The sequence below is a fragment of the Cynocephalus volans genome, chromosome 3, assembly GCF_027409185.1.
Source record: "Cynocephalus volans isolate mCynVol1 chromosome 3, mCynVol1.pri, whole genome shotgun sequence".
Taxonomy (NCBI): Eukaryota; Metazoa; Chordata; class Mammalia; order Dermoptera; family Cynocephalidae; genus Cynocephalus; species Cynocephalus volans.
This window is the reverse complement of record NC_084462.1, coordinates 178,343,892-178,486,491: the sequence shown is the minus strand read 5'-3', so window position 1 is coordinate 178,486,491 and position 142,600 is coordinate 178,343,892. Positions and strand designations below refer to the sequence as shown.

The following is a 142,600-nucleotide window of genomic DNA, read 5'->3' as shown; positions in this document are numbered from 1 at the left end:
GGTGGAGTGTGTGTGTGCGCATGTGCTGGGGGGGCTTTCAGACCACAGCAGCCTGGAGCTCTACGGCTCCTCTCACACACACAGGCGATACTTGGTGGCAAGATTATCCTTACTTTCCTGTCATCTCACATGTCACTGCTGGCCAGAGCACCTGGCTGGAGGTCCCAACAATCACAGGCAGCTGGAAGCAGGGCAGGTGGTGATGATAGCAGGAAAAATTCTGTGCTACCAGTTGCCTGGGGGAAATGGGTTGGAAGCTGTCTGCATTTAGTCTACAATTGATTAAATAAATGAACAAGTGAACAAATATTCTCACCATGCAGAGTTTTCTGAATTAGCAAATATTCTTTTGATTGCTAATGATGGAATCCTCACTTAAACTGGCTTAAGGAAGAAAAGAGTACGATTGATTGGTTCATGTCACGAAATATCCTCCAGGACAGGAGTAGAGTTGACCGAGGGACACCTGGACATGGGGCCTTGGACAACACTGCTCTTTCTGTTTTGTTCTCTCTCTCTCTCCATTTCTTATTTCTGTCCCCTCTGCATGCTGCCTTCATGTGTGGAGTAGGCTGGGGAGGAATTTATGACCACAGGCAGTTCTGGAATCATACCCTTCCAGCTTGGTGACTTGGGAGGAACGGTGACCCTTCTCCACCAGCTCCATCCAGAAAACTTTGGGGGAAGGACCCATGGCCAGCTGGCATCCCATGGCCATATCTGGATCAATCACCATGACCAGAAGGCTCAGCCAGGATCATGAACTCATCCTGTTCCTCAAAGACAATTATGCTGGGGAAGCTGTGCTGGGCTGCAAAAGACAGGAATAATGCAACTCTTGTTAGGAATGTTTCTGGATGTCCAGGAAACGGCATGGGGATGAGTGGGGAAGCTCTTCAAGTACAAAAAGGAAATCCTGGTACTGCCTGTGAATAGCCAACTATGGCGTGGGTCCTGTCCAAATATGTAGTAACAAACAAATTCACACTCAACTAGCAAAACTTTTTATCTGAATTCCTCAATTTATACATGTCAGGCTGGTAGGCTCTATCCATTCATTGGTTCATCAGATGTTTTCTGAGTGCCTGCAACATGCCGGGTGTTGGGCATAAACTGATGAGTGAAGCAGACATGGTCTCTGCCTCAGCTTGCCTGTTTGTGTCACTCTTTTGCTCACAAACCTGCAGGAGCTCCCCAGTGCCTAAGGCGAGAGGGGAAACTGCTCAGCCTGGCATTCGAGGATCCACCGTGCAACACCAGCCTTCTTTTCCAGGCTTGCCCATCACTCCCTCCTTTGCTCCTGTCATCCCCTCTGTCGGGAGTTCTCTCCCTAGCCCCATCTGAATCTCCCTTCAATACTGGCTCATATCCTCCTTGTCCCTGGCAGCAAGACACTGAGGGTCAAGCAGGTGATGCTGTGTCTTTGTGCACTGAAGAGTGACTGCCTTTCCTTAGAGGTGGATTCACTTGGAGCCCCAGACTGTGGGCCTTTGTGAATGTCTCCACTGCACCCTGAAGGCATTTGACCCCTGTTTCTCATAACGGAAACATTAGTTTACTGCTTATTTTCAACACTGTTAGTTCATCTGGTCCCCCAATAACTCCAGGGGGCAGGGATAGAAACCCATTTTGAAGACAGGAAAACTGAGGCCCAGGAACTTCTGTTCCTGGCATCATTGTGGACCAAGTAGACCATTGTCTTACTGGAAACAACTAAAAATCTTGGATTGAAAAAAATCTTAAATGTATTCATAAGCTGAGGAGACAGTAAGATATACTCAGGCCAGGAAATACATGAAGACAGAGACTCAGAAAGGTCAGCAGAGAGCTGAAGCTGGCTTTTGACTTGGAGGCATTTGTTGAACCAGGCCAACTTGAGCATTGATTTTATTATGTCCCGAGGCTAGGGAGTAAGAAGACACATGACCTGCCCAAGGTATGAAGTTCAATATAGAGCTAGAAGTACAAAGCGGTGCACCCTTGGTACAAGACTGAATGAGGTACCAGCATCCCCTCCTGAGACTGGAGGAAAACTGCCCGTCTTGAAGCTTGATGTTGGGTGAAAGGGAAAAGAAAACCTTCTCTGAGAATTTGTAACTGAGGCCAAATTGCAGCCTGAACTCACACAATCTGAAGCCCAACGAACTTCAGGTCAAGACTTTAGCTTAGAGTGGGCCCCATACTGGTAACAATTCCAGATATACAACAGAGAGAAGATAAATTATCTCTGGAGGAAGACACTTTTGTCCCAGGCTTTAAAAATCTTCCATCATTAAAGTTCCATGGAAAATGAGCAACTCCTATGTAAAAATCACTAGACAACTCCTTTGTAAAAATCAAGGAAATGAGTTGTAGAGGAAAGACAGAGAGGCAGAGAGAGAGAGAGAGAGAGAGAGAGAGAGAGAGAGAGAGAGAGAGGGGAAGAAGAATCAGATACTGTATAATCAGTTTCAAAAACTTCAGATATTAGGATTATTACACAAATAATGCAAAAGAGATGCTTAATGTATTTAAGAAACATGAGGTTTAAAATGGGTAAGATGCAAGTAGATTAGAAAATGAACTCCTAGAAATGAAAAACATATAATAATTGGAGTTAAGAACTCAGTGGACATATTTAATAGCAGTTTAGACAAAGCCTAAGAGAGAACTAGTAAAAATAGAAGTAAGGAAATTATGGAAAATCAGCCCAAGGACACAAAGACATGCAAAATATGAACAAGAAGAGGTTAAGAGACCTAAAGGATAGAGTAAGAAGTTCAAATATGGTCTAATTACAGCTCCAAAAGGAGAAGAGAGGAGGAAAGAAGAGAAAAGAAAAGGGGGGAACGAAGAAAGATGTGTGTGTGGTGTCTTAGTCCATTTTCTGCTGCTGTAACAGAATAGCACAGGCTGGGTAATTTACAAACAATAGGAGTTTATTTGGCTCACAGTTCTGGAGGCTGGGAAGTCCAAGAGCATGGAGCCAGCACCTGGTGAGGGTCACCCCATGGCAGAAGGTGAAGAGTGGAAGTGAGTATGAGAGACAGAGAGAAATGGGGCTGAACTCATCCTTTCCATCAGGAGCCCCCTCCAGCTGTAACAGCATTAGTCTGATCACCTCTTAAAGGTCCCACCTCTTAATTAAGTTGCAATGGCAATTAAGTTTCCAGCATATGAACTTTCAGGGGACACATTCAAACCACAGCAGTGGGGTGACGGGGCAAAGCCAATAACGTGAAGAGATAATGGGTGAGAACTTTCCAGAATTGAGGAAAGAACCGTGATCAGAAGCCCAGTAAAGTCCAAGTTAAATTAAAGGAAAAACATAACACAATGAAACTGCAAGGCACCACAAACAAAGAAAAGATGTTCTTTTTTTTTTTTTAAACTTTTTTAATGGTTGATTATTGTGGCCCATTACCGAAACCTCCCTCTCTCCTCCCCAACCCCCCTCCCACCCAACAATGTCCTTTCTGTTTGCTCGTTGTGTCAACTTCAAGGAATTGTAATTGTTATGTCTTCTTCTCCCCCCCAGTTTTTTTTTTGTGTGTGTGTGTGTGAATTTATTTATTTATTTTTAGCTCCCACCAATAAGTGAGAACATGTGGCATTTCTCTTTCTGTGCCTGACTTGTTTCATTTAAAATAATTCTCTCAAGGTCGATCCATGTTATTGTAAATGGCAGTATTTCATTCTTTTTTATAGCTGAGTAGTATTCCATTGTGTGGCAACCAAAGGAAAAATAAACAAATGGGATTATATCAAACTAAAGAGATTCTGCACAGCAAAAGAAACAATTAACAGAGTTAAAAGACAACCAACAGAGTGGGAGAAAATATTTGCAAAATATACATCTGACAAAGGATTAATATCCAGAATATACAAGGACCTCAAACAACTTTACAAGAAAAAAACAAGCAACCCAATTAAAAAATGGGCAAAAGAGCTAAGTAGGCATTTCTCTAAGGAAGATATACAAATGGCCAACAGACATATGAAAAAATGCTCAACATCACTCAGCATTCAGGAAATGCAAATCAAAACCACACTGAGATACCATCTCACCCCAGTTAGGATGGCTAAAATCCAAAAGACTGTGAATGATAAATGCTGGTGAGGTTGTGGAGAAAAAGGAACTCTCATACATTGTTGGTGGGACTGCAAAATGGTGCAGCCTCTATGGAAAATGGTATGGAGGTTCTTCAAAGAAAAGATGTTCTAAGCAGGAGAGAAAAGACAGATTCTACATAGAAGAAGGACAGGCTGAGACCTACCTTCCTAACAGAAACAACCAGAAGATAGTGCAATCATATCATCAACACAATGAAGACAAAAATAATTGTCAAGCTGTAATTCTATATCCAGTGAAAATATTTTTCAAAAATGAGGATTAAATACCGTTGGTTTTATATAGATAAAAACAGAAACTTGGCCACCAATAGACCCTCACTTGAGGAATTCTAAAGAATACCCTTTAAGCAGATGGAAAATTATCCCAGATGAAAGGTCTGAGGTGCAGGAAGGAATGAAGGACTAAGAAAGAGGTAAATATGTGGGTAAAAATTGTTTTAAATCGACTATATAAGACGAAATGTGGGAGCACCTGATGTATGCGCGTTGAATAGGGGCTCATAAATGGTGGCCGTGATGATGGTGTCGATGAAAACCTTGGTGGCGAACACACTTGCAGGATGATTTTATAGAAAGAGTGCAGAATTAATATCAGAAAAACTTAGATTTGATCATAAAACTTCCATTTACTAGCTGAACGAGTCTGTGAAAATTACTTCAGCCTTCTGATGGTAGTTTGGTAATAGTTGGGGATAAAAAGAGTGCTCATAGGGTTTTTGTGAGAAATAAATTAGATAATGCATATAAAACACTAAGCCCCAGGCTTGGCACACAGTTGGAACCTTGAATCTCAGTTTGAATCTCAACTTCTCAGACAAAGCCTGGGAATAGAGGGAGAGGTGGTTGAGGAAGGGGTAGGAGACCAATTGCTTATGACTTTTAGTAGCAAAAGCTACTACGCATTGAGCATCTACTGTACCTAGGCTCTATGCCTCCAAATTTGCATGCAGTTTCTTATTTACTCCTTACAGTATCTTTGCAAAGTAGGCATTAGTGTACCTCATGTACACTTGAAACAGATCATTTCCAGCACTTTCTTTCCTTAATATGACAAACTTATTTTCAGTATCACCAGTAATCATTATTTTCTTGATTTTTTTTAGTTCTGAAACAATTAATTAAAAAATACATTATCAATATTAAAGATATTTAAATTCAGTGAAATATTTTATTTGTGAACTAAAATCTGCACTTAATAAACAAAAATGCTACACCTCTCTGTTTGCAAGTTTAAACAGTTTCCAATCATTATGAACTTATCCTCCAAATAAAAGCATGTAACTGAGTTCATGTGTGTTGGGTGCAAACCATTTAACTGGAAGTTCTTTATATTAACTCCCATGTAGGATACAATATTTAATAAAGGGTAAATAATAAAAATGTGCTAATTTGAAACTTGCATACATATTATTAAAACTCAACTGTAATAGATCCTAGGTCAACAAAAATTTTTTTCCAGAAAGAGTACCTTATCACTAGCATTACTTAGAATTGCCAACACATGGTGTTAACAAAAAGCAGATCAACTTTTAGTTGGTTTTATCATTGTTTTAAAATTATCTATAGACAATTGCCTGCACACAGGGTGAGATACTCTCACACTGATACACCATGATATGCCATTGATTGAGATACTTCCTTTGAAAATTTTCATCTTGGTCAGGACTTTCACTTTTGAATTCAAATTTATTATATTTTGGTGCTTCAGCCAAAACTACCAACTTAATATCTGTCTTTCTATCTTCCCACCCATCTACCTAAAATGTATGTGTATACACTCTTAAATATATAATAAATAGAACATTTAAAAATTTAATATCATGTTATATGATTTTAAAAAAATATTCTTCCTTAAAATGACTTGAAGAGATTTTAATATTAGTACATATAGGGACATTATCTCATTAAAAAACAGTTATTGGCATTTTATAGTGCGGGTGCACCATAATTTTTTAAGTAATTTAAAAAATTGAAGTGTAACCTACACAGAAAACATATACAACCATATCATATAACTTAAAGAATCTCTTGAAAGTCAACCCACTTGTATAACCACACACATATCAATAAATAGAAAACCAGTATCGGCACTCCAGGTAGCCCTGTCCAGTCACAGTTTTACCTCAAATGCGTCCCCTATCCTGACTTCTATCACCATATCTTATTTTGCTTGTTTTTTGAGCTTTATGTAAATGGGCTCATGCAGCATGCAGGGTTCATGTCTGATTTTGCGAGCTTCATCCATGTTGTTGCATATAACAAGGTTCATGTTTTCTCATCGATCTATAGCATTCCATTGTATGAACATACCACAATTTATGTATCTATTCTATTATTGATAGACATCTGGGTTGTTTCCAGTTTGGGGCTATAATGAATAACACAGCTATGCACAATCTTAAACATGGTTTCTGGTGCCTGTATATTCACATTTCTGCTGAGGAGTGAATTATAGGGTGTGCATATACAGTAATCAATTTTAGTCAACAGTCCTGCCTTGTTCCTAACCTTTGGGGGAAAGCATTTGGTCTTTCACCATTAAGTATGATGTTAGCTATAGTTTTCTGTAGATACCCTTTACCAGGATAAAAAAGTTTCCTTCTGTTCCTGGTTTGCTCAGTTTTTAATCATGAGTGAGTGTTGATTTTTTTCAAATGCCTTTTCTGAATTTATTGAGAAAACATATGGTTTGTCTTCATTCTATTTATATGGTAAACTATACTGATTGATTTTCAAATCTGAAACCAACCTTTCATTTCCGGGATAAACCCTACTTGGTTATATGTTATCATTTATATATAGTTCTAGATTTGATTTATTAAGAATTTTGTGTAGTTTTCCAAGAGATTTGGTTCATCATTCCCTTTTCTTGCAATGTCTTTGATTTTCTTATCAAGGCCTCAGAAAACGAGGTAGAAAGTGTTTCTTCTGTATTTTCTGAAAGAGTTTGCGTAGAACTGGTAATATCTGTACTGTAACTGTTTGACAGAAATCACTGGTGAAGTTATATTCACCTGGATGTTTTTTTTTCTTGCTAGAGAGTTTTTAAATAACACATTCAGTTCCTTTGATAGCTGTCGAGCTACCCAGTTTCTATTTCTTTTTGAGTTAGTTTTGGTAATTCATGTTATTATGGACTGAATGTTTGTCTCCCCACCCCCAAATTCACTTGTTGGAGGCTTACCCCCCAATGGGCCTTTGGGAGGACTTAGGTTTAAATGAGGTTATGAGGGTGGGGTCCCCATGATGAGATTGGTGTTCTAATTACTATAAAGAGAAATAGAGGCCAGACTTCTCTCTCTCGACCACATGAGGACACAGCAGGAAAGTGACCATCTGTAAGTAAGGAAGACAGCCCTCACTGTGAACTGAGTCTGTTGGCACTCTGATCTTGGACTTCCCAGGCTCCAGAATTGCGAGAAATAGATCTCTGTTGTTTAGGCCACCCAGTCTAGGATATCTTGTTATAGCAGCCTGAGTTGACTAAGACATGTCTTTCAAAAAATTCATTTCACTTAAGTTGTTGAATGTATTGGCATAGTTATTTACAGTTATTTACCATTGACACATTTATACACATGTCCTATTACATACTGGCGTAGCTATTTACATTTTGGTTAGGATTTTTGTGCTTACTTTTGTGAGGGATATTTATGTAGGGAGCCAGATCAAAAAGATTCACGTGAGTCGATGTGAGCATCACTTCCTAACTTCCCATTCAATGATGTCAATAACTTGAAAGCAGCCATGGTGGAGTATTTACAACAGGGGAATTGGCAAGTGCTACAAATCAGATATTTTCCCCCTGCCACTGAGAGCTGGTTTACCAGCACAACACTGCCTGGAACCCTTTGAAGGTCTGCAAGATCCTTGGATAGAGGTTTATCAATCGATTCTTGTCAAAGAACCAGGATTTAGTTTTATTTATTTTCTCTTTTTTATCTCGTTGATTTCTGCTCTTTATTATTTTTCTTCTGCTTACTTTTATTTTCATTATTTATTTATGTTAGTTTCTTAATATGGTAGCTTACAGTATGGATTTTAGGCCTTTCTTCTGTTCTACTGTATGCTTTTAAAACTATAGCTTTCCCTCTTAGCATCACTTTACCCATATTTCCCACATTTTTATATGTTGTGTTTTTACTATCATTCAATTAAAAATGTTTTATATTTTAATTGTGATTTCTTTTCTGACCCACGGGTTATTTGGAAGTGTGTTGTTCAACTTTTGAATACTTAAGGCTTTTCTAGGTATCTTATTGTTACTGATAACTAATTTAATTCCATCACTACCGTTTCTCCCCTGTTTGTGGATCCACTTCCTGTGGTTTCAGTTACCTGTGGTCAACCTCAGTCTGAAAATAGGTGGTACAGTACAGTAAGATATTTTGAGAGAGAGAAAGAGAGAGACCACATTCATATGACTTTTATTGCAGTACATTGTTATAATTGTCCTATTTTATTAGTTATTGTTGTTAATCTCTTATTATGCTTAATTTAGAAATTAAACTTTATCAAAGGTGTGTATGGATAGGAAAAATGTAGTATATATAGAGTTTGGTACGATCTGCTGTTTCAGGCATCCACTAAGAACCTTAGAATGTATTACTGGAGGATAAGAGGGGCCACTGCAATTTCAATATAGTCAGAAAATATACTCTGTAAGATTTCAATCTTCTGAAACTATTGAGACTTGTTTTAAGGTACAGTGTATGATCAATCTTGGAGAACATTTCATATACACTTAAAAAGAATTTGTGCTCTGCAGATGTTGTGTGCACTATCCTATGAATATCAACTAGTGAATGTTCTTGACAGTGTTTTTATGTTTTTCATATCCTTATTGTTTTTTTCCCTAGTTGTTCTATCAATGATTTAGAAGATATGTCTGAAAATCTCCATCTGTGATAATTGATTTGTCTTTTACTTCCTTTAGTTCTATCAGTTTTTCCTTCATGTATTTTATTTTATAGATATTGATTTTATTATTATAATTATTTTTTATTTGTTGAAACATAATTGATTGTACATATCTGTGGGGCACAGCATTGAATATCAATATCTGTGTGCAATATGTGATGCTCAAATCAGGATAATTAGTATTCTCAACATTACACAATGTAATCATTTTTTGTGGCCCTTTACCAGTTTCTTGCTAACTCCCCCTTTCCCTTTCTCTTTCCCACCTCTGGTGGTCTCTGTTCTCTTCTTTTGAAAGTACAATAAATTATTGTGATTGTTGTATTTTTCTTTCTTTTTTCTTTTTTTTTTTAGCTCCCATTTATGAGTGAGAACATGTGGTATTTCTCCTTCTGTGCTTGACTTATTTCACTTAACATAATTTTCTCTAAGTTGATCCATGTTGGGTGAACGGCAGAATTTTATTCTTTTTTTTTTTTTCTTTTTTGTGACCGGTAAGGGGATTGCACCCCTTGGCTTAGTGTCGTCTGCACCGCGCTCAGCCAGTGAGCATAACGGCCATCCCTATATAGGATTCGAACCCTTGGTGGAAGCGCCGCTGCACTCCCAGCACCGCACTCTCCCGAGTGAGCCATGGGGTCGGCCCAGAATTTTATTCTTTTTTTTTTTTTTTTTTTTTTTTTGTCTTTTTCGTGAGCAGCACTCAGCCAGTGAGTGCACCGGCCATTCCTATATAGGATCCGAACCCGCGGCGGGAGCGTCGCTGCACTCCTAGCACCACACTCTCCCGAGTGCGCCACAGGCTCGGCCCAGAATTTTATTCTTTTTATGGCAGAATAGTATTCCATTGTGTAAATATACCACATTTTCCTTATCCAGTTGTCTGCTGATGGACATTTAGGTTGGTTTCAACTCTTGGCTACTGTAAATAGAGTTGCAATAAATATGGGAGTGCAGGTAACCCTTCGACATGATGATTTCCATTCCTTTGAATGTATACACAGCATTGGGATTCCTGTATTGTACAGCACTTGAATCTGTAGTTGTTTGAGGAACCTCCATACAATTTTCCATGGTGGCTGCACTAATTTACAGTCCCACCAACAGTGTAGGAGTGTTCCCTTTTCTCTGCATCCTTGCCAGCATTTGTCATTCTCTGTCTTTTTGATACTTGCCAGTCTAACTGGCATGAGATGGTATCTCAGTGTGGTTTTGATCTGCATTTCTCTGCTGCTTAGTGATGTTGAACATTTTTTCATGTATCTGTTGGCCATTTGTATGTTTTCCTTTGAGAAATGCCTATTCAGCTCCTTTGCCCATTTTTTACATCTGGTTAATTATTTTTTTACTATTATGTTGTTTGAGTTCCTTGTATATTCTGGGTATTAATCTTTTGTCAGATGCATAGTTTGCACATATTTTCTCCCATTCTGTAGGTTGTCTTTTCACTCTGTTAATTGTTTCTTCTGCTGTGCAGAAGCTTTTTAGTTTGATATAATCCCATTTGTTTATTTTTTCTTTTGTTGCCTGTGCTTTTGGGGTCTTATTTATAAAGTCTTTGCACAGCCCTACTTCCTGAAGTGTTTTCCTGTGTTTTCTGTTAGGCATCTTATAGTTTCAGGTCTCATATTTAAGTCTTTGATTGATTTTGAGTTGATTTTGGTATATGGCCAGAGGTATGGGTCTAGTTTCATTCTTCTACATATGGATGTCCAGTTTTCACAGCATCATTTATTGAAGAGGCAGTCCTTTCCCCCTTGGATGTTTTTGGTGACTTTGTCAAAGAACAATTGGCTGTAGATATGTGGGTTGATTTTTGCATTCTCTATTCTGTTCCATCGGTCTTAGTGTCTATTTTTAGGCCAGTACCATGTTGTTTTGGTTACTTTAGTTTTGTAGTATAATTTGAAGTCAGGTAGTGTAGTGCCTCTGGTTTTTTTTTTTTTTTTTGCTCAGCTTTGCTTTGACTGTTCTGGGTCTTTTGTTGTTCCATGTGAATCTCAGGATTGTTTTTTCTGTTTCTATGAAGAATATCATTGGTATTTTGATCGGGATTGCATTGAATCTGTAGATCACTTTTGATAATATGGACATTTTTACAATGTTAATTCTTCCTATCCAAGAGCATGGAATGTCTTTCTATCTTTTTGTGTCCTCTTTAATTTCTCTCAGCAGTGATTTGTAGTTGTCATTGTAGAGGTTTTTCACCTCTTTGGTTAAATTGATTCCTAGGTATATCATTTTTTTGGTGACTATTTTAAATGGGCTTGCTTTCTTGAGTTTTTTTTCTGCTGGTTTGTTATTGGAATATAAAAATACTACTGATTTTTTGCATGTTGATTTTGTACACTGAAGTTTTACTGAAATCATTTATTAGCTCTCAGAGGTTTTTGGCAGAGTCTTTAGGTTTTTCTATATAGAGGATCATGTCATCTGCAAACAGGGACAATATGACTTCATCTTTTAAAGTGTGGATACCCTTTATTTCTTTCTCTTTCCTGATTGCTCTGGCTAGTACTTCCAAAATAACATGTACAATAGGAGTGGTGAGAGTGGGCATCCTTGTCTTGTTCCTGTTCTTGGAACAGGATGATATCATTAAGGATGATATTGGTGGTGAGTTTTTCATGTATTGCTTTTATTGTGTTGAAATACTCTGCTTCTATACCTAATTTGCTGACACTTTTTATCATGAAGGGATGTTGAATTGTGTCAAATGCTTTTTATGCATCTATTGAGATAATCATATTGTTTCTGTCCTTGATTTTGTTGATGTGGTGTATCACGTTTATTGACTTGCATATGATGAACCAACCTTGCATCCCTGGGATGAATCCTACATGATCATGGGGTATAATTTTTTTTGATGTGTTACTATACTCTATTTGATAATATTTTGTTGAGGATTTTTGCATCTATGTGCATCAGAGATATTGGCTTGTGGTTTTCTTTTTTTGTTGTATTTTTGTCTGGTTTTGGTATCAAGGTAATGCTGTCCTCATAGAATGAGCTGGGGGAATAGCTTCTGTTTCAATTTTTTGGAGTAATTTGAGGAGAATTGGTATTAATTCCTCTTTAAAGGTTTGGTAGAATTCAGTAGTAAAGCCTTCTGGTTGGGGTTTTTGTTTTTGTTTTTGTTTTTTTTGCTGGGAGACTGCTGATTACTGCTTCAATCTCTTTGCTTGTTATTGGTCTGTTTAGGTTTTCTGTTTCTTCTTGGTTCAGTCTTGGTAATTTGTATGTGTCCAGAAATTTATCCATTTCCTCCAGGTTTTCAAATTTGTTGGTGTGTAGTTGTTTACAGTAGTCTCTAATGATTCTTTGTATTTCTGTGGTATCAGTTGTAATGTCTTCTTTTTCATTTCTGATTTTTGTTATTTGGATCTTCTCTCTTTTTTTTAGGTAGCCTAGCTAATGGTTTGTCTATGCTGTTTATCTTCTCAAAAAAACCCAACTTTTTGTTTCAAAGATCTTTTACATCATTTTTTGGGTCTCTATTTCATTCAGTTCTGCTCTGATCTTAATTGTTTCTTTCTGTGTGCTAATTTTGGGATTGGATTGCTCTTGCTTTTCTAGTTCTTTGAGTTGTAGCATTAGGTTGTTTATTTGAAATCTTTCTATTCTTTTGATGTAAGCATTTATTGCAATAAACTTTCCTCTAAGTATTGTTTTTGTAGGATCACACAGGTTTTGGTATGATGTGTCTTTATATTCATTAGTTTCAATAATTTTTTAATTTCCTGTTTAATTTCTTTTTGGACTCATAGGTTGCTCTGGAGCATATTGGGATGTTGTTTAATTTCCATGTGTTTGTATAGTTTCCAGAGCTTCTCTTGTTAGTGATTTCCAATTTTAATCTGTTGTGGTCTGAAAAGATACTTAAAATGATTTCAGTTTTTAAAAATTTGTTGAGACATGGTTTGTGACCTAACATGTGGTCTATCCTGGAGAATATTCCATGTGCTGATGAGAAGAATGCATATTCTGTAGTTGTTGGATGAAATGTTCTATAGCTATCTGCCAAATCCAACTGGTCTTAAGTATAGTTTAAATCCTGTGTTTCTCTGTTGATTTGTTGCCTAGATAATCTGTCCAATGGTGAGAGAGAGTTGTTCACCTCCCCAACTATTATTATATTGAGATCTATCTCTTTCTTTAAGTCTAATAGTGTTCGCTTTATATATCTGGGTACTCCATTGTTGGGTGCATATATCTTTATGATTTTTGTGTCTTCTTGCTGGATAGATCCCTTTATCATTGTGTAATGGCCTTCTTTGTCTCTTTTTATGGTTTTTATTTAAAGTCTTTTTATCCAATGTAAGAATAGTTACTCCTGCTTGTTCTGGTTTCCATTTACATCTTTTTCCATCCTTTCACTCTTAGTCTGTGTGTGTCTTTACAGGTAGGTGAGTCTCTTTTAGGCAGCATATAGTTGGGTCTACTTTTTTAATCCAATCAGTCAGCCTGTGTCTTTTGAGTAGAGAATTTAATCCATTCACATTTAGGGTTATTATTGAAAGGTCTTACTCCTGGTATTTTACTGATTTTCGTTTGGATGCTTTAACTGTCTTTTGTTCCTTTTTTACTCTTTTATTGTTTGTCTTTGGTGTTGGAGGGTTTTTTGAGGTGGTAAGATACGATTTCTTTCTCTCTTGCTTTTGTATTTTTGTTCTACCAATGAGTTTTATTCTTTCTTGTGTATTCATGGAAGTGATTATTGTTTTTCAGATTCTAGATGCAGGACTCCTTTGAGGATTTCTTGTAGGGCTGGCTGTGTGGTGTTGAATTCCTGAAGTTTTTGTTTGGAAAATACACTATTTCTCTCTCATTTCTGAAGGGTAGCCTTGCTGAGTATAGTATTCTTGGTTTTGCAGGTTTTTTTCTTTTAGTATTTTGAATGTATCGTCCTATTCTCTTCTGGCCTATAGGCTTTCCGTAGAGAAGTCTGCTGTTAATCTGATGGGGACTCCCATATAGGTGACTTGACACTTTTCTCTTGCTCTTTTTAATATTCCCTCTTTGACTTTAAGCTTTGCCAGTTTGACCGTAACATGTCTCAGAGAGGACCTTTTTGGATTGAATCTGTTTGGGGATATTTGGGCCTCCTGGATCTGAAAGTCCATGTCTCTCCGTATACCTGGGAAGTTTTTCACTATTATTTTGTTGAATAGGTTTCCAATGCCTTTTCCTTTCTCCTCCCCTTCTGGAACAACCATGATTTGGATGTTTGTGCATGTATGGTTGCCTGCTAGCTCTTAAATTTTCTTCATTTCTTTAAATTCTTTTTTCTTTTTGGTCCACCTGGGTTATTTTGAGAAGACTGTCTTTAAGATCAGAAATTCTTTCTTCTGCTTGCTGTAACCTGCTGCTTAAACTCTCGGTTGTGTTTTTCATTTCGTTGAATGACTCCTTCAGTTCCATGAGTTCTATTACCTTCTTTTTAAGGTATTAATCTCTTTGCAAATTTCCTCTTTCATATCCTGAATACTTTTTTTCTCATTTCATTGTGCTGTCTAACTAAGTCTTCTCATATCTCATTATATTTCCTTCAGATTGTTGCTTGGAATTCACTTTCAGTTGTTTCAAGGATTTACTGATGTATGGGGTCTGGTACTTGAGAATTACTGTATTCCTTTAGTGGTGTCATATTTTCTTATTTTAAAAAATATTTCTAGTATCTCTATTTTGATGTCTGGTCATCTTTGCTTATGATCTTTTATTACTCCGGAGCGGGCTTTGAGGGGAGAGGCTTCCTCCTGTAGATGTATTTTATATTGACTGTTGAGTAGGGTGTTGGTATTGGTTCTGGGTAGATGAAGTAGTGTAGTCTCCATGTGGGTACTTTGGCCATATTCAGTGTTGGAGTTGTGTGCGAGTGCCTCCGTGGCCTAGGCACTGGGGCTCTTAGTGATTCCTTGCTGAGATTAGTGATACTGTGCTGGTTCACTGAGGATGTGGGCAAGCTATTGAGTTCTTGAGAGAAGCACCTGGGCGATCTATCACTCTTTGGCTGGGCTGGGTGTTCCCGAGTGGCTTGTTGGTACCCTAGCTAGTATCCTGTGACCCTGATAGATGCATTGGGGTATATAGGAGCTTCTCAGTTTGAATGGGTAATTCTGGGCAGGGTTTCTCTTTCCACTTTCTTGCAGGCAGAGGCTCCTCCTGGGTCCTTGTTTCCTCTGGTTGGGGGATGGATTCATGGTGATTGGGAAATTTCATTCTTACTGTATTTGGGTAAGACCACCAATCTTGGGGTGGTCTGTGTGTGTCTCTCCCCAGATCAATGCAGTCATGTGGGCTACAAATGTACCTCCCACTCCCAGGTATGCTGCTGCACATGGCAGTGTAATTCTCCCTGTGGGTTGGGCCAATGGGTCAGAGGTCTGCACTCGCTAATCTCTTTCTCTGGGCTCCACTGGTGACTCTCCTGTGTCATTGCAGTTGAATGGTCAGTGGGCTGCCAGCACAGTGGCATGGCTGCTGCTGTGTCTGTGGTGGACCACCCATGCAGAAGTGGTGTCTGTGGCAGTGGCGGGGGCTGCCTGCGACTCCTGCTGAGGTCCCTGGGGCACACTCTTGATGTCTGCTGGGTGGGCTTTATGTATTTTAAAGCTCCGTTTTTAGCAGTCCATTGCCTTAACCACTTGGCAACCTTGTCACACTGAAGCTGTTTTTAAGTGCTCATATAGTTATAGTTTTACATCTTTCTGCTCTATTAATTCTGTTACCATTATTAAATATTCCCGTTCTCGTTTTTCCTTAGTAGTACTTCTTATTTGAAGTCTATTTTATCCTGTATTAATATAGCCACTGCACCTTTCTTATGCTTGCTGTTCACATGATACATCTTTCTGCATCTTTTTACTTTCAAACCATTCATGTAATTTAACTGGCTTTTGAATTTTTATATAGTCTGACAATTTCTGCCTCTTGATTTGAGTGTGTGGTCCATTTATATTTAACCTAATTATCTATTTTTTAGAATTTAGATCTATCATTTTGCTCTTTGTTTTCTATACATTTTCTCTTTTTGGTTATTCTTCTGTTTGTCTTCTGTCTTCTATGTTAATCACATTTTTGGTGTTTTATTTAAATTCCCCTATTATACTTATAGCTATGTACATTAGCATTATTTTTAATGGTTTTTCTAGAGATTACAATATGCGTCTTTAATCTACCACAGTCTACTTAGAGTTTATATTGAAATACTTCAGATGAAATGAAGAAACCTTGCAACAATGGTTTAATTTAGTGCTGTCATCATACATATTAAATCTTTCTTCACTATGAACCAACAATACACTGTTGTTAGTTTTGCTTTACATGGTCATATGCCTTTTAAAGACATTAAGAGAAGGAAATATATATATACATAATATTTGTCCACATATTTGTGATTTCTTGTGACTTTATCCTTTCTTATAGATCCAAATTACCACCTAGTATCATTTCCTTCAGCCAGTCCTTTAGCGTGTCTTGTGATATAGGAATAATTATCCCACTCTTTTGTCTATTTTGCTTTCACTTTTGGAGGACTGTTTTGTTGGATATGGAACAAGAGTTGACAGTTCTATTTTCCTTTGAGGACTTTGAGTATGTAATTTCAATAATTCTGGTCTTTAGTGTTTCTGATGAGAAGTCAGTTGTTAATTTTATTCTGTTTTCTCTCATTTTTCTTGACTACTTTCAAGAATTTCTCTCAATGTTATTTTCAGCTTTTTGAGTATGGGGTGCTTAGGTATCATTTTCTTTACGTTCATCCTCTTTACTGTTTGTTCAGCTTCTTGAGCTATAAGTTAACATTTTTCACCAAATATAGGAACTGTTAGACCATTTAAATGTTTTTTCAGTCCTTCTCTCTCTGCTCTCATTTTTGAACTCGAATTACATCTATGTTAGATTTCTTGATATTTTCCCATAATTCTCTGATGTTCATTTTCCTTCTATTTTTCTCTTTGCTTCAGATTGGGTAATTTCTATTCATTTATCTTCAAGTTCACTGATATTTTTTATTCCGTTATCTCCAGTCTGTTTTTAAGCACATCTAGTCAATTTTTCACTTTCCATTTCAAATGGAAAATGGAAAAATTATGTACTTTTCAGCAATAGTTTTCCATATTCCTTTAGCTTATTTTTTTTGTTTCATTTTTTTTCTGATAAAATTTCCTATTGTTCACTCAGTAAGACCACATTTTCATTTAATCTTTTAAAATGCCTCATCTCCCTTTATTTCTTTTAAATTTATAATTGCTACATTGAAGTTTTTGCTGAACCAAAGTCTGTTCTATTTGGTGTCTGTTTCTATTGACTGCCCTTTTTCTTGAGTATGTGCCACATTTTCCTATTATTTGCATGTCTAGTATTTCTTTGCTGAAAACTGGACGCTGTGGACAATATATTTTAGTGACTCTCGATTTTGTTATGTTCTTCTAAGGATTATTGTTTTTTTTGTTCTAGCAAGCAGTTAACTTGCCAGGACTCAGTTTCAAAGACCATCTTTCTCATGCTCAGTTTTTTCAACTTCCAGCTGCTGTATTTTTAGCTTGGCTCTCTGGGGTTTCCACTGCAAAAGCATAGTTTGGTGGTCAGCCAAGGATTTGAACACAGTTTATACCCATAGTTGGCATTCACTCTTTCTGTGACTTCCTGCTCCTATGGTTTATGTCTTTAATTTCGAGCTGCTCTTCCAATCCTGACCTCAGACATCTAGTCAGTAAAACAATAGGATTCAACTTTCTGCTGCCTGAGGTCTGCATGTTGGGAAATGCCCTTACTCTAAAATGTAGCAAACTTACAATTCTCTCCCAGTGACTTTCTGCCTTTCAAAAGCAGACCCTTCTCTGATTTCTGCCTGCTTTTTCACTGGGCTCCCTGGGTTCTCCCCATGCATGTGCAAATTAGCAATCAGTCAGGGATTCAGGCAGAGTTTATACTTATTTCTTCTGTTGCTCTCTTGCTTCCAGGAATGCTCCCCTAAATTTTCAGCTACTCTGCTAGGCTCTGACGTATCTCCTCCGCCTCATCAACCCTTTAAGAATGAGGTTTCTTGCCATAGGATTTGTGAAGATTGGAGATCACTGTCTGTCACTTCAAGGAAAAAAGCCACAAATTTGCAATTCTCTTCCATTGCAATGGCCATCTTCTGACAAAGGTCTGCTTTCTGCCTTCTTTTGATTGCTTAACAATGCCTTCAAATAGTTTTTCTTTTAATAAATTTTGCTCAGATTTTACAATTGTTATCTTTAAGAGTATTTGCCTGACCAATTCTGTTATATAAGCCAGAAGTCTAAATGGTATAATTTTCAAAACTGCATTTTCTAATTGTTTGCTGCTGTTATATAGAAATAAGAATGACATTTTTATACTGATCAACTCTCTAGCAATCTAGTTAGTGTTGCTAACTTCACTTATTAGTTCTAACAGTTTTTGGATTATTTTGGATTTTTTTTTTATATATGCTATTATGTTGTTAGAGAAAATAGAGAAAATGGACAGTTTCATTTAATTTTTTTTTCAGTTCTTATACCTTTTATTTATTTTTCTTTATTGCATTGCCTGGGATCTTCAGAACAATGTTTACATAAGTGGTGATACTGGGAATCCTTGTCTTCTTTTGTATATCAGGGAGAAAGCATCAGGATGATGGTGACTGCAGGTTTTTAAAATAGATCTTTACAAGAGTGCAAAAGTTGATTTTTACTGTTTTTGCTCAGAATTTGTTTTTTTAATTAGGAAAAGATGTTGAATTTTATCTAATGCTTCTTTTGTATCTCTTGAGGTGATAACATGATTTTTCTATAATTTCTGAGAATGTAGGAAATTAAATTGGTCGATTTTCAAATATTAAACCAGGCTTGCCTTCCTGAAATTAATCAAATGTGGTCATGATGTATTATCCTCTTTAAAAGGGACTGAATTCAATTCGTTTATATTTTTCTTCGGATTTTAGTCTGTGTTTATGGGAGAGATTGATCTGATCTGTAACTTTCCATTCTCGTAATGTGTTTATCAGAGTTTTGACATCAAGGTTGTGTTGGTATCATAAAATTAGTAGGGAACCAGCCCAAATGTCCATCATCTGATGAGTGGATAAGGAAACGGTGGTACATCTACACAATGGAATTCTACTCTGCTATAAAAAAGAATGAAATACTGCCATGTGCAGCAACATGGATGGACTTAGAGAAAATGATATTAAGTGAAACGAGTCAGGCACAGAAAGAGAAATACCAGATGTTCTCACTTATTTGTGGGAGCTATGAATAAATAAATAAATAAATAAATAAGCACGTAAACAAACAAAGAGTGGTTGGGGGGATGAAGACAGAATAACCACAAAAATTCCGTGAACTATTTAACACAAATGAACAGATATGATGTGGGGGTGGGGAGAGGGGCAGAGAGGAACAGATAAAGGGGCATGAAAATCAACTACAATGTATTTTGAGAAGTAAAATAAAAAAAATTCACTGGAACTTTGTGTACTATTGACATAACTTCTTTCTTAAATGTTTGGAAAATTTTGCTATCTGTGCCTGGACATTTCTTTCTGGGAAGATTTTAAACTACAAAATAATTTAAAAATATTTATATGTTAGTCATTTTTTCTATATTTTTTGTGTCAGTTTTGAAAAGTGGTGTTTTTCCTAGGACGTTGTACATGTCATCTAAATCTTCAAATGTTTTGGAAAATTGTTGTTCATAATGTGTCCATAGGGTCTGTAGTGATGTGCATACTTCATTTCTAATATTGGCAATTTGTTTCTCTTTTTTTCTTGATCAGTTTTTTCTGGATGTTTATCAATTTAATCATGTTTTCCTGAGGAACAATGTTTTGTCTTTACTAATTTTCTCTATTATGTGTTCTGCTTTCCTAATTTATTTCTGCTCTCTTCTTTATTATTTCCTATTTTTGCCTCTGTATCTAGTTTGTTTTTATTTTTTTCAAACTCAACATGGGTACTTAGGTCATTAAGTTTCAGTCTTTCTTCTTCTGTAATGTCTGTTTTTAAGGCTATGTATTCCATCTAATCACAGCTTTTGCTCTATTTCATATTTTTATATGTTGTATTTTTATTCTTATTTCATTCAAAATATTCTCTAATTTCTCTTTTGATTTATTCTTTGACCAATTGGTTATTTAGAAGTGTTTTGGTTCATTTCCAAATATTTTGGGATTTTTTTCTTCGGTTTTCTTTTTGTTATTAATTTTTCGTTTAATTCCATCATGGTGCTGGAACAGACTGAATGATCTAAATCTTTTGAAATTAGTTGAGAATCTGTTTATGGCCCAGCCTACGGTCCTGATTCTTTCCAAAAAAATTTCTTAAACTTTATCTGGATTTTCTAGTTGTTCTTAATAGGCACATTGTTATTCCATAAGCTGCCCTATCATAACTGAAAGCAAAAGTTTCACAGCATCATAATTTTTATTTTATTTTATTTATTTTTTTGAAACATAGTTGATTATACATATTTGTGGGGTACAGAATTGAATATGGATAACTGTGCACACCATGTGGTGATCAAATCATGACAATAATTTAATTAATGACTATTCTATTAGCAAACATTAAGTTGATTTCCAGTCTTGTGATATTGAAAAATGCTGCCATGCACATCCTCATAACTACTTTTTGTGTACTTGTGTGACTCTGTAGGAGAATCAAAAGAGCATGGTGCAGTGGTTGATGGCATGGCCTCTGAGCAGGATCCCCTGGCTTACATCCTGACTCTTTATCTTGTTAAAATACAGATTCCTGGGCTTCGCTCCACATCTCTTGAATCGCTTCATTCAGAAGTGTGAGTTTCATGATCCTATAAGCCAGAGAACTACTGCTCTGGGATAAGGACAGGAAGGATAATAACACACTGGCTGGAGCTGCCAAAGCACGAGGCTGATTTTCTGGGAGGGAGTGGAGGAGGGGACGTGGAGGAAACAGGCGTTTTCTCTGCTGCCTTAATGCCCTTGGGTCCCTTGGCCTCTTCCCAAGTTGTTCCCAAGCTTGTGTTAAATCAGGCATTTCTGGGCCTTCCCTGGCCCTCCAGTCTTGACTATGAGAAGAAGCATTGTGTACACTCAGAGGTGATGTTTGGGGGGTTTGACTTGTAGTTCCAGGATTGTGACTAGATCTGGGTGGGTTCTGGTGGCTGCTGGAGAATTGTTTCCTCTTGGACCTGGGGGCTGAGGCAAAACAAGTCTCAGGCTTTCCTCTCCAGGCCATGCCAGCGACAACTGTCTCACTCCTTTTGGGGGTGGGAATAGACTCATCAAAACCAGGTCGGGTTAACAGCACAATAACGCAAGTTCCAGTGACAGGCTGCGAGGATGCTCGTTGGGCTCTCCCTATTAAGGTTTACCTTCAAATATTAATCTCGAGGCCATAAGAACTGCCCCTCATCGGAGAGAGAGCTCTGGCAAGAGAGGACCCTGTGTTTCCAACTCAGCTTAGTGTTAATTGTTCCCCACGAATCCACTCATTCGTTCAACCAATATATATTGAGCACAACTCTGCAAATCATTTATTTAACAAATATTGTTAAAATTCTTGTGGCAATGACTGTCCTAGTTGCTGGGGACACAGCTATGAGCAAAATAGACACAACTCTGCTTTTTAAGGCTCATATTCTGGTGGGTGAAGACAGGCAATAACCAAAATAAGTCAAATATACTGTAATGACAGGGAAACAACTGCTGCAGAGGAAAACAAAGCCCAAGGAGGCGGGAGGAAGGGCGGGCATGGTGCTGGGATTTTATTGCGTCGATTGATGACTTTTTGGACATTTCAGACTTACAAAAAGTCGCAAGAATACTACAAATAATTCTCAGATATCTTTCATCCACACTCTCAAGAGGCTATTATTTTACTACATGCACTTTATCCTTTTCTCTCTCTCCTTCTCATTTTCTCTCTTTCGTGCTCCTGAACTACTGAAGAGTGAGATGCCTTTATTTCAGTGTATGTGCTTCCGAAACACAGGGATTTCTCTCACATAACCAGAGCACAATGATCCTATCAGAAAATTAACACTGTTACAAAGCTGTTGTCTAAACTATAGTTCTTATTCAGATTTCACCAATTGTCCCAATAACATCCCATATACCACAAGAAAGCCCACGGTCACCTATTATACTCCCTCATCATGCCTCTTTAGTTTCCTGTTTCGTGATCCTGACACTTTCGGAGAGCACAGTCCAGTTATTTTGTAGAATGGATTTCTTGATGACTCCTCATACTTAGATTCAGGTAGGACATGTTTGCAGGAATGTCCCAGGGCTCACGTTGTATCCTCGGTCCATCATAGCAAGAGGCACATGTTGTCTATTAGTCCCACTGCTGGTGAAGTTAACTTTGATCCCTTGTTTAGGCTGCTGTCTGCCAGGTCTCTCCAGTATATTTACTATTTTACTCTTTGTAATGAAGAAGTATCATGTAATGCTATACTTTGAGGCTGTGCAAATATTCTGTTATTTCTTAAAGTTTTATCCACTAATTTTAGCACCCATTGATGACTCTTTCCTGAATTATTATTATTATTATGGCTGCCAAATGGTGATTTTCTAATTTTATCATTCCTTTTACTTTTATTAGTTGGCTTTCTACTGTAAACAAGAGTTCTTCTCATCTATTCATTTATTTATATCCGTGTAGACTCAGAGAGTCTTACTTCATTTTGTAGGTTGTAATCATTTACTGTCATTATTTATTCTGATGCTCAGATTGTCCCAGATTTGGCCAGTGGAAACCCCTCTGGCCTGGCTCTCGTACCTCTGACATGACTCTGTGATGTTTCTGAGCACCTCATTACTTTCTGCCACAAGAATCTGTTCTAAGCTCATCTTGTACTTTCCTTGCTCCGGTCCTGGAATCAGCCATCGATTCCTTTCAGTGGAGAATGGTATTTATTTCCTGCTTCTTTTTGTTCAGTTGAACAGATATATGTATGGTTTCCTATTTCCCCTTTTCTCTGACAACAAATGTAGTGTACTATATGTACTCTTGCACTTTTCACTGAATATTATATTCCAGAAATCACTCCACATAAGTACATCAATTGCTGACTAAGAAGTCAACCGTACATTCCTGGAATGAACCCCACTTACTCATGATGTATTATCCTTTTAATACATCACAGTATTCAATTTTTTCATACTTGTTTAAAATTTGCACACCTTTGTTCATGAGGGATAAAGGTCTATAATTTTCTTTTCCTGTAATGTCCTTGTCAGGTTTTGATGTCAGGGTTATTTGTCCTCATAAAATGAGTTGGGAAGTGTTTCCTCTATTTCCTGGAAGAGTTGGTATAAAATTGGCATTTCTTCCTTAAATGTTTGGAAGAATTCACCAGTGAAGTCATCTGGGTCTAACTTTGTTTTTTGGGGGGATGCAGAGAGGAGATGGGAGGCAGAGAAGGTTTTAAATTACAGATTCGATCTTAAGCAGACTTGACTCATAACACTGTTTGTTTCTTTTTATGTCAGTTTTGATAAGTGGTGCTTTTCAAGGAATTAGTCTACTTCATCTAAGTTGACAGTGTCTCAGTGAAAATAGGCTGGTCCAGGAAGGCCTCACTGAAAAGACAATATATGAGCAGAGACCTGAAGGAGGAGAGGAAGCAAGCCATGCAGATATCTGGGGGAAAGAGCGTAGCAGGGAGAAACAGGTGCAAAGGCCCCGAGGCATGCACATGCTGGTGGTGCCTAAGCACAATGGGTGGGCCAGTGGAGCGGTGATTGAGAGGAGAGAGTGGTGGAGGTGAGGCCAGTGATCACCAGAGACCTTCTAGGTCATTGTAGCGCCTTTGGCTTTTACTCTAAGTAAAAGCCAAAGTCAGATCAGTGTTGTGATCTGACTTATGTTTCAAAAGTTCAGACTATGGAGAATAGATTCAAGGATGGAAACAGAAAGATCAGACAGGAGGCTCTTGGTCTAGGGAGGTGGCAGTGGAGGTAGTAAGACCTGGCCGTGTTCCGGAAGGACTTGAAAGGTAGCACCAATAGAATGTAATGATGGATTGGGTGTTGGGTGTGGGAGAAAGAGAAACGTCAGATGCCTCTCAGGCATTTGGCCTCAGCAATGGCCATTCTAACTGAGTAGAAAATCTTGTGAGTGGAGCAGATTTGGGGTAGAAAGTTCAGAACTCAGTCTTGGAGAGGTTAAGAGTGAGATACCAATTAGACACCTAGTGAGAAGTGGCTCACTCAGGTGGCTGCACACACGGAGGCAGTCTTCTGGGGTGGGGATGTAAGTCTGGGAGTCATCGGTTTGTAGCTCGCATTTAAAGCCATGTGAGAGGCTGACATTAGCAAGGGAGGAGTGTAGGTTGAGAAGAGGTCTAAGTGATGAGCCCTGGTGCAGCCCTGTGTTCAGAGGTGAGAGATTAGGAGGAACCAGAGAAAAGATTGCTGGCTGGTGAGATGGGAGGAAAACCGGGGGCCCAGTGACCAGCTCTGCCATGGGCTGCTGATGGTCTGGTAAGATGACGACTGAGCACTGGCCACTGGGTTTAGCAACGTGAAGGTCACCGGGAACTTGGCGAGATACTTGGGTGGAGTTTGGGAGCCAGAGCTGGCGGAGTGGCCCCTGGAGGGAGTGGGAAGCCTGATTCCACGTGGTGAGTGGTGAGGGTGGACAACTCCTTTCACGAATTTGCTCTTCTTAGAGAAATGGGGTGGTACCTGGGGGAGCTGTGGGAAAATTACAGTGTGTTTTCATTACAGTCAGTAATAGGGGAACCATTTACTCTGCGTCGACCCCTGGGGCATGCTGGGGCCCCAGAGGTGACAAAGGCACCATCCCTGCCCCTACCTCGTTCAGCAGCAGCGATGGACCGACAGGGACTTACAGCCCAGTGAGTGATGTGCTGTGATGGATGGAGCCCAGGGCAGGGGTAGCCCTGCTGGGAGAAGTCTTCCTGGAGGAAGTGGTGTCTGGCTGTGTCCAAAAGGGAGGTGACGAGGCCTCCTCCCCTGGGAAGGCTTCCGTGATGTATTTGCACAACATCCCCTGTCTTTGTGGCCACAGAGCTTGCTTTGTTCTTCTTGGTATTGCTTATGTGTCTGGATGCCTTTTACAGGTATGAAGCACCTTCTGTTCCCAGATGCTAAGCTGGGCGCCTTCACCTGCATTGTCTCAGTTAATCCTCACAACTGCTCTGACGTTTGTCCTGCTGTGATTCCTACTTTACAGATGAGGAAACCGAGGCTCAGGGGTTGGAGTGCCTTGCCCGAGGTCACACTGCAAGGAAGTAGCAGAGCTTGATTGGAATTTGGTTTGGTCCCGACCCAGCAGCTCTACCCCGCAGGCCTTTGCATGGAGAAGGGACTCAGGAGATGTCGTTTGACACGACAGAAATGAAGTAAGGCTTGAGTTTGCAGAGGCCAGAGGAGAATATCTTCTGGCTGACTCTGCAGACACAGCTCCGAGGGGGGCCCGAGCCCCAGGACCGGCTCTGAGGGAGCTGTGTGGCTTACACCTGGTCACCTGGGCTATGGGTGAGCTGTGCTCCTGGGATAAGGCCCCTCCTGCCACCCCGCAGTGGCTGCCACGGTTCAGGTGGGCCTCGCCTGAGAGGTGCGGCCCCTCGCTGACCTTTCACCCCCAGCCTCACTCCTGCAACTACTTCTACAGGCTAATGCTAGAGGGACCTTCCTGACACCAAATCCCACTGTATCCCACCTCCGCTTAAACCCCTTCAGGGTCAAGTTCAGTGAGACCTGCCTGGCGCAGCTCCTTCCCGTCCGTCTGTCTTTCCCTTCGCCCCTCCCTGCCTCTCTCCCTCCTTCCCTCTCTTTCTCTTCCTTTCCTTTTTTCCTGCCTTTTCCCTCCATCCTTTCCTCGCTTCCTTCTTTCTCTGTTCCTCCCTGCCTTCCAGTCTTTCTTTTCCTTTTATTTTAAACAATCAATGCACTATTTAAAAATTAACCGAGTGACTCTCCATGATGCTATAAATGGTAGATGCATATCGTTACACATTGTTCCAAACATATAGAATGCACGACACCAGGAATGAACCCTGATGTAAATGATGAACTCCGGGTGACAGCAATGTCTGGGCGTTGGTCAGTCGTAACAACTGTGCTGGTAAAGGGGGAGGCTGTGCGAGTGGGGGTGGAGGGGGACATGGGAACAATTTGAGTATATTGTACGTCCTGCTCAATTTTGCTGTGAAGCTAAAACTACTCTAAAAAAATAGTCTGAAAAAATGTGAAGCATTCTCAGGTTTGTCACAAAGGCAGATAACCATGCAGCCGAGCACTCACTTGAAGAAAGGAATCGTTACAGATATACTTGACCCCTGGTGTCCCCTCTAGGTCTTTCCTGTGCTTGTTCGACTCATTTCTTTGTCTCAGCTGAGATCATGCTGTATATTAGGTCTCGCCTGGTGGGAGCTGGGCTTCACCATCTTCCTTAAAGGAGGCAGCACCTGGGGGTGGGGAGGCCGGCAGTGCTAATCGCCTGTTCATGCCTTTGCTACCTTGCTCACTCCTCACCCCGCCACTGGCTGGTCCCTGCCTTTATCTCCACTCTCAGGGTCTCCTTGGGGGCGGGAGCTAGAGACACACAGGTGAATGAGCTGTGGTCTCTGCCCACTGTTACTCATGGTCCAGCAGAGGGACAGAGTGGGTGTCTGCCAAAAGGAGGCCACAGGAGGGCGAACTTCCTGGAGGAGGTGACCTTGGACTGGCTGGACCCTGAAGAACGAGGTGCAGTTTGTCCCCACAGCAGAAGCCCAGCCAGAGCTACCCATGCAGAGGCAAGTGGTCCAAGGATCAAGGTGAGCCCAGTGCTTGGTCTGCAGGGACTGCGGGTGGAGTGGAGGGGGGTCAGCTGTGGATGGGGCTAAGGAGTGGGAGCCAGTCACCAAGGGCCCCTCTTCCATGTGGAGACTGTATGGAGGTCAGTAAAGAGGCTCAGATTGTCTCGCAGCGGCTGGCACAGGCAGATTGGAGCCCCTTGGTCCTCCCTGGCCACAGTGGGTGGACTGCACTCCTGCCCTGCCTGCCCTTGACTTGGCTCACTGCAGCACCTGGGGCAAGACCTGCCCCTTGGCAGGCCTCGGTCTCCCCATCTGCCCAGTAACCTGACTGGGCAAAAACACCGATCCCCAGGATTCCTCCAACACTAAATGTGCACTAGGGGGTAACGTCCACACTGGCTCGTTTTGAAAATGAGCTTCTTTAGAAATAGTGCCTGAGTCCCTGGCAGTTTGTGGTGCTTCAGTTTTCCCATGCTCAGCATCAGGTTGAACCTCATGGCCCACAAGAGCACGGCAGGGCAGCTGAGACACGTCAGCATGGTACCTTATGTGCCACCACAGGGCCTCTCGGGAGAGACTCCTCTCCTGACTTGGATCTCGATGTGCATGAGCCCATGTGGGCCTGCACAGTGCTCTTTACTGCCTGGATGCCTATTTCTCTCATGAGTAAGTGCCTGGGTTTTTGAAGAATATGGTGGCCCCCTGTGGGGCAGACCCTTGCCTGGGCTGAGGGCCAGCCTCTCAGGCCTCTCACAGGGAACACCAGGAACTCACATGATCACTGTAAGAGGAGACTAGGAGTGGAGGGCATGGAAAGTCCTATGGTCTGAACATTTGTGTTCCCCCAAAATTCTTGTGTTGAAATTCTAATTCCCAGTGTGATAGTATTTAGAGGGGGCATTTGGGGGTGGTTAGGTCATGAGGGTGGAGACTCATGAGTGAGATTAGTGCCCTTATGAAAAGAGACACAAGAGAGATGGTCACTCATTCCACCATGTGAGGACACAGCAAGAAGGTAGCTGCCTGCAAACCAGGAGGAGAGCCCTCACCAGGCACTCGATCTGCTGGTGCCTTGATCTTGGACTTCCCAGCCTCCAGAACTGTGAGAAATAAATGTTTGTTTAAATGTCTGTTGTTTAAGCCACTCAGTTTATGGCATACTAACAGCCACTTATTATGGCAGCCCAAACTAAGACAGAAGGAGAGAAGCCCTGAATTGCGCCACTTCCTTCCCTAGTGATGGAAGATCCCCACCATGCTCACCATTTTCCTGTCACCCAGTGTTGTCCCATGTGTCTGGGGTTCATGAGCATTTTCCAAGCCTTTGTCAGGCCTATTTGAGACAAAGTTCTATGGTTTCCCAACCTCTTTTTTCTCTTTTGTTGATAGACAGATTAAGAGGGCTTCGGGGGATGGTTGGGGCAGCCATCACAGGCCTGGAAGTCAGGGGCATCGAGGCCTTCACACCCCCATGGCTCACGCACTACCCCTGGGCATGTGCCTCCCTGCCTCCCTGTGGCCTCAGCCTCCCTCCTGAGGTAGGTGGACTGCATTATCTCTTGGTTCCTTCCAGCTTAAAAATTCTGTGTTCTAAATCCATCCATCAAACACTATTTTGAGGGCTTTGAAGTGAAGCCTGGGTGTTTTTACATCATTCCACACACCTACCTCATACCTTCCAAAGTTCTAAAGTCTGTTTTGATTGGCATGGCAAATGGACACATTTCTGGACCAGAGGGGCCCCATCTGTGAGCCTCTTTCTCTGAGGAGCTAGCTGGTCACCTCCACATCCTGCAGGTTTGTTTGCTCCTGATGACAAAATGCACGATGAGAAATAATGTCACCTAGATTAAGACCTGTGTATTACCTTGAAGGCCTCATACTTCTTTGATGTGATGGGGGCAGGCACTGTGAGTGATAAAAAAAAAATAGTTCCATCAGTAAATACCAGAGGATGGGGGGAAGAAAACCAATCTATTCTCAGAATAAGAATCCTCAGTACAGTTATGTAACAAATCCAGGCATGATATCACTTTTATTGAGCCAGAGTCCTGCTCCCAAAGTTGACTGGTAAAGAAATTTCTAGTTAAGGCCCATCTGCTCCTCAGTCAACACTGAGCACATATTATTTCCGGATGTGGCAGCAGACAGGCTCAGCCCTCCAATACTTGGGTGTGCATCTACATTTCCCAGCTTCCCTTGCAGTTAGGTTGGGTCATGTGACTAGTTCTGGCCAATGGACTGTGAGTAGAAGTGATGGGTGTCACTTCTGGGCTGAGGTGCTTTAGAGCCAGTGTGATCCCTCTCTCTCCTTTATCCCCTGCCATGGTAGCCCTGGAGGCCATGTAGTATGTCTAGAGGGGCAGGGCAACTTTTCTTGTGTGAACCTCTTAGGGTAGAGACTAATTTGTTACAGCAGCACAGCTTGGCTTATCCTGACTAATGTGAAGATGTAGAAATGAACAGTACCCATGCCACTGGAAAACTCAACTTTGAATCCCGTCTCTCTGCCACTACTGACTGTGCAGCTTTGGGCAAGATGCATAACTTGGCTTCCTTCCCATGTCTAACTGCCAGGGAGGGTGTGATGGAAGAGTGGATGTCAATGTCCAGCCAGTGCCTGGTGCATGGTAGGGTCACAGTCTGTGTCAGCTCTTGTATGTGACTCTAGCCTCATGACTTCACTGCCTCTGAAGGCTCACAGTCTACTGGGGTAACATCAACCTGCCTTACGTGCATTTGGTCAAAGTTGCAGAAGCCTGCATCTGGGTGTGAACCCAGCACTTCTCAGAAGTGTGAATTCTCAGCCCATGGCTGCACGCCCAGGAGCGAAGGCAGCAGAGACAACCAGAAGCTGGTGCTGTCCCAGGCCTGAGCTTTCCTAGGAGGTTGCATGGGCAGAAAGGTAAAGAGGTTTCTTTCTGATCTTCCATGTGCAGGAGCAGGGGTGGTTTTATTTGCCTAAATGATTTCAGGGGTGGAGAAGGGGAAGGGTGAGAACAGCACTTCCTCAGTCCATTACACCCGAAATGGTTTTCATTCAAAACCAAAGAGATGTGTCCTTCATCCACCTCCATGTTCCTTAGCACCGCCTGGTCATTTACTGCTACTGTGAAGAAGTAGCTCTTTGTTTCCTCTCGTTTTTAATTCTTTGTTAAACACAAAAGTGAAAATGAAACCCAAACACACACCAAGTTAACACCCCAAGTGGCTGAAGAGTTTCAGAGGAGTGCAGTCCTGCTTTAGGGTCAACCTTTTGTAGATGCTGGGTATGTGGTTACTTGAAGGGTGTCATTTGAGGGCCACTGCAAATGTACTTCAGCCCCCAAATATTTTTTCCACTCAAGTGTTACTTTACCCCAAGTCCTGCCATTATATTGGGAGCTCGAACTCTGTGCAAAGTCCCGAGCTAGGATGGGAGGCCGGCAGGGGTGTATGCGTGGGTGTCCAGGAGGAACCTGCCACAGTCTTGGCCTCAGGATATTTACAGTCCAGTCATTATTGCTCTTTTTTGAGGTCAACAAGGAGGGTTCTCATCAACATGCTTTTTGCAAATGCAAAATGCAAGGGAAACTTTCCCCCATGGTTTTCCTGCTTTATAGGAAAGACCTGTGCCTGCCGAGTCCCTGAGGTCAGGGTCAGCGTCCACGTGGTCAGGCTCCGCTCCCCTGCGCCTCGCTCACAGTCTGTCCTGTAGCAGGAGTACACATCGGTTTCCAAGGTCTGCTGAAACAAAGTACCCCCAACTGCATGGCTTAAGACAACAGACATTTCTGGCTTCACAGTTCAGGAAGCTAGAAGTCTGGAATCAAGGTGTCGGCAGGGCTGTGAAGGCTCCCTCTGAAGCCTCCCTCCTGGGAAGGATCCTTCCTGCCTCTTCCAACTTCTGGTGGTTGTCTGTGTTCCTTGGTGTTCTTGGCAGCTGTATGGGTCCAGTCTCTGTCTCCATTGTCACATGATGTTCTGCGAGTGTCTTTGTGTTCATATGGCTGTCTTCTTATGAGAACATCAGACACTGGATTTAAGGCCCACTCTAACCCAATATGGCCTCACCTTAATTAATTACATCTGCAAAGATCCTAGTTCCAGATAAGGATACATTGACAGGTACAGATGCTAGGACTTCGGAATATTGGGGGGTGACACAATTCAACCCACACCGCAACACAATACATAGTTACTGAGTGAATGATGCAATACTTGGGGGTCAGAGAGGGCATCCGAAAATGGGGGGAAGGGATGGGCCACAGAAGGGAGGGCTTTGCGTTTAAAATGGGCTTATTTGTGCACACATTGCGGTGCACTGTGTTGTGTGGGAAGGCGTGGTTTTTACCCAGTTCACTGCTTTGCTGAGGCCCAGGGCCTTTCTCTTCCAGGGATCCTCGTGTCCCTTTGGTGGCCATTCATTCATTCCTTCGTTCAGCGACTATGTTGAGGCCAGGTCCCATGCTAAGTTCTGAGGAGAAGGAAAAGCAAAAGACTCAGTTCCTCCCCCATAGAGCTCCTGAACAAGTGCAGCAGACGGCTATGAAAATGACACACCTGGTCCCATAGGCTGGGAGAGGTAGATCTAGAACTCTAGGGGGGATTCGGGGAAAATGGGGCAGAGAAAGAGTTTTTTAAAACCTACCTTGTATTTTTGGCTTTCATTTTTATCCAAGTCAGGGCCCCTGATCTGAAGAATACTTGACTTCATGACCGGTACGGGGAAATCTGGGCTCCCTGACTAAGGTCAGGATTTTCTCTGCAAATATCAGGGCACGCGTGGGTGCCAAGGACAAGAGCACTTCCCCGCAATGGTTCAGGGCTGGAAGCAGAAGTGTCTCCAAGGCTGGTTGTGAAGGTTTCAGGGGAGAACGTCTTTGGCAGGAAGAATAAAGCCACCCTGTAGCCTTCCCTGTTCCAGAAGGCTCCGTGTTGAATACGTAATTAGGCCCTCTGTAATTACCAGTTTGAATCTGCCTAGGACACTAGGGCTCCCACCCCCTAATTTACCTTATAAATTTATTCTGCTAAAAAAAGTCGAAAATGTCAGTCTTCTGTGAAAGCTGCATAAATGAATTATCTCCCCGGATGACAGAAGGTGGGAAGGAGGGGGAAGCTTCAAGAGGACAGTCGTCATTGTGAGTGTCAGGAAGTACCCCACACTAGCAGGTACCCAGCAGAAAGCCCTACATGGCTGCTTTCCCTGCTGGGGTAGCCCAAGCTTCTTCAGGTTCTGTTTGGCGTCCATAACATGGCAAGGAGAGGTGGCATTTAGACCCAGCCTTGTGGGACTCCGTTACAGAGTCGGAGAGTCTGGCCTGGTCGTGCAGTCTCAGGTGGTGGAGGCCCACCCACTGAAGGGAAGGAAGGAAAAACAAGGCAGCTGCTTAAAGTGGTCCCATCCAAGCACATCCCACAGTCCTCCCTGCACCCAGGATGGTCTCACACCAGGCCAGTGACATCCTGGGACCGAATCTCAAGGCTGGACACCTCTATGGAACTCTGCTTCCTAGCACAGTAATCACTCCCTCGGCTCTTACAAAATTACTTATAAAAATGTATGGCAAGGCTTTCATGACATTTCAGGAGATTTGGGAGATAAAGTTCTTTTAAAAGTCCCTCTGGGCCAAGCCCGTGGCGCACTCGGTAGAGTGCTGCGCTGGGAGCGTGGCGACGCTCCCGCCGCGGGTTCGGATCCTATATAAGAATGACCGGTGCACTCACTGGCTGAGTGCCGGTCACAAAAAAACGACAAATAAATAAAATAAAATTTATTTAAAAAAAAAAAAAAAAAGTCCCTCTAATCCCATAATCCCAACACAATACTGAATTGTCTTCCAGTCATTTTTTCATATGTAGTCTGTTTATTTTTTTCTCTTGAATAATTAGCCAACAAATTCCGCTGCTACAACTTTTAATTTTTCATTTTTTGGAGCAGATTATAAAAACAATAAATGTGGACTATAGGACATTTGGAGACTAAGAGAAGAAAAGGACCCCACTCTGGTCCTTGTCTCTGAGGCGATGCCTGCTAACATGCCCAGGGGCTTCTTCCCACTTTTGTTCTGTGGCGTGGCTTTTTCTAGTTCGCAGACATATTAGGTCTTGTATTGAGGTCTAGCTGGCTCAGTCACTGATATCCTACTGTGTGCCTGTCACGGGCAGAAGAGACAAAGTGGAGGCTGGGCTATCTGCTTTGAGAAGCACAGGGCCCCGGGATGCCACTTGCAGATAAAGACTATGATGTTTTCCTCTGGGTATTCCCAAAGGTTAGCCTGGTCCTTGGCATAAAGTAGGTGTGCTATGGTTTGAATGTGTCCCCTCCAAAATCCGTGTTGAAACTTAATCCCCACTGTGGCCTTTCAGGAGGTGATTAAGTCGTGGGGACTCCACAGTCGAGAATGGATTAGTACCTTATAAAAGGGTTGGAGGGAACTAGCTGAGGCATGCTTGTCCTCTGTCCCTTCCTTTATGTGAAGACTCATAAGTGTTTGTCCCTTCTGCAGGATGCAGCAACAGGGCACCTCCTTGGAAGCAGAGACCAGGGCCCTCACCAAGACATCAAACCTATGAGGGCCTTCAACTTGAACTTCCCAGTCTCCAGAACTGTGAGGAAATAAATCCTGTTCTTTATAAATTACCCAATCTCAGGTATTTTGTTACAGCAGCACAAACAAACTTAGACAAGGTGCTTCATCAATTATTAGTTGAATACATTCACAAATAAAATCTGCGGAAAATTTCTCTTTTCACTCTGGAAATGAAATGTTGAAGTACATACCATCAATTGGGTTGAATATGAATCTCCTCTTGAGCCGAGCAGAAGGCCTCTGTAATAATAATACATACATTTTATTAGGTGCCTACTATGTGCCAGGCCCTGTGCAGGGGGCTTTATGGGAGATTACCTGATGCCATCCTTACAATAGCCTTGGACATAGTACCGGAAGAGCTAGGGTGTCACAAAGGGAAGCAGCTAGTACAGGAGCTCCCAGCTGGTAGCGGGCACAGTGGGCACTTGAGCCTGGTGCCTCCTGGAGGCATCCCTCAAGCTGTTTGTGTCCTGTCCCGTGTATCTCCCAAGGTTGCTCCAGTCTGGGAAGCAGAAGGGCTTTGTACACTGTAAAACTCTGTACTGTTATTACTCATTTGTCTGTTTCAAACTTTCTCCAGCAGAACCTTCTGTCGAGCTCCATCCACTTCCTCTCGCTGCACTTCGAGCCCATTTCTTCCAAACAGTCCCCTCTGAGACTCAGCACCTCCAAATCTTTTCTATCTTTCTTCCTGCCCCCCATTTCTCTCTGCCTCAATTACTTCATAGCCACAGTTATGTCTTCTTGGACTTTACTGTCCCAAGAGAAAAAAAAAAAAATCTCCCCTACTACCATGATGCCTTGGGTTGTATGTCCCCCAAAACTTAATCCCCACTGTAACTGTTGATGGTGGGAAATCCTGTGATGGTAATTGAAAGATGAGGCCTTGAAGAGGTGATTAGATTGCAGGACTATGCTGGAGTGAATGGATAAATAATGGTGGTCGTGGGCGTGGTTCTGAGGGTTTTGAAAGGAGAATGAATGAGGAGGTTGGTCTCTGCTCTCTCTGTTCTACTGTTTTTGGAGTGTGATACCCTGTGTCACCCTTGCCACCACCAAGACCCTCACCAGATGTGTTCCCTGCACTGTGGACTTCCCAGCCTTCAAAACCATAAGCAATAAATTTTGTTTTCTTTGTAAATCACCCAGTTTCAAGTACTTTGTTGGAAGCAACAGAAACAGACCAATACACCTGGTATATTCTGTTTGCTCATTTCAGATCTTGTTTCTCTTTGTAATTTTCTCTCCCTTCCTCCATGTTGTGATCCAGTGTTCTGCATCTAGTGATATCTCCAGCTGCCTGCTACTAGCTTGCAGGATGGTTGGAAATCTAAACAGGGTGGAGAACAGTCCAGTGGTTACACACAGACAAACCTGGGGTTGATTTTGGCTCGGCCTCTTGGCAGCTGACCTTGGGCTTCCTGTAGATGGGCATGAAGATTTTTTGTCCTGGGATTAAGTAAGACAAACCACTTAACGACGTAATTAGACAGAGTCTCTCTTTGCCATAGCAGGACTTTGGGGTCTTGGAAGAATCCTGTAACCTGGTCAGGACCCCTGCCCCCATTCCTTTGCTCCCATGGCACTTGGGCCACCTGTCCATGAGGACACTGGGTGGGCGGTGTGATCACTACTCTAGTACCATAACTATGCCACTGACTTTCGCTTTAGTGCACTTTGGTCCTTGGAGCTGGGGCAGCAGGTCAAATTCAGGTTTGTCTGAACTAGGAACCCGGGTATTGGTCACCACACAATGTTGCCATCTCTGGGTCCCAGCCCCCTGTGGTGTGCTTGGCACACAGTAGGCACCCCATCAGTGTGTGTGGTTGAAGGAACGAATCACAGCGATGCCTATGAAGTGACTGCTGTGTGGCAGAGACCAGGCCAGTGCTTCATGTAGGTCCCCTTGTCACTGCCTAAACAGAGTCAGCTCTGAAGCCCATCTGACAAGGGAGACCACTGAGCCAGAGAAGCAAACACCCCGGTCTTTCCCCAGACCACCCAGCCAGAGCCTCCAGGTGTGTGCTCCCGGCATGCAGGGGGCAGGTTTTGCAGGGCAAGGGGGGGCAGCTCCAGTCCGAGGCAGCGAGCAGCCCTCCCGGCTGGCAGGGAATGGGCTGACAGTGGGCCTGGCCGTCACTCCCGGCAGGGAGGTTTTAGGGGGTGGACGCCTCATCCAGACCCAGCCTCCATTTTTCATCCAAAAGAATCCCTTGAAGGGCACTGTGTCAGAGGCTAATTGCCCCCAGCTGGGAGCTAGTGCCGCCGTTGTCATTCCCGTCACCTTCTAACAACTCTGGAGGTGCTTCCAGTGAGTAACGCAGCGTGCAGGGGCTGTGTACATCAGTCACAGGTGTCACTGTCAGAGGTCGGGCAGGGCACCGGTGTGGCGGGGGAAGGCAGCACCACCTCGCCTTGCCTTTAATTAAAGCAGGAAATATGTCAGAGCCTACATGACCACTGCCCGGCCTAACAGGCTGTTTCTAGTCTCGGTGAAAGTTGCTGTGAAAGATGTGGACGGGAATCAGCACAGCCTCGTTCATCTTGGGACAAGAACGAGCCTCCGAATGCTTCTGGGGAGAAACCGCAAGCTTTGAGAACGTTCTAGCCTTCGGGGGTCCCCTTGCAGCCCCCTCGGGCAGTCTGGGGGCTCACCTGCCTTTGGCCTTTTCTTGGAAACTGTAACCCTTAGAGATCAGAAGAAGCGTGGAAATAAGACAATTCAATCAAGTCACAATAAAACATCCAAAGCCTTTCATACTTTTTCACGTTCTTTAACTCAATTTATTTTTCATTTTGTGGACAGAGATTTAGTCCGGGTATTAGTTTCTGATTTTTACTGAAGGAATTACTCAACACACACACATATAAAAAGGAAATATTATTTTTATCATTTATTTTGTGCCATGTATACCATAGGAGGAAAAAACGGAGCAAAATCACTTCAGTACCGCTGTGTTTTTCATTACAAAGTTATTACATATAGAAATGACTCCAAATTATCTGAAATGAATGGAAATTATGAGGTTTAAATTCCCCAGGTTACTGCAGGCACAGCTCTGGAAATTTATTTTGTCATCTTGCTGAACATAATTGCTACAACAAAATTTCTTCCATTTTACAACTGCAGCATAACTTATTTATACCGGTGTAGCTGTAATTTTACATCAATAAGTTGCATGGGAAGGAATACACAGGTGGTAATTGAAAACAATAATTTGTACTGAGGTCCAGGTGGAACGGTTGGCTCAGAAAAAGGCTCCAGTTAGTGTCGGCAACAGCTTTGTGTCACTGCGGACTCTTCTCGTCCCCTTAGCCAACACTGGTCAAACCATCCAAGTACTCTCAATCATTTCCCCATGGCTGCTGGAGTGAGATCCACAACTTGTCTGTCTTTGCATCATGGCCCATGCATTCTGGTCTGGAAACTGAGGCCACAGGGCCCTGGTGGTACGGAGGGAGGCCCGTGATGCCTCTGTGCCAGGTCCCTGCCCTTTCCTTCTCCTGCTTTCCAAGTTGCCTCTGGGTTGGGTGCTTTTAGGTACCCGGAGCTCATTAAGGTGTTTGATAGATTTTGATTGGAGTGTGTGTTCCTGCCAGAAACATCAACAACTCGATTCCCCAAGCACAATGCAGAGCGTTAAATCCACTAATGCTTTATACATTACTGTGTTCCTTCCCAGCCGGAATGTGTGGTCTGGGTACAATACCGAACCGGTCCCCAAACAGGCGTCCTCACTGTTCAGTTCTCTAATTGTTCCTGTTAAACAGATAGAAATAATGAAACTGCAGATGCCTGTGCTAAATCCCAACAGCTGATGAATCTACCCTTTTTGTATCCAGACGTTCAAATGCAGAATTTTAAAAATTGACCATAAATCTGCCCTATTTAGAATCCAGATCATTGGGGTGGTCTGGAGGTAGGTCAGAGATGGGCTTTTTTGCCCCTGTCTGGTATTTCATTTTGCGGTGCATGTGGGAGAGAAAGAGAGTGAGAGGCAGAGGCAGAGGGGCTTTGTTGCAAGTTCAAATGGAAAATGTTATTGCTACATCCATATTTTAGAAGCCATTGTTGTTTCAATGATCCCAAAGGCTTAAAATCACAGTGAAATCATTTTTTTACAGGACCCAGATTAAACTAATACCAGAATGCACAGCAATCCAGTGTCTTGATTTTCCCTGGGTGGCATTAATTATCTTTTGTTGTAGCAAATTGTCTGCCTTGTAAATTGAGCCGAAAGTGCATCTTCAAGCAGATGCAATGTTTTAATACTTACATAATGAAACAACTTTTAAAACTTCCACGTACTATAGAGATATTATTCCATCTTCAATAATGCACCTGCCGTTAAAACTTTGTGTTGTAGAGCCTTGTTTGCCAGCTTGCAACCTTAACCCTCCTCTATTAAATAGAGGGAAAGCCACTTACATGTTTTCTAGGATACAAACCACCTTTGTTGGATTCACTCGAAAGCATACGTGGCTGTCTCTAAAACTACAAAACAACAGATGAGATCTCCCAGAGCTCCTTTTCTTTTCTAGCTCTGGAAGGCATATCTGAAACAAGGTGTTGGCTGGTTTTTATTTTTGTTTTTTTGTGAAGCGCCCCCTTGCAGCATTCTCATTAGCTGCGCCTTTTGGAGGGAGGCTAGCCTGACTCATGCCTCTCTCTCCTGCTCTGTTCTTCCACAGCGAGCTCTTCCCCCTCACTTCCTTTGTAGTGCACCACAGCGCAGAGAGGAGTTTTCAGAGCCTGGGACTGGGGGTGGGGGGAGAGCTCTCAACTGAGTCAGACTTGTCTACAACTCCAGCTTAGCATTTACTGAAACTTCCTCTTTCTCAAAATGCTTAAGGATACAAACTAATTAATCCTCACAGCCTCATAAAACCCTTGTTAGGAAGGTGATCATTATTGCTTCCATTTCCAGCCCCTCCCCATTTCCTATCACCAGACACCTCATTGTCGCCGTGGTTCCCAACGACAGCCCTGACAGCTAGAGACGGAACTGAAAATTCCCTTCTGCAGCCCCGTGCTTTCCCCCAATGAACCATTTTAACTCTTTCTCTTCCTTGTCTGTGCTCGAAATAAGGCAGATGGATGGTCAAATTTGTGTGTGTGTGTGTGTTCAAGATAGAGCTTTCACCATCTTCAGAAAAATGGTCCCTTTTGCACTTTCAGTTATACCGTTTGGAGACCCAGTGACAAGAAAAGCAGCAGAGAGACCCTTTTGCATAACAGCTACAGCGCGCGCGCACACACACACACACACACACACACACACACACACACACACACACACACACACATGTCACAACCACTCTGATCTCTGTATATGTGAGGGACGGGGATGGGATTTGGTGGAGTCTGATCATCCCTCATGAACAATATTTCTCCCAAGTCGACCAACTGGGTGATGCCAGTCCCTACCAAATTTGAAATGATGACTCAACTAAAGAATTAAAATTAGCAAGGCAAGAAAATTCCAAATGAGGTGAGAAAGCTGTAGAAATAGTTCCAGATCCCCTCGTACCGAGCCATTCAATATCATTTTTGATGACAGGGACAGAGCTAGGAACATTCAATGTGGGTGTGAGTCTTTTTCATATACGGAGAGCTGGGTTAAGTATTTTTTAAGGAAAATAATACATGAATCAGGAATGCTGAATTGGGTTTAACTCCTTGCAGGCTGCAGATATAAAGACAGCAGGCAACAATTTCTCTTAGTTTTCCTGGAGCCTACCTATGCTTCATGTAGTTAAGCAGTAGTCAGAAATCTACCACTGCATCAAGCCCAAGTATTACTTGCAGAAAAAATAAGGTGCAAATGGTGTCACGTTTTTAACAAAAGCAATGTTATTGAATTCAGTACCTGGAAAGAATGAACCAAACAATTGTTAAGAGGCAAGTTTTGTGGTCCCGCCTCTGCTATCAGGTGGCAACACAAAAAACTCTTCCAAATCCAGCAAATCCTTAATAGAGTGCTATGGCACCCAGACATTTGCTGTAATTTTCAGAAATGTCATAAAATAATCCTAAAAGATACTCCAGGAAGCCCAAAAGGCCTCTTTTGTATTTGTATGCTTCTGGATTTGATAGCTCCTAAAGATTCTAGAACTGTAAGGAAAGAGATAAAGACCATATCGGGAGCCTTATTAATATGTACATAAATATGGTTTACTTAGTACCTCCACTGCGGTTTCCTGGCAAGTTAGGATAAGTCAATCTACTGATCAGATCAGTGCATTGTATTTATCCTCATCTTCACAGTCAATAGTGTTTATAGATCTGGAGGAATGGAATTAGCAGACCTGGTTTACTTCTGAGTTTACCCTGTACCCGTGAATATGAAAAGATTCTCCTTCTCTTTGCATGAATTTCTTTCTTTCTTTCTTTCTTTTTTTTTTTAAAGCACCAGAAATGAAGCCTAGAGCAATTTGGTAAGATGTGTGCTTGAGTTTTTATATTGCTACAAAAGTTATTTGACTACGTTTTAGAGGACAGATTCGTGTTAAAAAGAAAACAACAAAAACAAATGAAATGCCAGTTTTCTTTCTGCAGAAACATTAGGAGTTCTCATTTCTACTGACACTTCTTATCTTGATTCTTTCCAAATTTTTGTAAAGACATAAGATAAAATATAACAGCTCAGAAGGCAAAGACAACATTGTGGAATCTCGAATAGAGCCCAACCTCAGTTGAGTTAAGTATTGAGAATCATTCAAAGAATTTTAAACAAAAAGCCTGGACTGGGGGTCACGTGTCTGTGTAATCTGCCCCCAATGCATGGCGTGTTATATGCAGCACACACGGGGAATTAGAGCCCCACACAAGGTTAATAAAAATGCACTCTGATTTGATGAAATGATTTCTGATTTCTAAACTATTACTCTATAAAGAAATTTAAAGAATATGGGGGATTATCTGCTGGAATGCACTGTGACGTTAGAAAAAGAATAGCAGGGAAATATTTGTGAGTTCAAAAAGCTTTTTGACACCTGCTCTGTGTGCGCGTGAATTTAAGGATAGTGCAGAAAATGTGGCATTTCTTTCCACCTGACTTCAGTCTGCACAAAGCCCTAGCTTTGTGCTGAGCACACAGTAGGCCTGCAGCAGGTACCGAAGCAATGAGTTTGAAGTTTTATGGTACTAATTCAGGACCACATGTGTACCAGCGCTTTTCCTCTTATATTTTCATAACCTAACCACCTGAACCCCCTTTTTGGGGGGGTGAGAGTGACTTTTATTCTAAACAAAGGCTTGGTAGATCAAAGGCTGGGGAGGGGTGGTCCAGTGACCCTCTCAAAAGCATCCAGGATTCCTCCCCTCGCCCGCCTGGGGGTCCTGAAAAAGGGCTGGGGACAGGGCTGTGGGCCGAGCGGCCACCCCCCTGCGGCCCCGCCTGCTGTCTGGGCATCAAGGGAAGGGGAAAACGTTCGTGTGGGCCAGCTGCTGAAGCCGGGCGGGGTCGAGGGAGAGGTCAAGGTCAGCCGAGAGGCGGCTATTGATCCGGCTTGGAACGCGAGACAGGGAGCGAGCGCAGCAAGACTAAAGGGGGAGCTGTGAGACCAGACATTAACAGCTTTCAGCGCTAATGATGCCCGTGCCAGACGGGCAGAGGGAAAAGGAGGAGACTGGAGTGGCAGCTGGGATCGCTCGCCGCCTCACCCGGCCGCCTCCTGGGACAGGAGGAGGAGAGGAGGAGGAGGAGGAGGAGGAGGGGGAGGAGGGGGAGGAGAGGAGGAGGAGGAGGAGGAGAGGAGGAGGGCGCAGGGGCCAGCGCAGGGCTGGGCAGGGCAGGGCAGCCTCTCCCCAGCTGCCGCGAGCTGGAGCGCGCCGGCGGGCGGTGGCGTGTCCGGCCTTGCGCCCGCCCGCCCGCGCGTCCCTTTTCCCGCCGTCGGGGCAGCGCGGGGCCAATGAGGAAGTGCTCCTCGGGTCAGTCGGGGCCCGCGCCGCCCTCTGCCCGCCACTTCCTGCTGGAGGTGGGGCGCGGGGGCCCCCTCCTCAAGCTCGGCCGCCCGGACGCTCGCGCTTTGGCAGCCGCTGGGACCCCTGAGCGCCCTTGAGCCGCCCCGCCGAGGGACCCCCTTTCCTAAGGGGGGGAACTTCCCGCTCCCCCCAGCCACTGGCCGGGCCCCTTTTCTTTGTAATGAGCCCCCGGAGGGTGAGGGTCGCGTGTCGGGATTTCTGGCGCTGGGCCGCAGGTACGCGGCGGCATTTTGAGCGCAGACCTGTCCCTGATGCGCTGTGTGTCCTCGGGCAGAGTGCTCACCCTCTCTGGGCTTCGCATGGCCCGTTCTCAGAAAGAGAGGGCTAAGTGATCGCTCCAATCTCAGACTCGGGGCGAGTCGGGATGGCCAGTGTATGAATTTCCTAAGAAGTTTGTGAAAGGTGCGTGGGGGCATTGTTTTCTCACTTAGGCCACTTTCCTGAAAAGGTTTTCGCGGTGGCGCGGGATGGCAGGAGGGGGAGGCCCTTCTAGACTCCGGAGCACGTGGAGGTGGGGTGCGTGTGCGGGGAGTGGTGGCGGCCGCGTGCTGCCCTCCCCGCCGGGCAGGAGGGGCACGCTCGCCTCCACCCGAGACTCCACCCGCTCGGCCTCGCGTCCGCCGACCCTGAAGCCCACCGCCCGCCCCGCCGCAGCCTCGGACGTTTTATGGCTATTTTTAGGGGGGGGGTGGGACGGCAAGAGAGCGCTTTCTGTCCTCGCTCACGGGTGCAGCGCGCTAAGTTGTTGGTGCCATCGCTCCCACCAGGACCTTCGGGGCGAACAACCCCCCCCCCCCACTGCCCGCCCCCTCCCCCGCCCCCGCCCGAGGAAAGGGCCCGGAGGGAGGTGGCGCGCCCGGAGGCGTCACGGGCTCGCCATTCGCCCGGGTGAAGCCGCTGGAGCCAAGGCTGGGGGCGGGGTGGGGTGGGTGCAGCTGCGCTCGGCCCCGGAGCCCAGCCAGAGCCAGGCCCCGACCCGCCCAGGCCGCCTCCAGACCGAGACCAGAGGAACCCCGAGAAGGGAGAGGGGTCCGGTCCAAGCGCGTGGCTCGCTCAGCCCTGGAGGCCGGGTCATCACATCGATGAAGTTGGCCGCGGCTTGGGGAAGGGCTGGGGCGGGGAGAGGGGTGATGTCCAGGGGCACCGCAACCTGGCCTTGTCCCCGGGCCACAGACAGGCCCCCACAACTCCTCTTGCCCTTGCCGGCTGGAGATCAAACGGCTGACAAGGCAGCTGTGTCCTCAGACTGACAGGCAATTTCAAGTCCTACCCTGGGCCGAGGAGCACCGGCGTGGGGCGTGGGGCGTGGGGGTGACTTCCAGGTTGCAGTGATTGTCGGGGGGCAGGAGGGAACGGGGGGGCCTCCTGGAGTCACCCGCCCGAGTATGTGCAGAGATCTGGCCTCACCTACTTCTGGGTCAGCCAGTCCAAGCCCCTCTCCCACGTGAGACTCCTCTGCTCCCACGCTTCCCACAGACCCTGGCATGACGGTCGGGGGGTGCTGTGTACGACCCCTAGGAGTTAATGGGGCGAGTGGAAGGCAGGCAAAAATTCTGGTGAAAATCCCTTCGGGGATGGGACTCAGATGAGGTTTCGGATACCACCCCCACACGTGCTCTCGATTCTGTCCTCTTAGAATGTTTTATATTGTCCGCCTTGCTCTGCCAGAGTCTGTAATACCAGGATTTATATGGAGACACTTTTTGGAAGTTTCACGCCAATCCCCCCCCCCCCCCATAAAAAATAAAAGTAGAAACAACCAAATTACTTTTCTAGAGATGAAGCAATTGACCAAATCCCCTAGTCCCCAGGTCGACCCCAACCCTTTTCCAAACTCCTAACCGCCCCCCACCCCACGTCCGAAAGAGCTTTTGGGTGGGTGGGGACTTGCACTGATTCACTTCACTTCACTCACACAGCACCTCCCCCCCCACTCGGGGGTCCTGCTCCCAGGAGGGGAGGAGGGATGAGGAGGATTTTCTCTTATTTAAAAATATCCTGCCCGCCGTCCACCCCCCGCCCCCGCCCTCCGCTTTTACGCAGCGGGTGCTCCGAGGAGAGGCGCGCACGAAAACGCGGCTTGCACGTGGGCCGGCCCGGGCTGCGGGTGTGCGCACGGGCGAGTGTGTGTTTGTGTGCGAGTGTGCGCGCGCGCGCGAGGGTGTGCTTTCTTGTTCTCTTACAGGGTACAATGTTAAAAAGCCACCGCTAGTCGCCCCCAGTGCTCCGACTCTCTGGGTCTTTTTGTCTGTAGTGCAGATTAAACGTCACGTCCGCACTTGAACTTGAATTTTATCCCATTGTACAGAGGCAGCCCCAGCCATAGAGAGACCGAGAGCTCCCAGAGAACCCGGACTCCGCCATCTTCACGTTGCAATCTATAGCTCCCAGTCCGCGCCCGCACCGACCCAGGCGCACTGGGCGAGCCACCCCGCAGCCCCGCTCCCCCTGGGCCCGCGGCGCCAGGGGAGCGCCGGGGAGCGCTCGCGGGGACTCGGCAGTCCCTCCGGCCGGCGCCAGCCTGCCAGGTGAACTGGGAAGGAGCCGCTCCTGGAGTCCCCCCCAGAGCCTCGGAAGGGTCAGTCTCCGAGAAAAAAAAAACCAGGCAGCCCGCAGAACACCCAGAAACAACCGAGCCGGGGCAGTTTTCCATTGCTTTGGGTTTTTTGAGGGGGCGGGGTGAGGGGGTACGAGACAAATCCCCAAGTTTTCTTTGCTTTTTTTTTTTTCCTTTTTGCCTTTTCTTCTTTTATTTTTATTTTTTTATTTGTTGGCATTTTTTCCCCTTTCCCCCCTCCTGGTAGAAGTGCGCTTTCCACCTACCAGACTCTGAAAGAAAGTGTCAGGAGCCGGTGCAAAATCCGGTTTAAGTTCAAGAAGACATTTGGAAGTCCAGGAGGCCAAGCAGTTTGAAGAAGAAGTGTAAGAGATTTTTTTTTTCCCTTTACAAGAATATATTTCTAAAGAATCCAGCCAGTCCGCGGCAAGCCACAGCAATTCTTTTTTTTTTTTTTTTGCCTCTTTCTCCAATTTTAGATCGGAAGGATTTTCTTGCTTTTTCTTCCCTTTTTCTTTTTGCAAACAAAACAAAAAACAGCATAGAAGAAAGAGCAAAATAAAGAAGAAGAGGAGAAGGAAGAGAGGGCAAGAGAGGAAGGGAAAAAAAAAAACCAAAACACCAACCCGGGCAGAGGAGGAGGCGCAGCGGCGGCGGCGGCGGCGGCGGCAGCGGAGGCAGCTCGGACCCCTCCCCTGGTTCCCCCCATCAGTGCAGCTCTCCGGGCGATGCCAGAATAGATGCCGGGGCAATGTCCCGCCGCAAACAGGGCAACCCGCAGCACTTGTCCCAGAGGGAGCTCATCACCCGTAAGTGTCTGCGGCGTGCGAGCCACGGGCCGGAGGATGGGGCTCCGGGCGCCCGGGGCTGGGGACACCAAGCCGGGTGCAGCGGCCGGGCCGGGCGCCGGAGCTGCCCGCGGGCTGGCAGAGGCTGCGGCGTCGGCCGGGAGCATGGTGGGGGGGCGAGGGGCCCTAGGAAAGTTTCTTGGCAGCTCAGGGAGTTGGGGCGCGGTGCAGCCTGACGCGCCTCGGGCTCGGGGGCCTGCGGAGCCGGCTCCGGGCCGAGGAGGGGGCGCGCAGGCTGGAGGAGGTGTGTGTGTGCGCGCCGAGCCCGGCTGGACGCTCGCCCCTCTGAGCGGCGTGTGTGGCGGCGGCGGCGCTGGTGGCGGGGTTTGGAGAGGAGGGGGAGGGGGCTGGGGGAGCGGAGGGGGAGGGGGAGCCGGGAAGTGGGGAAAAGTTGGAGAGCGCGTGGGTCCGCGCTGACGGCGCGGGCGGAGGAGAGTGGGGTGCTCTGCGGCCTGGGGGAGCCGCACGACGAGGGGCGGCCGCCGGCTTCGGGTCCCCCGATCGCTGCGCTCGGCCCAGCAGGGCGCCGGCCACGCCGGTCCTAGGATTCTGCAGCCGCCTTTCTTTGCTCTGTCTGGCTATTTGCAAAAGAATCCAGCTGCGCGGCACTTTCCCGGGCTCAAACTACCCCCCCCACCCCAATTTCCCCACCTCCGTTTGTCTCCTGGGATGATCTTGTCTTCTTTCCCCCACTCCAAAAAAAGGTGGGGGATTGGGCTTGGTGAAAAATCCCCGCCACGGGGGAAAAAAAAAAAGAAGGTTGTCAGGAGTGGGAAGAGAGGGATGCGCTTGTAAAATAGTAAAAAAAGGAAAAAGAAAAAGAGACCTGGCCATCTCTTCCCCATCCTTCTGTCTCAGTGTCTTTCATCTCTCCTACCTAAATAAACAAGGCAGGTCGCAGTGGAAATAAATCCACGGGCTGAAATCCTGGGGATTGCAAGCAAGGGCTGGGGCGGGCAAAGTCAGGCGGGAGAGACGCAGCAGCTTCCAACGCCCCGGTTGTGTTTATTTAGAAAACGGAAAAAACGAGCGTGAGCGGGCCAGGTGCGGTGTTTTCAGGGGAGCCCCGCACAGTCACACCGGGAAGGTCGGCTCCAGCGCTCCCCACCCGCCGCAGCCCGCGGGGCCGCTTCTTCGCCGCGCGCGAACATTTCCCTGCCGTTCTTTCTCTCGCGGTGCCTGGGTCGCCGTTGCCTTTTTTTTTTTTTTTTTTTTTTAATTGCAATAGAAATAAAACATCCTCTGGGTGCCATCGAGACCGGGGGCAGGTTGTATTCCTGCAATCCTTCGCGCACGTCGCCGGGCTGGGGCCGGGCTGCCCGCGCGGAGCTGGAGAGGGCTGTGCGCCCAGCCGCCGCCGAGGACTGGCTGTGAGGCGACCGAGAGCCGAATATTTATGTTATATTTTAAAAAATTTAAATAAATAAATAAATATATAAAGGGGTTCTCCCCTCCCCTGAAAACCCAGCATAGGAGCCATCTGCTCGGAGCAATTGCTGTTGCCATCTCTCCTTTGTTACAGCAGATACATTAGTAAGAATTGTGGATTTATTATTATTATTGTTTTTTGGGGGGATAGATATTAAACTGGGGTTTACTTGGGAGAGGGATGCCTTTTTGGAGGGAGGGAAGAGGAATTCTCTTTTATTTTTATTTTTTTGCCATTGCAACACCAAGGAAGACTCACTGGTTGCATTTAAAACAAAATGTTTTGCAACCAGATTTGAGCCTGGTTTGATCAAGGTCCTTTTTGCCAGTTGACATTTCGATCATTTAGGAAGCCACAGCGATGGCTTATTCTACATTCTCTCCCTCCCCTTTAGGTGGGGTGGTTGTTAAAACGTCTATACTTGCAGACGCCTAATTTCTCCAGGAGGCAATTTGCCCCATGTAGCCTCTGTATAATTGCAAGGGTTGTTTTTGAGGAGGGGAAAGTGGGGGGTGGGGGGGGGCGTCGGGGAAGGGGGGATTGTTGGGGGTGCATTGCCAAGCTGGCAGCAGCGGCAGAGCCAGGAGCGTTTGCAGTTGTGTGTAAGGGGAAGATGCAGGTAGGTTTGCTTTGCTTTCCCTCTCCTGGCATTCCTGGGACAGCAGGAGAAAGCCCTGGCCAGAAGGACTGGTGGCAGCTGGGCATGGGGGCGAGGGGTGCCTGGTGTAACATCTTCCATCCTTCGTTTATTCCCTGTCTCTCTCAGCCTTGCTCAGAGCCATGCTAGGGGAAGCCAGCTGCCACTGGAACAGTGGCCGGGAGGGAAAAGAGAGACGCAAAGGAGAGGAGAGATGGAGACAAAAAGAGGGGAAGGAGACAAGGGGGCAAAGGACATCCTTCTTGTCTTCCAGGGGCACATGGGGCCCAGAGTACGTGCACCGGTTGGAGCAGAGAGAGTGGTCCAACCAGTTTTCAGACAAGGCTATTTATTATCCAAAAGCAGCTGGTTTTTCGTCTGTCTTCTGTCACCCGGAGGTGGGAGCAAGCAGAGAAAAGGCAGGGATGGGATGCAGTTTAGGTTGCCTGGCTTCTGGAAGTGCCTCTCCACGAATGATAGGGCAGTTGTAGATTTAGGGTGCTCTGGAGCCCTGGCTAGCAAAGTGGGTGCTGCCACAGTCCCATCCTGGGGGTTCACATTTTAGCTTTTAAATGTGAAAGAAACCACCTGAAACGTGGTACATCTTTATTAGTGGGGTGGCCTGTGGGGCAGCAGCCTCAGGTTCCTTACAGATGATGCAACTTAGAATAACTGATGGCCTGGGAAGGAAGAGCACACAGACAGCATGGATGATCTTTGTCTGGGGGTAGTGGGAGAAGGGCTTCATAATGAGCCAGTTACATTTGCAGACAGGGCCGGTGGGAAGAGGAGTGAGGTCTAAAAGTGAGAGTGTGGGAGACAGCTGGAGATGGAAACCTGGGCTTCTGGCTTGTTTCAAAATGTTCGACCCAGATGGATGTGTCTTTTAAAACTGGAGGACAGACACAGTTAGTTACTGATAAAAACAAACACAAAACAATACAGTGACAATGGCAAAGAGGGGAGGTACGGGGCAGCCAGCGGCTGACCAGGCAGAGGGAAGGGTCATTGCCGGCTGTGCCGGACAGGGCCAGGGTAGAGGAAAATGTCTCCAAGTCCATGGAGGAGCTAGAGGCTTTCTGAAGAAACTGAAGCAAGTAAGCTGTCCATGGTCAATTACATAACCCCAATTAAGGTGATTTTTCAACAACCCACCAACAGGTTTGCTTGGAAGATTAGTAATTTTCCGTATGAATTCACGATTTTGCAAAACAACCGGAGACCAAGATTGGACGTGGAAGTTAGGCTGTGTTAATTCCATGGTTGCCTTTTAAATTAGGTTTTGCTGTTGCTGTATGTTTTGAAGGCGGCTGTGCTCACAATGATCTTAACTCCCCAGGGTATAGTATATCTCCAGTGGTCCACATATCTTTCAAAATTGGGCCTCTGATAAATTTCATAAGATATGGGCCCTCTTTTTTTTTTTTTTTTTTTTGGTAGTTGATGGGGGGAGTGAGGTTTGTTTCCCTTCTGCACAGAAGGGAACCCCATATCATTAGAAGTGTGATATAAGTCAGCTGCGCTGATTCCACGGGAGAATAAAAATGTGTTCATCAAAGGTGTTATGCCAGGCTGATTTTATTCATTTGTAATTCACACCTGAGAGAAAACAGCAGTGAGCATATTTTAACAACCCCTAATATTTTTAAAGTGTATTTTTTCACTACCTGAATATTATATATATTTCTTTTTTTGAGGGGGGAGGTTGCTCTCTGCCTGTGTCTCGGCCTTGGCGATTTTTGTCTGACATTCAAAATATTTTGTAACAGAAAACAAGTCATTCTCAAGTCCTGGGGTGAATGCAGTCAGTTTTGTGAAGCCGGCCTTAGAGACATAGAGGGAGGTAGTGGTTAGAGGGTTGGCTGTGATGCTTTGCTGACCACTGTGCTGGACTAGGTGGGTCTTACTTGGTCGAAGGGAAGGCCAATTTTGGGTGCATTTGACAATAATTAGAATTATGTCTCAGGTGAGATGGAGGACATAAAACAGTCTGATTACAGTTTCCCACTGTGGATTGCACCAGTTTCCAGCGCCTCGTCAGAACTGAACTCTTGGCACCATCTTACAGCCTAGAACACGGCTTGCACCAGCCTTTACTTATCCCCTTTTCATCTCCTATATCGATTGCTTTGCATTTTCTGTTGCTTGTTGTGATAAAATACTTTCCAAAATAAACTTTCAGTTGAATTGGCTTTTGGTTTGATGGCACGCCTGAACTGCTGCGCCTGGCGCCACTTGGCAGCTAGGGGGAGCTCGGTGCCCGTGTCATGGCTTGGCGCCGTTGCTACAGTGGGCTAAGAACGGGCTTCCATCAGCAGCCGCAGCAGTTTACGTTGCTGCAAAATGTCTTAAGTGTGAAGTTGTAATATTGATTTTCCTGCAGAGATTCGTATAGGACAAAATGAGAATATAAGTTTGAGAAATCTATTTTCAAGCTATTGCCATTGATTTACAAGCCTTCACTTGGCAGATGGCATTTTCTTTTCCTTTAATTTTCTTTCTTTTTAACAATTAAAATTGTTAGTTTCGAATGGGTGTGTTTTCTCCGATTGGTCTGTGGTCTTGACATTCTGAAAATTTTGTTATGTTGTTAAGGCATTTGTGATTGCTTGGGGGTCGGGGAAGAGTGTACATCGTTTTGGGTAAGGGATAGTTTCCATTTCTGTGTTGCATGTCACAAACCCAGGGAACAGCCGAGAATCGCTGCTTTTGGGAGTCCTGCGCCTAAAACGGCCTGATGAATAGAAATCCTTTTAGCTCACATTTTATAACACTTGGATTCTCAATTCCATTTATTAGGTAATGTTCCTACTGTTCTAAGGAAAATAGCACTGATCCCCAAAGATATAAAATGCCAATTCAAATACCATGTAAAACTTCGTTTGGAAGGAGAGCATGCTTGCTAGAGCCAGCACTGGTAATACCTTTCACCCCAAACAGTGCCCTTAATGGATGGCTTTTAATGAGACTGTTTCTCCCCTAAACATGTAATTTAGTGCTGGGGAATATGTGTGCTTTTGATCCCAGGATTTCTAGATCTATAATGTCTTCTTTTGCAAGTTCAAGACATCTGCAGAGCGTAGTAACCCTGAGTCTTACGCTCGAGTTCAATACATGGGCAGAAGAGGTTCCTCTGCGACAGGAAAGAGTGCTTTATTCTAACCTGAAAGAGAAATAAATTAGGTCAGACAAAAGCCTCGCGCTGTCATCAGCTGGAGAGAGAGCCTTCACTCTCCAGTACAGAGGGCCAGCCATTTATCTGATGATTTCTCTACTTCATTTTATATTTGAATTGAGCCGGTTGTAAGCATATAGTGGCAGCAAGCGCGTTGGACAACTCTGAGATGAAGAGGCACGGTCACCCCACCGTCTTAGGCTAGGTAGTGGCCTCGGGCCTGCAGAAAATCGTTTTGAAAAATTCAGTTTAGAGATGCCCAATCCTGTGCTTTGAACTTGGGGGAGTTTCACAAGCAGTAGCTAAACACAGATCACAGATATGACATTGTATGAAAAACATACATTATCTATATATATGAGGGGAGGGAAAAGATGGGGGTCATCTTCTTGTCCTTTGAGGGCTCACCTTCATCTCCTGTGGACTCTCTGCTTTGTCAGCCCTCTGGCTGCCCAGTTAGGCTTCATCTTTAGCTGAAATTCTCCAAGGATTTGGCCTCTAGGTTAATGCTGGCGTCACATCTGGGGAGGACAAGGGGAAAATAAATGCTCTTTGGGGACTGCACCCTGCACCACATGGTCAAGTTATTGATGCCTGCTGAGCAGCCTTCTCTGAAGACGATGTTAGCTGTGGACAAACTTACATAATTTTTAATGGGGAGGGAGCACAGAAGAACACCAGGAACGAACGTGTGTCATCCAGCTGCTCTGAGTATGGCTTTGTCACTTTGCAGCCCTCTTTATTTACTCACAGGACCTGACCTGGGGTTCTGTGTGCCCCTGCTCCCTGCTGCCACAAATCTTCTTTCCGGTCCTGGGGAGCCAAACGTCAGTGAGATCTGCTCACAATTTGTTCCCCGGTTCTCTGCCCGTCCCCGTTCGTTGACTGCCTCCTGGAGCAGTGGGTTTTCCCAGGACATGTATGCAAAGTGTCGAGAGCAGGCTATTCAGAGGCACATGAGAGCAGAGGGACACACTTCTTGCATCTTCTGCACGAGCCTGTGCGGGGGGTGAGCAGAACATCCTCCTTTTACTGGCAAAAGTGACACTAGATCGTGGTTTGATTAATGGAGCTACATTCACGGGGACTTGCGTCCGGCATTTTGACATATGCAAGTCTTTTGTGTAGTTGCTGAAATTCAAGAAATTCATTCTTTTTTTCTCTTTCTGTGGCAGCTGATAATTTGCTTGGGTGTTGAATTAGCCAGCCCAGGCTATTTTACTGTAATGAAATCCCAGACCACACAAAATTAAGTAACTTCAAAGTTAAAAAAAAACAAAAACAAAATAACCCTCTGCTTTACGTAGCTATTTTCTGACCCCCTCCCTTCCACTGGACTGCTGAAATACAAATACATTTGTGAAAGGTTCTAATGAGTTCTCTGCTAAAACATCATGAAAAATGAATCAGGAAAGTTGAATGCCAATGTTATTGTGATTAACATATGCATCAGAAATGGATGCAGTGCTAAAAATTAAAAAAAAAAAAAAAAAAAAAAGGGAGGGGATCATATTTAAATGCCCACCTTGGAAATGAGACGTTGAAAGCAGCTCTTACCCTTGCTATTTTGCTGTTGGCCTCAGAGAATCTGAACTCCTCCAGCTAAAGCCTTGCAGTCCGATGTCCTGCAAGAAACCCTTTTCTTCTGTACCTTTGAAAAAGCATGATGTTAAATAAAACAAATCTCTTTATTTGGCCACAAGGAGTGCTTTTATATCACATCATTATGAGCCCTGTTGTGGCCCTGAAGACTTAAGGTATTTGTAGTTTTATAGAACCTGCTAAATGTGTTTAGAAGGATTACTACAAAAAGTAAAAGCAGTGGTAAATCTTTTTATTTTCTTTAAAGAAATTATTTTATTTATCAAAACATAGAGGACTCCATTCTTTGGTATCATGGACTTAGCTTTCTATTTGTAGCTTTGTAGTAATGGCCAGGATCTGTGAATACACTGGAATGCTGTTTTCTTTCTTTATTTGTTCTTTTTTCTGCTCTTGAATTGGTGTGACCTGGACTCCTGAGCTCTGTTTTTGGGGTTCTGGAGAGATGTATGTGGTGCGGGTGGGGAGGAGGTTGGACTAAGTTTGTAGAACAAGTTAGGATATTTTTTCGGAGCTGTCTTTCATCTGCCTAAGTATCCTAAAGCCAGGCTGAAGTTTTGTAGGACAATCTGTAGCTATGGTTCTTCTCCCCACACCGTGTGACTTTCCCATCTGGAGTCTACCGACTAGGGCTACGTGAGTGAGGTTCTTCCTGTTCACAGATCAGGAATCCCCACCCTCCTGGAAAGCAGGCTGGGCCCACACTTTCCCTCTTCTGGCCAAGTCAGCCATAATTCTGGTCATTTTCCTGGGAAAGGAAACCCACGTTGGTGATCATGTTTTGCACCGGCTGTCTTCTCTCCTCCCAGACGTCAGAAATGGTGAAAATTTCATTTTGAAGTGTGTGCTGCGGTTGGCATGGAACAGACCACCTTGTGGGGTGGTGGCTGCCATGTGGACCCATTCCTCCAGGGAGGAGGCCTTTGGAGGGTCTCGGGGAGGTACAGGGCTATGACACCTGCAACAGGCTGGACTCCTCAGACCTACCGAGAGGGCAGGTGATCGGGGCAAGAGAGTTCATGTGTATGATGTTGCCACTTCAGAGCTGTGCCACATGTGTCCTAACCCTTCATGGCCCTGTGCCAGCATTCCTCCTAACACGTACCTTGCACTTATCGCCAGTCCCTTCTCCGCTGGGCACTTTATTATTCCCTCTGTCAGGAGAACTTCATAAAATCTCTTGTTGTGCCTTTAAGCGTCATCTAGTCATAGATTATTTTCTCCACCAAGAATTGATTCCTGCTTGCTCCCACCCACCCCTCTTCTCCTCCCCTCGCCATGGTTGTTATTTTCTCTGGGATCCAATAAATTAAAAATTGATGGCAGCACAGAAAGTGTTGTGCTTCGTTGAGTGCGTGTTGGTGGCGTTTCGGTGTTGCCTGGCGTCTCAGCCCCACCTCGAGTGTTCATGGGGAGGAGATTGAAAAGATCCCTTTGCAGATTATTGGTAAGCATGGGCTTGCTGGCAAAGGCTCCGTCTTCGTAGGAAGCAGGTGTAAAGTCTCGGGTGGATGGATGCTGAACATTTCTTGTAAAGACACGTACATATCATGATGGCGGCTGTGACGTTGGTGGCCACGATTTTAAGAGCCTGGCACCCCTCCCCCCAGCATCTTTCCCCTACCCACACTCCCATCACTGGAACAGTAATTCTGCATATGTTTCTCCCGAACTGTGTCTTAGCCATTAGAGATTTGGATATGAATCCAGGCAGGGTAAAGGGGAACACAAGCCCATGTGCTGTGTATTCAGCAATGCACATGTGTGCTGTGTATGTAGCAATGCCCACATGTGTATATGTAGCAGTGCACACATGTGCTATGTATGTAGCAATGCACATGTGTGCGTGTACCCAGCAATACACATGCCCTGAGCTCTGGGGACAGCGGGCAGCTGACCTCTTGGCTGGAATTCCCTGAAGGGCAGGTGCAGGGACAGTTGTTAGAGATGGACCAGGGCGGGGATTGCTGTGTGTGGGGGAATCACTGGCCAGGTAAGGCCTTGCTGAGCTCTTGCAGCTGCTAGGGGCTTGTGGCTGCTTGGCTGGGCCGGTGTTAATGATGTCTTTCCATTTCTGTCTTCTGCCCCAAATTCCTTCCCAGCCAAGCTGAGGCATGGGGAAGTTTGTCTTAGGATCAAGCGCTTTCCTCTCCACTTACAACGATGTCCATTATTGTTTGTGAAGCCTGATTTCATTGCTTCTAAATGCGTTTACCAGCTGGGAGTAGGCCCAGCCTTGTAAATAAAATGTGGTTTTGTTGTAAAAGAAACTCTAAGTCTGTGTGTGATTGTGCCTGAGCGTGTGTGTGTGTAAATATGTAAAATGTCTGGGCACTTAAGGACTTAACTTTTCAGAACTCACCCCAGTTCTCTGATATCTGACGTTTGAACAAGTTGCCTGCTGTATCCATTTATTTTTCCTCTTAATGAGTCAAACATTTTAGCAATTGCTCTGCTTTATTCAGCTCCTAATATATTGAGAGCAGCAATATTTTGCAGGGCTGCCTGACACTTGGGGAGCTTTCATAAAAGCTGAAATCATCTCAGAGGAAAACCTCATCTTTTCCTTATTTTTTTAAGGCCCAGCTTTGCTGGACAAGGCTGCAGGAGGGGCTGGATTTGTAGGTTCTGGGGATTTGAAAGGCTGTTTCTATTGGTCTTTTCTCTTTCCTGGTGCTTTCTTGTCTCTGGGTGGCAGTTTGGGCCACTCTGCCTGTCGGAGCGGAGGCCTAGTGCACTTAGGCTGTGAAGAGCCGTGAGACTCAGGTATCCACAGGGCCAAGAGGGAGGTAGTCGGAGGACCAGACAGGTTCTCTCCTTGCTCTTCTCAGGGCTTGGCCAAGTGGCTCTTTCCTCTTTTATTTTTCCCATCATCGATTCAGTTCTAAGAAGGGACACACACACACACACACACACACACGTACCCTACATGCCTAGCTCAGTATCCGCCTGCCAGCGGAAATGAAACCACAGTCTTTGGGGGTGTCTCCGAAAGGCTCAAGCCACGAGCTTTCAGGCCCAGCCGGCTACCTCGGTCTACCCGCTCTGGCCCAGAAGTTGGATGGTTTTAGGGTTCAGGGTGACTCTGCTGCCTGAATGCTGGGGGTGACCTGGCTGCCTTTGCTTGGAAGTGTCTCACGAAACAGGCCAACGCTCAGAGCCCCACAACCTGGGGGGTGGGGAGAGGAAACCCCATTCTTTGGAGTCAGTGAACACCCTGTCGTCTCAAGGAGTTTTACTTTCAACGCTGAAAGTGGGAGGGGAAGGAGATTTTTTTTCTGGTTTCTTTTCCTCCCAGACTCCCTTAGAGGCCGTGAGTTGGATTGCTGGTCTGGGAGGTGGAGATCTGAGTTCAGTGCTGAGCCCTGGAGCCCTGGATAATCCGGGGCTGTCTGTGGGATGCCAGCAGGGCCTGGCTCCCCAGGTCAGTTGGCTGCAGGGGACTTGATGCAGGAATCAGAACTGCAGCATAGTAAATGGCTTTGGAGACCTTCAAACTCAATTACTGGGGCTCACAGGGCTTGCTGCATGAGGAAAGTGAAAAGGAAAAGACTGCCAAAAAGAGGACAGAATACCAGATGTTACCAAAAAAGAAAAAAAAAAAAAGGAGAAAAAGGAAAAAAAACGCTTGTACTGAGTCTTGGCAAAAGAGGGAGTGGAGAAGGGGAGGGATGCTTGCGAACGAACAGGCAAATGTGAACTTTGCTAATTTTTAAATTAGCCTGTGTTTCTTTTGAATTAGAGAATGAACTTGAAATTACGTAGCTTAAAACCTCCTAGCAGAGGAAAGCTTCGTCTTGCTGGAGGATGGACGCAGTTGCAAAGTTCATGAAGAACAAAAAGTAAACCGGAGATGAAATTACAAAACAGAAAAACACCTCCTCACACACGGAAAGGACGATCAAGTTGGGAATGTGGATTTATTGTTGATTTTTTATGAAATGCTCTAATGATGTGCCAGGTGGTCAGTCTGGTGCAGGGGTGGCACTTAAACCGGTACCAGGTATAGTTCCTTGCCCCGTTTCATTTGAATTCGCAATTTCATTTTGTCCTTTTTTTTTTTTTTTTTTTTGCTTTTCAGCTCGTTTCCTTTGTGCCTCTTTTTTTTTTTTTTTAAAGAAAACAATATTTTGACATCCTCCTCCCATTTATTAGAGCTCCTTCTCTAGAAATGGTGCACAATACATCCTTATATTTCTAAAGAACTGTTTTCACAGCCCTCTCCTTTGGCTCTGAAATTATGTATATGTAATTGGTAATTAAAGGTGCGAGCTTTTCAATATAAACAGTATTGCTCAATGTTAGATCATTAAAGGGAAAAGAGGCACCAAATAATTACCTTTTACATTCTGACAAACCGTTTGCAGGAATCCCGTCTCCCCCCAGAACCACTGTTTAGCAGGAAGGTTGTGATTACATTTTAACCATAGCAAAGCATCTTTTCATAAAATAAATTGGTAAATTAATTATGGAGCATTGTCTTCAAACTCCTTTTTAAGTAAACTCTGATTTCTTTTTAAAGTATAATTAATGGTTTCAGGGACCGGCTTTGTGAGGACTGTTTCTTTACCTTGTAGGCTTTTTTTTTGTTGTTGGAGACATGCAGACAACAGATTTTGGATTTCCTTATCTGTGGGGTGTTTTTGTACAGCCACATCTCTGATGCGTTTCTGCATTTAATTCACTGTGGGCCCTGTCTGCTTTTCTCTCACCACAGGAAGGCTCTTTAATTGGAATTTCCCTTCTCAGTGGTACCTGCCCCTCTACCTATCCACGCATAGTTCATCCGTGCACATTATACGTCATGTATTGTGTATTCTGTATTCAGTTTTACACATGGACTCTCGTAGGCTCTGAAGAAACTGTGTTCAGAAAATATAGAACAGTGATTTACATGTACAGTGGAAGATGCCACAGAATTTTTTCCTTAAATTATCTGTCCTTTGGCTCTGGCCTGTCAGTAACTTCACTGCCATGGAATGTGTCTTCCCCCTTCCGTTCCTTCTCGCTGTTCTTCTGTGCTTTTCAATATCCTTTCCTAAATACCACGCAACTTAAAATTTACCTGCTTCCTCAGGTTTCAGACCTTGGGCTGCCCCCTTGCTTCTTTGAAGACCCCGCCACTTGCGCCTTCTACATGACGGCTGACTTGTTCTTTCGCAAAATTCCCACCCGAATCTGGTCAGACCCCGAGGGGAATGTGAAACCTGCATACTGTCTCCCTCTCTTTATTTATGACACTTTAGCCAGCTGAGTCTTCCAATTTTCCCTTGGGGTTGCTGCTTTTTGAGGCATTTATTAGCTTCAAAATATTTGGGTCCTATGCCCCCTATCAAAAAAAAAAAAAAAAAAAAAAAAAAAAAGGAAATCTATATCGGCTGCTAAAGAAATATAAAAACATACAGCCCACTGAAAGTGTGGTTTGAGTTCTGCCAAGAAATGCTTTTGGAGTCTGAAGAATTTTTTTCTTTTCTTTTTCTGGGAGTGAAAATAAAACCAATAAACAAAAAAGCACAGTGGGAGCTGATGAGTGTTGGGAGATCTACAAAGAGATGGAAGTCTGACCAGGAGCGGGGTGTTTGGCAGGGAGGCCTGGCCCCCCTCCTGCAGGCCGTCCCTTTTGCTGCCTTGCTCTTTCCTGCGATAGTTTTTTTGGAACCTGACACTCACTTGTTGCTTTCGGAGCATGTGGCCTTCTTTTTCTCAGAAGGACTGGCCCTCCAACGCCCGTCTGGGTTTCTGTTTTCTGGTTTGGTGTGCGGCCAGGTCTCAGGTAGAGGAATGTGAGTAGGACTCACATGAATGGGAAGGACATGAATGAAAGGTGTAAGCGAAGGGAGGGGCGGCAGCTCGGGCGGGCAGGGCTCAGGCTCACTGCTTCTCAGCCTTGGCTACCCATTGGTATCGCTGAGGAGTCTTTAAGAAAAAAATACTGATGTTTGGTTCCCAATGTAATTGATCTGGGGTGCTGCCTGGGCCTTGGGACTTTTCAGTGCTTCCCCAGGTGATTATCAGATATTGCCATGTTTGACAGACACGTGTCTAGCTGATACTGTCAGCAGCCAGGATGTGTGTGTGTTCTTATGCTATGTTGGAGGAGAAATGGGCACCAAATAAACTAGTGCGCAGTAAGATCAGCACTGCTTAGGGCACAGCCTCTGGGAGCCATGGTGTTGCTCCCAGAGCCTCAGTTTGCCTGGCTGTCACCTGCAGGATGGTGGACCCCTGATCCTGGGGGGGACCTGGCGAGCTCTAGCAGCTGGCAGCAGAGGGTGCCTGTCTCTTGGTGGGGAAGGGTTGGAACAAATGCCAGGTGCCTGTGACTGCCTAAGCCCACCTCTGTCTTCTCTGCCCCTCCCCCTCTCCTTTCTGTCTCCAGCAGAGGCTGAACATGTGGAGGCCACCATCCTTGAAGAAGATGAGGGTCTGGAGATAGAGGAGCCAAGCGGCCTGGGGCTGATGGTGGGTGGCCCCGACCCTGACCTGCTCACCTGTGGCCAGTGTCAGATGAACTTCCCCCTGGGGGACATCCTGGTTTTTATAGAGCACAAGAAGAAGCAGTGTGGCGGCAGCCTGGGTGCCTGCTATGACAAAGGCCTGGACAAAGGTAGCCCGCCACCCTCCTCGCGCTCCGAGCTCAGGAAAGTGTCCGAGCCGGTGGAGATTGGGATCCAGGTCACCCCCGATGAAGATGACCACCTGCTCTCACCCACGAAAGGCATCTGCCCCAAGCAGGAGAACCTGGCAGGTATGGAACATTGCGCTCGCCTGATTGCTGCCGAAGCCACTTCCCGGGTCCCATGCCCTCTGTCTGAGAGTATCGGTGCTGGGGGAGGGCCCACCATCCAGGTGACCCTCAGGAGGAGACAGGCCTGGGGCTCAGGGAGGCCCAACTGGCCAGTGCTTGCTTTGCTTTTGGCGATGGGACTCTGTCTTGAGGCCTAATCCAGAGGTGCCAGGAGCACGGAGTGGAAATTTAGAAGTCTGGTTGGCCCTGTCTTTGCTGGTGATCTTGGTTTAGTCCCTGGTTTTGGAGCCAGACAGTCTTGGGTTGGAACCTGCTCTTCACAACGTGGACACGTCGGTTTCCCCATCTATGAAGTGGAACTAAGGAAACTACCTCGTTAGGGTTGTTGTGAGGACTTACAAGACGCTGCTGCGTGTGGCAGTACCTGGTAGGCACTTATGCATGGGGGCACTTAATTTCTCCTCCCTCCTCTCTCTGGACTCAGTTTCCCATCTGTAAAAAGAGGGGCGTGGCCCCCTGATCTCAGAGGCCGCTTCTGATGTTGCCTGACTTTAAGGGGAGGTCTGGTGAAGGATTGTGGGAACTTGCTGGAGCACTGTGCCCCTTGGGGGAGGCTGGACATGCCCTTTGGCATGTTTATCATCTAAAGAAGAGGTGTAGGGCCCCATTGCCCCCTGGCATGGGCCTGTGTCTTCCAACCAGGTCTGCTCACCACAATGAGTTAGCATTAAATACCTCCCTCCTGGCCATGGCCATGGCATGCTGGAGCCTCTTCCAGGGAGCCATTGCTTTTTGCCCAGACCAGAGAGTTTGCTTCTGGTCTGTGCTTCTGAGTCCAGGAGGCCTGGGGAAGAAAGGAGGGCCCTGACTGGCCTGCGTCCCCTAAAAATGGCAGCCTGTCTTAAAGCGAGACAGGCATCGGAATTCATGCAGAAGGTTCAAATCCTGCTGGTTGACTTTGGGCTAGCCATCTCCTGAGGCTGAGCCTCAGTTTCCCCATCTGTCAGGGAGTGAAAATACCAGCAGGGCTGATGAGAGGATTAAATGAACAGGGGCTCCATAAATGCTTTGCCAGTGGAACTTTTCTCTCGGCAATTACCTCTAGCCCTGCAGCATGCATGCAAGTCGATTGCCGACTGGGAAAATATGTGGATTGATCCCCGCTGTGCTTTGGTTATGGAAGCTAGCTATGGCGTTGGAGGGACTGAGGCTTTGGATTCTTTTAGGAGAGTGAGACAGATGGGTGTGGGCAGGGCCCGCCATCATCCAGGAGACAGGCAGGAGAATGCAGGGACTTGGGGACTCACTTTACCCACCTGTACAAGGGGATGATTAATGAGATCTCTTTCTTGTGGGCAGACTGGAAGACCCCAGTGAACAGACCAGCCTCTGGGTCTTGCCTTCTGGTGGGTGCCCTAGCATGAAATCTCTCATTCTCCTTCCAAGATGCAAAGGGCGTTGAGAAAAATAACTGGCATGTCCAGGCCACATGGAAACACTGGCTTGTCAGTGCTGTGCAGATCCAAGCGACACTTCCTTCATTAGGGCTGAGGCAGCAGGCGAGAAAGGTGTTGGGTCCCTGTGCCTGTGTTGTCCGATGCTCGAGGGCTAGTTTTCCCCAGCGATATAAATGCCTGCCATCAGTGCACACAGACCTTTCAGGCGTGGCCTCCACCAAGGAGACGCAGGCCCCCTGTTTATGTTTCTGGAAAGACTTGCTGCCCTTGCCAAAAACATCCGAATCCTCATTTCATGTTGAAGGTGTTTCCCAATGAGAGACTGCAGATCACTGTGGGGAGGTTTGTTTAAGAAAGCGACTAAATATGATTTCATAAAAGGCAAAGTTAATCTCTAAGGCAGCTTTGTCCCTGTCCTTGCTCCCCACCCCCACCCCCTGACTTTTTTTTTTTTTTCTGGATTGTAATATTGCAGCAGCCTACAGTATTTTTATTTTATGTGTGACGAAAGATATTCTTGGCCTTTCTGTTCAGCAACAGGACGAATGGATTTCTTCCTTCTAGAAGAAATATGTAAAATAATCCCTTAGAAGTCTAAAGAGATATGTTTGTTGAAAGCATTTAAAATGTTACTTTAATCAAAGGCACAAAACAGTCTACATGCTGTGTCAGCTGAAGACGACCATTCCATTTGAATAGCACATCACGCTTTCCTTTATAGTCCCCATTTTTCCTATTTCCCTGCCTACTTTGGCACCAACTTTTCTTTTCTTTCTTTTTTTTATTTAATAAGAAGGAAAGATGAAAGAATAAAACTTCAGTGGCTCAAATGTATAAAGTAATTTAATATGGTGGTAGCATTAATTATTTGAGCTTAATTGAATTCCGAGGACTGTGGTAGTTGCATTTTTTGTAGACAAGCCCTGTTTATTATTTCTCTGTGTAGATTAACAGTAAAGGAAACACAGATAACTTTCAGTTATTTATTGTAAAATAAATGTGTCAATTCATGTGTAAAGCAAGCTGCTCGAAGATAATTGAGTCTTTATATTTTAAGAGGGAGACTAGGAATCACGGGCTCTTCTCCGCCTGGGCTTCTGGAAATTTGAACAGCTGCCGCCTAGGCCTCGACACCGCTGGTCCTGCCCTGCCTGTGGCCCCAAGGGGATCCTCCAGCTCTTCCATGCCCTGCTGTTGTCCCCAGGGCCTCGCTGGCCCTGGGCAGTAGCAGGTGAGCGGGTGGCCATTAATTCTCGGGACTCAGCCTCTGGTTTGGCTCAGTTCTGCCCAGGCTTGGTCAAGTTCCAGGGGAGGTGGTCACAAGGGTCCCAGGGACCATGATGGGGCCTCCCAGACGTGGACTGAAGGGCTGGCCTGTAAATATGAGGGATCCCTCTCACCCTTAAGGGAGTCCCCAGGGTGAGGACTGCATTGGAATTTCATTGCAAGAGGGCGTGGACCCCATGTCAGCCCTTTCCTTGGAACAGTCATTCTGGAGACAGGTATAAAAGGAGCACTTTTTCTTTCTTTCCTTTTTTTTTTTTTCAATGATAGAGAAGTAGGAAGGTGGAGAGAGGAAGTTTCTGAAGCTTTGTCTCCTGGAGGACATTCATTCATTCATTCATTTAGCAACTGAGCACCTATGCCCTTCTCCCACCCTGGGCATCCCCACCTGGCTAACAGGTGAAGAGCCCTTGGGGAGGGACAGGATGTCCTGCATGGGGGACATGGCCCCAGTGTGAGCTGGTATCAGCCCTGCTCCCTGAGCATCAGTGGTGGGCAGAGGGGGTCCTTTGCTGCTTGTTTTGAGGCCCATCTTGGCACAGGGGTTGGAGCTAGTCAGAGGTAGGGTCCTGGGCCTGGAGCTCTGGCTAGGGGCAGGTGTGGTGCTTCTGCCACACCTTCACCTGCACAGGAGCTCTTCACCTTTCTCAAGACCTCCGTCTACGGCATCCCTCTGTCTCCATCGAGGGCTCTGATGGAGCACGGGAGATGGGAGCCTGCTTGATCCTGGGAGGGAGGTGAGAAGAGGTCCAGGGTTTGAAAGAGCAGATGTCACAGAGCCGTTATGGGAGGGGCGTTTTGAGGAGGTGTGAGGAGAAAGGGGGATTAGGGTTGTTCGGGGTTTGAAAGGCGTGTGCTACTGCGGGAAAGACCACAGCCAAAAGTCTGAGTCTACCCGCCCTGCTCCCTCCAGCCTGGGCAGCACCGTGACCTGAGCCGCAATTTCTCATCTGTGCATACGCCTAACGATAATTGTGACATTTATGATGTGTGCCTGGCACACGGTGGGGGTAGGTGTGCTGCACATAGGAGCTCTTCCTTACCACTGCTTTGCTTTCTAGCTCTGCCCATCTGTGGGTGCTAGGGTAGCTAGTGAGGGTCTGTTTGGAATGGGGCTCCCTGTTAGGGTTGGGGGAAAACCTCCACTGGGTTCTGGGAACTCCACTATCAGAAACGATGTGAGAATGAGCTAGAATGCCCTGTGTGTCTTTTGTTTTTTTAATGGCGCATGGTGATAGTCACTCTTTGCTGGAGTTTCACCTGGGGAGTGGGCTGGGGTTTTGGGGGTTGAGGGTGCACGGGCTTTGGCGTCTCCTGGGTTGAATCTCAGCACGCTTACTCACCCCTGTCCACTCGGGTGAGTCACCTCACTTTTCCAGGCCTCAGTTTCCTGGTCTGCACCTACTTTTCAGCGTTATGCTGAGGATTACAAGGGACGAGGCGTGGCAAGTACCGTCCTAGCACAGGTTGGGCCAGAACAGTGGAAGCTGCTGGAAAGCCAAGCTCAAGAAAGCATGTGGGGTGTTTGCTTTTCTCAACTAAGACTGTGAAAAACTTACTGGGATGTCTCTCTTAGCGATTTCCTCCAGATTCCTCCCTAGATTTCCTGTTTGATAGACACCAAAGGGGAGGTGCTTGATCACAGGTAATTGGGTTTTGTGTGTTATCACCTCTTCCATAACCAAATGAAGCCATAATGGGAGGAATTAGCTATCAGCTGTCACTCATAGGCTTGCCTTTTGCCTTTTTTTCCCTCCCCTCTCCAGACCCCGAATGTCAGTTTTCTGGAGAAGTTCAGGAGACAGGCAGCAGGTGACAGGAGGTGGCAGATCCCCCTGGGCTTGGAGGTGGCAGGCAGTCCCTGCTGCGATGTCCCTGCCTGCTCTATACATCTTCATCTGGAACCCGGGGAGGGCCAGGGATGCACCTGGGGGATTCTTGTAGCAAGCAGGGCACAGACAGGGGCGCTTGGTTTGGGGTCCTAGTGATCTATTGCCAAGTAAAATGTGTTGTAGGAAAGGGCTTCTGATGAGCCCCAGTATTCACATGTTTCTCTGAGAATATTTGTGTCAGACTTTTAAAACTAAGTAAAATAAATGTCAAAAAAAAAAAAATTAGATTGGTCAGTGGGAGAAGCTAAATAACTAGTTTGTGCTGGAAACTGGAGATAAACCCCACTCACAGGTTGTCTTAAACAACTTGCAATTGATCTATTTAGAGTTGTTATTTTTCCTTCAAATTAAGATTAGTTAAATCCATGTGTGTTGTGGCACGGATTATCTTTTTTATTATTATTAAATCATGACAGCTAATTATTAGGTCTGTCTGCACAAGGAATAGTGCAGTGTTCTGTCTGAGAGACACGGTCCTGGGCTCAGGCCTGGGGGCTGGGTGTTGGCAGGGCAGACCGCAGAGCTCAGGCAGGGCTGGCAGGTGGTGGAGAAGGGGCTCTACCTGGTATTCATCACTGTGCTAGGTGCTTCTCTTGGGTTCTCTCACTTAATTCTTTATCCTTGAAATAGATATTTCTAACCCCACTTTGAGTCATGGCTCAGAGAGGTTAAGGGACTTGCCCCAGGTCACACAGCAAATCAGAGTCAGACCCGTGTCTGCCTGGCTTCCTCGGATAGTGAGGCATATGGAGGCTTTTAGGGAGGGGTGTTCTAACTCTGCCTGCCTGGCTGGAGGAGCCATTGGTGGCAGATATTACCTCTAGACCCCTAGTCCCAGTTTCCTATAAAATGGAGATAATCTTTCTTATCTTTCAGGCTTGTTATAAAAATTGATTTAGACAATGTATATCTATAATAAGTCCCTGTTGGTTGTTGGCTGTTGTTAATAATAGAAATCCACCAGTGGCATGCAAAGGAAGTTTCTGGCCTCCTAGTCTAAGCTGGAAGGATCCCTTCCATTCTTACCTGTTCAGTGACTTGCCTGAGCTTACATAACCAGTTACTGGCAGACCTGAGTCCAGATCCCAATTATCTTGAGTCAGGACAGGTGACTTTTTGTCATACCAGGCTGTCCAGCCCTGTGGCTCTAGGTAAGCCATTTCACCTTATGGGGTGCCAGTTGCCTTACCTGTAATTGGGGGTGAGCCATTCCTGTCCTGCTGGCCTCCCAGGAAGGTGGGAGATGGAAGCTACTGTGTAAACTGTAAAAACCAGAGCAGAGTGTCAGCAGTGACAGTACGTGACTTTAGCACTGAGTTGCAGCTGAAAGTTTTACTGGATTAAAAAATATGTTTGGGACCTTGTTTACTGATTTACATAGGTGGTTCCATACTTCCAGCAGCACTCCAGGAAAGGGAGGAGGGTTGGGGGGAGAGAGAGAGGATCCCAAGGGCAGAACTGAACCAACAATCAGCCTCAGTTATTATTATTAGTAGGTTTTTTTTATTTGACAGTAAATAGTTAGCAGTTGACTTAAGTTTTTTATTAGGCATTTGACAGGTTTTTTTTCCCCCACTAATTTTCATACCTGACTAATGCATAACCACTAGTTCTAGAATCTGTTAGGAGTGGGCTGTATGTTTGTAATGTGTGTGAATAAGGTATCCTGGCTGTCACCCCTGTGCCCTTGGGGTCATCTTTTCACTGAGGAAACAAAGAGATTGAGTTTTTTATATTTGGATTTTTAATGTAAGACATACTTATTAGATCTTACTATGTGCCAGTTACTGTCCTAAGAGCTTTGCAAATATTAACTGATTTAATCCTTCCTACAACCCTGTGAGGCAGGTGCTAGTATCAACCCCACTTTGCAGAAGAGGAAACTGAAACACAGAGATGTTATTTGCCCAAGGTCACACAGCGGTGAGTAGGGTCCCAGGGTGTCAACTCTGGCAGTCACGCTCTTCCCCGTGGTGATGCCGTGGTTATACAGTATTTCATCTAACCTTCCCATCCCCTCTCTCTGACCTATGAAGGTGGTAAATCAGATATTACTTTCATTTTGCAGATGAGGCAACCGAGTCATAGAGAGGTTAAGTACCTGGCACAGTCTCCCCACAAGTCGGAGGCTTGGCTGTGCCTAGAAACCAGGCTCCCAACTTCCCAGGGAGGTATTGGGACTTCACTGGGTCATCTCCCGAGGGATAGTGCCCTTCTTTAATTGTGGCTGGTGCAAGCCTCTTCTGCTTCTAACCAGGCAGAGTGATTTCCACTATGAGGGTGACTCTGTGATGGGACTTGGGGTCCAGAGTGGGATGAAAGAAGCATCTGTCCTGCCCAGTCTATGGATTGTGTCTCAACTATGCATCTTGTGAGGAGCTGACTCCCCACTCCCCTCCCCCAGTCAGGTAGCAACAGGCAGGTGGTCCTCCTGGGTCCGGGGTGGGGAGGGGGAGGGATGGTGGTCTCTGTCCCAAGATGTGGGGTGGTGTCCTTGTCATGTGGCTGACATGCTGTGTGACCTAGAGCAGGCCCTCCCCATCTCTGGGCCTAACCCCCAGACTGAAATGTGAGAAGGAGCCACCAGTAGTTTCCAACAGCTGCAAGAGCCAGGCAGGAGGGTGGGGGGAAGCCTCCGCTTAAATCCCCCTAAATCCTTTTCTACCCAGCAACCCTGACTTTCCTCATTTTTTGCATCTTGGGCTTAGGAAGTAAGTTTTCTCTGAAGAAATTAGTGGCTGACAATGAAAACTGTTACACTGGAAGATCAACAAGGCCATTCTGCGCTAGGCTGTGAAGATTCTTCTGGGAGAATTTGGTACAGAGTTTGAGCTCCAGCCCCACAAAATCTGGACCTACCCTGGCCCACACATTGCTAGGTGGTGGTCAGTGACCTAAGCATGAGCTTCCAGAGGACAGGGCGTGACTGGGACTTGGAGGCCCTGAGCTGGACCCAGGGGAGAGGAGGCCTTACTGGAGAAGGCAAGGCTTCACAGGCTTTGTTTAATTTTGTTTGTAAGTGGGTTTCCTAGGTGCTCTCCTGATGGTTTGCTGGTTTTGATCTGGAGGGCCTTGGTGGCTCAGGAAGGAGAAGTCTATGCTCAGGGGAGGAATGTGGCCGGGGAGGGCTGGGAAGGAGAGAGGTGGGATCTCTTCTTGAGCCACAGGTCTGGGGAAGCATCTGCCTGCTGCTAAGAGAGACCCAGGACTCCTCAGGGTGAAAAATAGCAACCACAAGGCCTTTTGTTGGAGGTAAAAAGTCAGACTCTCCCATACCTGTTGTGGAAAGGAGAAGGCAGCTATTCAGATTCACCAGCCAAGGGCAGTGTAACCTCCTAGCCCAGGACAGCCCATCAAGGCAATGTTTGATCAGGGCTGTTGCCCCAGGGCTGAGTGTCCGAGCAGCTTCCCTGGCCTTCAGGTAGCAGGTGTGGACACAGGCTCAGTGGTGTGGGCAAACAGCCACGTGGGTCAGGGCGCACCCGAGATGAACCCAAATGCACACAGCCCTGCCGGCTGGGCTGGCAGCCCCAGTGCCTGGGCTGTGCCCCAAGTGATGGAGCGCAAGTGAGGACATCTGCCCAATTGGGCAGTGTGGCCGGGAAACACAGAGCAACCTCCTGACTTCAGATGCCAAAGGCCTCCTTGCAAGTAGTGGTGAAAGTGGCTTTGTTCCAAAGTCTTTCTGTGCATAGCTCAGCTTCTGGAGCATGTGGCCTCACAGCAAGGGATTCCACAGTCTTCCCTTGGTGCTGGGGGGTCCTCCCTTGGTGCTGGGGGCTGGGGACTGCCTGTTCTGGGCTCAGTGTGGCAGCAACTGTCAGGATTCTTCTCTGTTAATAAGAAAATAGGACAAACCTTCAGGTGACCCCTTCCTGTCCCCAGCAACAGGCTAAAAACGGTTGGGGTAGGTTGACCCCGCAAAACCAAATTCTCCTCTGAGGCTAAGCAGGTTCTTTTCCCCTCCCACCGAGAGTTCAAAGCCAACCAATTAAGAAACCTAAACAGTGTGGTCTTCTCCCTGCATCATTGGCTTGTAAAACTTTCCCTGCAAACGAGGCGACTTTATTCGCTGGAAGAAAGAAGTATGCGATTTTCCTGACCTGGACTTTGCTTTGGGGAGAAGCGGAGAGACAGAAAGATCATTTCTAGAAACAGACGGGGTCTCGAGGCAGCAAAGCGCCGCCACACTGCGCTGTCGGGGTGGTATTGACCAGAGTGGGAGGTGTGGAAGGCCGAGAGCCGCGGCACACCGGGACCTGCGTCGTCGTCTCGGGGGTGGACATAGAAATCCTCCCAGCTCCGCCGCTGAACCCCTTCCCCCGCTCCCATGGAACCAGGCTCCACTCGCCGCCCCACTCACGCAGTTTCCCGTGTGCCCCGACGATTGCAACTTGCAGATTCGTCTGGCCCCCTCCGCCGACCTCCAGCAACCCTTCCCCCCACCCGGCCCCCTTTCCTGCCCCAGGCGTTGCTCACCCCCCCGTAGACTATACCCGACCCCCAGCCGCCTGCCAGGCGGGGCAGGGACAGAGCTCCTCCGGCCCTGCTGACTTCAGGCCCCAGCCTCCAAGGGCTCTGAGGTTGGGGGTCCATGAGTCCCCGCTGCCTCTCCAAGCCGGAGCACACTATGGGCTTTTGGGTGCGGGGGCGGCCCGCACCTTTCGGACCCTGCACCCGGCCTGGTGCGGACACTTAGGAAACTTCGAAATTGCGCCGGGGCGTCTCCCCTGCGGGCGGTGCCCCTCCCCAGCCGGCCCCGGTTCCCGCCGGGCCAGCACTGTCCCCACTCGCCCACAGCGTCTCCAGCCCGCGCCCGGGGCGCGCGGCTCTACGCCCATCGGCCACCTCTTCCTGCTGTCCGGGACCCGGGCCCGCCGCGCGCGTTGATGGTGCCGAACTGGGGCGGGAGGGCCGAGGGGGCGCCAGGCCCATGCATAATTCGGGGGCTTAATGGGCCAGCTGCCCGAGCGGGAGGCGAGCGGCGGGCGGAGGCGCAGCTGACCCTGCCCGCGTCTGGCCTCGCCGGGAAGGCGCGCTCCTTTCTTCCTCTCCTGACAGTTCCCTTCCCCCTCTCGGCCCGGGTCCGAGAAGGCGGGGGGTGGGCGAGTCGAAGGGCTGGCCGCGGGGAGGCGGCTTCCTCCGTGCAACTTTTGCCTTGGGGGGCGGGGGGCGTGCAGCGAATGGGAGTCGCGTCGGACCCGCTCCCGAAGCGGTTGGAACGCACGTTTCCTCGTACCACTCTGCAGCCCTTGAGTCTTTCAGCCGAGCCCCTCCCGCACCCCGCCTCCTCCTCCCCTCCTCCTCCCCACCGCCCCTGTCCCCTGTCGGCCCCTCATCGGCCCCCTGTTGGTCCCCTGCCCAGCACAGCCGGGCGAGCACGCCCCTGGCCCGGGGCCAGCCCCCTTCCGCGGCAGCCGGCGGAGAAGGATGGAGGCGGAGACCCAAGGTCAAGGGCGGGGAGGCCGCCGGCCCGGAGCCCCTTTGTGCTCGCGGGGCCGCCCCTGCTCCACCAGTGCCCCCCTCCCCGGCTTCTGGGCGCGCGCCCTTCCTGGGAAGGGGGAATTGCATTTCAGGCCCCCTGAAAACTCCCGCCAGTGGCCCCCTGCCCGAAACCGCCGCGCGCCAGGGGCGGGTCTCCTGGCTGGGGTGGCATTTGTCCCGGGTCCTGGGGGCGTCCGGACATCCTTGCCATTGCTCTGAAGGGTCGCCCCGTCCTTGGTCCGACAGAGCCGGGCAGTTCCCTGGATCCAGGTGAGGCCCGGACGGAAGGAGCCTCAGAGTTCCCTTGTACATTTTATGATCACGCTGGGGAGACAGTCCTGTCCAAAAGGGATTTTCTTTGGAACCTTTTTCCTGCCCCCAGGGGCAGGAGAGGGAGCCTGCTCTTCTAGAGGGAATCCTGGGGCTGGGATTTTAAACACTCGAGGACAGAAGTATTTTCCCAATTGTGTGGGAATGGAACCCTCCGCTAGAGAGAGACACAAAGCCTGGTAGAATTACAGGGAATTAATGTCAGTCCTCACTCCAGCCCCCGACTTCTCTTACAATACCCACCCCCCCAAGAGAATTTGTTTGCAAATGGTCACCTTGCTAAGAGTCTCTATTTTTCCTTCTTAAAAATTGGCTTCCAATTGTTTAAAGCACTCCGACAGGCCCTTAAAGACCCAGAAAAGCAGTAGTTGGACGCCCAATAAATGTGTCTACCACAAAGCTCTTAAGAAAATGTTCAAGCATTTTTCCAAAGCTGTTACTCTGGAAAGAAAAATGTATGCTGTTTGCCTGTAGAAGATTAAAAGTTTACCTTCACCATGACGGCTTTTCCAACCTAGGATTGGAACCACATCTCTATTTTCCGTATTCAGAAATAAGTCTGAACCAAACAGAATAGATTTGCTTTAACAACAGTCAAGTACATACATATATATGGGTCGGAAACAGTACATTGCACCTCTTGTGCTCTCAGGACTAAGGTATTGTGTAAACAATGCCTTCGTGGCATTTTGAATAAGAGTTAATCTTAAGAACTCTCAGATTTAGCTAACCCCAACTTTGAGCAGCTAGCTTTTCTGGTGGAGGACTCTGAAGGTATTTGTCAGTTTGTACTTTGAAAGGCCTACGGAACAGGTAACAAATTCAACACGAGGGAACTCAAAGCACTGCCAGTCCTGGACAGGAAGGTTTTCATATCTGCCTGAACTTGCTGGTTGATGTCTCAGACGTCCATTTATAACAGTTGTAACAAGATAGAATCTGCCTCTGAATATCTGTAAATATGGGTAAAGATCACAATCCGGCACTCATAATGGCCCAAGACGAAAAGTCAGATTCTTGTGTGTGATTAATATTTATGTTACCGGATTCCTTTACAGAAAGAGAGATGAAACACTAATTATGTGTGTGTGTGTGTGTGTGTGTGTGTGTGTGTGTGTGTGTGTTGGAGGGGCCCCATCCGAGGTCTCTGCAGTTCGTTGAGAGAGATGTACATTTTAGTATTTTTGGAGACAAGGTGTGTGTGGAGTTAATTGTTCATGTCTTGCTTGAAAGACAAGTAACCTGTGGTTGTCCGACTTGATGTCTGTGACTCCGAGGAGGCCAACTTATCATCTCTGTTTTTTCTATTTTGACAACTCAACAGTGACAGAAATTAGGTGTGATTTCTCCCTCTAGATTTGGGTTAAGCTTGGGGCAGAATTGTGGAAGGTTCTTGTCCAGAATCTTCCTCCAGAAGAGCCCGAAGCCCCCAGGGTGCTCTCGCTTCTTCGGAGGGCACACACCTTTCAGTGCTTGAGTGGCAGGTGGGCTGTCTCGTGGTATGTTGTACTGAGCCCTGGGATGTGTTTGCAGGGCACAGGTACATTTGCCTTGCTTTGTTCAGGAACAGTGTGTGAGAGATTTGCTTGGAGATGGGGAATTTTTGTCAGCTGGATCATGTGGAAATACCAGTGGAATTGGTAGCCAATGTGATCCTGGGGATGCTTCCTTTGGCGGTGCTGTTAAGCATGTTCAGTTTTATTGCTTTGAGAAATCTAGATTTTCTTAGAGGATTTTCTGCAAGTTTGGCTTCCCAGAGCAGTACCTGAATCCTGGCTAGACATTCAGTAAATATTTGTTGTTGTTGGAGTGTCAGGGGCCGCCGCAGTGTTAAAGCATCAGAATTGAGAGGCTGGCATGGGGTTTTGCATAGTCTCAAATGTATTTACTCTCTAAACAGCCCAGGGCAAACCAGTTCATCTGTTAGTTTCTTCATCTATAAAATGGGGATAGCCAATTGTTTACTTTCCTGTCAGCATCCAGATATGAAAACAAACCAGTTGGTAGGAATGAAGCAATTGCTGATTTCAAAGATATCATAAAAATGGAGACTGTTATTGTTCAGTCCATGGAGGCAGGGTGACTAATTTCAAAGGGGAATGGAATCAAATAGCTGCTTGTATAGGGTGTCATTTTTAACTCAAGAAGGAAGAATTAGGGGTTTTGAGAGGACATTGGGGGGGAGGATTGTCAATTTCGTAACCTAATACCAATAGGAAACACCCCTCCTCCACCCCCATTCATTTTAGAGGACTGCTCCCCCCAGCTCCTTATTATTGTTGGGGACCGTCACATGATTTAGAATCCTAACACTGATTAGTGTTGCTATGGCCCTTGACTGGGATATACCAGAAAAGGTATTTTCCCCTGATATTTGGTTTCTGGCCCCAAAAGGAGAGGAGTTGGACAGGGGAAATATAGACTTGGACTGGGGAGTAATGCATACAGCAGGCAGCCTTTAAGTGCACAGTTTTGCTAGGTGCAGGTGAGGAAGCAACTTAGTGCAGACTGGTCAGGAAATTCTCATTTTCCTTTTGCCGCCACCTTTCAGAGCTAACAAAAATTGGCATTTATCCCCATAGAGTACACAGCTGGCTGCTACAAAGTGGTACCCGCACTGGGAAGAAGGGGGCCTCAGGTGTCCTGGTGGGGCTCCATGTTACTTTTTTGATTTTGTTTTTCTTTCGAAGAGGCTTGGTTTATTTTTTTCTAGCAAATGCTGGATGACTTGAATTGGATTTTTAATATGAATAACTTCTGGATTAGTCTCTCTAGTTAGGAAATCCAGATACGTTCTCTATAGATTTGGTTTATTCACCCTGGCAGGGCCAAGATGTCAGGCTTGGGTTCTGGGGTGGCAGTGGGTGAGTGTGGCACTCTGCCTTCTCCACGGGGGGCCTTGACAGAGCCCTTGTTCCCTGGCATTGGAGCTGGAACCGGGTGGGATGGGGGACGGCAGATACCCCGAGTCTGTGTTGGTGTGGGCTTGGAGCCAGAGCTGTCTGGTGCTTCTTAATTGGATACAGATCTAAGTAAATTCCACGTGGGCATGCAAGGATGGGCGAGGAAGGTAGTGATATTTCTCCCTCTGTCCCCCGTGGCTGAATTGGGACACTCGTAACCTCCTAACCTGGTGGGCCTCTCCTCCTCGTTGCTGCACCCAGCCCACATGGTTTGCAAAAAAGGTAGGGAAGCAGGCGACCAGATTATGCAACGCCCATGTAAATATTGTTTGTATGATTTGGGTCTTCCATCTTTTGTTAGTGGCAGCTCGTTAATTAACCAGCAGATTAGTGCTGCCTTCTTTTGACACATGCAAGTATTTTGGGATAGAAGATTCTTGTTCTCCTAAAACTCTGAACCGAACCGCTCAGGAACTCTTTCTACAGTGCTGCGGGCCTCTCTCCCACCCCCCACCCCTATTGTCCCCCCACTCCCCTTTTCCTGTGCCCTCCTACCCACACTTCCCTTAAACTCAAGTGGGCTTGTAGTCGAGTGGAGGACAGACACGTTAAACACAGCTAAATAAATCATGTTTACGCTTGGCGTTCTTGGTAGTGAAAAATCTGTTGGCTGTTTTTACTTCCTTATTTCTCAGCATTTGCTTCCTACCTGTTTTTGAGCACATGCCCAGAAATAGTAGTTTTGTCAAATGAGGGGATAATGCCAGCCAGCCTTTCTCGCTGCCAAGGAAGCTGCTGGATTTTGCAAAACAGAGTGACGTTTTTTTAGTGACACTGATGTTTTTTTCAAAGAAATTAGGATGTAGAATAAGGGTATTAAAATGCACTTAAGGAAGGAAAAAAAAAAAAAAGCTACCCACTCACCCCTGCAGCACAGGGACGTGCAGCAAGCAGGTTTAGAGAAGAAAGGTCTCATTTTTGTTTGCACTTGGCCGCTCCAAGGGCAGGAGGCAGCCGTCAGAGCCTGAGAGGCTGCTCTGGGCCCAGAGAGCTGAGTCAGGTTTCCCAAGACTTAATTTTCTCTGCCATTTTGGTGATGGGGTGCAAAGATTTTTTTTTTTTTTCTCTTTTTCTTTTTGATTTTGTATCTGTTTAGTTCTGAGGCCTCCTGAGCAGACTCGTTGCATTCTTCCTCTGAGGTTACAGTTAGAGTCTCCTCCCTGTCTGGATTTGGAGCTTGGGGTCCTAGTTACAGTGTCATCGTTTATATATAAGAACAGCCACGGAGGCCTCCCTTCCTCTGGCGTCATCCCCAATGTCGGTTTGGGGGTATCTGAAAAGTCATTTTCAAGATGGGCAGAGAACATCCTGGATAATTATAGCTACATATAGGCTGTAGATTAAAAAAAAAAAATTTTTTTTAAAGAAACAGTTTCAAAAACAAGTAAGTGTCAAGTAAACGCCGGGTACTTCTGTAGGGAGGTGAGGCTTGTCTTGTCACGGAATCTTTTTCAGGGTTTCTGCTGTGAGGGCTGAGGTCCAGCACATCAGCTGTTTCAGACAGCTGAGGAAAAAAAAAATTACAACAAAATCAAAGTCAGCGTGCTATGATTTGCCCCCAATTTCTAATGGGAATACTATGCAATAGAAATATTTCCATTGAGGACTGCACTGCCGGTTTCTTTAATTACATTAAATAGCGGTATAAACCTCAGCTGAACGTAAACCTCTGTTACAAGCGGCGTCGCGAGCGTGGCTAGATTGAATCGTTAGGAGCAATGTTACTAGTGTTAATGTGCTAACAATCTTTATTAAATTAATCCCACGAAGTGCTAATTTTTACAAATTTTGTTGTGCACACACGGCATGTCACCACCGGTGTGTTAGGAGATGAAAATAGATTTCACATCAAAAAATAAGAAGGTGGCTGTCAGATTGATCCCTTAGAAGAAAATTTATGATTTTTGCCGTCAAATGCTACCCGTGCTGAAAAGAAGGCTCACAATATGTATATTAAATGCCATCTACATACAGAAAACTGAGTTAAAGGTACTACTTTGTTGAAAGTAATTACAGGCCTGTTCAATTTTTTAGTCAGTGACATTTCAGACTTGGCTTAGAAACATAAAGAGGCCATAGAAAGATTTTGTTCTTACGTGATGCAAAGCAGTAAGACTCAATATTCTATATGTCTATTAGAAAAAGGTAAAAAGAAATGAAAGGAAAAAAAAAGACGCAATCCTCAGTAAAAGCCAGGGGATTTTTTATTACAATAGTAGAGATCAATTGCCTATAATGCTAATAAATGCAAGCAAAAACAAAACATGCATTTAAACTATAGCAGGGTTCCCTTTTTGACAGTTTTATTTTTTCTCTTTTTTCTTTCTTTCCTTTTTAAAAATCTTATACTAACCACGTTTATTCCTATTCCATCTAAAACAAGAAATCCTGCTGGCCCTGTGGTTGCAAATTCCCTTACTGCCCAGGTAGAATTTTATGGTCTGATCTTAAAAAGGTTGATGACGCTTAAATTCCTCAAACCCACAACTCCATCTGCACCTGGAATTTCAGTCCCCTTTCCTGGCTGCTCCGGGCTTGAGTCATCGCAATAACCTCCTTGCTGGGCACTTCGTTTTCTTTATGTTCTTTTTGTTGGCTGGCCTGTGTTTTTTTCATTCTTAATTCTCTGGGATTCTCACAGTTCATATCCACCCCTTCTGTTTATTCCGTGGTTCTGTCTGCGCATGGCGGTTGAGCAAAAGCTGGCGTTGGAGTTTGTGGGTCCTTCGAACCACAACAACTTCCTGAACTCACCAGTTTTTAAACATGCTTTATGGAGGACCAGATTTTTAACAAGCATTGAGATTCAGTTTTTCCAGGTTATTCCTCAGAGGTCAGGGACAGTGGATGGTGGGGGAAAGAAAAAAATGGCCTGAGTTTACAACTCACTCTAGGTGTCAGGTCTGAAGACTCTTTACCAGTTTATTTCCCTCATGTGTCATGTGACTTCTGTCTCCACTATGGAATCCCCCCACCCCCCAGCTCTAAATGAGTGGGGAAGTAGGGACATGTGTAAGGGATGCCTGGCCATGCTTGTCTTTGGAGTCTGGCTCCTATGTTCCATCTGGGAAAGGGCTGCAGGGTCCTGACCCCAAGTCCCAAATGCTTCATGCTTGGAATCCAAGTGCTTTTAACCAGCTTTTTACTTTAGTTTATAGACTGCATTTTTGCTTCATGCAAATATGTGTAGTATACTGTTTGTGGCTCCGGATGCAATTGAAAATAAAATTATAGAAGGATCTTGGATTAGTTGTGTTTGAGGGCAGATGCTGTGAAAGGTTGAAGCAGCTACCCAGCTTCTGATCAGAAGGCCTAAATCAGAGGAAAAGGGGAAATTCCTCCGCTAGGTATTGGCCAGCTGTTTTTGTCTGTGAGATTCAGAGAATTCATCCAGCAGTTTGTCCTTGGCCTCTGTAGACTCCGGAGTATGCATGTAGGCATTTTAACATGCCCATGTTGCTGATATATGTGTGTTTGTGTGTGTGTATGTGCATATATATACACACACAATCTCATATATAATAGATGTGCATACACACATTTTTCTAGCTAGTGAAACACATGGCTTCACCTTCTGTTGTCCCCAGGCCTATCCATTCCAGGATCATGGGCCCTAATTTGGTGGACTCTGCCTGCTGAGGTCACCCCAGAGGAGACATATTCGTTTTTCTGTGCCTCAGCATCCCGGCTGGAGGACAAGTTGTGGTGGTTTATTTGCATTCCAGTAGTTTAGAGATCTCCGGGGGTTTCCCCGAGAGAGAGGGAAAAGAAGAGTCCATGCTGCGTGTTTTCCCCTGTAGGTGCCTGCTTAGGGGGTGGAAAGGTCAGCTCCCTTCACGTTACCCTGAGTGGTTCACAGAAGTTGGTTCAGGGGCACCTTTCCTCCCCAGCAACACCTGAAATCTCTTCTCTCTCACGGGGGTGGGCGGTGGGGGCTTTTGGAAGGCCATAGAAGGTGTTGGAACTTGTAACGTAACCTTACTGATCCTTGGCCCAGGGTGCAGAAAGGGGATCTGCTGCCCTGGAGTATTTCAGCTGCTTGCATCTTGAGGAAATTGGGGTTGGCAGCCATCGAAACAGGTGCTTTTGGACCCCGGCAAAGGGGTGTGCCTGTGCGCGCCGGCTTCTAATTGCCAGATGCAGCTGCTGGGGAGGACGTTCTCTCTCCAAGCCCTGTTGGAAGGATGAAAACAGGTTTTGATAGTGTCGTTGGGGGGCACGACCGTTCCTCTGCCTCGCCTCTCCCTTTTCTGGGATGCATTCAATGGGCAGCATGTTGGGGAGTGAAAATAGTTTGAGCGGTGACTCACTGCGACAGATTTCAGGAGTGCTCAAGGAGGGTGGAGCTTGGAGGAAGCAGCCTGGCCTGGGGTGCTCCAAAAGATGTGTTTCCTGCCTCTTCTCCGTGGCCAAGCCTTCTCGCGGTGGGTGCAGGAAAATGACTTGGTGTCCACACAGGGCTGTGGGTGGCGAGTGGGAGTCTCTGAGTGGTCATCTGGGGAAATGGTAATGGGGGCGGCCTCATGAGCAGTTGTCCACATTCCTGGAGGCCCCTGGCAAGTCCGTCTCCCTTCCTGCTGCCTGGTATCCTGCGGTGGCCCTCTCTAAGTGCAGCCGGGCCCAGGCAGTGGAGGAAGGAAGCCAGGCAAAGCTCTTCTTCTACTTGCGTTTGACTTCCCTCCCTCCCCAGCCACCTGCAAGGGCTGCTGTCTTTCAGCGGGCAGCCTGCGTGCGTAAAGGCCAGACGTGGATTTGACCTCTGCTTTTATGTCTCCTGTGTAATGACCCTGAAGGAACTCTTTCAACACAGCTGTGCAAACCCTCGTGACACCCCATTTTCCCTTTTCACTGCTTTTCTTTCAAAGCAAACAAAACCCGGGGCACCCCCAAACCCAAACCCATGGCAGCAAGGGACTGGAGACCTGTGATGGCTGTTGGGCGTGCCAGACTTAGAACGGAATCCAGAAGTAGCAGAGGGACTCAGGTGTAGAATTTCTAGGTCCCTCAGTGCTCTGGGGCAGTGAGCTGAGCCACACCACATTCTGGTTCACTCTCTGGTCCTGTCTTGGGAATCTGTCCTGGACTTGTAGGTTTTCATGGCAACTTAGAGGTGTTCCTATAAATGCTTGGAATTCTTTTTCTGCCTTGTTTATTATTATTATTATTATTATATTTTTTACAATGAAATGGAAAGCAAGTTCCAGTCTTCCCTGGTTTACAGACCTTGGTGATTAGAAACTAAGAAAAAGAAACAAAATAATACCTGTGGAGTGAAGGAATTTATTTTTTGAGTACCCCTCTCCCCCAGGCCTGCGTAGCTCTGAAATTTAGCAACAAAGAAAGCTTCTTGGAGTCCTTCGTCTCCATTCCTGCTGTCTCAGCCACTCCCTCCCCGCCCCCACCCCCCAAAAAAAAGGGAGAGAGAGAAAGAGACAAAAATGGTGGGAAGGCCAGGTCTTGTGGGGTGAGTACCCAGTGCCTGTCTCATTTAAGGTGGCACTCCACTTCTTTCAAATAGGAAATTGCCAAAATGGATGTCATCGGCTGCTAATTAGATGTATTTTAACTGCAGGATCATTTTACCAGCTAATACTGTTATTATGTGCTTCAATGTGAACCCATGGTGGAGCTGTTAAAATATGAGCGTGCGGCCTTCGCAGACAGCTAGTGGAGCCTGCGGGATTGGTGGAGACACTTTTCCTCGGTGGCAGCTGGTCCCACGGTCTTTTTGGCTCTGATGCTGCCCAGGCCGAGGCCCTGTGCTGAAGGTCTGAGTCCTTCCAATTTCTCAAGACAAGCCCTCGGTTTTTTCTGTTACCACCTTCTGTATGTGTTGAGACCAGGGCCTGAGTCTGAGGAGGTGCTGGGCTCTCCAGACGGTGGGCACCAGTGGTCAGATCCCCCACCCCTAGAAGCAACAAACGAGCACAGGTATGGCTGTGCCTACCCAGGCCAGATCACTGCGACACGGTGCCCCAAACAGGCAGGCCTGAATCTCAAGAGCTGGGTTTCCAAGTCTGCCGGCTTCCCCCATCTTGTCTCTCTAGCAAACCGGAAAAAGAACCCTAATTTCCCGTTGGGGTGGGAGGAGGTGGGCTAGGATCAGGGTAATGGTCCTTAAATGTGAGCAACGCACTTGACTTCATGCCATGTCTGTCCTCCCCGCCCCCCCCCGTCCCTCAATACGTAACATTTTTTATCATCCTTAAGACAAAGTAGCTGGCAAAATATTTAAGCGATCGGAGAGAAATGTTTTTATTTGCCCGCGTGCGATTTGGGTTATGTGCCTATCTTGTTTATGAAATTTGGGGCTGCTTTTCCTGCAGTGTGTTCACCGCTTAAATCCTTCCCGGCCCCCATCTCCATATTTCTGCTTGCTTGTTCTTTGTTAATCACTTGGCAAGCGCTTATTTGAATATTAAAAATTTCTTTAATCATCAAAGGCAGGAGCACAGTCTCATGAATATTCATATTTTCCCCCCTCCTCAGACTGGATTCTAGTTCATTACCCTGCAGTAAAAGCCAAACAGCCATCAATCGCCCTCATTACAGGCTCTGGCGTTTTGATTGGCTGCCTGCTGCCCAGAGCTTTTTTTTTTTTTTTTTTAATTTTCCCCCCCTTCTCCTATGAGCTGTCTTGTACCTGCCAACAACCAAAAAAAGAAAAAGAAAAAAAAGAAAAGAAAAAAAATCAACAATGCAGGAATACATTTCTCTGGTTGAAAAACAACTTTGCAAACTTGTCAAACAGTCTTGTGGCTTGCTGCCGCTGTAGCAGCCACCACTACCACCTCCCTTCCCACGTCCTCTCCCTACACCAAAAAGAGAGAAAAAAAAAACAACCCAGGATAAAAGGGATGGGGGGAGAGAGAAAATTAAATAAATAAATAAAAAGGGAGAAACTTGAGCCTCAGAGATGAATATTTGTCAAGAGAGTTGACGTAAGTTTCATTTGCATAATGACTTTGTACTTCTGCATTAATAAAATTTGCATATGAAGCCATGTTAATTACTCCTGATCATGCTTTTTGCATTCATGCATAGTAATTTTCTCCGACTTGTGAGAATTAATGTCTTGGCATGGGGGGAGGGGGCTCGGGGACTGTCAGGTTCCCTTGCCAGTGTCCCTTACTCACAAGACTGGGCTCCCTGTCTCTCCTTCCTTGATCTATGACTCATTTCTGCACTATCAGTAGGAGTTCTCGGCTTAAAAATCGTATCAATTGAAAGTCACCAGGAGGGAGAAAAATAGACACCTCCTGCACAGTGTATATTCCTGACCACCTCTCTCTAGCCGGGAACATGGAGTCTGTAATCCTCTCATTTGGGAGGGGATGCCCCACAGGATTCAGCGGTGGGGAAGGCTCGCAGTTCCCCTCAAAACCAGGCTGGGGCTTTTCCAGGCCTTTCTGTGTCTACTTGCTCACAGGCGGTGGGCGTGTTCTCTGGGTTAGTGCGCATGTGTGAGGCATGAAGCTGGAGCATCTGCAGGGTCCCTCTAGAAGGGACATGGATTACAGAATGCTTAAAACCCATGAAAGCATTAAAAATGATCTTACACCCTGTTTTGGAGCTTACGAGACATTTTAGGGGCCTTATTTTTAGACATTTTTGGGAGGGTATGTCTTTGTATGATGCATAGAATGAGAAGGAAGTTTCTGAGCTCCATAAGGCACATGGTCCTGGGCACTTTCTTCAGCCTTTCTGAGCCTCAGTTTCCTCATTTGTGGGAGGGGGATCATAATACTGACCTCATGGAGGCTGTTGGGCTTACATGAGATAATATAGGTGTTAATTGTTTATTTCTTTTTCCCTATTTAAAGTGAACTTCCATGATAAGAAATCCAGCCAGCTAGGGTTTTATTTTTAAGCCACCTGGATCCCACATAAAGCTGAGCTGGCGTCTTGGTGTCCCCCGCCACATACCTCGGTGCACGTGGGTCTGTTTGAATTCCAGAGGGGTACTGGTTTAGACCTCAAAAGAAAGTGTTTTTTTTTTTTTTTTTTTTTTTTAAAGAGTGCCTTGCAGGGCTTTGTAGGGTGCCTTCCAGTGCTCTGTTAGCCTGTGAAAATAAAATGAATAATGAAAGATAGGGACCATTTATTTATGGTTTATGAGATGCCCTGCTCTGGCTCAGGGTTGTCCTGACCCTTCCTTTAAAGGTGAGGGCACTGAGGCTCTGAGAAGTGGCCAGGAACTGACAGAGGAGGAATTCGAACCCAGGCCTCTCTCTCCCCAAGGCTACGTCTCTCTGAGCTCTGGGGGTTTTCTCTGTGCGTGTCTGGGTGCATAGTCTATGTCACCAGGTCTCAAGTGCTCTTTGAGTGCGTTCTAGATTTCCTGGCTACACTTCTAAAGGCAAATACCCCTTCCCTGAGGAAGGGTGGGGGTTGGGAGGTGGTCTGGACAGGTGCTGAGACCCAGAGACAAAAAGTCCTCCCCTTTGGCCTTTTTTTTTTTGCATTAAGATTCATGTAATGTAAAATTCACCATTTTAACGTGTACAGTCAGTGGTTTTGAGTATATTCCCAGTGTTGTGCAGCCATCACCACTGTCTCATTCCAGAACATTTTCATCACCTCTGAAAGAAGTCTGTACCCACTAGTCCTCACACCCTTCTCCCCAGCCCCTGGCAACCATTACTTTCTGTCTCACGGATTTGCCTATTCCAGACTTTTCACATCTGTGGAATCACACAATATGTGGCCACTGTCATCACTTTGGCTTTTGCAGTAGCTTCAGAAGAGGATTTCTTGAGTTCCACCTTTGGGCAGAGCTCTGGGTTTAAGCTGCCCCAATGAGGAAACCTTCCCCAGGGCGGAGAGCCCCAGAGAGGCCTCATGCAGCTTCACGTTAGAAGTTCTTCATCCAGCTGGCCGTCCCCTGTCCCCATTGAACCGGTGCCTGGGGCAGGTGGACTTCAGCGATGTCAGAGTTCCTAATGAGGCCCTGTGGAAGGCTGTCCAGGGGTGGCCCGGCTCCCCACTCCATGCACCCTATGCAGAGCATTATGTGTTTCATGAATTTGCCTTTATAGACTCTGGCCTAAGCCCTACCTTTGACTTTTCCAGAAGGAGAAGGATGTAGCTAGACCGCTCCCTTAGCACTTGGGACATCTGTTACCAGGCTGAGAGGTGCTCCTGCTGGTTTCTCAACCGTGATAAGTGGTGCTAGCTGTGTTGTAGACTCAGCCAGAACCCAGGAGCCAGAGCCTGGATTTGGCCTTTTGCAGCTGCTGATGGCTGGATTGAGCCTGAGGACCTCAGGCTTCCCCCACCCCCGCATGGCCCTTGCCCTCAGGATCCTGGGGCATCCTGGTAACCTTGCACAACCCCACCCCAGCTGTACCCCTAGAAGGAAGCAGAACATAGCCAGGTTTTTTTTTTTTTTTGTCGTTTTTTCGTGACCGGCACTCAGCCAGTGAGTGCACTGGTCAGTCCTATATAGGATCCGAACCCGCGGCGGGAGCGTCGCTGCGCTGCCAGCGCAGCACTCTACCAAGTGCGCCACAGGCTTGGCCCATAGCCAGGTTTTGAAGATACATCTGTATTCAAGTCCCAGCCCCCCCGGAGCCCTAGTTTCCCCACCGTGGAACAGGTATGGTCTCCCTTGCTGAGTGAAGTGGTTGTGCGGTGCTTGGCACAAAGCCACTGTCATGGTTACGGATGATCCATAGCTCTCCGTGGTATGAAGGGAGGGCCCACATGGGGACTCGAGACTAGTAGTGGGCAGGGTCAAACACACAGTATTCAGTGCTGGGGGTTTCAGTCAAGGACCGGCCAGGGCGGGCTTCCTGGAGGAGGCAGGCAGCATTGGCCTTGGCTGCTGACCTTCCTTGGGGGCCTGTGCTAGATCTGGGACGTGGCTTTCTGCTGCAACTGCTTACTGGTTCCTCAGCCACGCCCTTCCGGGGCTGCTGCGCACTCAGAAATACTCAGGGCCTAGCCTAGTGTGGGATTCATTGGCCTAGAGGGGCCTAAGTGGTGTTGGTGTTAGCTTTGGCCTCTTGGCAGGACACTGACAGCCCCCAATCCTCATGCCAGAGGTCTTAAGCACTCTGATGTCCCCGATCCTGGATAACACACATTTAAGAGGTGCAGGGGTGCAGAGGAAGAGCTCTGGTTCTGGAGCTGGAAGCTGGGGTTTTGACGGGGCTGGCTGCTGGTGTCTGCAATTTTCTTGCAGTCATGCCATCAGTCTTCTGGTCTGTGCAATGGGTATCCTAAGCCCCTGCCCCTGAGGGCATGTTAGGAAGCTCAGGCAAATGAAGACTGGTAGTCTCCTGGCTTGCAGTGGCTCTTCTTGGGCTGGGGGGGTCCTATGTGGGGGCCATAGGGTGGGCGGATCCCCACCCGGGCAGCCCTGTGCTGGGAGGTGGGGCGTCAACGGCCTCCCCGGAGGAGCTGGCCGGGCTCAGCTGCCCATCATCTTGTTGATGTTTTCTTTCTGTCTCTCTGATGCCTCCCTGCTCAATTATTTACCCAGGGAATTTGGGCTTCTTCACTTGTGGTTTTGGCAAGGGCTTCACACAAATGTTTTGCCCTGGTGGTCTCTTAGCCATTTAAGATAAACGGCCAAATCAAACGCAGGCCTTGCTGGGGAGCCATGGTGAGCCGTGGGGCTGGGCGGAGCTGAGGCAGATGGTGAGGGGGTGGGTCCCAAGCCAGGGTAGAGACATTAAAAAGGGAGTGTGCAGTGCCAGGGTTTTCGGGCAGGGCGGGGCGTGTCAAAGCCTTCTGAAAGGCACTGGGCTTGGGTGCTGCATGCTCAGTGCTTGGGGCTGGAGAGAGACACTACCTGGCGATCAGCAAGGCGGGAGGCTAACCAGTGCCCAGACACTGGGAGGTGGACTTGAGGTGTCCCCAGCCTGGCTAAACAGCCCATCCTGATGTAGCAAACAGTGGTGGCTCTGAGCTTCCTAACTCTTCTGGGCAGGGGTGGCCCAAATTTTTGGAAACAAATTCCCAAATGGAATCTGCTCCAGACCACTCCAGAAGCTCCCACATGTGGTGTCCTTCCTGGGAGTGGGGCCCTGAGAGCCCCTATTGGCCCCAGTCCCCTGCACAGAGGTGGGGGTTCTGGCCTCCAGATAGCCCAGCCTGGCAGCTGTGGAAGTAGGACTCTCCTCAGTGCCCCCTGCCCACCTCCCTGGCCCCTTTGCCCTACCTGTGCCCCAGTCACCTTCCCTGCAGGGCCTGGCACCCCTGGGACTTCCTCCCTCGAGGGCAGCCTGCAGCCCTGTGCCCTGGGCCCACCCTGCACCCCCTGCTCCCTGTGCAGTCCAGGGCCCGACTGACCAGTCTTTTCTATTGTTTTTTCTCCAGGGCCGTGCAGGCCTGCCCAGCCGCCAGCGATGGCCCCCATAGCTGCCTCCTCCTCCCACCCTCACACATCGGTGATCACTTCACCTCTGCGGGCCCTGGGCGCCCTCCCGCCCTGCATCCCCCTGCCGTGCTGCAGCGCGCGCCCTGTCTCGGGCGACGGCACTCAGGGTGAGGGGCAGATGGAGGCTCCCTTTGGATGCCAGTGTCAGTTGTCAGGTAACAGACGCCGCCGCGGTGGGGGGTGGGCTCCCGGGGATGGCGGGATGTGTCCTGGGCAGAGCTGGGCAGGTGGGAACCCAGGAGGAAGCAAAACCCCCACCCAAAAAGCATTTGTAGGGTGTCAGGGGAAGTGGTAAAGGATGTCAACAGAGCCGTAAGCCAGTGCCCCATCCCCATGGGTCAGGCGGCTCCCCCCACCCCAGCCTGAGAGTCTCACTCCCAGAGTGCACCTCTCCAGCCTCCAAATTTCATCTCTCCCGGCTGTTTAGCTAAAGCTTAATTGGATAACGCTTAACATCTGAGGTTTTCTTCTGCCCTTGCCACTGCCACCCTTCCCCCACCCCAGACACCACCCCCTGCCCCGCCCCAACATAGAGCTAGGAGAAGATTCCATGGTTGTCTGTGTATATCGCTGGAGCCGCCCAAAATGCTGAGTTTCTCTTTGGGAGAATGTGTTGCCTCTTAAGTTTAAGAAAAAAAAGTCACTCAAAAGGAGCCTTTTAACAAACTGCGGCCATGGGAGGGAGTGAAACATCACAGGGTGTTTGTGGGGGCAAGGGGCTGAGTACCTACTGTGTGCCTGGCTCTGGGCCAGACCCTAGACCTGCACATTGGGGTTTGCACTGACTCTTACCTGCTCCTCCGGGAGGGCGGTGTGGCTGTCTATCACACAGTAGGCAGTCGGGGAGTGTGGCCACACACAACCTGGCCTCCACTACACCCCCCTTTGTCCCCAAACAAAACCCAAACTCCTGCTCCGGCCTGGGGTCCCTGGAAATTTGTGGGATCTCATCCCAGCCTCTCCTGTGCGGCATCTCGGCAGGGCCTGCTGTGAGCCACAATGGGGCCGTAGGAGCGAGATCCTGACACTGACACACATGGTGAGTGGCTATGGCCTGTTTTCCGTGGCAGAGGCCAGGAAAGGAGAGGGTGGGTACAGAGCTGTGGCAGATTCGATTTGTCCCTGCTTTGTCACCAAGCACAGTGCAGGTATTTTCTTGACTTGAGAGGTGAAAGGAAAACGATTTTTATTGGGTAGGTTTTGTGTTTAATTGAAGCTGTCCCAAGGGACGGTCCCTGTTGGAGCCACAGACTTGGAAAAAGCCACAGGCAGCCTCTGCTGCAAGGTCAAGAGCTCCCTGGGCCTTCTGCTGGTGGGGTGGCCTGCAGCCTTTAGTTCCCCCACCCCCTGCCATCTATGACAAGTGGTGACATCATAAGATCTGGCTTCCGAGGAGAATTCTGGTTTCTTACTGGCTTGTGCCTTAAATGCACAAAGTGAAGACCAGAATCACTCAGGAAGGAGTTAGTACCACTTGCAAAGAAATCGGCTCTGTGTCCTGGGCCGCTCTGGTCCCCAGGGCGATGGAGCAGATCTGTTCTGTGAGTCTGTAGAAGACCTTGCTTGCTGAGTGAGGGATGCCTGCTCTGTCTGGGCGGCTGTGCTGCTCTCACGGCTTCCTGTAATTAGTGCTGCCGTCCCTGCGACTACTCAGGGGGCTGTGCTATCAAAGATCAGCCTGAGTGTTTATGACTGGACTCGGTCAAGTTCTGTGGCGCAGAAACATGATCTCCTCACCAGAGCTGCACCCGGGGTTTGCTTAACCCTGTGTTGGCTCTGGCCCTGCTTAGAAGCTGCTGAAGTAGATGAGATCCAGCCAGGGGACTGAGCACCTCCCTGATGTGGCCAGGTCCTCTCAGCATCTTTGCGTAGTGTGTAGCAGGAGCTGTTACCATGCTTGTTTTGCAGATGGGGGAGCAGAGGCTTGGGGAGGGTGAGTGTCCAGGCCAAGGTTGCAGAACTGGGATTTGTCCTTGGGGTGCCTTCTGACAAGGCCACCTGTCTTCCCACTGAGGATGAATGATGTTTCCATTGCCTTGGCTCTAGGTGAACTCTGCCATCAGCATGACCTCACGTACTCTACCTGGGTCCTTATATGAACAGAGTATCGAGCTAGGCATGTGCTGGGTTGCTCTAGGCATTTTGTGGGCATTCTTAAATTTAATCCTTACAGCAACCTAACACTTTGCTCTCGTCACTTTACAGATGAGAAAACCAGGTTCAGAAGTGGTGAACTCATAGCTCTGATCCATTCATTCATTCATGCATTCATTCATTCTTCAACTTAAAGCCTTTACTTGGGCACCTAGTATGTAAGCACCATGCAAACAAAGGAAAAGTTGGGCAGGGCAGTGGGGAGGTGTCCTGCCCTCCTACAGCTTACAGTCTGGTGGGCCGTGGAGGTGAGGGAATGGGGACTTGCAGTAAGGGTGATTTGTGGGGTAAGGAAGAGCAGAGGGGAGGTGGCAGAGATAGGATTTGATCCTGGGCCCCTCTCCCAACACCTGCTTCATCTCTGGCCCTGGCTCATCTTCTGGCTTGGAGGCCTTCTTGGATTTTAGGACTTACAAGGGCTCAGAGCCCCAACACTTGATCACAGTGCTTGGGGAGGGGAGTGAGGAAGGGCAGTGGCCTGTTCCTGGGTCGGGCCCCCAGGGGGCTGAGGCCCTTGTCCTTCTGCAGGAGACTGTCCTGATGGGCCTGCTGTTACTTCCTGCTCTCTGCTCCGATGTCCAGTCCTGTTCTGTTTCTTCGTTTGGCCCCTGTTCAGTAGCCTGCACCAGGCTGGGCCACCATATATTCTGATCAATTGCGATACCTGAAAATATCCTATTCCAGTGGTTTGTGTCCCTTTGTGGTCTCTGTCCGCAGCTCTGGGCTGTTTACTTAAATGTTTTTAGTGCCTGTTTAATTAGGAGTTGGAGTGGAGTCGTTAAATTCCCAGTAACCCGTTAGGAAGAAGCAGTCCTCTGTGAAGACGGAGCAGGGCGCCTGCTCACTTTGTTTTGTCCGTCTTCGGATCGGGATTCATTGAACCTATCTCTTCAAATTAATACAGGAAACTCCAGTGTAAACGTGCTTCACACAGGTTAATTGCATGCCCGTGAACGCATTCACAGTTATTTATAGAAGGATGTGATTTTATGGGGGAGAGGACCGCACAGGTTTGTGTGTGGCCAGCAGCATCCCAGACAGCTCCGCCTCCCAGGACCCCAACCCCAAACCTCCTTCTGATGGGAACAGTGGGGAGAAGGGACTCGGGGGACCCTGCTTCATTTTGATTCTGCTGAAACGTGAGGCTTTGAGTCTAGATGTTCCTGAGCGCTGAAATTTCTTCTCTGAGAGATTCCATGTAGAGGATTTGGTAAGGTGGCTGTGGAGCCAGGAGTCTCAGGCTGTGGTCCTGGCCCTTACTCCAACTGGCCAGTGGCCTTGAACAAGTCGTTGCCTCTCTTTGAGCTTCAGTTTCTCCTTCTGTAAATATATATTATATATATGTATATGTGCATGTATGTAACATTTAAAAATGAGGCTCCTTGTGTTGGTCTCTGAAACACATCAATGTGGAGCTGCTGTGGATGGACTGGGCGTGGGGCTTGGCTAGGTCTCCCAGGGCAGGGAGAGGGGTATTCAGAGAACAGTTTGAAAACCACTGGGCTTTGGCTCCCCCGAACCCTTCCCTGTTCTGAGGCTTCCGCGACTGGAAGGTGGTCATCAGAGTGTATCATATTCCCAGGGGTGTACAGCTGTGTCACGTCAGACAAGTCATTTCCCCTGTCTGTTCCTCAGTTTCTCCATCTGTAAAATGGGTAATGATAATACACACTCTGAGGATTGCATGAGGTCATATAGGCCAGGTGCTGAGCACAGTGCCTTGTCCTGAGAGAGCCCCATGGAAGCTATGATTCATGCACAAGCAGAATGGGTTTCACGATGTTACATTGTTATGCATCCTGCACGGTGCAGGATCTTACTTCAAGCTGTATCCCGGCTTTCCATTCTTCAGGGTGGCTAGCCTTTTGGCTGGCTCAGATCCTGAACCAGCACTGGGAGGTGGAAAAGGAACTGAGACACTTCATTGCATATTTAAAAGCTGCAAATGGTCATCAGCTGTAGTGATTAATACATGCGCTTGGTGAAGTTCAAGGTCTCACGCAAGAACACACAAGATCCCAGCTCAGGGAAGTGGAAGTGTTTGGATTTAATAGAGGGAGTCAGTTGCAGTCATTAGTATATGCTGAAATCACAGGGCAATCTTGTAAAGTTAAATTCAATTTACTTTTCTACTGAAATTGTGCTTGCTGTGTTATTTAACTAGTCTGGGGTTTCTTGGCATGGGTTAAAGGGACAATAAAGATAAAAGAATACCTGTAAGTAAATAGTAGGTTTTAACAGTAGAATCTCTCATTCTCTCCTCCTTCAATTATATCCCAGTGTTCATTTTGTGTTGGTTTTATAACCAGAGCCATCCAATGAGATGCTGTGGATTAGACCACCCTAGCTGTGGAAGCTTGATGCAATTAATACAGTCTGTCTGGAAAGTGGCCTTAGTTCTGGAAGTTTTATGTTAATGATATGGTCTGTGCTTTGCACATTTCATACTAGAACAAGGAGCAAGCTGTAGTTTCATTCTGGACTGGGTTTGATTAACACCGGAGGATCAATGAGAAGCCACACGGCAGTGAGGACAGAGATGGCAATGCTCCCCAGGCCCTGCCTCGATCCGGTGCAGGGGATGCCAGAGGCACCCCAGGAGGGTGTCAGAGACTCCATTGAGACTCTGGAGGGAGGGGTGAGTATGGGGGTGCAGAAGAAGAGAACTGTGAGTGTGGGTGTGTGGACAGAACTCCGTCAGTGGGAAGGTTGGAGAACATATTCATGGGGTTCCCTTTGCAAAGTAACGTTTGTTGTTAGGGTCTTTCTGGGCTAGCCAGGTCCCAGTCAATGGGGGTTGGTTCACTGCAGATAAAGGGCTTTCAGAGGAGTTATTAAAAATTTAGAGAGTCATCTGTACGCCTTGCGATGTCAACATTGCTGAAGGGCTGGTGGTCATGGCGTTTACGACCCAGCATTTACAGTATTGTCGGTGATTCCTGCACGTGAGCTCCCGTGGATCCTGCTCTGGATCACACCTTTGCATGGGCCGTCCTCCACCGCCCGCCTTTAGAACCCAGGTGCCTCCTGTCATGATCGGAGGCAAGGCCAAGAGAAGCCGTGGAGAGATGCAAGGTGGTGGAGGTGGCCTATTCTCCAGGGTGGTGGGTGGCAGGGCTTTGGTGGACTCCAGAAGAATCCACTGTCCAACGTAGTGACATCTGCTCCGGTACCAGCAGGGGCCAGAGGAGCTGGGGAGTGGTGGCCAGAAGGACCGCATTGCTGCCCAGACTGGGGTGGGGGCACCTACCAGTGTGACTGTCCTTAGATAAAAGGGGTCCCAGCAATGTCTCGGAGCAGAGACCACTGCAGCTTTGCCAGATTCCATCTCACTCTTCGAGCTGGCCCTTCAGACATTCTGAAGACAGAGCTAAATCAAAGAATTCTGTTCAAATCCATACAAGATGTTGCTGTTTCTCTGCTCTGACAGGAGACGCATTTGGAAGTGCAGTTTCTTTCTTTCTTTCTTTTCTTCTTCTTTTTTTTATAGCTGTCTTAAAAAGGAGTTTGGCTGTTTAGCACAGCTGGTGCTCATTACATTATGCACTGGCAATAAAATAGCATGTGTAATTAATTTTTAATGCAGCGCTGGATGCAGCGCTTTCAAGCAGTTAGTGGATGTGAAGAACCAGCACTGGCCACAGACATCAGAGACCTCAAAGGAAGACAGCCACGTTCTCCTTTAAAGGGAATCTGAAAGTGGCAGAGGGGGCTGGGGTGCTGCCTTCCACATGGTCCAGAAATGGGTTCACCCTCAGTGACCTGAGGCTTGAGTGACCAGGCATCCCCAGATCATTTCATCCAACCCCTTTATTATACAGATGGGGAAACTGAGGCAGAGAGTTGGGAAGAGGCCACACAACATGAGTGGCAGAACTGATCCAGACCCAGGTCCCTCAGGCTCTGCCCACTAGGCAATACTGCCCCTCTTGAGTTCATATTGAAAACCAGAAAAGGAAATTCATCATCTAGAGGAAGCCACTTAAAAATCGATTTCTGCATTACCAGGAAGCTCAGTGAGAAACCTGTAATCAGATTTGGCAGCAGGTTGAGTTTTACATTGAGGATCCCCACGTTTGGCCTCTTGGACCTTCCATTTTGCCGTCTGCAGCCAGAGTGCTCCTCTGAGCATGTCCTAGGTTTGAGACATTCTGTGGTTGTCCTTTGATGGCTGGCTGCCCCATCTCCTCAGGGCTCAGCGTCATGGACACGTGCTTGAAATTCAATGTCATTACGGACCCATATTAGAGGAAGAGCTGCAGGCATTGCGGGAAGCTCTGGAGATGGGCCACCCTTGTCCCTGTTCTCAAAGTGATTGGGTATGCATCGGTGACCCCAGGCTGGCCACGTCTTCCGCCAAGCCTCAGTTTGCTCACCTGTGAACTGGGGACAGTAGAAGGACCTGCTCATCCTCCCTCCATTGGAAGGTCCACCAAACGGCTGCCATCTCAGGGCAGTCATGGCTAATCCCCAGCATGTGGGGAAGCAGAGGAAACAGAGAAATGTGAGGGGAAAGAAAGAGAAAGCTGAGCTGTTGAAAAGCACTTTGATATGGGGGCCCTGGGGACCTAGTGCCCCATGATGACTTATCTGCCATCTCTTTAAAAGTCACTTTTCTGGGAGTTTCTTATCCTGAATGAAAGAGAAGGAGGGGCCACCGTCACCAGTGTTCCTACAACTTGCTGCTGTTTTCTAAAGGTCCAACTATGTGGCAGCACTGTCTTAGTCACAATACCTCACCCTGATAATGCCCCTAAGAAGAGGCAGCCCCCGCTTTTGCTCATGAGGATACTGAGGCTCAGAGAGGCCAAACAACCTCCCCAGGATCACACAGCACAACAAAAGTGGAACTGAGATTCGGACTCAGGTCTGGCCAGCCTCAAAGCCATGCTCGTAGCCGTCGCCTCCAGCTTCCTGTTGAGCTGCGGTGGCTGCTTGGACATGGGGAAATGGAGCTCGCCGGTGGGAAACCATCAAACTCAGCCATCGTCCCTGGGAGGGTCCCCAAGGTCTTCCTTCATTCACTGGTCATGCTCATGCCTGACCCTGGGATAGATGTGGAGGATCCAGAAATGAGCGCAATGGGGTCCTGGCCCTGGAGGAGCTCATGGTGGATGGTGGTCTCATACACCGGATGTGAAATATGCTCCCCGTGGTGCCTTTATCTATTTAGAAAAATAATATATGGACTGAGCTTATGGGAGCTGGGAGGGTTTTAATGCGGGGGAAGTTTGAGGCCAAATGTGGGGAAGGGTTCCTTACAGTGCACTGTGGGTCAGTGACAAGTGTGGATGTGGGCGTCTTCTTGGAAGGGTCCTACTGATTCAGCGAGCCACTGCCAGCCCTGGCCTGATCCTCAGACCACCAGAGGCGAGTTTTGACATTGAAGAAGCCCTCCGCTTGGGTTCCTGGGGTCTGACTAGAAGTCAAGGGCTGGGCAGCTGGCCCCACTCCAGCCTTTACTGGGTTGATTGCTCTTGCCCATCTCAGCCTCTCAGTGCCCGGCTCTGGGAGGTGCCCAGGAAGTGCTGGTGGACAGTGAAGAGCGAGTAGGGCCATGCCCACACCTGTGAGAGAAAGCAGAGCAGACACAGAGGGGGCTTTCAGTCCCGTCCTCTGACCAGAACCGCCTCGTTTCTGTGCTCAGTCCCGAAGAACCAACTCCTCATCGCTGGGGAGAAACCAGCTTTTGCTGCTCTCCAGAAAGCTCGCAGTGTTCTTTGTTGTTTTTTAGTGGCAGGAACAAAATGTACTTGACTCTTCGAACCCCAGGGCAGGGGAGAGGTGGAGGGGCTGTGTACTGTGCATGTTTCACAATCAAATCCAAAGAGTCTAAACCATGAAATATAGTTTATCCAAACATAATCAGGGCCGGCCAACTTGATCCAAGAGCAGTGAGAAGAAACCCTTGGTGGGCAGGGGTCCCTCTGTGTGGGGTTCCACAGCTGGCATTACACCTCAGGGGGGTTGAAGCTCATCTGCCACTTCAGCCCCCCTTCTTGGACATTATTTAATAATAACCAAGAGGGGGGAGTGGTGTGTGACCTTGGTGTGTGGTCTGTGGCAGAGGAAGGATCAACCCTGATTTCCTCTTTCATCAGGGTCCTTACAGTCAGCAATGGGGCCACCAGGTCATGGTCAGGCCACCATTTCTGCAAGCCCACTGTGTGTCAGGCCCTTTGCAGGGGCCGTTCCAGCTCTGAATTTAGGTTTCCCGCAGCTCCTCTCTCAAGAGGGTGACTTCTTTCTCAGTTCACAGGTGAGGAGACTGACATCTGAGAGGTGCCATGACTTGCATGAAATTACACATCTGGTAGGCGCAGAGGTGGGATCTGAACCCAGGCTGCCTGCTCCTCTCCTTGCATTCTGGCTCCCAGGGCACCCCTCCCGCTCGGCTACCTACCTGGCAGGTGTGAGCAGGTGCTGAGAGAGAGGTGCGAGCTACTGCACAGTGGGGCTGCCACAGGCTGGCCGAGCCCTGGGCAATAGAATGCCCATATTTTATGATTTCAGTGGATGGGATCAGAGGTCTCGGGACTTCTTCAAGGAGGTTAATGCAAAAACGGAGTCACTACCTGCAGAAACAGAGCAGTTGGAATCTTTTCATAAGACCGGACATTTTTAATTATTGTCTTTGTTAATAAGAGGTGAGGAAAGGCTGGTGGGGCGAGCAGATGCATGAATCTGCTCTTGGCATTGTATTTAACCAGTTCTTTCTGACTCAGGTCTTTTGCTTTGAATTTCCTTGTTTTATTAACCAGTTCATTTATTCTTGATTTAATCGTAAGAGGAACCGTTCACTGAGGGCCACTGTGTGCCATGTGTCACCTTTATTGATTCTCACAACAGTACAAAGAGGTGATCGTGGGATTTTTTTTTTTTTTTTTACCGTGGCAAACTTTACATAAAATTTACTATTTCAAGCATTTTTAAGTGTACGATTTAGTGTACATTGCTATTAAATACATTGCTATTGTACGTCTATCACCGCCACCCACTTCCAGAACTTTTTCATCATCCCAAACAAAACTCTGTCCCCTTTAAACACTGACTCCTCATTCCCTGCTCCCCAGGTTGCCCCTGGCAACCACCTACTACTTTCTGTCTCTATGATTTTGGCTATTCTAGGTACCTCCTATGAGTGGAACCATACAGTACTTGTCTTTTTGTGACTGGCTTATTTCACTCAGCATAATGTCCTCGAGGTTCATCCATGTTGTAGCAGGTGTCAGAATTTCCTTACTTTTTAAGGCTGAATAAGACTCCGCTCTATTATATACCACATTTTGTGTATCCATTCATTCGCTGATAAACATGTGGGCTGCTTCCACCTTTTGGCTATTGTGGATAACGCAGCTAAGAACACAGACGTATGAATATCTGTTTTAGTCCCTGGTACAATGTGGGTACTTCAGAAACTTCGTGGAAAAATAGAATGAAAAGATAATAAAATCTTTCCATGATCTTTTTGAAGAGTGGCTTGTACACCCACAAATGGAATTGCTGGGTCAAATGGTAATTCTATGTTTAATTTCTTTAGGAATTTCCAAACTTTTCCATAGTGGCTGCGCCATTTTACATTCCCACCAACAGGCGCAAGGGTTCCGACGTCTCCACATCCTCACCTGACTGTTGGATTGTATAAGCCAAGGAAACACACCTCAGGGATGTGGGGAACAACTGGCCCAAGCTATGTGGTTAGTGAACCTGAGAGTGTGGACTTGAACCCAGCTCCAGCTGATCTGGGCGTGGGGCTGTAGCCACTGTCCTGGGTTCCCTCCTTCAGGATGTTTTGTTGCAGGGTCTCGAACCCCAGTTCTCTTGTAAATGCTTCCCCGTGACAGCCCTGTCCCCTAGCATGGCTGGTTTTTTTGGCAGTCAGTTAAGCATCGAGCTTAGCTTGAGTTTGGGGAAGAAAATTCTGCAAATGGACAATTTTCACTGTCCTTTCTGCAGTCAGTTAAGCATCGAGCTTAGCTTGAGTTTGGGGAAGAAAATTCTGCAAATGGACAATTTTCACTGTCCTTTCTGCTGTGTCCCCAGGACATTGATTTGAGTGCACTTTAGTGGAAGGAGCCCCGTATTAGGAATCAAGACATGTAGGAGCAGGTTAGAGCTCACTGGGTCTGGGCCATGCCCAGCCCCTCTCTGAGCCTCTTGGGATCTCGCGTCTAGTGGGGATTGTCATGACGGAGGGATTGGAGAGGGGAGATCCGAGTCAGTGGCCTTCGGTCCTTTGTAGATTGGGGCTAGTGATCGTGGGCTATTGTAAAGATTATTATGTGGGGCTGTGACTTTGCTCCCTCCCCGTTGCCCTGGGTTCGTGTTCTATTCTAGGGCTGCTGTAGCAAATGACCACAAACTGGGTTGCTCCACACAGCAGAGATTTATTCTCTCGCCATTTGAGAGGCCATAAGTCTAAAATCAAGATTTTGGCGGGGCTGTGCTTCCTTTGGAGGCTCTAACCCAGAATCCTGCCTTGCTTCTCACAGCTTCTGGTGGCTCCAGGCATTCCTTGGCTTGTGGCTGCATCATTCTAGTCCCTGCCTCCATGAGGTCATATGGCCTCATCCTGTGGGTCTGTCTTCTCCTCTTCTGGACAATTAAGATTCAAAGGACAATTGTCATTGGATTTAGAACCCACCTGGGATAATCCAGGATGGTCTCATCTCAAGATCCTTGACTTAATTACATCTGCAATGACCATTTTCCAAATAAGGTCACATTTACAGGTTCCAGGTATTTGGTTGTCACTTCAGGTTATCATTTCAGGGGCCATCATTCAACCCTCTTTATGCCCCTTACTGGATTATAAGCCCCTCCAAGGCAGGAGCCCCCGTTCAGGGTCTTGTCTGTGAACTCCCGAGGTCTTGGACAGGTTCAGGCACTTGTGAGACATTCTCCATACGTCTCTTGCGTTGAAACTGACAGTGGCCTCTGACGATGGCCCCATGTTCCTTTTCCTGCAGAAATGTGGTGATTCTCAAAGGCCAGCACCCTTGGCCAGCCCTCAAACCTCCGTGGCGTACTCCTCCTCTGGCCCCCAACCTGGCTCCCGTGCCAAGTCAGAATGCAGTTATTCACAAGAGAGGGGGATGGTTTTGCAAGAAAGTCTGCAATGATTTTTATGAGAAAAAATTAACAGAGTTGAATAGGAACTAAAAATAGCTGGACACTTACTTGCCTATAATTTATTTATTTTTTTTTAAAGAAAATGTAATTATTTTTGTAAACCGGCTCTTGAGAAGTCAGGAGTATTTTTAGTCTATATCTTCTGAAACACTGTACATCTTTTCAGGAAGAAGAGCTTGGAGACTACTGGGGTGGTGATGTCACCAGGTTGGGCTACAGAGCCTGCAGGGGTGGGGGAAGTAGCAGGTGGTGGGGTCAGAGGTCAGGTTCCCCAGTCCTTGGTCCCATTTTGCTGAGCATGTGTTTGATGAGAGGATAGTTCAGGAGTGGCCTGACCATGGCCTCTGTGGGTGCTGGTGGCTTGGGATGTCCTGGCCACACGTGGTCAGGTGGCTGGTAGCATTGGAAGAATGGCAGCTTGTTCATCTCAGGAACCAGGGTGTTGGGGGTTCCCTGTGAGTGAGGCTGACCTGACCAGCCACCCGGGATGATCGGGTCTGAGCGGACCTGCAAGAAATAACCAGAACTTGAGGGAAACATTCCATGGCTTTTTCATTTAGAGCCAAACATTGCCTCATGTAATTTTCTCCCTGGTTTTTCCCATTGCCTTTGCCAAGGTCCTTGGGCCTGGCACAGACCCCATAATAAAAGGTCCTGTGTGTATGTGTACGTGTGTGTGTGTGTGTGTGCGTGTGTCTGTGAGTGTGTATGTATACGTTTGCATGTACATATGCACACACATGTGCGGTGCAGAGGGGGACCGTTGGAACAGAACAGGTGCCTCCTAACCCTGCCTGATGCCGGAGGCACTTCTGATTATTTTTCCTCCCTGAACTTAGTAATTCTTCCTGGATTGTGGTGTGTGCGGATTGTGTTTCAGCACTAAGGCCTGCTGAGGCTTTTGAGGGCGAGTCTCTCTCTTGGAGATGAATTTGCTTTCTCAGTGCCTTCTGGAGGAGACCAAACCTCAACCTCAGAGGGAGCCACAGTTCACCATCCTGGAAAACATGGCCAGTTGGTGTGTGACCCGCTCACTGTGGAGTGTGTGCAGGGAGATCGAGCGCTCTGGAGAAGGATGGCTGGGTTCAAACCCTGACTCTGACATTTATGAGCTCTTTGTCCTTGGGTGGGTAACCAATCTTTATGAGCCTCAGTTTCCTCATCTGTAAAATAAGGATGGCACCAACTGAGAGGGATGGTTAGCAACGACGGGCACCTTGCTAAATGTTCACCGTGGGCTTCACCTTCAACATCCCTCCCCCCACTTCTGCGAGGAAGCCACTGTCATTATCCCCATTTTACAGATGAGGAAACTGAGGTGGTCTGAAGTCAGAGCCCTTGATTGCTTCGTTCTACATTAGACCCTTTCCCTGCCACATTATACTGCCTGAAGCAACAGCTGGAATATGAAAGGTGGTGAACATAGCAGGTATTACATTATTCTTTTATTGTTGTTATAACTATAATTATTATCACAGCCATTATCATTGCCATTTCCCTGGGTGGAGGTATTCCAGCGTCCAGGTGGCTTTTTTTCTCTGTTGCCACCTCCCACCTGCTGATGTTTCCGAAGCCTGCATTCATCCTCCCATTGGAGTTCTACCCTCCATCTCTCAGCTCCTCCTCCCTTGCCTTCTCTCCTCCGTTTTGGGTTTGTGTATATTTGAGGTCTCAGATAGTCTTTCCCCTCTAATTGCAATAATGAACACAGTATTTCCAGAACCGCTGCACTAAAAGTCAAGTGCAAAGTGATGGTTTTCATTTGTTGTTCTCTCTCCCTCTCTCTTTCAATATACATCTCTTTAAGAGGGGATTGGCTGAAAGCAAACAGCTAATAACCTATGGATTTATGGAGCCAGTGTGAGCTGGCTTAATAAGCTTTTATATCTGGAATCAGCGTTCTGGCCCTTTAAGTTGAAACTCCAACTTGCCTTGGTATTTTACAGTGCCTGGTTTCATTTATGCTGGAGCCAGACTTACTATGTGAGAGCCGTCCGCATGCTGGAATTAGTCTTAAGCTTGCTTCTGTGGCGTTGCCAAATTCCATGTTTGTGTTTTATTTAGAATTCTTTTCACGGCCAGCCGATTCTGTGCCGGCACACATAGGCACTGTTGCGCCCCATGGAGAAAATAAGCAAGCTTGCGTTTTCTTTGGCAGAGGCCGCGGCCACAATAGACTGCGGTCTCCGAAACATTTTTTAAAAGCTATTTTAACCCATAACAGATGCATAAAGTCGGCTCTGGCATGCCAGTTTTCTTAGTTTTAATTAAAAAATAATTACAGTCTAATGGGATGTTAGTGACACATTTGGATGAATGGTGGGTGACATTATCTGCAACTTATAAATTAGTGCCTCTCCCTTGGCCAGAGCAGGGGTGGGGAACAGTTGGGGAGGGGGAGTTTGGATATCTGTTCTTAATTGCAGGGTGGGGGCTGGGGGGTCATGGGGGCTGTTCTGGGCACTGAGGGGTCCTATGGCGGGCTTGGCGAATGGTGGCAGTGCTCAGTAGGGACATCCCGCTGCAGCTGTCCGGGTCACAGTGCTGGAGGAAGGGTGGCATCTCGGAGCATTCTTTATTCCTGGGTACCTGATGGGAAGCTCACCTGTGGAGGTCTTCAGGTGAGTGATGGGGGTACATGGGTGCAAGCCAGCACTCGCTTCTGGGACCCCATCATCCCTGTCCCCTCCAGGAACCACCCACCTGCTAGTAGCACATCTGCACTGGGGACCTCCTGGGGGCCCATGTAAATGACAAGATACAGCTGGGAAAGTAAAGAGGAAGAAAAATAGTGTCCTGCCAGGTACTGATGCTTGCAAGAAGTCTGCATCCCAGGCTCAGTTTTCATATAAAACTCGCCACTCACTGGAATCTGGAGTGGAGGGTGGTGGGCTGGGAGGTCCCTGGAGTCATGGTCTTTGTGGAGATTCAAGCTAGGAGCAGGCGGGGCTGTGGTTGCAGGCTGTGCGTGCTGACTGTGCTGGGGGAAAGGGAGCTTCTGTGATGTTTCGTCCAGGAGGTAGGTCGTGTTATCTCTACTAATCTGGCAGCTGGTAAGTGGCGACAGGTTGTTCTGACTCCTGAGCCCTGGTTCTGCCTGCCCTCCTTGGGGTGTGAGGACAGAGCCTTGGAGAGAAGGAGGTGTCAGTGTCCTGGGGCTCAGCCTCCCGGGACCTGTTCCCTCTGCAGCCAGCCCTGCTGGAAGGTTGGGATGTGGAGGCTGTCTCTCTCCAACAGGTGGCAGAAGCTGCGTCATTGGAGCCATCTGGGGTCAGGAGGAAGGTGTCCGCCCCAGCTGTGCCCCTTGTGCCCCTTGTGCCTCTTGTGCCTGGTCATGCTGGGCAGCCCCTTGGGTACCCTGCCAGGGGCCCCTGTGCCTCGGTGCCAGATGCCCTCCCCGGGGGCATAGCCCAAGTGTGCCCCAGGGAGGGGATGGGACTTGGGTCGGGATTTGCCCCAGGCCACCATGCTGAGTTAGGACTTGTCTGCCTGACTGTCGATCCCATGTTTTTCCTTTAGAATCTCTTGTTCTGTCCAAGCCAATGAAGGACACACCCTGTGGCTCTCAGCGGCGTCTGGGAGACAAAGGACAGGCCGGGGGACTTTTGTTTTTACTTTCGGGGTGGTAGTGCTTACTGCTGTCTGTGGAGTAAAATGAGTGTTTCTTAGACGATGTTTCCCTGAGCCCAGATTCCTCAGAAGTGAAAATTAAGTTCTTCTATTAAAAACATGAGTCATACCAGCCAGATGAGAGTCGTTTTGGCGTTCCTCGAATTTTTGGAAGGGAAACATCGCATTCATGTTAATCCTTTCAATTATACCTCATTGCTGAATAATCCACTGGGCATTTTGTATCACAGCCTCTGCCATCTGATTATAGTTGGGGCTTTGCTTGCAGCACCTGAGAGGGAGCAAGCTCAGGGCCTTCGTCTCCTCTTTTGTCTGTGCACCCAGGTCGGCCGAGCCTCTCTGTTCAGCGCTTTGGGGCTTCCTTCATTCCTGGGGCTCTTCGGATTCCCTCTGCGCCATCTCGGGTATCTAATTGCTGCAAATGATTAATGTCTGGTGGAAAAGGTTCTGTGTCTGTCTGCTCATGCGAATTCTCAGCTGATGGAGGGGGTCCCCCGCTCCGTGCCTGGCTCTGGTGCAGAGTCTGTTGTCCCCTCTCCCCTGGTGGGTTTCCTATTCAGGTGAGGGTGGAGCCAGGCTGAGCTTTCTTCCCTCAGCGAAACTCGTCTGTAGATTGAGTATTTTTATATTCTCCTGGAAGCCTCCACTGACCAAGACAGGTACCAAGTTAGGGAGATGTCTAGGGGCTGAGGGCAGACCCAGAGACTTCTTGTCTGAAGACTGACATCCTGCTACAGTAGCCAGGCAGGTTGAGGAGTCGGGGAGCACAGTGGCACTGGGCCCAGCCGCCCTTGGCTGTACAGTCTCCTGTGCCTCTTGCCGTGGGCCCCAACAGGGCTCGATCCGCAGGCAAGCTGACCTTTGGATGCAGATTCAGCTCCTAGGGGCGGGAGGGTGTTCTCTGTGATGTCTCTGCTGACCCCATGGCTGAGATTGGTGCCACCTCTTCCCTCTCCCATAGGTCCCTGTACTTCCCCATGGTGACACCTGTCATGGGGCCCGAGGCCTACCCTGGGAGACCAGGCCGTGGGCTAGCCCAGGTCTTACTTGTCCCCATATGCCACAGCTGTGGTCTGGCCCCCAGGAGGCTGTCTGTGAGCACTTGTTGAGCCCACGCAAAATGAAGCAAACTGAGCAGAGGCCTAGTGTGCCCAGAGAACCAGGGCTGACGCGTTCAGCATCCTCAGTTTCCTACAGTGTCGCTGCCTGCTCAGGCCCAGGGGAAACTGCAGGTTTGTACATTTGAGAAATGTGGGACTTGAGCTCTGCAAAATGTAGCTGTCACACCATCCTGGGATTCCATCTCTGTTTTGGGTGTGCAATTTCAGTTTTGGAAATTTTGGAGGGTCCATTTTGTTCTTGCTTTTCTTTATTTAGCAAGTTGCTCCAGCCCACCCACTGCTCAGGTGAGTCCTTGGGTAGGAGGAGCAGTTCCCTGGGTTTGTGGCACCTCTTGGAAGGACGGACACATGGACAGTGTGTCGGGAGGGTGAGAATGAGTGGAGGTTGGCGGCCAGGGCGGGAGAAGGCTGTTGTGTTTGGAATCTGGTACAAAGTATGGTTTCTGAGTTTGGAACCAGCACTTCTCTTTTGGGAAGCATATGGGGGAGTGGGGATGGACAGGAGGTCAAGTTCATTTACTTGTATTAAGCCAAAGTTTCCTCTTTTTATGGGTAAGAAGGAAAAGCCCATGTAGATAATGAGAAACATGGCTGGAAAGCAGAATTTGTTTAGTCATTAAATTTCCCATAAATAATAAATGCAGATTTAAAACGTAGGAAGCACTGGAGGGCGGGGAAGAGTTTGATGTGAGCCTCTGGATGGGAAATGGGCCAGTAGGTCAGAGCTTTGCATTTTCTCTGAAGAGGTCAGGTGTAGCCCTGAGAAGTAAGAGCCATGGACTGGAGTGATGGGAAGGATATGTGTGTGTGCACGCTCACACTGCCACATGCATGTGCGTGCACATGTGTATATGCAGGAGTGCACATAAGTGTGCATGCATTTATGTGCACACACATGCATATGTACATGTATGTGTGTGTACAAGCACATGTGAGTACGTACGAGTGCAAGTGTGAGCATGCACATTCATGTGTGTGCGTGAGTGGCCCTTCCACCCTCCGCCTTGATGACCATGCTCTGTGGCCAGCTGCTCTATGATGCTTTGTGAAGGGGAATAGAGCAGGGAAGGGCACAGGACCAGGTAGGAGTGAGGGGCTGAGCAACACCTGAGTGCATGACTCTGCTCTGGGCATGGCAGATATTAAGCTATGGCTCACACAGATCCATGGTGGGAACCCGAAACTCTGCCACCCTTATGGTGCTTTCTGAGGCAGAGCTGGATGGGCACAGGGTCCCACGGGGCAGTTGGACATGCCTGGGCTTCACCCAGCTCTGCCCTTTCTTAACTGGGTCGCTGTAGCCCTTCCCTTCCATCTACCAGCCTCAGTTTCCCCACTTGCTAAAAGGAGATCATGGTACTACCTGAGTCTGAGTGTGCAGACAATGCTCAGTTCAGGGCCTGTACCTGGTGGGCCTCAGCAAGGCAAGCTGGTATTGATCTTGTTGTTATGATAATTGTCATTGTAGGTAGAGGAGAAAGTGTCTTCTCCATGGTAACCTGGGGGTCTGTGGCACCATGTGCAGCTAAGTTGAGGGGCGGTGGTGAAGGCTGGGCTTCCACCTTGGGATCCTGGGCATGTCCTAGGTGTAGAGACTTCAGGAGTGTCTGAGTAGCCCTCATTAGACAGCGTGAGCTGCTCTGCGGCTGCATTGCTCAGCTGGATCTGGCTTTGGGGACATCCTTATCCCCCAGTGAGACACCCTGCCCTCAATCTCTCCACCTGTGCCACTGGGAGCTCCCTGTCCTATGCCAGCTTCCTGATTTTGCTGGGCCGTGTCTCTCTCTTTCCTTGAGTGGACCTCCACACCTGAGCAGGGAAAATCCTTGCCACAGACCCAGATCTCAGGAATTTGGTTTCTTGGTCCTCAGGCATGAGTTGCTTGGGCTCTTTTGGGAGCCTGTTTCAGACCCAGAACAAAGGGGCTGGAACTAGGGATGTGGCTAGCTAAGTAGAGAGATCTATTTTCAGTGACTTCTCCCTGGAGAAAACCTTCTCAGTAAACACTTCTGAGAAGATGTGCACTCAGGGTGGACTAGAAGACCTGTGGCCTTGTATTTACTGTTGGCTGATGAAGCCCAGAGATTTAGGGATATTCTAGGCAACTTCTCTTCCTTGTGTCACCAGGTTTTGGCCATTCTTTTGGGCCAGCTCTCCTGACCTTCCTATTTTCTACAATCTTGTTCGTCTGTGTTTGTTTGTTTCTCCTAGAAACGTTAGGATGCTGTTGTCCAGAAATGCGTTAGGGTCGGGCATGTGCATAGCACGTGCACCGCCGCTGCTCCCTCCTGTGCCGTGGCAGACATCACTCGTCGATCTCAGCACCTCTTTCCCTGAGGCCTAGCCTGGACGCTTCAAGTTGGGAGGCCGGGCAGCCAGTATGAATCGATCGCACTCCCCAGGAGTTGAAGCTTCACTTCTGCTCTGGACTTTCCTCTGAGGGAACGGCGGGAGGGGACAGCACCTCACACATTTCCTCAGCCCTTGGGGAGAGCCTCGGGGGCACAGAGGTCTTTCCTGGTGCCTGGACCGTTCCCTCTACCATTTTCAGAGGTGTGGCTGCTCTCGAGAACCATTGTGTGCCAGGGTCAGCCTGACCATCCTGGGCAGACTGTGTTTTCGTGGTTTTGCAGTCAAAGTGTAGAGAAGGGAAGGCTTTGGTCAGAGGTCGCAGACTTAGAAAGAGGCAGAAGGGACAGTTGACCGAGCCAGTCCAACCCCAGGGCTCTTACCTTTCATCCCGCTGTGCTCTTTGGGGTTCTGCCTCCAGCCTCACCCTCCCTGGTCTTCTTGGCTCCTGGAGTAAGGGGCTGGCCCAACCTGAAGCTGAGGCTTCCCCTGCCTGGGGCCAGGCTCCCCAGGGGCTGGGACCTGCGTTCTCTTTGGCACTTTGTTGAGATCGTGGCTCAGGTATACTTCTCTTCCCTGGGTCCCAGGTGCCACTGGCAGCTCTGGGATGGGTTCGCTCTTGTGCTGACCCCCTTGGTCTGGCCCAGGGCTTGGCTTGTTCCATCACATGGCCTCTGAGGTCTCCATGGGTTTCCACCCCAGGGCTGTGGCCTGCTCTCTGGTCGCCCAAGAATTCCCCGCTGATGTCAGTGGAGGCTGTGTGTTTTGATAAACAAGAAGCGGAGATCTAGGGCCAATAGGAATGTGGGCCGAGTGAGGGGTAGGAGCTCCCGCCCTCTTTTTTTTTTTTTTTAAAGATGACCGGTAAGGGGATCTTAACCCTCAGCACCACGCTCTCCCAAGTGAGCTAACCGGCCATCCCTATATAGGGATCCGAACCCGTGGCCTTGGTGTTGTCAGCACCACGCTCTCCCAAGTGAGCGAACCGGCCATCCCTATATAGGGATCCGAACCCGTGGCCTTGGTGTTATCAGCACCACGCTCTCCCTAGTGAGCCACGGGCTGGCCCTGCTCCCTCCCTCTTGGGGTGCCCTGTCTTTCCCGCTTTTCCACCTGAGTCCTCCGGGCTCTCTGATGTGGGATGGCAACTCCCATCCTACAGATGAGGAAATTGAGGCGCAGAAGGGTCAAGGCCCTGCTGCAGGACCACAGGGCTGGGAAGTAGCAGAGAGAGAGTCTGCCCACTCTGAGGTCTCAGACTCTGGCCCTTGTCTCTCCTAGATGTGTTTTGAAGCAAAGTGCTTCCCTCTCATGTAGCAAATCAGAGTGTCACCTGCTGGCCCTGTGCTCTGCCTCCCTGGAGGTGTCCAGGCTCCCCCATGTCCATATCGGCCTGACCCGGCTGCAGTGTGTGTGGTTGCCTGTGTGTCCCCCTTTAGAACTGACCTTGGCTGAAGGCAGACGTGTCTCATGACCTCTGTACCGCTGATACCAGCATCATGCCCGGCCCACGGAAGGGGTCTGATAGCGTCTGCTGGGTGCGAGAGTGGATAACCAAAGTGTCTTCCAGTGAACATTCCTTTGCACTAACTTGGTTGGTATTTGGGGCCGGGAATGCCTCCAACAAGGGGCTCAGATGAATTCTAAGAAGGGGCTCTGTCCTCAGCACCCCTGGATGGGACGGAGGTAACTGGGAGTGTCGTAAACAGAATCATGAAGTCCTGAGCCAGAGGGAACCTGAAGGCTCCCTTTCGTCCTGTTAAACGCAACCCCGCACCGGGTCTCGTTTCGGCTCACTTTCCCGTCTGCCGTGAGGAGTGCCCTGTTTATTACTCCAGTGCTCCGGGAGACCTCAAGAAAGCTAGATGTGAATGTAGAGCCTGCCAGTGGCCCATGGCAGCAGCTGCCTGAGAGACCCCAGGTAAATATGGAGGTGGCTGGTGGGGATTGCAGTCTCTGAGGTGCCGGCCTCTGGAGGCTCCGTGTCCACACCTGGAATGGAGGGTTTGGTGAAGTCTGGGGGCCCTGTGGCTGTGGCCCTGGCTGACCACCCCGGGCTTTTTCCATAAGAGGGAGGGTGCCAGGCCTGAGCGAGCCCATGTCAGTTCCAGCCGTGCTGCTCAGAACGATGGGGCCCTTTTGCTTTAAAATGTCTGGGCTCTCAATTACCTCCATGGGCAAGTAAACTCCTCTCTGCAGCTTCCGTGGCCTCTGGGACCTTCTGGACTTATGCCCCAGGGCTGCCATGTGTACTCCACAACCCCAGCCAGGCCACCTGTGATAGCTTCCTTCTATAAGCACCTACTCTGTGCTGGGCATGGGGCAAAGGTTATCTCAAGCCCTCCTGATAGTGCTGTGATGTTGGTATGGGGAGACTGAGACTCGAGGAGACTCTGTCACTTGCTCAGGCTCACCCAGCTGGTGAGGGGCTCATTTCCAGAGGGAGCTTTGGGACATGTGCTGCCAGAGCCCCATTGCTAAGGACTGGTGTGATTGGGCAGCTGAGTTCTGTGCCAGTAGGCTCCTTGCCAGGTCCTCAATACCTCTGTCCTTTGCCTGGCCAGACTTTGCCCAGCAATCCGCTAGGGCCCCTCCAGGTAGCCACAGGAGCTCCTGTTTACTCTCCACGAAAAGCTCTCCCAGGCAGCACTTTGCACATAGCTCTGGGCCAAACCGATCATGTTATATCCTCTTTGTGTGGAACATGAGGGCCCCAGGGCATGGATTGTGCTTTGTGCAGCTGTCTCTGGGCCCCAGCACCCAGGGCAGGCTTTGGTGCCCAGGAGGGGGTCAGTAAAGGTCTGAGTGAATGAGGGGTGTTGTTGGAACCCTCTTGCCCATCAGAAGCAGGAAAGCACTGGAAGTGACCAGAGTGAGTGCCTCAAATCCCCCTAGCTTCATGCAGGAATTCCTAGTCCGAGAACTCAGCTGGAGGGAATTTAGATAGGAAAGAAAGGGATGAGGGGCCCTTGGTCAGGTGAATTCTGAGAGTGGGATCTCCAAAGGCTTATCACGGTGCAGAGTGTCCCCTGAGCTGGAGCAGCCATCCAGTCCTTATGCTCTTTTTTTCTTTATTATTTATACCATAGTTGTTTCTATAATAAAAGGAATTTGAAGTCTCTTGCTTTAAGTAAACCAGTAATAGAAACATTAAAATGATGGTGAAAGAATGGGAATCAGAAAGTCAAGGAATGGGAAAGTTGTTTCAGTAACCTGTGCTGCAGTGGAGCATAGAATTCAGCTCTGAGCTTCCTGGCAGCCTTGGTAAAAAGGGAAACATTGTGAGTTCCGATTTACTTATGAAAGAAAGACTAATAAATAGTTCAGGATAGAAAGATTTTTGGATCAACCTTAAGCCTGGGAAACTTCATTTCATGGTTTTTAAGATGAGGCAGGCCCTTAAAAGGACCAAAAATACTTTGGTCATTTTAATATTTTAAAGCTAGTAAAATACTTCAGGCCGTGTGGGCCAAATGGTCTCCATTGCAGCTACTCACCTCTGCCATTGTAGTGCAAGAGCATTTACAGACAATTAATGAATGGGTGTGGCTGTTCTTTCAATAAAATTTTATTTACAAAAACAGGCAGCCAGTCTATGGCTCATACTTTGTGGACCCCTGAGACAAGGAATAGTGAATATCACACTGACAGATGACTGAGACCTTTTCACTCAAAATATGCAGGCATCTTCTCATTGACCCTGATAGAGGCTGAAACAAAACATGAAGTGCAGGGTCTGGCCCTTTTGTTCTGCAGCCTTGGCCCTCATAATCCCTCTGTCCCTGGAAAGAGAGAATCTGGTCAAGGAGGCCATTGGCCTTAGCCTTGACCGGATGACCCTCACTGGCTCAGGATTGAGGGAAGTCCCTCGGGCTCCCTTTCTGCGAGACCTCTTGCTATAAAGGGCTGTCCCTTTGGGGTTAACCTTCGTTCAACAACTTGTTTCTACAAAGGACAGATATTTGCAGGGAGACATTGGAGGTGGCTTTACGACAGTCTGGAACATGGCTCCACAGTGGTTGAGAACTGAACTGCTCTGGGGAAGAGATACGTGTGCTGGGATTTTCTTTTAACTGTTGGAGGCAAAAAGTGGGAATAGAAATTTCTGTGAATTTTGGCCAAGACCACTTACTTTCAATTTGTTTATTGACTTATTTCTGACCTCATGACACAAAAGCTGGGGAAGGGGTGGGGACTGCATCAAAGGTCCTGTCCAAGTTGAGCTTCTTTTCCCTGCTGTGTAAAATGGAGCTCATCTCTGGTGGTCATCAGGTTCATAAGGTGCCCAGAGCGGGGCCTGACATCCAGGAAGTGCTTAGAATCAAGTTTCCCCTTTCCTTGGATGCTAGTGTGGCCAACGCCTGGTCATTGGCTGCATTGAACTAACAATTTTCAGAAGTGGGAGATGCAGCCTTTGGGAGAATCCTTGAATTTTCCCAAACTGTACAAAACATGGATGGGGCACCCAGAATGGATGTGAGTTCTCCACCGGCCCCTCTGGCCCGGGCCGTCCTAGTTAGGATTTTCCCCAGATGCTCATTTTTAGGGTCTGGAACTCTCTGGCTAAACACCATGAAGAAATGGCCGAGGATGGACGCACTATCACTAACAACTCTAGAATTCTCTCTTGACTGCTAGCAAGGTCCTGTGATTTCTTCAAGGGCCTGTTTTATTTAATTTCCCCTCTTCTCATCGCTGTGAAAGATTTTGTTTCCATTAAGTAACGATCATTTTATCCTACCTTAAAAAGTAATTTAACTGGAGGTGCCTACAGGTGATCTGGGGCCTGGCCCACCCATCCTGTCCCAGGTACCCCTCGATGACTCATGGCAAGTCTGAGAATCTGAGCCACAGGCTCTAATGGTGTTGTCACGCCTAGTGGGCTTAATTTGGGCCCCAAGCCATGCAATTGTGTTTTACTTTGCCCATGTGGACTTATTGTGGGTAAATTCATAAATTTCTTTAGGTTTGAACATTTTTGAACAAGGAATGCAGGCGGCCCTTCAGGACAACCTTCAGGGTCCCAAGGACGGAACTGGTGCTTAGTTTTATCCGAAACAGTCCTTTTGCTACTTGGGTTTGAGCTCCCGTTCTGCCTGGGACTGGGGGACAAAGGAAAGTTATTGGTGACGGAGAAGGTTCTAGGCCTTTGTTAGTCTGCCAGCTTCCCAGTACCGGCTCAGCCCTGAGGAGATGTTCAGCAACTGCCTATGGGATGAGCAGCTGAGAGGTCAGCCATTGTCATTAGTGGAGCCATGACTTGGGGAGTGTTGGTGAGCCCCTCCCCACCTGCCCACCCGGGCACTGTTAGGGTGAAATGCTGAGGCAGGGGCAGCCAAGTTCTGAGTTCCCCGTCCTGCCTTCCTATCCCAGGCCAACCCCCACCCCTGGCCCCCAAGCTGTCGGGTAAAATGCCTTTGGCCACTGCAGATGAGAAGAGCTCAGGGTGCTCAGATATGGGCCAGCCAAGGGGGTCACAGGTGCCTCAGCCCCTCTGCACCAACCCCAGGGAGAGAGATGCCTCCATTCCAGACCCCTGGGAAAGGCCAGAGTTCACCTGGGGCCCACCAGGCACCTGGTGGGCCCAGATTATCCATGCTTTGGGGGCTGGGCAGAGCCTGCAAAGTCGGGGCAGGGGCAGTGGCTGGAAGACCTTTCCATCTGCAGCGGCCTGGGAGGTCTTGGGGCGGGGGCACAGTGCCCTGGATGCTACTGATCTCCTTGTGATGCCTGTTGGCTCCAAGGCGGGGGCTCAGAGGGCCAGGCACTGCGATGGGGTTTATTAGGCCCCAAGAGGTAGAGGTGGTTGCTCCGTGCTGCACCTCTACAGCTCTCCGTTCCCATCTGTGTCACAGGCCCTGCTGGGTTGGGCTGGGCTGCAGCGATGCCTTCAGTGTCTGGGGTGGGGTCCCTTCACAACGGCACCCCCTCCGTCCAGCACAGGGCTGAGCACAGAAGACGTGCTCAGCAGACCCCCTTGTGCACAGAAAGAGCAGAGAACGAGTGAGTGAGTGAGTGAACGAGCTCCTGAGGGCAGGGGCTTCCCAGGGTCCTCCCAGGGCCTGGCATGTCGTTGGTGCTTAGGAAATGCTTGATCAACCAATGATCCCATTAAGAACCTGTTTTTCCTTTTTTCATTCTCACTGATGGAACTCGTGCACTTTTTCTTTCGTTAACCTCTTTGAACTCACCTTTAAGAAATTAATCCGTGGATTCGGTGTTCAGTGTTTTGTTTGTCCCAGACGCACGCATCAGCGTCCTGCTACTTAAAAGGTCTTGGTGGGGTTTACAGGAGCAGACTTGAGCCGGGTGAGGAAACTCTGTTTGATGCCTGCTCACGTGGCCGTTGTGGCCTGTTCTGCCCACCGCAGCCACAGGGGACGAGAATGGGGCTGGGTGGGACAGTGGAGTGGCCGCTGCCATCCCGCTGTGGCTGGGGAGGGCTGCTTCCTGTCTCTGAGCCTCAGTTTCCTCTTCCAGAAGTGGGAGTTGGGATAAAGTGTGGAAGGGCCCAGTCTCCCGTGTGTGCACGTTGGGGGCTCTTAAGAGGCAGCTGCTGTTTATTCTGCCAAAGTGAGGTGTGGACGGCTGAGGGTGGGGACGAGAGGATCATACGGTCCTTCGTGAAAACAGCTTTTCCCTGGGTACTCCTCCCCAGAGCACTTGAGCTGCGAGGCTCTGGATTCTTGGTGAAGGGTTTAGATTAGAGCTGTCTGGCTGGACTTGCCCCCTGCACAGAGACCCACATCCAGGAAGGGGAAGGGATGCGTCCTGGTCACTCAGCACTGTATGAGACCCCAGGCTGGTTCTGCCCTGCTCCAGGCCACCTCGATGTGCCCCATCCTGTCCCCCATCATGGACCAGCCTGTGTGAGGCTGGGCCCAGGGGTCCAATAGCCCTGCCACCGTAAGGGCTGCTGGCGGGGGCTCCAGTGGCCAGAAGGCAGCTTCTACCTCCCCAGGGCTCTAGAAGGGCGGGGGCCCTGCTGTGGCCAGAGGGAGAGCCTGGAAAGGGCTGTCTCTTTCCCTCCCAGCCCTGTGAGTCCTCAGTGCCCCTTTTGAGTTGTCACACGGCTTCAGGAAGGAGCTGTGTTGTTATTTTCTTGTCCAGGGCTGTGCTATTCTTTTCCATTCCAAGGCACACTTTCTGCTGATCCCCAAATTGCTACCCAGCACCTTCTCTGATGGAAACAGCAGTGACTTGCAAGCTGAGAAGGGGAAGTGTCTGTTCCTCCTCCTGGGATGGATCGATTTAAAAAGACAAAAGGAAAAAAGGAAGCCTCCTGGGCTCCCACTGTATAAAAAGATTTCCCAAGAAAAAATAGGTGACCTGGTGCTCATAAAGAGGTTGGTGTGTCGGATGGTGCTGTCGACTCCTCGCTGCTTGGCCCCTCTCGCCGGCACTGTTCGAGGCTCCAGAAATATGGAGACGGAGGGTGCAGCCCCCGGAGGACACCCAGGTGAGGGCTAGGGAGCAGTGTGATGCACTGGAAGGGAATCTGAGCCCAGACGTGAAGGAGGCAAAGACACTCCCAGCGGGCATGGTGGACAGGAGGTTGTGTGACGCTGGGGCACAGGGGGTGTGAGGAAGGACACTCTTCTGGGACCTGTGAGTAGCTAGCAATGGCTCAACATCAGGGTGCCTAGGAGAGGGTGCAGGGATGAGGCTGAGGTGGCTGCTGGCCAGGTCAAGGTGAACATGGGGTCAGGACTGGGGTTGAGGGGTTGGTCTGCTGCTTCCCCAGGGAGCAGCATTGTCATGGGAGATCTGAGGCTTCTGGCTGTGTGACCCTTGATAAGTGACTTCACCTCTCTGAGTCTTAGCTTCCTCTTCTACAAACAGGAAGGAAGCACCCATGGGGATGATGACGATGGTGATGATGATGATGGTGATGACAATAACACGGGGGATGATAGCTGTCTCATCGGGTTGTTGCAAGGCTTTAGTCAGGGTCTAGATGTGACTGTGCCTAGTACGTGGGCTGCCCTGTCATCACTGGTGTCCCTTCCTCCTTTAAACAGTGTCTGAAGTGTTAATTGTGTGTGACAGCTTTTCAACTGCTGATCAGTTTTAAGCAGTTGACGGTCAACTGGTTTTCCAGGCATTCTTTATAGCGAGCCTTGACTTTGCTTCGTTTGATAGAAATCCTTGGCTAGAGTTGCTTTTTCCTCTGTACAAATATTTGCACAGGCCACTGGCCACTTCCCTTGGGGAACTGGGTGCTCTGCGGTTTCGAGCCTGCTCTTAGGAAAATGCTGGGGGCCTGGAAAGTGGGGGTGGTGTGTGTCCACTCTCCGACCTGCGCTGATGTCCCCGCTTCTCCCCACTGTGCCAGCATGCAGGGAGAAGATCCCACTCTCTATGCTCGTGAAGTCTGGTCTGGGAGGAAAAAGGATGGCAGGTCGGGCTCCATCTGGCCAGTCTGTGGACCACTGGGAGGTTGCTTCCTATGCAGTTTGGGTCAGCAAATATTGACTGAGGCCTACTCAGTGCCAGGCCTCGGGGAGGGCCCTGGGCCCAGAAGGTGAGCCACACCCAGGTTCTGCCCTCTGGAAGCTCCTTGTCTGGGACTTGCTTGTTCTCATTGTGTTCTGGGTTAGCCCCAGCAGCAGCCATGCCAGTCTGCTGCCTTATGTCAGGGACATGGCCGTGGGGGGCCGTGGCCCAGACCCTTGAGCAGGCATCTGCAAGGAGTCCAGGGCCCTGGTTGTGACTCTGGCCAGAAGGGTGGGCCATGTGGTGTGAACACAGATACTGTTGCCTGCCTGACAGGCAAGGTGGCTTTCCTGGACCTGGGCAGAGATTTCCCCACCTCTTTGGGGGGCAGATGCCTGGGCCCCTGGAGGAGGCCTGCTGTGGTTGGAGAGCTTCCAGATGTCGGTTCCTGAGTGAGTGGGTAGACTCGTGCCCTACATGGCTGACGGTGCCTGTGCCTGGGGTCTTGGGCACTGCCCATGTCCCCTGGCTCTGGCTGTGGGTACTATCCTTTCAGTGCTTAGTGCTGGCCCAGCAGTGAGCTTTCTGAGCGGGGATGGCAATGCTCAGAACGAGGTTTCAGCTGGGTCCCCTACCCCTGCCCAGCGGGTGGAATCAGCTCTCCCTTCAAGGCTTTGGTGCCAGGGTGTCGGATCCCTGGATTTCCAAACACTCACGGGAGGGCCTCATGGGGTCTCACCACTCACCTGCGCTGTGTGTGAATAAGATTGTTTTTTAAAGAAAAAAAGACAAGAGTCCTCTTTTGCAGTGGAATTTGGTGCTTTCGAAGCTGAGGGATGGAGAAGTCAGGGGGAGCTCTTTCACAAGAAATAGACTCTCATATCTTGGGATTTGGGAAAACAGAACTGGCAAGGTTTTTTTTCTTTTTCCTTTCCAGGCACTCCGTATTATTAAGATACTCTGTCTTTTAAGGGATGTTGGATAATTAATCCTGTGGCGAGGCACTAGCAACAAGCGCTCGAATATATTTAAATAATGAGGAAGTTCTTTAATGTGGACCCGTAAAATAATTGTGGGCCGGTGGCATGAAGAAGAGAGGGTCTGTATTTATTGAAATGTACTTTTCCCCTTCAGAAGATGGGGTTTTCTTCTTTTGTACACACACACACACACACACGCACACGCACGCACGCACGCACGCACACACATGCACACACACGCACGCACATGGAGCATTTAGCCAGAACCCTGCTAAGTCTTCTCCCTTTTCAGTCGAAAAGAATCAATTATGCCTTGTGGTCGCTTTCCAAAAACCACTTTTGATTGTGTGATTTTGTTTCAGTCGAGAGCGCTCCAATCAGCCCCACAGAAACAAGAAGGGGGGAAAACCCCTCTCACCAAATATCTGGGCGTCCTTGCAGATTCTCAGCCATTGAGAATATTGACAGCAATCAGAATTCCTTGGCTGTTGAAACTTTGCCTCTAATTGAACTGGGAAAGGTAAACCCAGATTCAGGGCTCTGCACGCTGTAATTGCAATAATTTAATTTAGCTATTTAACCTGTAATTCAGTGGTATTTATTAAGGAGCATGGGAGAAAATGAGGCCATTAGGAGCCAGAGATGAATACATTGAAATGAAAATGAACACTTGTAACTGCCCGTTGACCTTGGGTTTGTAGCAGTTTTTATTAGGCTGGTCACGGTAATTACCAGGACGTGAATCAGGGAGGAAAAGTGAATAATTCAGTAATGAACATTTTTATTCATTATCTCACATTTTCAGGAAGCGCACAAGTATCACAAAAGTATCGGCAACGCTCTCTTTCTGTTTGTTTTTTAAAAAATGATGGTTTGTGGACGATGGCCCCGTGCAAAGCACTGTTCTCGGTGAGGCAGTTGGCGCCGGGTGTGGATTCGAGGGCATGTGGGGAGACGACTAAGTGGGGAGGGTGGACATCCTGCCAGCCCCAGCATGGGAAGGTTTTTCCAAAATTATTGATCAAATGGAAAGCTTTTTTTTCATGTACTGACCAAGGGTGGGGTCAAACCGGTATGCCCGTGCTATTAGGGTGAATGTCAGGCGGTGCAGTGTTTGGAGGGCTGCGGGTGTAGCGAGATCTTTCACACTCTTTGACCCAAGAATTCTACTTCCAGGATGCCAGCCTGAAGACTAACCAGGCATACCCACAGACGCACGCACGCACACCTGCAACGTCCTTGTAGTAGTGGAAAGTTGGAAGCAAGTAGATTCCAATAGGAGAATGGTGAAATGTACAGCGTCCCAGCTGTGGGGTGGGCCATTACACAGCAATTAATCATAACGATGTCACTGCATTTCTAGTGATGAGGGAAAATGTCAGGAGGGAAAAGCACAAATCAAAACTGTCTACAGAAAGAGCTCAACTGGTGGATGTGTCCCTGTCTGTCTAAATCCATAGGAAAGGGACCGAAAGGAAACATCAGCATTTTAACAGAAGCTACTTTGGTGGTTTATATTCTCTTCCATGTCTTTGTCTACGTCTGTAAAGTTTTCATTTGCTTTTTTTTTTTTTAAATTTTATTTTTTATTTATGTTTTGGTGGCTGGCTGTTACAGAGATCGAACCCCGGACCTTGGGATTATCAGTGTTATCAGCACCACGCTCTAACCAACTTGAGCTAACCAGCCAGCCCTGCAGAGTTTTCTACAAGAAGAAGGTGTTTCTTGAAAATTAGAAAATGCAGTGACATTGATCTCCAAAGTCATAGTGACTTTTTTTCTTTTTGTCAGCTGGCCAGTGCAGGGATCCGAACCCTTGACCTTGGTGTTGCAACACTGTGCTCTAACCAACTGAGCTAACTGACCAGCCCCCTGTAGTGACTTTTTCTGATTGGAAAGAGAAGTTTCTAGCCGGGCACCCTGCATTGGCAGCCTTGGCCAAGCTTGTGGTTTCATTAGCTCTTCCTTCCTCTTCCCAGAAAACTGTTCAGCCCTTAGATGTAACAGGGGATACGAGCTAAACACACTGTGTCAGCCCGGCTGTGATGGACAGCTTCCCTCCCAATACAGCACAGCATCCCTGAGCATTAGGGAGGCATCTTCTTTTTACTGATATTGTTTTCATACCCTGTCTGTGGCTCCCAGTTGGGAGTTAGGGACCCGGATAGGGCCCAGACCCTCCTCTTCTTGGGGCTGGGGGTGCATGGTCCAGAAGGGGGGATACTTGGTGAGGATGGTCCACTCATGCCCTGCTGTTGAGTTGACAGCCCAGGCTCTGAGTCTGCTCCACTCTAGCAATCCACCCAGTCTGTGGTCATTTCCATTCAGATAGAGATGTTAGAAATAATCATATTCTATGCATGCACCTAGGAAGAGTGAGTGTGGGGTGTGGATCTTGGCGTTGTCAGAAGAGCCTTATTAGATACGCAGATAATCCCCCCACCCCCTCCCCCCCATCCCTGACAATGTCTTCATTTCCTCTCTGGAGTGCCCTCACCTCCCTCTGGCACCCAGAGGAACTGGAGCCTGGCCTTGTGAAAAAAAATTATTCTCTTTCCAATTTTCAATTTTCCAACTTCACTCATTTTCTTTATTAAGTGTGTGATGGATATTGGAGAGAAAGAAATAAAATGACAGCTGTGCCCTGAATTCAGAGCATAGGACTCTGCTTTGCATACTGACTTCAGCTGGTTCGCACAAGAGGGGCTAGGGGGGTCTTTAGGCCCCAGGGTGGTGCCTGGCACACTCTGGGCACCCGTGGATGTGCCCTTCTGCCCCGTGGGTCTCTTATCACTCATCTGCTGCCACCAACTGTGACCCCATACATGCCCTAAAATGAGATGATGGTTAGCAAAGGCTCTGTTGTGGAGCTTGAGAAGGGCTCAGGCTGGGTAGGTGGAAAACCGTGCATTTGGCTTCTGGTTCTGGTCTTGGGCCTCAATTTCTTTACCTGAAAAAAAATAGGTATACTTCCAGGTGTGAGAATAAATTCCCGAGATTTAGATTATGTATGTGAAACCTTCCAGCCAAATTCCTAGCACATAGCAGGTTTTGGTAAATGGTCCCCTCTCCCCACTCCAGCACCAGCCTCAGTATTACTGTGATCAGCACGATACTCGTAAGACCCACCTAACTGGTGAGGACCCCATGCAACCTTATTTGAAGAAAGACCTGGCTCCTGAGGTGCTCAAGTGAAAGAGCTGGGCTTTCGAGGTGTCTAAAGCAGTTTTGGAAAGCATTCTGTTTTTTCGGAGCGGATGGGTGCACACGCTTACTGCACTCAGAGCTTCTTTTTCATCTGCAGGAACCTCGAGATCCCTTTACTGTTTGTCCCTCTGGACATAGGCATTCTCTCTGATGGAGGGCAAACGTTTCTCCAAAGTGCAGTCTTGGGTTCCCTGGAATCTCAGGAGCATTTGTCGAGACAGCTGCAGATGGGGAATGGTCGAGGAGGACGGGCTGCTGCCAAGTGAGAGCTGCTCTGGAAAGGCTGGGACCTTTCGATGGAAGCCCGTTGGGAGCCAGCTTTGGCCATGCTGGTTATTGGAAAGGATGTGGAGGTGTCTCCCGGAAAAATGGGCTTGGCTGGTCTGGCTTGGAAGGGGAAGGGGAGAACGCCAGGGCATTCAGGTCTTTGTGCTGGAGGAATAGCTAGTGCACCCTCACCCCTGGAGGGTACCACGGCGCTGCGTCCCAGCAGCCACCATGAGCATGAGCGGTCGTCCACGCTCATGTGGAGGAACTTTGGAACCTTTCCTTCCCCTGGTTGCCTGGTTACAAGATCATCTGTCACGTGCTCCCTGAGGAGAGGGCTTGGCTGGGGAGACACAGGTGGGGAGGGGGGCGCTGGCAGAGAGTGTCTGCTGTTGGGAATGCAGTGAGTACATTCGATCATATCTAATTCCCATTTATATTACTCCGGACAGCCCCACTGCCCAGCTGCCCTCTTGAAGCCTCGGACCGCTGGGGTTTTTTTGATGCATGAATGAAGACTGGGAAGTGGGCCAGGACTTGGCTCATGGGCTTCTTCATCATTTATTAGCTTCTAGTTTTAATTGTTTCCCGACTTCTTTCCAGATATTTATCTAGGAAGAATTGTCAGTTCTTGCTGCGCTGTGCAGACGCTCAGGGCAGGCGCCGACTGCACAATTTTAACGGCTCTTCTGGGCGGCAAGCAGGAGGGCCATTTCAGTTCAGTCCGGCAGTGTGGGTTGAGGACCTACTATGTGTCAGATGGTGCTGCCTGGTGAAGAGATGCAGGGATGAACGGCACGAGGCTCCCACCCTAGGACAACTCCCTGTTGTCCTAGGGGGGCAGAAACTTACGTTTGATTTTGAGCGCCACCTGTGCTACAAGCCCTCGATGGGTGTGAGCCGTGTGGCTTCAGGCAGGTTTCTTTACTTCTCTGAGCCTTGGATCCTCCATCTGGAATCCAAGGCAGATGAGCCTCGTAGGGTTTAGTGAAGATGCGTGGAGGCACTCAGCAAGTGCTCGGTGAGGGCCGGCCATTGTTTTGGGGGTGCTGAGTCCAGGCAAGTGTCCTGGTTGTGGGGGGTGGGGTAGGGTGGGGTGAGGATAGGGTGGTAGGCATGCTGCTTACCTTCTGTGTTCTGGTCTCATCTGTGAAATGGGGGGTGCTGGGGAGCCCCACAGAGGAGGAATCGGGAGTGTTGGGAGGTCATGGGCAGCTTCTTTTCCTTTTCTCCAGAGGATCCCTGGGTCAGAGTGGACCACCACCACCTTGGTGCCTGGTGGGATTGGCGACTCATAAGTGCGGGTCAGTAAACTGGGGTTGACTCACCCCACAAATGTTCCCTGAGAAAACATCCTGACTTGCTTTAGGTGATTTTTTGTTCTCCTATCACTTGGGCAGAGCAGGAGTCCATAGACTCGAGTTCCCGCCCCAGGCTTGTCCTTGACCTGTGCGACCTTGGGAAGTCCTTTCTGTGTGCTGGGCAGCCTCAGTTTCCCCCTCTGTGTACTGGGGAGAGGTCTCTGTGAGCTGAAGGGACCTTCTGGTGGAAGAGAGACAGCTTGTGGGCTGGACTGACCTTGTTGCCTGTCTTTGCTTTCCTAACTGGGGGGTGGCCTTAGGCAAATGGGCTCTACTCCTGAGTCTCAGGTTCCTCATTTAGGAACTGCAGCAAAATAGGATTATTATAAGGATTTAACAAGGTCCTGCTGATGAGGTGCCCCAGTGCAAGCCCGTTGGCTTCCTTGAGTTGTCATTTTTGAGGGTAATCTGCCCCATGGTTAAGAGGCAGCCCTGGAGCCGAGTCATCTAAGCCTGGGCCTGCTCCCTCACTTCCTGTAGGACCAGCCATCAAGACCCTTTGAATCTCACTTTTCTCCCCTATGTTACAGGGAGAATATTACTCTGGGAGCCAGCTAATAACCACTGAGCAGAGGCCAGTTTGGAGTAGAAACCCATAGTATCCAGTGCTTTGCTCAAGGTGCATGGAGCAACACCGGACGGGGTTCTGAGTGGCTCAGAGAGCAAAAATTGAGAAGGATAGAGTGCCAGCTATACCCACCAGGCCCCTCCTGGCCCTGCCACCACTGTGGAATGTTTGTCCAGGAGCCCTGGCTCCCTGGCTGGCCTGACCCATCAGACCCGGGTGTGTTTTCTGAGCCAGTGTAGTCTGGGGTGCTTTGGCCCTTCACCAACTGCTACCTCTGCTGCTGGGGGACATCTGGGGCCAGGAGCATTCGCTTTGTGCTGAGGTTCTGAGGACAGAGGACAGGTGCCCAGGAGGCCACCAGCCCCCAGCTTCCTGATTTTGCTTCTTTTCTATCGTGTTTGGGACAGTTGTGTTGAAGACCAGATGCTTTGTGCATGGGGATGTATACATTTCTCACAAAATCCCTGTTTCATTGGGAAATCATTAAATTTGCCATTTGCTTTGGGGCCATATTGATTGGCAAAAACCAACAAAAACTCCAGTGTCTGAATTCATGTTGACAAGTGTTGGGCCAATAAGATGGCTGGATCTGAATTGCCCAAGAATTGATCTGGGGTGGCTGTGGGAAACGGGAAAAAAATTAACAAAATCCTTCTGATTTGTCAGCTTGCTTGTTGAACAGGAGGTTAAAAATCCATTTTAGATTTGGGGTTTTTAAAGACCTTCTGAAATTTGGCCAAAGATAATTTGAAACAAAATGATCACAGACAGACATGATTATGCAGTGGTGACGTCCGGCCCCCTTCACAGCCTGGACTGAAGTGTCTGTTCACAGTGCAGTGTTTGTTTCTTCACTTAGTTGCATTTATTATTTTAGATTTGGGTTTAATCATTTATTTTGTATTTTTTTTAGAAGGGAGACATTTTTACAGAAAAGAGTGGTAAGAGGATTGGGGGGAGGTCACCCCTCTGCAGCCGGAATCTGAGTTCCCCAGCACATTGTGCCAAGTTGATGGTTATTATTCCTCTGGAAAATAATGTCCTTTTTAAAACTTGCTTTTAACATTCTGCCCTTGGCATCTGTTCCAGGCATTGTGGACGAACGTAGACTGTGTTCTGACAATGGGTTAAAGCAAGCACTTATTGAAAAGCATTCTCTACTTAATTACATTTCCCTTCTTCTGGAAGCTATTTTAATTTTTTTTTTTTTATAATCACATGTTAATTGTGTATTAGCGGGGCCTTTCTGATTAGTTGAAAACATAATGAAACCTTTGTAAACAACACAGAGAGAAAGAAAGAGGAGCGTGTGGAACAGAGACAGTAGTGATGGGCCAGTTCTAAGAGGCTGAAGTAACTACATTTCTTGATGCCAGGGAGAGGCGGAAATTGTACGTGGAAGTCCCATTTTTAAATGATGACTCCCCGATGGGGTGAACTGACCACGGCCACTGATCAGTGTTGGAGAGGGGTTTACTCATGAGTGGTCCTGTCCTCCTAGCCTCCTCTGCTGTCTTTCACTCATTCATTCACTCATTTGTTCACTCATTCATTCATTCACTCACTCATTCATTCATTCATTCACATTCTTCCCATTAAATAGCTTTCTCTATTGAGCACCGACCAGATGCTAGGCTCTTCACACGCATGCTCTGCAATCTTCCCCCATCCTCAGTACAGGTATCATCCCATTTCTGGATGAGGAACCTGGAGTTTAGAGTTGAGCTCATTCATTCCTGTTCAGCCAATGCTAGGAAGCAGGAGAATCAAATCTGTCAGGTCCACAGCCCCAACCCCAGCCCCAGTGTGGTTCCACAGTAGCTGTGTCCCTTCCTGTCTAAACTTCAGTGGGGCTGGAGACACCTGGTGCCTGTTAGGGCAATGGCAGAGTAGAACGAGTCAGCTGGGGCTGGGCGTGTGTGTGTGTGTGTGTGTGTGTGTGTGTGTGTGTGGTGGGGGCGAGGTGGCTGAGGTGGAAGGTGGCAAGCTGCTGTCCCCGGAATGTGCCGGCATTGTTTTATTTTCCGCCTTTTAACGAGAGCCACGTTTCTTGATTGAAAGCACGAGCCCCAGTTTACAATCCCTATTGTGGCAAGCGAGGCCCCCGAAAGCCGTGCTCTGTTCCCCATTTAAAGGGCTGGGCTTACAGGGGTTTTGCAGTTCCCAGGCTGTTATTAGGGAAGCGTGGCTGGGGCGCTTAAAATGAAAGTGCTACTGTGTGCGAGGGCCAGGTTCACCGTGAGCACTCCAAGGAAATGCTGCCAAGACAGTGTTATGAACAGCCGCCAAGCAAAACACACGCATTCCGTCCAGTGGAGCCAGCTCACTTCTGCAAATAGAGGAAAAATTGACTTTCTGATTTGGAGTGTTTCTACAACTAAGAAGAATCACTCCAGTGATTGTTCTAAAAATATTCCAGAGGCAGCACGTTCTCGAAGGCCTCGGGATTCTGAGCGTCCCTTAATTGTACTTTTTATGTAATCTCTCTGGATTGTGTTTTTAAAAAAAATCACTTAAGCTTGCGTGGTCATCCTCCCGCTTCCTCCCCACCCTCCCCCACGTGAGCATGGCTCCAGCGTGAACAAGTGGCGTATGCAGCGATGATTGTATTTTTATCTCTGACTTCAGGAAGTATATTTGGGTTTTCATCTCCTGCAGCCGCCGTTGCAAGGCTCACAGCTGAGCTGCTGAATCTAGGGCAGCCCCTAGATTCCTGCGTGGTGGCTGAGCTGTTCTCCGGAGGGAGGCGTCCCTCACACAGGGGGTGGCAGGCCGGGGGCAGGGGGTGCTGACAAATGTAAGGCCCCTGCTCCCTGTGCCGTTCAGGCCACGTTCCCTTTACAAGGGCAACGGAGCTCCTTAGCAGCCCTGGCTTGGCCGCTCCAGGCAACTCTGGAATTCCAGTGATTTACAAAATGATGAAATTGACTGGGATTCCACAGTTCATTTATTGCCAGAGTGGATGATGGGGGACCCCTCCTCCTCTCTGTTTTTTCGGTTCTCTCCACCCCCTTTCCCCCCTTTCTTCTTTTCTTCTCAGTCTCTCACTCTATTCCCCGCTTTTCTCTTTTGGTCTGTTTTGCTAAGTTAGGGGCGGTGCCCACGCGGAAGCTAGTATTTAAGTTGAAGGGTCTATCCCATAGATGGGGCCGGATCATTCTCTGTGGTGGGGGCTGTCCTGTGCATTGTATGGTGTTTAGCAGCGTCCCTGGCCTCCACCCACTAGATGCCAGAATTACCCTGAGACCTCTCAGTCATGGCAATCTAAAACTTCTCCCAATATTGCCAAAAGTCCTCTAGAGGGGCAAAATGGCCATCAGCTGAGAACCACTGGTCTAGCCTGTTTTTCCAAACTAGCAATAGCCAGAAAAAGGCCTGGAGAATGTTAGTATCTGTTTTCAGGTTTAAGAATAACCAATAATAACAGGATGGAATCAAACCGTTTGCACACTGAGAATGAACTCCCCCTGTAGAATTTTACTCCCAGAGCGTGTTTTAAAAAGAAGTCCCAGGATGACGCTGGTTTGACGGTGACCCCGGTGTGACCGATGGTGGAGTTGCGGCGGTGAGCGTTCATGGTCGTACCTGCAGGCCTGGTAGGTCAGATGTCTGCACCTTCAAATAATCAAGCAGTTTTTCTCTAAGAAATTTCCCATGCTGAGCTTATAAGACAACTCTGCAAGAATGGATTTACTGATAGTCTTATTGATGAGGGGACGTTTTTGAGGAATTGGCCAGTGTTTTTGGCAGTGTGCTCTGGGACTTTCTCAGTTTTATCACCCTTCCTTCCTTCCTTCCTTCCTTCCTTCCTTCCTTCCTTCCTTCCTTCCTTCCTTCCTTCCTTCCTTCCTTCCTTCCTTCCTTCCTTCCTTCCTTCCTTCCCTCCTTCCCTCCCTCCCTCCCTCCTTCCTTCCTTCTTCCCTCCCCACCTCCCTCCTTCCCTTCGAGATTTTCCTCCCCAAGTATTAGTAATTACACCCAGCCTGCTCATTTTCATGACATATGCTATAACCATTTACAAGAATCGCGTTATGTGGCTTCAAATGTTGATTCCATCTAGACAGCGCATGTCATTGCATCCCTCATCAAACCCATGTTGGAGAAATCTAGAATTGGGTGGTCAGCAGGTTTGTGCTGGGCTTCCTTAGAAAGCTGTGTAACCGAGTGAGAGTGATTTCCTGGGCTTAGCCAAAACCCGTGCTCCTGCAACAGTGGCCAGCTGGCTGACTGAGCCAGCTAAGAGGTGCTCCCACCATGTGGAATTCACTGGACTCCACCTCCCCTGGGGCCTGGGCTTCAGGTTCTCTAGTGCAAACCTGACAGCACTGTCCTGGGGCCTCCTGGCTCCAGATCCTGCAGTTCGGGCTGCAGCTCCCCAGCCCCTTCCCAGTCCCCACTCCACCTTGTACTCTGCCCACCTCCTTTGTCGCCAGCTCAGCCACTGCCTGTGCACATTTCCTCCTGTCCCTTGGCCTTGATGATGCTTTCATGGGGTGGGTGGGCAGTGCTGTGAGAACCAGCTGGCACAGCCTCTGTGGGCCACAGGCTGGAGCCAGTGCTACTTGGATATAGCTGCTGAGCCACCCAGCCACCGTGCTGGGGCTGTTGGTGTTTGGAGCAGGGCCGAGTCTTGAGCATGGGTGTAATTGCTCTTTGAAAAAAGTTTCTCAACACCCTCCCCCCTGTGTGTGTGTGTGTGTGTGTGTGTGTATGTGTGTGTGTGTGTGTCTCCCCACATGAACCTGTGTGGGGAGTTTGGGATGCTCGGTTTTTCTCTTCCATAACCTCCTGCAGTGGTGGTGGGTACATCTCCAAATCCTCTGATTTTCTGATCACACTGGGCAGCCTGGCCATGCGTCTGGGCACCTGGAAACTTCAACCCTGTGAGGCTGTGCCTGGCAAGGATGACCACGTTGCCGGCTGCCGGCAGCGGGCTGGAGGAAGCTTGGCACTGTGGCAGAGGCAAAGCACCGCAGAAGTGCCGCAGGTTTTTCATATGGAAATGTGAAATAATGGGGTGATTAAATAGAGCTGTATATTAAAGTACATCTGACATTAGAATTACCATAATGTGCTGTAGCCTTAGGCTGAGTACTTTATTTGCCATCTGCGTCGGCCCAAAATCCCCCGGGGAAGCGCTAAAATATTCTGAATAAACTCAGCTCAGAGTTCTTATTGAGAGTAAAATACCATTTGTGGCACGTCGTATTGATTCGTCTTAATTGTGGTGCAGAAAAGAACATTCACTGGCTGATGACTTTTGTGCTCGGTGACAAGCTGGCTGGAGTTACTCTAACACTGCAGTTGGTTAACCTGGGCAGACGGGCAGACACGGCCAGGCGGGCACCCGGGCATCAGCCGCAGGAGCTGCAGAGCCACCCCACCCTTGGTGGGAGCAGCACAGCTGGGGCTCCCTGCCAGCTCCCTGCTCTCCTCTGGGCAGGGGATGGGGGAGAAGGGTGCCCCATTTGAGGGCAGAGGAAATTCACACTCTACCTGCAGGCCCCTCCATATCCAGCCTCTTATGCCCCCAACAACACAGAAGCACTGACGAGCTGGGGAGAGGGGCCATCGCCCCAGCCTTGGCCCTTGGCTAGAGAGAGGTACTATGCATATTTAAGGAAGCAAAACTAGAAAAAGAGAGGGAAAAAAAAAAACAAAACAAAAAAAGAGGGGAAAAGGAAAAGAACCCACCCACCCAGGCAGACCCAAGCTTGGTTGGTCACTGGTTAGTGACCGTGGGACCTGGTATTGCTCCCTGACCCCCCTTTGGGGGATGGCACTTGCAAAGCACATCGAAGATAAAGAGTCATCAGTGGGAAAATACTTGGTGATCTAAACAGCGCTGCCCCCATTCATAAGGTCCAGTTTTTGCCCTATAATTGCCTATCATTATACGCAATTTAAATATTCAAACATTCTCCACAAACCCTGGGCCGGCATGTTTTTATTACAAATTCAGAACAAGGGAATAACCTTTAACTTCAGAGACAAATGAGACAAATTTACAAGTGCATATCTGCTGTTTCCTTGTGCTTTATCAATCCCCGTGGACCGGAACACTTTTGCTATAACACCACTCAGAACAATATACATATATTACTACTTGTTTGTAGTGTGTCGGTAATGAGTCCCCCCTGCATTAGCTAACCTATATACCTCGGCATCGAGGCTCTACATAACGTCAATTATCTCCTCGGAGCTAAACGTACACTCCATTAAAACGAGATTTACTGCCCCTGCCATCCTTCTTGGGGAGGAATGTGGAGATTTTTGTGGATTTAAGGAAAGGAGGGATGGAGGCTCGCCTTGTGGAGGAAGTCGTGAACTACGGAGGAGGGGGACTTCCTGTGTTGGGTGCCGGGGCTGGGGGAGGCTGGACCCCACGAGGGAGCGGAGCGTGGGCAGACGCTGGTCCTCTCATGCACCTGCAACCCACTCTTGGCTTTTTTGGCCTGTTTATTTCCTAATTCGCGGTTTGCTTGTCCATTAAATGATTAAGGATGGTTTGCTCTCTGTTTCTCTTGCACATTCTGTGTAGTAATTTCTGTCTCCAGAGTTGTAGAATCTGTTCAGAAAACTTCACATTGGGTGGATGGATGGGGGCGGTGGGGGGTGGGGGGATAAAACCACCAAAATGAGTTCATCTATCAGCCCACTGAAACCTGCTGGAAAAGTGGAGACCCTTTTCAGGGAAGTCTACAGAAAGTAGGGTTCTAGGGAATCTGACAAGGCATTCATCTCTTTCAGGGAAGACTGATGCTATCTCCAGCGGATCTGAGTGCTTTATGCAAAAGCCGGGGGGTGGGTGGGTGGGGGTCTCTAAAGATGACCTTGAGCAATGTGACGTAGTTTCTCACCAATGCTGAAAATGAGTTGCCACGTGTAAAATCGCTCTGTGCATCCTGCCCCCAGTTCTCCCATCTTACTGACACCACTGTTCTCACCCTGCACCGAGATGCCCTCGCGGTCAGCAACTTCACTTTGTTTCAGGGCTGGGTGGCTGTTTCCTGAGCCTGAAACTGCACACCTGGTCTGACCACAGAATTGAGCAGTTGAAATATAGACTGTTTTGGGAAATCTGGGGTACATGGGGCCTGCGGCTGTGGCTCAGCTTTAATGCTTCCCTGTTCCACAAGGAGCCTGGACCGCCCTGTTCCTGAAGGTGGATTTACAGTCCTAGGGCATTTAAACGAGAGGCTTGCTGAAATAATTGAATTCCTGCTCCAGAGGGTGATGTAAAAGCCACTTCCTGAGCTAGTGATCGTAATAGATTGGGTTTAAGTTTTGTTCGTTTATTTATTTTATGATCTCACTGTTTGGGAAGTGGGGTCTGGTTGGAAACAAAGCTCTCCGAGGGGTTCACCTACATACATCCTTTAGCTGTAATGAAATTTTATTATACTGTACAATTCTTGACCTGAGTAGGCCTAGAAAATCTTCATTTTTTTTTTTTTTTTAATATGAAAGTTTCACTGATGGTTACATCAATGGGATTTGCTCTACAACCAGCTAAGTTTCTTCGGATGGGTTCCAAACCCCTTTTCAATTCCACCTCCCGTTCTTCCCTCCTGGAATCGGGGGTCCCACCTCTGTACCTTTGTGCATGCAGTGTCCTCTGCCAGGCAGGACCTTTGTCTCCCTTCTCTGCCCGACAGACTGCTATTTTTCCTTCTGAACTCAGCGCCAGGGGCTCCTTCTCCAGAGTTTCCCTCATCCTTCCAGGCTGTTGCTCTCCCTGTCCTGTGTCCTACGCCACGTGACACCCCCTTCATTAGTGACCGAGTGGCTTGAATGCTTCTTAGATATTCTGGGAATCATGCGTCTGTTGGGCTAGACTGCTGGCTCCATGAGGACAGACCCTCATTTCTGCGTCTCAGCACAGGGCCTGGCACGGGGCGGATGGTCCATGCATCTGTAGCGTAAAGGAAGGAAGGAGCAGATGAATCAACGGGGTCGAGAAGCTGCTCTCACCGTCTGCTGTAATGACACAGTTTCTGGGTGGCCAGAGGTAGTGAGGCCTTGGGTCGTCCTGATACTCCTCTTGTTCTTCCCCGGGAAAGAACTCCCAGGAGCGGGGCATCTTCATCACATGTAGCATTTAGCTCTGGGCAGGAGGGCGTGTGTGGGTGATGAGGACAGCCCTGCAGAAGGAGCAAGGCCTGCGTTGGCTGCAAGTGCCCCTTGCGGAATTCTGTTGGGTAGCCACGAGGGTTCTTGAAAAAGATCATGGAAAAATTCGTATTATCTTTTATGTCTTATTTCCATGAGCTTTTTTAAGTACCCTCGTGTATACCTCTCTGGTTGTATCTGCCGTTTCCCCTCACCTGCCCCATTCTGCAGCAAACTGCTTTCTCCTTTGTGGGCCCAGGCATCCTGCACCCACCGGTGCTCATGCAGCCGTCTCTGCCTGGCAGGTCTTTCCCTCCTGCGCCCAGGCAGGTCCGGTTCTCCGCGTCTGGTTCTCGTGTCCAGCTTGAACATGACCTCCGCACAGTTTTTCCTGCCTGCCTCCACCCTAGGTGCCCTGAGGTCACTCCGCAGCTCCTGCTGTCTTCTGTCTTAGAATCTGTGTCCACAGCTTAACCCACCTCCACCTGTGGCCTCCGCAAGGGGAGAGAAGGAAGACTCGCCCGCATTTTGTGCAGACCTGGCTGTCAAGGGGAATGCCGGGGTCTTCATTTGAGGTGGCGGTAAAGGGTGCAGGCCCATGTTCCTGGGCTTTTTCTCTGACCTGAGTGAACTCCAGGCAGCTGAAGCCACACAGATTACCTCTGCTGCTCGGATCCCATCAGGGTAAGCGGATGATCACAAAAAACGGTGAGGCTGAGTGAGGTTTTCTCCCCATGTAAAGCCTCTTTCCTTGGGCCATTTCCTGCTCTCCAAAGCCTGCAGCATGGCCTCCCTGGCCAGCTCCCTGGTGTTCACGGGTGCAGGTGGAATGACTGGATGCGGCTAGGTCAGGTTCCTCCTTAGCGACAGTTATGGTACAATTTGCAGTCCCAGTGTGAAGGGACAGCTAGCTGTGTGTCTCGACACAGCACAGACCCTGGGGTCAAATGGATTAGGGTGTGGATCCTCATTCTGTTGCTTACGAGCTGTGTGATCTTGGGCCCCTCACTCTGCCGTGATCAGACTTAGAAAATCTGGATTAAAACCCACTTTCCAAAGTGGCTATGCAAACTCACCAGAGAGCAAAAGCCCAGCATTGGCATGTGCAGGCTGTGGGCAAGTGGAACATACCAAAGTCAAGGACAAAAAGTGACAATCCAGTGTGGTGATCAGTGTGAAGCAGATCTGAACAAAATGCTGTGGGAATACAGAGGGTGTCGTACTTGGGCTGGATCTGAAAAGATGTTTTGCAGGTAGAGGAAGAAAGGCAGGTATTCCACTGGCGGGGCGTGGAGGTATGAAAATGTATGGCCCAAAGCGAGGGGACAGGGAGAGGAAGCGGCCAGTGCGTGGGTGCGTGCAGTGGGCAGTGAGTTGGGCCAGATCTTGAAGGCTGGGCTGCCTGGAGCATCTTTTGGGCAGCCAAGAGCCCTGGCAGCTGTGTGATTTGGGAAGATGGTTCACTGTGTTTCTGCGGTGGGCAGTGGTGGAGGTGGTGGCATATTGTGTTGGTTCTTTTCCACATCATGTGGGATCCTGGTCTGCTCTGGAGGCTGGATGCCTCCTCTGAGAGGCATGGGCAGTGCTGGGTGGGTCCTCTTCCGGGTGTGGCCAGGAGGAGAGGTCTGGTGTGGAGGGCAGTGAGCAGACTGTGGCATCGGAGGGTTAGCCCAGGCCTGGGCAGATGCCTTTCTCCTGGTGGTGATGACTTCAGCGGTACCAACTGAATGATGGCCTCCGGGTGCAGGGTTGCTGTGTTTCCTTGTGTCCCTGTCACCTGCCATGTACCCATTTTGGGCACAATCCTCATCCTGCAACGAGTGACCCCAGGAAGGCAGGCACTGTCTTCACTGTACAGATGAGGAACCCAAAGCTCAGTGACGTCCAGCAACTTGGCCAAGGAGTCCTGGCTCCAAAGTGAGTCTGGAAGGAACTGGACTAATGCTGGCAAAAAGCTGAGAAAACACCTCCATCTATTGGATGCCTCCTTACCACAGGCCATAGACAATTCTGAAACACAAATGCATTAGTTGCTGTGCTGCGGGCTGGACTCCCAGCAGCCCCCAAGACCAGCTTGGTCTTTGTCCTCAGGGAGCTTGGAATCCAGAAGATGAATTTTAGATAAATACTCCAAGGCCAATAATGTGTCGTGAGCAACTTAAGTTCTCTGAGCTTCCTTTATTTCTTCTGTACATGGTCACTGTGTGTAGAGTTATTGTGATGTAGGTAGATGCAGGAAATTACCTGGAGGTAACGCACATTCCAAAACCCCAAATTCAGCCTTGAGACTAATAAGCCCTTGAGACTTCTCTCTCCCAGTACCCTGAACTTCTCCCTCGCAGCACTCAAAACTTTCATTAAGTGATTGAGTGGGTTATTAGGTGTTCCCTGTCTCCTCCAGAATGTGAACTGTCCTAGCTACCAGCAGAGGACCTAGCAGGAAAAGGGGACCCATCTCCTGTTTGTTCAGTAAATGCCAGAAAGGCAGATGTAGTCACTGTTCTCAGCAGGACATACAGTGCTATGCAGCCCTATCTATTCTGGTCCTGCCTTTACTGGGCTTGCATGCACTGGGATCCAGGGACAGCAAAGAGACACAGGCGCAATTTATTTGGTAATGGCTGTTTGGTGCGCGGGGTTAATGAGGACTCCACGGCCTGGAGGGAGAGTGTGGGGATGGATTGCTAATGTCTGCCACAGGCACTGGTGTTGGCACAATGACTCTGTTAGACTGAGGCTGGCCCAGCACATCATGACCAAGGGAGACCACGTATCTTTTGCTGTTGCACTACTACTACCACCGTCACCACCAGCAGCAGCAGCACCAGTGGACCCTCTGACATTGCAGTTCTAGCCAAGAGCAACACATCTCGACATTTTCCTTAGCACGTAGGCTGGAATGAAAGGTAAAATGCCCAGGCACAGGCATTTACCCCATCCCTATCCCAGGTCTCTTGGAGAGGGTGTGTCGCCTGCTCTGTCTTGAGGAGAGCAGCAGTGGACCACTATATCTCTCCCGGGCAGGAATGCCTTCCATTTGGTAACACTGGGTCTTAGGAGGACCAGTGCTCTTCATTATGGCCTTTTCATTGAAAAATAATTCAATTAGAGGTGTGTGTTTTTTTTTAATTAAACATCCTTGATATCTTTATTGGTATTATTTCAGTAGCCAGCATAATGAGGAGGAACAATTATTTAAATGCTCATTTTTTAAAAAAAGGCTGAATGGCAGAAGGAAAATAGCATTTCATTGCAGGAGTCTATTTGTGTGTTGGTTCCCAAGTATCACAATAAAAAATGACGTTTCCTTAGTGTCTGCAAGTTTCTACTTCCCTGGAACCTCTAATGCATGAGGCAGGCTGCATTCAGATTCCTCCAGGGTTTTATTATTGCCAGAGTTGTACTGAAAGGCATCCGGGAACATCCACAAGGATGTATGAACAAAACCAAAATGTATGAAACCCACCGTAATGTCTGCATTGCCATGTGCTATTTATAGGGTGTGCCTACAGGATCTCATTCGGTCCCCCCAGACCTCTTGGGAGGCAGATATATCATTGCCATTCTACTGATGAGGAAATCAAGACTCAGTGAGAGGTTAAGAGACTTGATTAACTTCACCCTTCTGGGGACGTGAAGGCAGAGGTATGAACGCACGGGGCCGCCGAGGGCTCTTAGTAACTGAGAGATCTAGAAGAGAGTTTTGCATTTGAGAAGTACATGGAGGGACTCTTTTTAGATTCAGCAGAGCAAAGAGGATTCAATGTGGGCTTCTGCTAACTGATACTAAAAACATCTGAGAAAGGAAGAAGGAAAGAAGGAAGGAAGCAAGGACAGATGCCGGGCCCTGGGATCTGAGTTGCCAAGAGTGATTTAGAGAGCAAAATGCAGCTGACGTTTCTAGGTCTGTAGGCCATGTTTGATGTTGCTGAGTAAATTGCTTCTCTAAATAATCTAGGCCTTGATCCATCAGTTGGCATCTCAGCAGCCACGGTTTTAGTGTGGTGGGAAGTGGATTCTATCTGGGCACTGGCAAACTTGTTACCAGGTTCTACAGTGCAGCCTCCAGCTCACTCACCTGTGGGCAGGTGGCCCTGAGTTCCAGGAGGGGGTGACGATGGTCCTGAGAAGGGGAGTGGGCCAGCCCTCAGTCACTAGCAGCCCGCTCACTGGGGGTCTTCTGCTGCATTTAAAAAGAAGCCATCTGTGACTGTGTGCCGCATGGTTAAAATATTTAGGGAGTTTTCAAATAGAAAAATGTTCCGAGTGGCTCTTCAAAGATTTTCAGACATTGTTCAGTTCTTAAAAGTGAGCAGTGCATGCTCAGGGCTACTTCTAGGCAAGAAATAACCATGAAGTGATAATATGGAAGTGAACATTTTATTAAAAAAAAGAAGGTGGGGAGTGTTACAGAGTTGTCTAGGGATGGCCTTTGAGGGCTGGGAGATTTTTAAAAAGTTGGAAGCTGTCAGATCCTGGGGAGGCCGTCGCCTGCAGTGAATCTTGCCGTTGTGCGGAGGGAAGTCTTCACACCAAAGCCGTTCAGGGGCGCCGGTAAAGAGACTTAGCGTGGAATGACAAGTGGCCCTGAAATCCGCCTTGAATAAACACAGCTCTTCCCCACCTCTGGTGAATTACGGACAGGTGACTTCCTCCCTATGCTGCTCCAAGTTAGAGCTTTAGAAGCTTTTTTTTTTCATAAACAAGAAGTGGAAACATCTGAGCTCTTTAGAACATGCAGCTACACGATTCCTGGCAGCTGCCATTTTGAGTTAAAAAAAATTTTTTTTTAATCGGCCATTTCGGCTGTAGAGCAGTCTTCATTCCCAGCCTGCCTAGGAGTTCTGCATTTTCTTCTGTTATCCACATTCCTCACCAGCCACAGAACTTTCTAGAAAATGTATGGCCACTAGATCAAGAAACGGGAAGGGCTTTGGAGCTACCCAAGGAAACGAAGATGAAAAAGAGATTGGGGGAAGGGAGGTGGTCTGACTTAAAAACACGAAGAACCAGAGCAGCTGTGCGCTGTAAATCGATGAATCAGAGTGGCTGAAGCCAAGGTGAAGGGTACAGAAATGCTCTTTAATGTGAAGATCTATGACCTTATAGGACGTGGTACTTCACTTGTGTTATTAGCTCCTATATCAGAAAGAGATGTTTATTTATCTTCTTTTTATTACTTATTTATTCTGCCTTGCTCCATAAAAGGATGTGAGGAGGAGTCTAAAATTGGCTTCTGCCCAGCCCTCCTGTGAGGCTGTCTGAGGTGAGGCGTCTTTCCCCAAGTACTTTAACTAATAAGCTAATGTTCAGAAGGGGAAAGATGGGGACAGCTTGGTGTAGGCGTGGGCTGACAGTGACAATCATGGCTGTCCAGGGCCTTGGGAAGGCCTCCCTGCCCTCTTCAGGTGGGGAAGATTCCTCTCAGGGCCCCCCACGTGGGAAACTGAATTACCAGACGTACCGGGAGAGAGAAACGACCCCGACACCCTGGAGAAAGAAAGTAGCCTTAGAAGTGCTGCTTTAGCTGTTTGTAAAAGCAAGTTGAGGTTGAACGTCAGAATTCCTTTTTTATTTCTGTCCTTCTCCCTACCTATACTGTCTTCTCCCCACCCAACACACAGGCACAAAACAGGACAGGAGGAATGCCAAACTCGCAACAGCACGTCTTGGTTCCCAGTGGTGGGGTGTCCTGGTCTGATTGGTTCAATGGTCTAGGAAATCTCTACCCAGACCCTTGGGCAGCACATTTCTGTGACACTGCACACGTGGGATGTCCTGCGGAGGTCCTGGCCCCTCAGGAGTTGGCAGAGAGGAGCACACTCAAGACTGAAGCCCTCGGACAGAATTCAGGGCACTTGGTCCCTGAGTCACTTGGGTTTTAAAGATGGTTTCCAACTGATGGTTTATGTGCCTTTCAACACCGCTAAGTGTGCAGCCCTTCAGAAACATAATTAGGGGGTGGAAAACAAAAACACTGTTTGCCTGGGATTTCAGAAGTCCTTAAATGGATTGGTGGGGAGGCTAAGCCGGGGGGCGGTTTTGTTCACTCCCCACCGGCTGTACTCCCCACATCTCCCTACTGATCATGGGGTATGGTAGTTAATGTGCACCTTTGGCTTCACTGGGGAGTTTGCAGCTACTAGACTTTAATATCGGCGTTAAAATCTTCCAAGTACAGGAATATTGACAAAAGGGGCTTTGCAAGATCACGGATGTGATGTCTTACTCTGGGTCTGAGATGGGGTTCCTGTTCCCTTTTCCTTCCCTGGCTAGGGAGTCTGATGATAGAAGACAAGGCCTGTGCACACCTGACTCTTTTCTGTAAAGCATGAGGAGTGGTTCAGGCTGGACCAGCAGCAGGACTCACCCGGAGGTCGAGGAGGGAGGCCGCCAGACGGTTCCGGATATAACATTGAGCCTCTGTTTTGTGACTGCCCCCATGATGGACAAAGACCGTGACACTCTGGCTCAGCACACCACCAGTGTCTAGAATTTCCTGCTGATGTCATCAGAGCCAGTTTCTAACAAATCTATGCTTGCTGTTGTTCATTCCGACTGCCCTGTCAGATCTCACGATGTTCTTTCATTCCTTAGTATTCTGGCAAAGGACTTGGAAATACTCATTTAGGCCACTGTCCCTCCACTTCTCCCTGGGGGTCTGTGGAGGCTGAATTCTACATTGTGGTTGGGTGTGTGTGTGAAGACACAGGGTGGGGGCAGCTGTCACACAGTACTGGGTTGTCACAACCTGTTGAATTTCTTCTGTTCCTGCATATCCATGTTTCAGTTGGTGCTTTGTGCACAGACACTAGTGTACAAAACGCTCAATTTTCCTATAGCCCAAAATCCAAAACGGTGCAGAGGCACCACAGCTATTTCTCTTAAAGAAAAATAAAAGTAAGACAATAGAGTTTGCTTCGTGTTTTTGTAAAACTTCCTTGAATCAAATATTGTCTGGACCAGTGATTCTCAAGGGGATGGGGAGGGGCAATTTTGCCTCCCCAGGGGACATTTGGCCATGTCTGGAGACATTTTTGGTTGTTAGGACTGGGGGGGGCAGGGGGTTGCTACTGGTATCTCATAGGTGGAGGCCAGGATGCTGCTGAAAATGCTACCAAGTACAGGCCCTCCCGCCCCCAGGGAAGAATTATTAGGGTATGAATGTCAGTAGTGCCTTGGTTGAGAAATCCCGGTCTAGCTGGTTTCCAGTGGAAGAGAGCCCGGGATGGTTTAGATTGGCCCCGGCGAGCTTTTGTCTAGCCCAGCTGTTGTATAATCCCTTTGATTTGGGCTCAGTCATTCTCACGAGCACCATCTCATCTGGCCTCTGAGCAAGCGGGGTTAAGAGCACATTTTCCTTAGCGGACCAAAGAAGGCTACAGAATCGAAGTACCTTGCGGAGGTCCAGTTGGCCAGGGCCGCCTGTACGCGGTCTCCCAGCCAGGCCTGCTCGGCAGCGGCCCCCGTGGGCCTCCAGGTCAGTGGCCCCGCGGTGCCTGCGCCCCCTGCCGCTTCTCACGCTCTCTCTGCCTTTCTGTCCGTGTGTCTCCCCAGGTAAAGATGAGCCTTCCAGCTACATTTGCACAACATGCAAGCAGCCCTTCAACAGCGCGTGGTTCCTGCTGCAGCACGCGCAGAACACGCACGGCTTCCGCATCTACCTGGAGCCCGGGCCGGCCAGCAGCTCGCTCACGCCGCGGCTCACCATCCCGCCGCCGCTTGGGCCCGAGGCCGTGGCGCAGTCCCCGCTCATGAATTTCCTGGGCGACAGCAACCCCTTCAACCTGCTGCGCATGACGGGCCCCATCCTGCGGGACCACCCGGGCTTCGGCGAGGGCCGCCTGCCCGGCACGCCGCCGCTCTTCAGCCCGCCGCCGCGCCACCACCTGGACCCGCACCGCCTCAGTGCCGAGGAGATGGGGCTCGTGGCCCAGCACCCCAGTGCCTTCGACCGAGTCATGCGCCTGAACCCCATGGCCATCGACTCGCCCGCCATGGACTTCTCGCGGCGGCTCCGTGAGCTGGCGGGGAACAGCTCCACGCCGCCACCCGTGTCGCCCGGCCGCGGCAACCCTATGCACCGGCTCCTCAACCCCTTCCAGCCCAGCCCCAAGTCCCCGTTCCTGAGCACGCCGCCGCTGCCCCCCATGCCCCCCGGCGGCACGCCCCCGCCGCAGCCGCCGGCCAAGAGCAAGTCCTGCGAGTTCTGCGGCAAGACCTTCAAGTTCCAGAGCAATCTCATCGTGCACCGGCGCAGCCACACGGGCGAGAAGCCCTACAAGTGCCAGCTGTGCGACCACGCGTGCTCGCAGGCGAGCAAGCTCAAGCGCCACATGAAGACGCACATGCACAAGGCCGGCTCGCTGGCCGGCCGCTCCGACGACGGGCTGTCGGCCGCCAGCTCCCCGGAGCCCGGCACCAGCGAGCTGACCGGCGAGGGCCTCAAGGCGGCCGACGGCGACTTCCGCCACCACGAGAGCGACCCGTCGCTGGGCCACGAGCCCGAGGAGGAGGACGAGGAGGAGGAGGAGGAGGAGGAGGAGCTGCTGCTGGAGAACGAAAGCCGGCCCGAGTCGAGCTTCAGCATGGACTCGGAGCTGAGCCGCAACCGCGAGAACGGGGGCGGCGGGGTGCCCGGCGCGGGCGGCGGCGCGGCCAAGGCGCTGGCCGACGAGAAGGCGCTGGTGCTGGGCAAGGTCATGGAGAACGTGGGCCTGGGCGCGCTGCCGCAGTACGGGGAGCTGCTGGCCGACAAGCAGAAGCGCGGCGCCTTCCTGAAGCGCGGGCCGGGCGGCGGCGACACGGGCGACGACGACGACGCGGGCGGCTGCGGCGACGCGGGCGCGGGCGGCGCGGTCAACGGGCGCGGGGGCGGCTTCGCGCCGGGCGCCGAGCCCTTCCCGGGCCTCTTCCCGCGCAAGCCGGCGCCGCTGCCCAGCCCGGGGCTCAACAGCGCGGCCAAGCGCATCAAGGTGGAGAAGGACCTGGAGCTGCCGCCCGCCGCGCTCATCCCCTCCGAGAACGTGTACTCGCAGTGGCTCGTGGGCTACGCGGCGTCGCGCCACTTCATGAAGGACCCCTTCCTGGGCTTCACGGACGCGCGCCAGTCGCCCTTCGCCACGTCGTCCGAGCACTCGTCCGAGAACGGCAGCCTGCGCTTCTCCACGCCGCCCGGGGACCTGCTGGACGGCGGCCTGTCGGGCCGCAGCGGCACGGCCAGCGGGGGCAGCACGCCGCACCTGGGGGGCCCGGGCCCGGGGCGGCCGAGCTCCAAGGAGGGCCGCCGCAGCGACACGTGCGAGTACTGCGGCAAGGTGTTCAAGAACTGCAGCAACCTGACGGTGCACCGGCGGAGCCACACCGGCGAGCGGCCTTACAAGTGCGAGCTGTGCAACTACGCGTGCGCGCAGAGCAGCAAGCTCACGCGCCACATGAAGACGCACGGGCAGATCGGCAAGGAGGTGTACCGCTGCGACATCTGCCAGATGCCCTTCAGCGTCTACAGCACCCTGGAGAAACACATGAAAAAGTGGCACGGCGAGCACTTGCTGACTAACGACGTCAAAATCGAGCAGGCCGAGAGGAGCTAAGCGCGCGGGCCCGGTGCCCGCACCTGTACAGTGGAACCGTTGCCAAGCGACAGAATGCTGACCTGACTTGCCTCCGTGTCACCGCCGCTTAGCACCCCGCGTGTCCCCCCCCACCCCCCCGGGGCCCAGGGAGGCGGCACTCCAACCTAACCTGTGTCTGCGAAGTCCTATGGAAACCCGAGGGTTGATTAAGGCAGTAAAAATTGTGGAGCCTTTTAACTGTGCAATAATTTCTGTATTTATTGGGTTTTGTAATGTTTTTGGCATGTGCAGGTACTTTTTATTATTATTCTTTCTGTTTAAATTCCTTTAAAAGATTTCGTTGGGTATCCATCCCTTCATTTTTTTTTTTTTTTTTTTTTTAAACCCAGTAGTAGCCTGAGCAATGACTCGCAAATAATGTAGAGAGGGAAGCATATCTTTTAAATTATAATTTGGGGAGGGGGGGAGCTGCTTTTTTGAAATCTAAGCTAAGCATGTGTAATTTCTTGTGAAGAAGCCAACACTTAAGTAACTTCTAAAGTTGTTTACTTTTTTATACCTTCCTTTTTTTTTTTTTTTTGGTCCTGAAATAAAAAGTGGCATGCGTTTTCTTAATTTAATTTAATTTTTTTTTTGGGGGGGGTTGTGGATGTATAGCGGATAACAATCTTAAAGTTGTAGCACTTTGTTTCACAATTGGAATGGAAATGTAGCACCGATGATGTCTGCAGTGACAGAGGCCTTTTCTGTGTTGATTTCAACTTTCACATTATGGAAGGAAAACTTTTAGTGGTGATGGGTGAGAGTCACCCCACAAACTCAGCACCACCGGGGACACGGTTTTTGAGGGCCGCTCTGGGAAATGGCCCCCAAACTTTCTGAAGTTGTGCATTACCAGCAGATCCTATGCTGTGCTTGGCATGCTGGTGTGCCCTGGGATGCCATCTCTGCTATTTGCTATAGGTTAGGCTAAATAAAATGGGCTGAGGGTCCTTTTTGGGGTAGATGATGGTGGCCTGCCGTGACACAGAAAGAGAGAGACCAGTGGTATTCTTTCCGGCTTCTTCTGGCTTGACAGCTTCTCTTTTTATCACCCCCACTACATGAATCCCAAGTTGTGTGTTGCTGCAAGTGGTAATTGATCATTTCTCAAGGAGACAAATACCCTGATGGTGAATCGAAGAAGTCAGTGTTCTCTCATTTAATGCACACTGATGACATTGTAGGGATGGGGGGAAATCTTGCAAATTTCGGTTCCCTTTTACCGGAGAAGCAGGGGAAGAGTTCCATCTGAAGGTGCCCAGCGCTACTTCCCAATTTTTTTTCTATCTCATTAGGTTGGAAGGTACTAAATGTCGGACTGTTGAGATTAGACATTTGAATTCTGTTGACCCGCACTTTAAAGCTTTTGTTTGCATTTAAATTAAATGGCTTCTAAACAAGAAATTGCAACATATTCTTCTCTTTGGCCCAGAGGTGGGTTAGACTGTAAGGGACAGCTGAGATTGAGTGTCGGTGTTGCTAAGCGTGGCATTCACAATACTGGCACTATAAAGAACAAAATAAAATAATAATTTATTGGACGGTTTTTCTGCTGCCATTCAATTTGATGTGAGTGCCTTGAAAACTGATCTTCCTATTTGAGTCTCTTGAGACAAATGCAAAACTTTCTTTTTTTTTGGAAATGAAAAGACTTTTTAAAAAAGTAAAACAAGAAAAGTACATTCTTTAGAAATAAAGCCACAGTTACTTTAAGTAAAAAAAAAAAAAAAAAAAAAAATCCTGGTTGAAGATAGAGGACATGAAAATGCCATAAGACCCAATCAAATGAAGAAATAAACCCAGCACAAGCTTGGACATCCATTAGCTGAATTATCCTCAGCCCCTTTTGTTTCTGGGACAACGCTGCTTAGGTATGGAGTGGAGGTGATTTACTGCTGAATTAAAACTCAAGTGACACAAGTTACAAGTTGATATTGTTGAATGAAAACAAAACTAAAACAATTCAGGAACAACGGCTAATTTTTTCTAAAGTTAAATTTAGTGCACTCTGTCTTAAAAATACGTTTACAGTATTGGGTACATACAAGGGTAAAAAATAAATTGTGTGTATGTGTGTTGGAGCGATCTTTTTTTCAAAGTTTGCTTAATAGGTTATACAAAAATGCCACAGTGGCCACGTGTATATTGTTTTCTTTTGGTGACGGGGTTTTAGTATATATTATATATATTAAAATTTCTTGATTACTGTAAAAGTGGACCAGTATTTGTAATAATCAAGAATGCCTGGGCATTTTACAAGACAAGAAAAAAAAAAAAAAAGCCCTTTTCTTTTCCTTGAAAATGTTGCAGTAAAACTTAAATGGTGGGTCTATAAATTTGTTCTTGTCACAGTAACTGTAAAGTCGGAGTTTTAGTAAATTTTTTTCTGCCTTGGGTGTTGCATTTTTATTTCAAAAAAAAAATGTATAGAAACTTGTATTTGGGGATTAAAAGGGGATTGCTACACCATGTAGAAAAAGTATGTAGAAAAAAAGTGCTTAATATTGTTATTGCTTTGCAGAAAAAAAAAAAAATCACATTTCTGACCTGTACTTATTTTTCTCTTCCCACCTCCCTCTGGAATGGATATATTGGTTGGTTCATATGATGTAGGCACTTGCTGTATTTTTACTGGAGCTTGTAATTTTTTAAATGTAAGCTTGTCCTTTTAAAGGGATTTAATGTACCTTTTTGTTAGTGAATTTGGAAATAAAAAGAAAAAAAAAAACAAAAAACAAACAGGCTGCCATAATATATTTTTTTAATTTGGCAGGATAAAATATTGCAAAAAAAAAATTTGTATGTGAAGTCCTATTGTACAGGAGAGAAAGGGTTGTTTGACGACCTTTGAGAAAAAGAAACAAAAGGAGGTAGCTAAATGCTTTGGTTCACAAATCATTTTAGTTGTATATATTTTTGTCGGAATTGGCCTACACAAAGAACTGTTCGAGATGGGCTTCACCCTGAATGCCCCGAACCTTGCATCAAGGCTCCTTGGTGTGGCCACCGCAGACTGGATGGGAAATTCTTTATTTGTGTTGAATGGAAAAAAATCCGTGTTTGTAAAGATGTCGGTTACATTCCACAGAGCCCTCCCTTTCTCTAGGAGGCCACCTGTAAGATGTCACGTGTGGAGGAGAGATTGGAGAGACCACCTTCCTTCCGTACCATCACTATTGTGGCGGTCCCCACCACCACCACCACCTCTCCCGCCCTTAAAAGCAGAAAGAAATGTCAACCGAGCTTCCTTAGTCCTTGAGAAAACGTTACACACACAGACAGAAAGGTAACGAAAGGAGCTGGAGTGTCAGCCAGGTGCAGGCAAAGGGACCTGCTGTTGGGACCAGTGCAACCTGGATTTCAGGACGAGAACCCGTCACAACCAGGGCCTTTCCTTCCATGGAGAGTGTTGGCTTCTCATCTTTCTTACCTGCTTTGCTGCTTTTTTCTCCGAAACCTACATTCCGTCAGTTTCTGAATGCCGAGGGCCTGGGATGAATTCGGTGCCTTTCCGTGTCTCTTTCTCTCCTTCCTCTGCCGTTTCCTCTCCATCCTCCATCCTCTGTCAGTCCTTTTCGTTTTTTCATTTTTATTTCATTTCTTTTCTTTCTCCCTCTCTGTCCCTTTGCTCCCTCCTTCTTCTTCTTCTTCTTCTTTTTTTTTTTTTTTTTTTTGTAAAGCCAAGTAGCTTTAAAGACAATAAAGTGGTGGTTTTTGGATGAGGGAATAATACATTAAAAAAAAAAAAAACCTATATCAGGAAGCCATTTTTTTATTTCAGGAAATGTAAGAAACTGTTATTTCAGGTTATGAAAGTATAACCAAGCATCCTTTTGGGCAATTCTTTACTAAATGCAGAAATCTTTCTTCTGGGAGATTTTCTGTAGGATGCGCTCTTTCCTCTTGCCACTTACCTTTGCAAAGTTAAAAGAAAAGGGGAGGGAATGGGAGCAGATAAGCTGAGATTTCAGTTTCCTACCTACTTGACCCTAAGACCTAGAGGCTGCTCTTTTGTTTGGATGCCCCGTTAAGGTACTCGAGAGCTCCCCATGGTGGCACCCCTGTAGTCACAAAAGCTAGCCAGTGCTCACCAGCTTCTACAGAGTCACCAGAATGCCAGGACTAAGCCGCGCTAAAGCACAAGGATTGTGTCTCTGTTGACTGCAGAGAAAAGAGAACTTTGCTTCTCTTTTGGGTTTAGAAAACCAACACTGAAGCCGATGTCCCAGTCAGAGAGGCCTCTAGCATGGGTGACCCAGCCGACCTCAGGCCGGTTTCCACACTGCCACAACTTTGGCCAAAGTTGCCCCAAATTGGAACCTGCCACTTGCCATTAGAGGGTCTTTCATGGCAAGAGGAGGAGACTGAATTACTCGAAGCAAAATGTGAAAAGTAAGGAAATCTGCCTTTCATCCCGGTCCTAAGTCACTGTCAGCCGAAGGTTTTGTTGAACACAGGCAAACCCGTGATTTTGGTGCTCTCTGTGTCGCCCTGCAAAGCAAAGTTACATTGACTTAAGTTGTTTGCATTTGTACTGGCAAGGTGAAATATTTTTATTACCTTTTCTATTACTTATTGTATGAGCTTTTGTTGTTTACTTGGAGGTTTTTGTCTTTTACTACAAGTTTGGAACTATTTATTATTGCTTGGTATTTGTGCTCTGTTTAAGAAACAGGCACTTTTTTTTTTTTATTATGGATAAAATGTTGAGATGACAAGAGGTCATTTCAATATGGCTTAGTAAAATATTTATTGTTCCTTTTATTCTCTGTACAAGATTTTGGGCCTCTTTTTTCCCTTAATGTCACAATGTTGAGTTCAGCATGTGTCTGCCATTTCATTTGTACGCTTGTTCAAAACCAAGTTTGTTCTGGTTTCAAGTTATAAAAATAAATTGGACATTTAACTTGATCTCCAAACCTTGTCCTTTTCTGTGTCTTTTAAAGGTGGGGGATGGACAGATCATTTCCAAGGGTGAAATGAAGGTCTGTCTCCATTTTCCTTCTGACCCAAACCCTTAAGCCCATACCCAGGAGGAGAGGAAATAACGGCACGAGGGATCAAGGATTCGCTTCACACCCTGTGAAGCTGTGTGATTTAGAGCAGTGGTTCTCAGCCCTGGTTGCACATTGGAGTCTCCTGGGACCTCTTAAAAATCTAGGTCCCAGGTCACACCCCAAGCCAATTCTGTCAGTATCTCTGGGGGTGGGTCCTGGCATTGGCATTTTTGAAAATGTTCCAGGTGATTCTCTTATACAGCCAAGTCTGAGAACAAGTGCTTTAAAAGAAAAAGCACTTGGCTAGGAATGACAAGACTCGAGTCTAGTTCAATTTAGCTAACATGTCCTGAATACCTAGTGAGAACAATTGGGAGCTGTTGAGGAATCAGAAACTAGTGAGACGGAGGCCCTGCTCCATGGGTCTAAATGACTCCACCCCTAGGCAGGTCTGCTTGGTTTTCCCATTCACCAAGTGACGTTGTTGGACAGGACAGCCTCTCTGACCATCCATGAGTTTTAACAAAATCACACGGGAGGACTTTCTTCCCTTCCTATATGCTTGATGTTGACAGATTTGAGCAAACTATCTTCGAGGATAATCAATGTCAGGCCCTGCAGAATGGAATAGGCTTTACCTAGGCTCTTCCCAGTGCCGGGCCTGGAGCAGCCACCACGATGGGGATGAAGGAGACGGTTCTGCGGGGGTCCAGCCACCTAGGCACAAGGCACATTTGCTTTTCTCCATGTGAGTGACAGTCAGAGCCCACCCCTAAGGGTGAAAGGACCCAGGACCCACTGGGTTCTTGACCACTCTCTTCCTATATTTCCTGCTCTTAAAGGGACAAAGATCATTCCACTCAAACCACTTCTGCAGGCTCTCAGGGGGCACTGTCCTTGACACAGTTACCAAGCTAGACAGCCCAAGAATCTTCATAAGGAGACGGCAGAGAAAGAAAACACCAACCCTGCTGGTAAGGTGCTTTGTGGGTTCTGCTGACAGAAGTGATAACAGAAACAAGCGTAGAATGTTCCTCTATGTCCTTTCTTCCTCTCAAACAAGTCACCATTATGCTAAGGCCATGTCTAATCCTGGACAAGAAGTGGGGTTTGAACTCTTGCACCAACAATGGAGTTTGAAAGTCATTCAGAAGACATGCCCTGTTTCCTAGGTGTTCAAGGAATAACAATTCCCAGAGAGGAAATTCTCTCCTTCCTTTTCACAGGTCCCGAGCTCCAAGTCTTTCCCTCAGCTGGCTTTAAGATACCAATGTTTGAATCTTTGTGTTTCTTTTCCACCCAGAGAGCTGTGCAAAGAGCAGAACTGAAATGCTCCGTTACTTTCTGATTGGAATACACAGGATATGCTCATTTCAGGGAGACTTTCCATTTTAGGGTTGGGGAACAAACACCTAGACCAGAAATTGCTTGGGATGACTGAGTTGACACTCATGAAATCCTGTCATTCATAGCTACAGCCTGGCCAAATTTAGGGGTTACCAGTGAGGCAAAGAAAGGGCTCAATTCATTTCTCATCGTTGTTCCATTAGTAAAACTAGCTCTGTGACCTTCTCTTTTGGAGGCCTCAGTTTCTTCATCTGTAAAGTGAAAGGTTAAGGTGGTCTAAAAGGAACAATTCTGACTTCAAACAGTTGGACTCTGATGAGGGTGTCCTGTGTGCAAAGAGTAACAAGATTTGATGGGAAGGTTAATGTCAGAAATGTTCTCTGTTTAAGTTACAAAAATCAGGGTGAGAATGGGCTCTAAAACCAGAAAATCCCTTGCTGTTGCTCAGAGTCCTTGGCCAAGTTGCTAGTCACAGGGTTTCCACATTTTCCAAGCAGTCCCAGTCGTGGTTTGGGGTGTCCGAGCAGGCTGCTGAATAACCCTCCTCATGAACTGTATGTCCAATACCTAAAACTAGAAAACATCTCTTTCTTCTTTGGAGAGAAAACTAAATAATTACTTTTTTTTCCTGAATGTTAATATGATAGAAATATATAATGAATGTCATGTAACTTTCAAGCCAGGCAGGATGAAAGTTCGGACTTTCTTGTGTGCAGGTGAAGCTTTCATCCCTAATTGCCTGCCCCACGTAACCTTCAAAAATGTTTTACAAGATTCTGGTTACAAACTGTCTAGGACGCTCTACAGAAGTAAAAACAGGTTGAGCCCAGAAGTTGATTTAGTTCCCAAAGCAAAGACTGAGCGGATGTCAGGAATGAGCACAGAGGGAGTTCTCTGGCCTGATTTCTGCCCTCAAGGAGCTCTTTCTCCAAAGAGAGACATGTTATGAAAAAGGACTGTAGGACAGGGGAGTGTGGGCAGGGAGTAGGGTCTGGAAGAAGGAGTGATAACAGCCAGGGAGAAGGAAGAGTAGGACATTGTGCTTCCCCTTGAAAGACCAGGAAGATGACGACAGGGAGGGAGGAATGGTATGTCTTGTAGAGGTATGACACAGGTAAATGCATGGAGCTTGGAAAGGCCAGTCAAGCCCACGGAGAAGTAGAATCCTAGAATTGGCTGGTACCCTTAAAAGTAATTTAGTATAACCCCATATAACATAGGAATCTTCTCCCAAACCCTGAAATATAATACATTCATCTACCAATCCATCCATTCATCCACCCATCCATCATCCATCCATCCACCATCCATCCATTTATCCACCCACCATCCATCCATCCATTTATCCATCCATCTATCCATTTATCCACCCACCCATCCATCCATCCATCCATTTACCCATCTACCTGTCCATCCATCCATTTATCCATCTACCTGTCCATTTATCCGTCCACCTATCCATTCACCCATCTCCATTTATCCATCCATCCATCCACAAGTTTGTTCATTTAATAAATGTTTATCAAAGGTCTGTGCTGTGTCACAGACTCTGCTGGAGACTAGAAATAAGTAAGACTCACCCTTCCCTTCAGGAGTTTACCTTTCAGTGGGCAGGATGGGGCACCCATCCATCTGTTCAGTCATTTATTCCCTTAACTCTCCTGAAGTTCCTGCTGAGTGCCCCACACTTCTAGGCCTGGGGATGCAGTCACTGTCCTGTAATAACTCCTGATTAGCTAGGAAGACAGTGAGTGAACAGACACCCAGGGTCAGTTTGTTGGACGGGAGCATAGGGTCCAGCAGGAGTCTGGAGGAAACCCTCATGTCCTTCACCACAGATGAGGAAAACCAGTACTTATCCAATGTGCCTTGCCGCAACCCAAACTGTCTCCCTTTACTTTGGTTTGTTCCTCACAGGCTATAATGAAAACGAAATTGTGTTTCTGTGGCCATTTATAATTAAAAATTTTAAAAATAAGAAAAGTGCAGTTTAGGACACATCCCAGGATATGAGCCTATGGGTCCTGTCTAGAGGAAGTGGGTGGTCACTTACCTGTCCAAATCCCAAGAAACAATAGTGATGATCATAGGACAGGACATATCAGGCTTTTTAGGCTCCAAATACACTGTGGGCTGTGGTTGCAAAAGCTAGGCTGACCTCACAGCAAAACA

The 142,600-nt window shown here is 48.0% G+C and overlaps 1 protein-coding gene across 5 annotated transcripts; it reads left to right on the top strand.

The window, feature by feature from the left end:
* Positions 1 to 44,666: 44,666 nt before the first annotated feature.
* Positions 44,667 to 134,060, top strand: BCL11B (BCL11 transcription factor B). Of its 5 annotated transcripts, none has more exons than XM_063091032.1 (4): positions 44,667 to 44,724; positions 57,989 to 58,354; positions 83,090 to 83,305; positions 132,025 to 134,060. In XM_063091032.1, the coding sequence occupies exons 1-4, from the start codon at positions 44,667 to 44,669 to the stop codon at positions 134,058 to 134,060; spliced, it is 2,676 nt and encodes an 891-aa protein (XP_062947102.1). The 5 variants fall into 5 exon arrangements, with proteins under 5 accessions (XP_062947102.1, XP_062947101.1, XP_062947104.1 ...); XM_063091031.1 differs by having other exon boundaries at positions 57,986 to 58,354; XM_063091034.1 differs by lacking the exon at positions 83,090 to 83,305.
* Positions 134,061 to 142,600: the final 8,540 nt, after the last annotated feature.

Coding starts and splice junctions, on each gene's coding strand:
- BCL11B (XM_063091031.1), top strand. CDS start 44,667: ATGTCCCGCCGCAAACAGGGCAACCCGCAGCACTTGTCCCAGAGGGAG. Junction 58,355..83,089: donor CAAGCAGGAGAACCTGGCAG/GTATGGAACATT, acceptor TTTTTTCTCCAG/GGCCGTGCAGGCCTGCCCAG. Junction 83,306..132,024: donor ATGCCAGTGTCAGTTGTCAG/GTAACAGACGCC, acceptor GTGTCTCCCCAG/GTAAAGATGAGCCTTCCAGC.